Raw genomic sequence first — 144,179 nt, 5'->3', positions numbered from 1 at the left:
CTGTTATCTCGATGTAGCAGAGCTGAAGCTGTCGTGGGAACCATGGAAAGGTAAGGATGAGGTTGCTTTATTATTTTTCTTTTATTGCAGGAGATCGTTGGCTTCAGCTGGAATGGGCGTGACGGTAAGTATGGTTTAATTTAGAACAATAAAGGAATGTGTCTTTATTTCAATTAAAGGACTTTATTCTGGGTGTTTGTGTTTTCTTTTAACTTTGACTATGGGGTTAGTAATGGGGGTGTCTTATAGACGCCTCTCCATTACTAACCTGGGCTTGATGTCAGCTGGCATTATAAGCTGACATCAACCCCAACCCTATTACCCCCTGCCACCGCACCAGGGCAGCGTGGAAGAGCGAGGCTAAGTGCCAGAATTGGCGCATCCTATGGATGCGCCATTTCTGGGGCGGCTGACGGCTGGTGTTTCTAGCCTGGGAGGGGGCCAATATTCATGGCTCCCTTCCTGGGCTATTAATATCAGCCCCCAGCTGTCTGCCTAGCCTTTGCTAGCTATTAAATTAGGGGGGACCCCACGTCATTTTTTGGGGGGGGTCCTCCATTTTAATAGCTAGTAAAGGCTAGGTATTCAGCTGGGGGCTGATATTAGTAGCCTGGGAAGCTCCGTGGGTATTACCCCCTTCCCAGGCTTCAAACATCTGCCTCAGCTGTCTGCTTAACCTCCGCTAGAGACTAAAATTATGGGGAACCCCACGCCAATTTTTTTTAATAATAAATCCTTTATTTTAATACTAAATGACAAGTACAGTAACCAACACTGTCACTGTACTTATTATATATGTGACTGACATGTTTCTATCTATCTAATCTATGTGTGAAGCCCTATTCTGTCTGTTATAAATTGTCGGGCACAGATGCTGAATTGCCGGCCGGCTTTTTTAAAGAGACGGTGCATGAAAACACTATTATTTTTTTTAATAAATCCTTTGCAGTAAATGACAAGTACAGTAAGCAACACTGTCACAGTACTTCATATATATGTGACTGACATGTTTCTATCTATCTAATCTATGTGTGAAGCTCTATTCTGTCTGTTATAAATTGTCGGGTACAGATGCTGAATTGCCGGCCGGCTTTTTTAAAGAGACGGTGCATGAAAACACTATTATTTTTTTTAATAAATCCTTTACACTAAATGACAAGTACAGTAAGCAACACTGTCACAGTACTTCATATATATGTGACTGACATGTTTCTATCTACCTAATCTATGTGTGATTCTCTATTCTTTCTGTTATAAATTGTCGGGTACAGATGCTGAATTGCCGGCCAGCTTTTTTAAAGAGACGGTGCATGAAAACACTATTATTTTTTTTAATAAATCCTTTGCAGTAAATGACAAGTACAGTAAGCAACACTGTCACAGTACTTCATATATATGTGACTGACATGTTTCTATCTATCTAATCTATGTGTGAAGCTCTATTCTGTCTGTTATAAATTGTCGGGTACCGCTGCTGAATTGCCGGCCGGCTTTTTTAAAGAGACGGTGCACGAAAACACTATTATATTTTTTAATAAATCCTTTACACTAAATGACAAGTACAGTAAGCAACACTGTCACTCTACTTCGTATATATGTGGCTAACATGTTTCTATCTATCTAATCTATGTGTGATTCTCTATTCCTTCTATTCTAAATTGTCGGGTACAGATGCTGAATTGCCAGCCGGCTTTTTTAAAGAGACGGTGCATGAAAACACTATTATTTTTTTTGATAAATCCTTTACACTAAATGACAAGTACAGTAAGCAACACTGTCACTGTGCTTCTTATATGTGTGACTGACATGTTTCTATCTATCTAATCTATGTGTGAAGCTCTATTCTTTCCGTTCTAAATTGTCGGGTACCGGTGTATGCCGCTGCTGAATTGCCGGCTTTTCATGTTTCACTGTGAGCACTGTTCCCATCGATTTGGGCAATCACTGTAATGCCACAACCACCATGGCTGTGGCATTACAGTGAGTGGCAGACAATCCCTGCATGATTGGTGCTCTAAATAGCGCCAGACATGCAGGACACGCTTTTGGTGCACGAACCGTTATCGAACATAACCTCGAACAGCCGAATTTTTTGCAAATCGTTCGGGTTCGTCGAACAACTCGAACACCACCCAAAACAGCTCGAATTTGAGATTGGCGAACAGTTCTAGTCGAACACCGCTCATCTCTACTCAACAGTCCCACGGTTGGCAAGTTAGAACTGTGAGATTCACTACGTGTGCCACTGGTGTTTTGTGGAAAAGCACATGTAAGATTCTGCAACAGCGTCTGCAGATACTCCTGCATGCGTAAATCCCTTTCTATGGCAGGAATTATTTCGGCAAATTTACTATTGTACCGGGGATCTAAGAGTGTGGCAACCCAGTAGTTGGGATTACTTCGAATTCTGACAATCTGAGGGTCATGTTGCAGGTAGTGCAGCAAGAAGGCACTCATGTGTCTTGCGCATCCAGGAGGACCAAGTCCTTGTTGTGTTGGTAGCGAGGTAAGAATCATGCTTCCTTCCTCTGCCCTCTACCCCCAACCTCGCACAACAGAAATGTAATCAAGGTCTCCCTCATCTGATGAGTCTTCCATGCCCATCGCCAGTTCGTCCTCCACTTCTTCCTCGGCTCCTGCACCTTCCTCAACAGTTTGGCTGCTACCATGCGCCCTGGTTAATCCCTCTCCCCCACCCTCCCATGCCTGCCGCCTTGGTGCAGCCGACCGTCTGGACCTTGTAGATGTTATCCCTTCTGCATACGACTCCTCCTCTACTTCCTCCACCTCCTCTTGTCCCACCACCTGACTCTGAATTCTGTTTAATGTGTGCTCTAGCATGTAAATCACCGGAATAGTCATGCTGATAATGGCATCGTCGTCAGCACTAAACATCTTCATCGCCATTTCAAAACTGTGCAGAAGGGTGTGTGGTGCCCCTGAGGGTTCAGTCGCCACAGAGTTACTGTATCTCACCCAGAGGTGTGGTATCTCACCCTCAGGTAAGGAAGGCGTATGGCTCGGGACCCTAACACCTGCATCCAACACATACCCGCAGTGGGGGTAGGGCGAGATTACTCCTAAGGGAGAGCATAGTCCCAGGTCCCTAGCTGGCGGGAGGGTCCTATGTAGTGGGTGCTTAGGGGTGAAGCTTAGGGGAGCGCATGACAGGGAGAGTATAAATAGGAAGCCATCTTAGAAAGAGCAAGCCAGTCAGAGGAGGAAAAGTGACAGGAGCAGAGGCTCTGCATGAGCTCTGCTCCGGAGGCGGGCCTAGCCTGGGAGGCCCAGGACTGAAGGAGAGAAGAGAGGAGTGGGAGCAGGAAGGCTCCAGGAACCGAAGGGACCCTAGGGGTATGGGCCGTGCAGAAGGCCACCCGTACTCCCGCTGCTACCAGGAGGTAGAGGGGTCAGGCCAGATAAGGGGAACCGGTCCCTCAACTAGCGGAGAAACAGCAAGGCTCAACTAGAAACCGGAGGCTGCAGCATTTCATGTACTGCAGGCCAAAGTTCACACCAGTCTCACTAAGAAGGTAGCCACATAGGACCCAGGGGACGGAACACACGTCGCCCGTTAAGGCCCGAGGATACCGGATAGAAGTGTCACTGGGTGTGAGGTGCAGGGAGAAGGCCAGAGAAAGGACACACAGAAGGGGGTCCTGCTAAGTACTCCAGAGCTATCTGGGGGTGGACTGAGCCCCTCACAGAGTACGCACAGCACGACGGGGGAGATTGCTCTGGTACCTGTAATCTGGACTGCAACAACTGTGAGTAAAGATCTTGGGACTGCATCACATGGACTTTGTGTTCATTACTGACTCCCTGCACTACAACCACCATCATCCACCCACACTGCCCTGAAGCTACACTCTTCTTGTGGGGAGTAATAATACCATTGCTGCAAAACCACCAGCTTCAGAGGACTGTTCCGCAGCGGCGGCCCCTTTTGCCGCACTTCAGAGGTGGCGTAGTCGGACATTCTAAAACCCATATATACAAATTACTCTTGGATTGACCGCCCTGGGTCACGGACCGGGTCACCGCCACAGTGACTACAACCCCCAGCATCCACCGGCCCGGCTCCAGGTACCTCACGGCCCCGGGGGCGAGTCAACTTCATGGGTCCCTGATCTGAGACCACTCCTGCAGCGTGATTTGCCCCACCTCTGGATCTCGTTGGCCCAGGCTATACGTCAGAACGTATTGCACCAGGGCTTGTCGGTGCTGCCACAGTCGCTGCAACATGTGCAGAGTTGAATTCCACCGTGTCGGCACATCGCATTTCAGCAGGTGAACTGGCAGGCCCAATGACTTCTGTAGAGATGTAAGTCACTGAGCTGCGGGATGCGAACGGCGGAAGTGAGCACACAGCGACCATGCCGTCTGCAGAAGGCCATCTAGTCTGGGATAGTGGGCTAAAAATTGATGGACAACCAGGTTCAACACGTGAGCCATACAAGGCACGTGTGTGACATTGCCCTTGCGAAGGGCCGCACCCAGGTTTGCAGCATTGTCGCACACGGCCTTCCCTAGTTGCAGGTCCAGTGGAGACAACCACTCATGAAACTGGGTCTCCAGAGCTGACCACAACTCCTCAGCTGTGTGACTCACATTTCCCAGACATTTCAAAGTAAACACTGATGCCGTTGAGCCCTGCTGCCAGCATAGTAAGGAGGTGTGCAGGATTCTTTCTGCGCAGTTAGAAAGCAGGTAGCATTACCAGACAGGCTTTGGGTGCAGGTGGAGGACCGAGAGGAGGTTGAGGAGGCAGAAGCAGTGGAGGAACTTTGACATAAAGAGGATTGACGCACAACTCGTGGGGACGGTAAGACTTGGACAGCAGCCCCTTTTCCTGCTGTCACCATAGTTACCCAGTGCCCAGTCAGCGACATGTAACGCCCCTGTCCATGCCTACTCGTCCAAGTGTCTGTGGTGAAATGCACCCTGTCACACACAGAGTTTCTCAAAGAAGCGGTGATGTTGTGTGCGACATGCTGGTGGAGTGCAGGCACACCTTTCTTTGAGAAGTAGTGCCGACTGGGCATCTGGTACTGGGGCACTGCGACGGACATAAGGTCTCGAAAATCCTTTGTGTCCTCCAGGCGGAACGGCAGCATTTCTGTAGCCAAGAGCTTGCAGATGGTGAAATTCAACCTCTTAGCTTTGTCATGGCTAGGAGGAAATGGTCTTTTACTTTTCCACATCTGAGGGACCGAGGGCTGGCTGTTGTGCTTAGACGGGGTTGAGTAGGGTGTCCTCGGCAAACTGCCAGTCTGTGTGGAAGATGCAGGCGGACATGTTAGGTTGCCTTGATCCAAAGGTGGTGCTCTCGATGTCGGAGAGCGCTCAACACCAGCAGGTGTTTCCACTTCCCAATGAACTGACGACCTGCCAATCACACTGGCTGTTGCGGGTAAAGAGGTGGCAGGTCTGCGTCCAAAAACATGTGTGACTGCTGTCCCCCCAGTCACAGAGGATGAAGAGGCTGCGGATGCACAAGATGGGGCAGACGGTGGTTGGCCCAGCCGGCTAGGCCGCATTGTAGCACAGTGAGCTTCCCACTGCAACTTATGCTTCATATCCATGTGACGGTACATGCATGAAGTACTCAAACTATGGATTTTTTGGCCTCTACTTAGCTTTTGCTGACAAATATTACAGATAACACGAGTTGGGTCATCCTTATCGATCTGAATAAATGCCCAGGCTATGCAAGGCTTAGAGCCCATGTGACCTGAAGAGCCACTACGACTTGTGGTCAGAGGCAGAGTTGTGTTTGAGGATGCAGTTGTTGACGTGCTTCCAGTACTCCGTCTCTGTTCAGGAAGGCGCAACCTAACCTCGTCGTCAATAGCATCTCTGATGCCCCGCTGCGCTTGGTATCACAGATCCTAGAAGAGTGCATTGATGGAATCCTCCACAAGAGGCCCCCATAAACATTCACACATCTCCACCTTCCACCTCAGACCAGCAGAGGGAGCCCGTTAGGGATATAAATAGGGAAGGTGGAGCTAGGCAGTTCAGTTCCTCTGAAGAGTTCCTGCAGTAGAGAAGCCTAAGAGAGGTCAGTCTGCAGTGGAGCTCAGTCTAGTCTAGAGAACTCAGTTAATAGTAGAGATGAGCGTTGTTCGACTCGAACTGTTCGCCAATCTCAAATTCGCGCTGTTTTGGGCGGTGTTTGAGCCGTTCGGCGAACACGAACGATTTGAAAAAAATTTGGCCGTTCGAGGTTATGTTCGATAACTGTTCGTGCACCAAAATCATAACTAGATTTTTTCTCAGTAATGATGAAAATTAATGTTAATACGCAGTTTGAGTGTGCAGCGGGGCGGGGGGAGGGGCAGAGGATGGATCTCTGCAGGAATAATGAAGATCTCCATTTTTTTTTTCTCTTTCCCGCATTTACAGTGGGGAGGTGCAATCTGTCAGCCTATCAGCAGCGCACACACGGAGAGAAGTGCTTTTTTTCACACAAGCAAGGGCATGTGTCATTGGCAGTGTATGTCACATGTCCTTGCCCTATAAGACCCAACCATTTTCCCCGTCGCCACCATTTTCTCACTGCTGCAGCTGCGTGTTAGATGGCACCGCTGTTGCTGTGTGCGCTATACCTTGTTAATTTCAAGCCAATTTTCGCACAAATCTACAGATAGCTTGGGAGTAGGGAATAGTTGTGATGGCAGTCCTTTTAAGGACTAGGTTACAGCATTTCCTATGACTTTTATCAGGCAGGTCTGTGCTCTTAAATAGATAGGTTGTGGGAGTAAAGACTAATTGTAATTGCAGTCCTTTTCAGGACTAAGTTACATCAGTTCCTATCAGTTTTTGCCAGGCAGGTCTGTGCCAATGCTGTGCAAGTATTTTTCACAGCATTTGGCTAAATCTAGCAAAACTAATCCTTTTTGGCCTATTGCAGAGTGTGTTAGTCAGTGGAGTAGCCTATCTGTGTTGCAAGCTACACCATCTGTGTATAGAATACCAATTTTTTTACTGCACCTAGTGAAGTAAAACCTTTTGGGCATAGCATCATTCTATTAGTCCATCTATACTGACCTCCATCAGGTTGCAAATTGAATATAATTTTTTTCTGCATCTAGCTCTGAAAAAATATTTGGCCTTCTAGCTGTGTGTGGGACTTGTTCTATTAGTCAATCTATACTGACCTCCATCAGGATGCAAACTGAATATAATTTTTTTCTGCATCTACCTCTGAAAAAATATTTGGGCTTCTAGCTGTGTGTGGGACTTGATCTATTAGTCCATCTATACTGACCTCCATCACGTTGCAAATTGAATATAATTTTTTTCAGCATCTAACTCTGAAAAAATATTTGGCCTTTTAACAGTGTGTGGGACTTGTTCTATAAGACCATCTATACTGACCTCCATCAGGTTGCAAATTCAAAATAATTTTTATCTGCATCTAGCTCTGAAAAAATATTTGGCCTTCTAGCAGTGTGTGGGACTTGTTCTATTAGTCCATCTATACTGATCTCCATCAGGTTGCAAATTGAATATAATTTTTTTCTGCATCCAGCTCTGAAAAAATATTTGGCCTTCTAGCAGTGTGTGGGACTTTTTCTATTAGTCCATCTATACTGACCTCCATCACGTTGCAAATTGAATATAATTTTTTTCTGCATCTAGCTCTGAAAAAATATTTGGGCTTCTAGCAGTGTGTGGGACTTGTTCTATTAGTCCATCTATACTGACCTCCATCAGGTTGCAAATTGAATATAATTTTTTTCTGCATCTAGCTCTGAAAAAATATTTGGGCTTCTAGCAATGTGTGAGGCTTGTTCTATTAGACCATCTATACTGACCTCCATCAGGTTGCAAACTGAATATAATTTTTTCTGCATCTAGCTCTGAAAAAATATTTGGCCTTCTAGCAGTGTGTGGGACTTGTTCTATTAGTCCATCTATACTGACCTCCATCAGGTTGCAAATTGAATATAATTTTTTTCTGCATCTAGCTCTGAAAAAATATTTGGCCTTCTAGCAGTGTGTGGGACTTGTTCTATTAGTCCATCTATACTGACCTCCATCAGGTTACAAACTGAATATAATTTTTTTCTGCATCTACCTCTGAAAAAATATTTGGGCTTCTAGCTGTGTGTGGGACTTCTTCTATTAGTCCATCTATACTGACCTCCATCACGTTGCAAATTGAATATAATTTTTTTCTGCATCTAGCTCTGAAAAAATATTTGGCCTTCTAGCAGTGTGTGGGATTTGTTCTATTAGTCCATCTATACTGACCTCCATCAGGTTGCAAATTCAAAATAATTTTTATCTGCATCTAGCTCTGAAAAAATATTTGGCCTTCTAGCAGTGTGTGGGACTTGCTCTATTAGTCCATCTATACTGATCTCCATCAGGTTGCAAATTGAATATAATTTTTTTCTGCATCCAGCTCTGAAAAAATATTTGGCCTTCTAGCAGTGTGTGGGACTTTTTCTATTAGTCCATCTATACTGACCTCCATCACGTTGCAAATTGAATATAATTTTTTTCTGCATCTAGCTCTGAAAAAATATTTGGGCTTCTAGCAGTGTGTGGGACTTGTTCTATTAGTCCATCTATACTGACCTCCATCAGGTTGCAAATTGAATATAATTTTTTTCTGCATCTAGCTCTGAAAAAATATTTGGGCTTCTAGCAATGTGTGAGGCTTGTTCTATTAGACCATCTATACTGACCTCCATCAGGTTGCAAACTGAATATAATTTTTTCTGCATCTAGCTCTGAAAAAATATTTGGCCTTCTAGCAGTGTGTGGGACTTGTTCTATTAGTCCATCTATACTGACCTCCATCAGGTTGCAAATTGAATATAATTTTTTTCTGCATCTAGCTCTGAAAAAATATTTGGCCTTCTAGCAGTGTGTGGGACTTGTTCTATTAGTCCATCTATACTGACCTCCATCAGGTTACAAACTGAATATAATTTTTTTCTGCATCTACCTCTGAAAAAATATTTGGGCTTCTAGCTGTGTGTGGGACTTCTTCTATTAGTCCATCTATACTGACCTCCATCACGTTGCAAATTGAATATAATTTTTTTCTGCATCTAGCTCTGAAAAAATATTTGGCCTTCTAGCAGTGTGTGGGATTTGTTCTATTAGTCCATCTATACTGACCTCCATCAGGTTGCAAATTCAAAATAATTTTTATCTGCATCTAGCTCTGAAAAAATATTTGGCCTTCTAGCAGTGTGTGGGACTTGCTCTATTAGTCCATCTATACTGATCTCCGTCAGGTTGCAAATTGAATATAATTTTTTTCTGCATCCAGCTCTGAAAAAATATTTGGCCTTCTAGCAGTGTGTGGGACTTTTTCTATTAGTCCATCTATACTGACCTCCATCACGTTGCAAATTGAATATAATTTTTTTCTGCATCTAGCTCTGAAAAAATATTTGGGCTTCTAGCAGTGTGTGGGACTTGTTCTATTAGTGCATCTATACTGACCTCCATCAGGTTGCAAATTGAATATAATTTTTTTCTGCATCTAGCTCTGAAAAAATATTTGGGCTTCTAGCAATGTGTAAGGCTTGTTCTATTAGTCCATCTATACTGACCTCCATCAGGTTGCAAACTGAATATAATTTTTTTCTGCATCTAGCTCTGAAAAAATATTTGGCCTTCTAGCAGTGTGTGGGACTTGTTCTATTAGTCCATCTATACTGACCTCCATCAGGTTGCAAATTGAATATAATTTTTTTCTGCATCTAGCTCTGAAAAAATATTTGGCCTTCTAGCAGTGTGTGGGACTTGTTCTATTAGTCCATCTATACTGACCTCCATCAGGTTACAAACTGAATATAATTTTTTTCTGCATCTACCTCTGAAAAAATATTTGGGCTTCTAGCTGTGTGTGGGACTTGTTCTATTAGTCCATCTATACTGATCTCCATCAAGTTGCAAATTGAATATAATTTTTTTCTGCATCTAGCTCTGAAAAAACATTTGGCCTTCTAGCAGTGTGTGGGATTTGTTCTATTAGTCCATCTATACTGACCTCCATCAGGTTGCAAATTCAAAATAATTTTTATCTGCATCTAGCTCTGAAAAAATATTTGGCCTTCTAGCAGTGTGTGGGAATTGTTCTATTAGTCCATCTATACTGACCTCCATCAGGTTGCAAATTGAATATAATTTTTATCGGCATCTAGCTCTGAAAAAATATTTGGCCTTCTAGCAGTTTGTGGGACTTGTTCTATTAGTGCATCTATACTGACCTCCATCATGTTGCAAATTGAATATAATTTTTTCTGCATCTAGCTCTGAAAAGATATTATGCTTCTAGCAGTGTGTGTGACTTGTTCTGTTAGTCCATCTATACTGACCTCCATCAGGTTGCAAACTGAATATAATTTTTTTCTGCATCTACCTCTGAAAAAATATTTGGGCTTCTAGCAGTGTGTGGGACTTGTTCTATTAGTCCATCTATACTGACCTCCATCAGGTTGCAAATTGAATATAATTTTTTTCTGCATCTAGCTCTGAAAAAATATTTGGCCTTCTAGCAGTGTGTGGGACTTGTTCTATTAGTCCATCTATACTGACCTCCATCAGGTTGCAAACTCAATATAATTTTTTTCTGCATCTACCTCTGAAAAAATATTTGGCCTTCTAGCAGTGTGTGGGACTTGTTCTATTAGTCCATCTATACTGACCTCCATCAGGTTGCAAACTGAATATAATTTTTTTCTGCATCTACCTCTGAAATAATATTTGGGCTTCTAGCTGTGTGTGGGACTTGTTCTATTAGTCCATCTATACTGACCTTCATCAGGTTGCAAATTGAATATAATTTTTTTCTGCATCTAGCTCTGAAAAAATATTTGGCCTTCTAGCAGTGTGTGGGACTTGTTCTATTATTTCATCTATACTGACCTCCATCAGGTTGCAAACTGAATAGAATTTTTTTCTGCATCTACCTCTGAAAAAATATTTGGGCTTCTAGCAGTGTGTGGGACTTGTTCTATTAGTCCATCTATACTGACCTCCATCAGGTTGCAAATTGAATATAATTTTTTTCTGCATCTAGCTCTGAAAAAATATTTGGCCTTCTTGCTGTGTGTGGGACTTGTTCTATTAGTCCATCTATACTGACCTCCGTCAGGTTGCAAACTGAATATAATTTTTTTCTGCATCTAACCCAGACAATAGTTTTGGCCTAATACCACAGTTTGGCCACTCAGCTCTGCTCGGTTCCCATCCATTGTTTTTTTGTGCAAACAACTCCAGAGTTGTGAATTAGTTAACCACCAAAATGAGTGGAAAAAGGCCTGCTGCTGGTGGAAAGGGGAATGGGCGTGTTGGGAACAGGAAAAAAGGTTGTGTCCGTGGAGTAGGTGTTAAAGCAACAGTAACATCTGCAGAAGAAAGACCATCTTCCAGCAAAACTAAAATGTCTACTTCTTTTAGCGGACAATGTGATAAGATCCCTTTCTTACGGCCACGCCAATCGCTACAAATTCCAGATGAGGCACAAAAACAGCAGGTGCTTCAACGGATATCAAGTGCTCCTTTAAGTGGGCTCTCCTCCACATCAACTTCAACATCACAAATACTCCAGTCCTCAGAGGTGTCAACCCAATCGCACTTGCTTCCTCACAGCTCCCAAATCTCCAGCTGCCCGTCTGAGTATGAGGTAGAACAGATGGTTGAGTCTGCAGAGCTGTTTACTCATACTATAGCCTGGGAATCAGAGGTCGGCTCAAGCGCTTCTGTGAATCCAGACGAGGAAATGATCTGCACTGATGCCCAGAATCTTTATGAGTCGGATCCAGGACCAGACGCAGAAGGTTCTGACCATAATGTAGACCCTCATTCCCAAACTGTAACTCCTGTTGGTGGAGACAATGAGGAAGACGATGATGAGACTCAAATACCTGATTGGAGCGACAACTTTAGTTTTTTGTCAGGGCAGGAACAGGTTGGCTCTGAGGGCAACGGGTGTGATAACACACAGGGTGTTGATGATGAGGTTGAAGATCCCACTTCCTGTCAACCCACAGTCAGCCAAGAGATGAGGTCAGCAGAGGAGGTGGAGGAGGATGCTAGTGACGACGAGGTCAGGTTGCGCCTTCCTGGACAGAGACATAGTACTGGAAGCACGTCAACAACTGCATTCTCAACCACAACTCTGCCTCTGACCACAAGTCCTGGTGGCTCTTCAGGTCGCATGGGTGCTAAGCCTTGCATAGCCTGGGCATTTTTTCAGATCGATAAAGATGACCCAACTCGTGTTATGTGTAACATTTGTCATCAAAAGCTAAGTAGAGGCCAAAAAATACATAGTTTGAGTACTTCATGCATGAACCGGCACATGGACATGAAGCATAAGTTGCAGTGGGAAGCTCACTGTGCTACAATGCAGCCTAGCCGGCCGGGCCAACCACCGTCTGCCACATGTTGTGCATCCGCGGCCTCTTCATCCTCTGAGACTGGGGGGACAGCAGTCACACCTGTTTTAGGACGCAGACCTGCCACGTCTTTACCCGCAACAGCCAGCGTGATTGGCAGGTCATCATTTTCTTTGGAGGTGGTAACACCAGCTGGTGTTGAGCGCTGTCCGACATCGATAGCACCACCTTTGGATCAAGGCAACCTAACATGTCCGCCTGCATCTTCCTCACAAACGGGCAGTTTGCCGGGGACACCCTTATCAACCCCGTCTTAGCACAACAGCCAGCCCTCAGTCCCTCAGATGTGGACAAGTAAAAGACCATTTCCTCCTAGCCATGAGAAAGCTAAGAGGTTGAATTTCACCATCTGCAAGCTCTTGGCTACAGAAATGCTGCCTTTCCGCCTGGTGGACACAGAGGATTTTCGAGACCTTATGTCCATCGCAGTGCCCCAGTACCAGATGCCCAGTCGGCACTACTTCTCAAAGAAAGGTGTGCCTGCGCTCCACCAGCATGTCGCACACAACATCACCGCTTCTTTGAGAAACTCTGTTTGTGACAGGGTGCAGTTCACCACAGACACTTTGACGAGTAGGCATGGACAGGGGCGTTACATGTCGCTGACTGGGCACTGGGTAACTATGGTGACAGCAGGACAAGGGGCTGCTGTCCAAGTCTTGCCGTCCCCACGAGTTGTGCGTCAATCCTCTTTATCTCAAAGTTCCTCCACTGCTTCTGCCTCCTCAACCTCCTCTCGGTCCTCCACCTGCACCCAAAGCCTGTCTGGTCATGCCACAAGCTTTCTAACTGCGCAGAAGGGATCCTGCATACCTCCTTACTATGCTGGCAGTAGGGCTCAATGTCATCAGGCGGTTTTTACTTTGAAATGTCTGGGAAATGTGAGTCACACAGCTGAGGAGTTGTGGTCAGCTCTGGAGAACCAATTTCATGAATGGTTGTCTCCACTGGACCTGCAACCAGGGAAGGCCGTGTGCGACAATGCTGCAAACCTGGGTGCGGCCCCTTGCCGGGGCAATGTCACACACGTGCCTTGTATGGCTCACGTGTTGAACCTGGTTGTCCAGCAATTTTTAGCCCACTACTCCGGACTAGATGGCCTTCTGCAGAGGGCACTGTCGCTGTGTGCTCACTTCCGCCATTCACATCCCGCAGCTCAGCGACTTACATCTCTACAGAAGTCGTTGGGCCTGCCACTTCACCGGCTAAAATGCGATGTGCCTACCCGGTGGAATTCAACTCTGCACATGTTGCAGCGACTGTGGCAGCACCGACAAGCCCTGGTGCAATACGTTCTGACGTATAGCCTGGGCCAACGCATGGGGCAAATCACGCTGGAGGAGTGGTCTCAGATCAGGGACCTATGCACCCTTCTGCACAGTTTTGAAATGGCGACGAAGATGTTTAGTGCTGACGATGCCATTATCAGCATGACTATTCCGGTGATTTACATGCTGGAGCACATGTTAAACAGAATTCGGAGTCAGGTGGTGGCACAAGAGGAGGTGGAGGAAGTAGAGGAGGAGGAGTTGTATGCGGAAGGGCTAACATCTGCAAGGTCCAGACGGTCGGCAGCACCAAGGCGGCAGGCATGTGAGGGTGGGGGAGATGGTTTTACCAGGGCGCATGGTAGCAGCCAAACTAGTGAGGAAGGTGCAGGAGCCCAGGAAGAAGTGGAGGACAAACTGATGGAAGACTCATCAGATGAGGGAGACCTTGATCACATTTCTGTTGTGCGAGGTTGGGGGGAGAGGACAGAGGAAGAAAGCATGATTGTTACCTCGCCACCAACACAACAGGGACTTGGTGCTGCTGGATGCGCAAGACACATGAGTGCCTTCTTGCTGCACTACCTGCAACATGACCCTCGAATTGGGAGAATTAGTAATAATCCTGACTACTGGGTTGCCACACTGTTAGATCCCCGGTACAAAAGTAAATTTGCAGAAATAATTCCTGCCATAGAAAGGGATGCATGCATGCAGGAGTATCAGCAGAGTCTGTTGCAGAATCTTACATGTGCTTTTCCACAAAACACCAGTGGTGCACGTAGTGAATCTCACAGTTCCAACTTGCCAACCTTGGGACCGTCGAGTGTTCAGCACTCAAACCGTAACAGAAACACAGTATCTGCTGGTAACATCAATTTAGCGGAATCATTTCACCACTTTTTTAGCTCATCCTTTGCAAGGCCACAGGAGACAAGAAGTCTGACACATAGTCAACGCCTAGAGACGATGGTACAGGAGTATCTCCAAGTAAACATTGAAGCCATGACTGTGTCACTGGACCCTTGCTCTTTTTGGGCTTCCAATCTGGATAAATGGCCGGAGCTCGCCACTCGCGCCTTGGAGATCTTGTCATGCCCCTCAGCCAGCGTTCTGACTGAATGTGTGTTCAGCGCTGCTGGTGGTGTGCTGACAGATAAGCGCACGTGGCTCTCCACTGATAATGTAGACAGACTCACGTTCATAAAGATGAACAAATCATGGATCCGAAGCGACTTTTCTACCCCTGTGTCATCCTGGGGAGAGTAAAAGCTTGATGATTGGTTAAAATCACCTCACCAACCGTTTTAAGCTTTTAAATTTCTAATCATGTTTATCTGTATCTTGGCTGGAAAATTATTTGGGCTTTGTAGCAGAGTGCAGTAATGATTCTATTAGGCCATCTATACTAAGCTCCACCAGATTTAAAATTACTAATCATGTTTATCTGTATCTTGGCTGGAAAATTATTTGGGCTTTGTAGCAGTGTGCAGTAATGATTCTATTAGGCCATCTATACTAAGCTCCACCAGATTTAAAATTACTAATCATGTTTATCTGTATCTTGGCTGGAAAATAATTTGGGCTTTGTAGCAGTGTGCAGTACTGATTCTATTAGGCCATCTATACTAAGCTCCACCAGATTTAAAATTAATAATAATTTTTAGCTGCATCTAGCCCAGAAAATAATTTTGGGGCTCCAAGATGCGCAAGACACATAAGTGCCTTCTTGCTGCACTACCTGCAACATGACCCTCAGATTGTCAGAATTCGAAGTAATCCTGACTACTGGGTTGCCACACTCTTAGATCCCCCACACTCTTCGATCAACCTTTTCATTTTAATAAAGACCAAAAAAATGGTCATTTTTGAAATTATAAACATTAGCAGGTTATTAGAAACTGAAATCAAACAGTTTTCAACTCAAAACTTTATTCTAGGTGATGTTACATTTGCACATAGGACCCCTTGTTCGAAAGGAGCTTCTGAACTCTCTCGTCCATTGAATTTGTCAGGTTTTGGATGGTTTCTGCTTCAATTGTTTTGCATGAGGACAGAATACCCTCCCAGAGCTGTTGCTTAGATGTGAACTGCCTCCCGCCATCATAGACACTCCTTTTGATGATGCTCCAGAGGTTCTCAATGGGGTAGAGATCAGGGGAGCATGGGGGTCACACCATAAGTTTGTCCCCTTTTATGCCCATATCAGCCAGAGATGCAGATGTGTTATGTGCAGCATGAGACGGTGCATTATCATACATGAAAATGATCTTGCTGTGGAATACACGATTCTTCTTCTTGAACCATGGCAGGAAGTGCTGTTTGAGAAACTCCACATACATTATGGAGTTCATCTTTACCCCTTCAGGGATCCTAAAGGGGCCGACAATCTCTCTCCCCATGATTCCAGCCCAAAACATTACTCCACCTCCTCCTTGTTGGCGCTGTAGCCGTGTTTGCGTGGGGTGTCCATCAACCAGCCATCCTCCACTCCATCCATCTGGACCATCGAGCGTTGCATGGCACTCATCCGTGAACAAAACAGTTTTGAAATCAGTCTTCATGTAATGTTTGGCCCACTGGAGCCGTTTCTGCTTGTATGCAGTGGATAGAGGAGGTCGACAGGATGGCGTACGCACAGCTGCAAACCTCTGAAGGACCCTGCATCTTGTTGTTCGGGGGACGTTGGAGGCACCAGCAGCTTTAAAAACTTGTCTGCTGCTATGACAAGGCTTTTTTGCCGCTGCTCTTTTAACCTGACGTAATTGCCTGTAGGAAAGAGTCCTCAATTTACTCTTATCAGCATGCACATGTGTGTACTTTGAATCAGCTACATACTTCTTGATTGCCAAGACACTTCATCCTGATCATCGCACAATGTTGATTGTAGTCATGCCTTGACCTAAACACTACACAATTTGTTGCTTCTCAGCAGCCGACACATCCTTTTTCTTTCCCATTTTGGCAGAAAAGGTAGGCTGCTTAATAATGTGGGATAGCCTTCTTAAGTAGTCTTGCCGTTCATTGGACACACCTGCCAAACTAATTAGCACAGGTGTCTGCAATTGCTTACAGTGATATAAAGAGCCCTGACACACATCACCATCAATGAGTTTAACTGACAAACAAACAAATTCTTCCCTTATCACTCCTAAACACTTTTTGCATAATAATTTGCAACACAGTGTACATGTGCTTTTCCACAAAACACCAGTGGTTCATGTAGTGAATCTTACAGTTCTAACTTGCCAACCGTGGTCTGTATGGAGTTGTTCAATAAAGGGCCCAAAATTAAGATAACATAGACGGGAGAGGTCTCTATGAATAGGAATTCCTAAGAATTTGATACCCTGTGAGGGCCAGGCAAAGGGAAAGTTGGACTGGATGGAATCCTGTAGGTATTTGGGGAGGGAGACATCGAGGGCCTCAGACTTCGCTGTATTGATTTTAAAATTTGACCATGTAACAAAGTGATCTATTTCAGCCATAACAGCCTGCTGATGGATATATGTGATTGACATCATCAGCAAATGCAGAGCACTTGTACTTGGTGCCTCCCACCTCAATCCACCTAATATTGGGGTTATGGCGAATTGATGAGAGCAGGTGCTCCGTCACTAGGATATATAAGAGAGGGGACAGAGGACATCCCTGCCTTGTCCCATTGGTGATTATGAAAGGTGATGAAAATGTTCTGACGCGCCCCCTGGGCCTTGGGACATCCGGAGCCGGACCCTTTTTGGTGGATTCTGGTGGTTGTAGTCTCCGTGGCGGCGACCCAGTTCCGTGGCTCAGGGCGGTCAAACTAGTGCCGGAACTATTTATGTGGTTTTGATGTTTAAATGTCCGACTACGCCACCCGTGGATTGCGGTCAGAGTGAACAGCCGCTGCAGGGCAGATCGCTGAGGCTGGTGGTGTGGGTGCAGCAGAGAGTAGCATAACTCCCCACGAGAGGAGTATAGCCTCAGGGCAGTGTATGCGGAGGATGGGGGTGATGGTGCAGGGCAGCAGCAGTAACGACACGGAGTCAGTGATGCAGTCCAGGGCCTTTACTCACAGTTCTTATTATCCAGACCACTTCTGCAGGTAACGGCTGCCCACGTCGTACTGTGCTCACCAGGTGAGGGGCTCAGACAACTCCCAGATAACTTTGGAGCGCTTCACAGGACCCGCTTTGTGTGTCCTTTGTCTGGCCTTTCTTACCAACCCTTCTGTCCGGCTGCCTCGGGCCTCCTCTTGGTAAACTTGCCGCCAGTTTCCCTGACCCTATGTGCTGCCCTCCTAGCGGGTGTAGCGAGGAGCTGCACAACATAAAATGTCACAGCCTCCGGTTTCTAGCTGAGGGTCGTTTCCCACCTCCACTAGTTTCGGGGACCGGTCTACCCCTTTGGCCTGACCCCTCCACGCAGGTGGATTCGGGTGTGCGGTGGTGACTCACCCGTCCACACCCCTGGGATCCCTTCATTCCTCATTCCTGGAGCCTTCTCCGCTCCTCTTCCTTCCTTCTCCCTCTTCCAGGCCTGGGCCTCTGTTACTAGGCCCGCCTCTGGAGCAGAGCTCATGCAGAGCCCCTGCTCCCTGTCACTTCTGCTCAGACTTCTCTGCACTGAACTAAGATGGTGCCCACCTTTTATACTCCCTTCTCAATGCACCCAGGAACTGCTTCCTCCCTGCTCCTGTACTACAGGGTTCCCCTTCCTCAGTGTTCCCTCCCCCCACTCCTGCCAGGGACAGGGACTGTCGTGCCCATCTCAGGGGCATATTGGTCGCCCTGCCCCACGGCAATGTGGTGTAATGCATGCAGGTGTCGGGGTCCTGATCCACACTCCATCCTTACCTGAGAGTGAGATATCACACCTCTGGGTGAGATGCAATACCTCTGCAGCAACCGAGCCCTCGGGGTGCTACAGTTCCATTTAACTTCAGCCTAGGTGACGTATTGCGATACAGGGCCGTGATTTTGGCTATAAAAGGGTCCCCTAGACCCCTACCCCAAGCTTTTTAAGAGAATAATATATGGCGTGCCAGGAGACTCTATGGAATGCATTCTCAGCATCCAACGAGAGTATCTAATTACAAATTTTTAACTGCATCTAGCCCAGGAAATACTTTGTGCCTAGTAGCAGTGTCTGCTGGTCAGCGGATTATCCCGGCTGTTAAGCAAGCTACACCACCTGTAGTTTGGACACTTAATTTTTTCAAAGGAAATGCTTCGGGACCACGAGATACTTAGTGAAGAGCATCAGGAGGCACCCCAAGGCATAGGGGCTGGGACTGGCGGTAGGACGCCTTGCGGTGGACAGCTGAGCTCGATCCTTATAAAAGCTTTTCAACTGCAGCAGCTTTAGTGGACGCTACTGGAGCTGGTATTACGCGGCTGCTGGCATGAGACTTGCCCTTCAATAGATCCTTGTAAAAGGATTTAAAGTATATTCATTCAAATTAGAGAGACAATTTAAATTAAAAAGCTTAGAGCTGCCTCCAGCACAGGGGGGCTCGCTCGACCCACCAGCGGACAGGCACCAGTATTGGGAGAGGGGGGCTGGCTGTCAGGGTCCACCGCGGCTCTGGCACAAACGGAGGTGGCATGGGCAGGAACGGACTGGCCGTGTCGGCTTCTCACTTTTTGGATTTTAGAAGGGCATGACATGCCTATATCTGTGTCTCCCCCTCCTTTTACTCCTCCACCTCTTTTCTTTTCGCATGACTATATGTACTTGTCACTTTTCCATGTGTTAGTTATGTCTTCTGAGCAGTTTGTCAGCTTTTGGACACCTTTGAAGGTGTTTTCTATGTGTTTCTATGTGTTTTTGTTTGCCTGCCATTGGTTTTAACGGTGTTCGAAGGTGTTCGACGAACAGTTCGACGAACAGTTCGGCGAACACAAGGGTGTTCGACGAACCGAACCGAACTCGAACACTACGGGGGTGGCTCAACACTAGTTAATAGTTCAGCAGTGGAGCACGAGGCTCCTGCTAGCTAGATTCAGGGAGCCCAGTTAGAGCTTAAGGTGTGCCGGCGCCATAAGATCGGTGAAGCGCGGCAAGCTGCCGTTAGTGTGTATTATCCACTCTTTTAAAAAGTGACCCCAGGGTACGGGCCAGGGAGCCGACCACCGCGACATCCCCAAGGCCAGGCAAAGGCCCGGGTACCGAGTCATCCCCATCCCCTGGGCTAGTCACATCCTCCTCCACCTCCTCTGCTGACCTCATCGACTAGCTGACTGTGGGTTGACAGTAAGTGGGATCTCCAACCTCATCTTCATCACCCTGTGTGTTCTCATACCCGTCGTCCTCAGAGCCAACCTCTTCCTGCCCTGACCGAAAAGTCAAGTTGTCGCTCCAATCAGGTATTTGAGTCTCATCATCGTCTTCAACATTGTCTCCACCAACAGGAGTTACAGTTTGGGAACGAGGGTCTACATTATGCTCAGAACGTTCTTCATCTGGTCCTGGATCCGACTTATAAAGATTCAGGGCATCAGTGCAGATCATTTCCTCATCTGGATTAACAGAAGCTCTGGAGCAGAGCTCCATTTCCCAGGCTATAATATGAGTAAACAGCTGTGCAGACTCAACCATCTGTGTTACCCCATACTCAGATGGGCAGCTGGAGACTTGGGAGCTGTGAGGAAGCAAGTGCGATTGGGGTGACACCTCTGAGGACAGGAGTATTTGTGATGTTGAAGTTGAGGTGGAGGAGAGCCCACTTGAAGGAGCACTTGATATCCGTTGAAGCACCTGCTGTTTTTGTGCCTCATCTGGAATTTGTAGCGATGGGCGTGTCCGTAAGAAACGGATCATATCACATTGTCCACGAAAAGAAGTCGACATCTTAGTTTGGCTGAAAGATGGTCTTTCTTCTGCAGATGTTACTCCCCCCCACCACGGGGGGGGGCTCGACCCACCAGCGGACAGGCACCAGTATTGGGAGAGGGGGGCTGGCCGTCAGGGTCCACCGTGGCTCTGGCACAAACCCGGCGACACGGAGGTGGCACGGGCAGGAACGGACTGGCCGTGACAGCTTCGCACTTTTTTGGTTTTAGAAGGGCATGACATGCCTATATCTGTGTCTCCCCCTCCTTTTACTCCTCCACCTCTTTTCTTTTCGCATGACTATATGTACTTGTCACTTTTCCTTGTGTTAGTTATGTCTTCTGAGCAGTTTGTCAGCTTTTGGACACCTTTAAAGGTATTTTCTATGTGTTTCTATGTGTTTTTGTTTGCCTGACATTGGTTTTAACGGTGTTCGAAAGTGTTGAACGAACAGTTCGACGAACAGTTCGGCGAACATACGGGTGTTCGACGAACCGAACTCGAACACTACGGGGGTGGCTCAGCACTATCGCCTGTATGCCTTGGTTGGGCAACGAACTGTGACCTCTGCCACTAGCGTGTTCAGATGGGAATTTTTTTAACAGTTCTGCAGCAAGGGCATTTCTGGTACTTCCCCATTTTTGTAGACCTCTCCACCTCAGGAATAAGAGAGTGAAAGTTCTCCTTGTAGCAGGGGTCTAAAAGTGTCACCAACCAGTAATGACTGTCACCCAACATTTTGACAATGCGAGGGTCACGGTTAAGGCAGCGTAACATAAAGTCAGCCATGCGTGCCAGACTGGTAACGGGCAAGACTTCCGTCTCCTCACCAAGATGACGACTGACCATGCTCTCCTCCTCCTCCCCCCTGTCCTCAGGTCACCCACGTTGAACCGACTGTATAACAGTTGTACAGGTACTACCGTCTACAGTGCATTATACGAGCTCCTGTTCTTCCTCCTCCTCCTCCTCCTCTCCCTCTTTGTCCCCCAATGCACGTTGGGATGAGATGAGGCTGGGCTGTGTGTAATCGCCCGCTACAGCTTCTTGATTCATCTCATCATACTCTGGCTGCAATGCCTCCTCTTTAATTCTCTGCAGAGAGCGTTGCAAAAGACAGACAAGTGGGATGCTGACACTAATGATGGCGTCATCGCCACTCACCATCTTGGTGGACTCCTCAAAGTTTGTCAGGATGGTACAATTGTCAGACATCCAGGTCCACTCCTGAGGTCTTATGTGTGGAGTCTGACCTGAATATCGACGGCCTTGTTGCAGCTGGTACTCCACAACTGCTCTCTTCTGCTCACAAATCCTTTGCAACATGTGGAGGGTAGAGTTCCAACGTGTGGGGACATCACACACCAGTCGGTGTGCCGGAAGCTGCAAACGCTGCTGCAACACAGCAAGGACAGCGGAAGCTGTAGCCGACTTCTGAAAATGAGCTGACAGGTGGCGTACTTTGACGAGCAGATCTGGCAACTCGGGGTACAATTTAATAAACCGCTGAACCACGAGGTTAAGCACATGAGCCAGGCATGGTACGTGTGTGATCTCGCCTCGCCTCAGAGCCGCCACCAGGTTACGGCCATTGTCACACACGACCATGCCTGGATGTAGGTTCAGCCGTCTCAGCCAAAGATCTGCCTGCTCTTTCACAGCTGTCCACAACTCACAAGCAGTGTGAGGTTTATCACCTAAGCTTATGAGTTTCAGCACAGCCTGTTGCCGCTTGGCTGAGGCAGTAATGCAGTGCTTCCAGCTTGTAAGTGATGTGGTGATATCTGAGATGGGGGCTGAACATGAGGAGGAGGAGAAGGATGATGCGCAGGAGCTGTACACTGTGGGGGCAACTCTGACTGACATAGGGCCCGCAATCCTCGGTGTGGGGAGGATGTGTTCCCTCCCAAGGTCCGACTGGGTCCCGGCTTCAACTATGTTTACCCAGTGTGCCGTCATGGATATGTACCGTCCCTGGCCACAAGCACTTGTCCACATGTTCGTTGTCAGATGGACTCTCCCAGTTACTGCATTGTTGAGGGCACGGCAGATGCTTTGGGACACATGCTTATGTAGTGTGGGGATGGCACACCGGGCAAAATAGTGTCGCCTGGGGAACGAGTACCAAGGGACCGCCACCGCCATAAGGTTGCGGAAGGATTCCATCTCCACCAGCCTAAAAGGCAGCATTTCCAACGCAAGCAGTCGTGAAATGTGCGAATTTAGGACTGTGGCCTGTGGGGCGCTGGCTGCAAATTTGCGCTTTTGTTCAAAGGTCTGGGATATGGACAATTGAACGCTGCGGTGGGACATGGACGTGGACGTTGATGCTGTTTCTTGAGAAACTGCCATAACAAGTGAAGACTGAGAGGAGGGGCCATCTTTGCATGCAGTATGGACAGGGGATTGCCTTGCACGCACAACAGGGGGTTTTCTTACACACACAACAGCAGAAGAAGCAGTGGTGACACCCGCTGACACTGGTCGTGGACCCTGGGGTTCGCCCCTCATGCTTTGCTGACATGTGCCTGATCATGCTGGTGGTAGTCTTGCTGGTAGTTTTGTCACCCCTGCTGATGCTGGCCTGGCAGGTGGTACAAATGGCCTTTTTGGGGTTATCAGCACAGTCTTTAAAAAAATTCCAGACTCTGGAAGACCTACCGGTAGTACTGGCAATGTCCCTCGTGTTGGTGTTACGGGGAACGGTTGCCCGCCTTCTGTCTGCGGCCACCACACTGCTTCTTCCTGCCTGTTGGGGTACTCTTCCTCCCTCCCCCTGTGTGCGGCTGGCCTCGCTCTGCGTGTCCTCCTGCCACGATGGATCAGTTACTAGATCATCCACTGCCTCCTATTCTTCCACTTCCGCACCACGGTCCTCCTCCTCACTTCGTGGCAATTGTGTCTCGTCATCATCCACCTCTTGTGACAAATTGCCAGCGTCCCCTTCCTGTGGCCGTGGCTGTTCAAATATTTGGCCATCGCTACATGGGATCTCCTCTTCCACCACTTCAAGCGGAGCAGGCGAGGGGCCCAAATATGGAAATGGACCAGTGAACAGCTCTCCAGAGTGTCCAATTGTGGGATCAGTTGCTGTATGACGACACTCGGCATGGTGGGAGGAAGGAGCATCAGGGTGAGGAGGAGTATGCAGTCGAGACTCACGGCTACTAACACTTGACCATGTGGAAGACAGACTGGAGGTGGTTGTGCCCAAGTGGCTGGAAGTATTATCTGCTATCCAATTAATAACCTGTTCACACTGATCAGTTCTCAATAGTGGTGCTGTTGTGTGCTTCCCTAGTAATTCGGTCAAGAAGCGAGAAGCGAGAAGATGTGGCTGTTGGTTGTGGCACATTTTCAACTTGGCCACGGCCCCGTCCTCTGCACACACCATCACCAGAACGTCCAGTTCCAAGTCCCTTGCCACGCACCTTGCCCATTGTAAATGAAGTAAAATAGCTTACACTCGCACTATCAATGGCAAAAGGGTAATAAAAAGGAGATTTGAACCGTGGAAGAAGAAAACCACAGTTCTATTTCTCTTGCCTACACCAGAATCTTTTAAACAGATATATTTGTGTCTGAATAGTCAGTGAGACACTGAAACTTTTTTTTTTATGCAAAAAAGGTGGATTACACCCAGATTTGAACCGTGGAAGAGGAAAACAACAGTTCTAGTTTTCTGGCCTACACCAGAATCTTTTAAACAGATATATTTGTGTCTGAACAGTCAGCGAGACACTCAAAATGATTTTTTTAATGGAAAAAAGGCAAAAAAGTGGATAATACAGAGATTTGAACCGTGGAACTGCAAAACCACAGTTCTACTTATCTGGTCTACACCAGACTCCTTTAAACAGACATATTTGTGTCTGAACAGTTAGCGAGACACTGAAACTGTTTTTTTTTATGCGTAAAGGTGGATTACACCCAGATTTGAACCATGGAAGAGGAAAACCACAGTTCTAGTTATCTGGCCTACACCAGAATCTTTTAAACAGATATATTTGTGTCTGAACTGTCAGCGAGACACTGAAACTTTTTTTTTTTATGCAAAAAGGTGGATTACACCAAGATTTGAACCATGGAAGAGGAAAACCACAGTTCTAGTTCTCTGGCCTACACCAGAATCTTTTAAACAGATATATTTGTGTCTGAACAGTCAGCGAGACACTGAAACTGTTTTTTTTTTATGCAAAAAGGTGGATTACACCAAGATTTGAACCATGGAAGAGGAAAACTACAGTTCTAGTTATCTGGCCTACACCAGAATCATTTGAACAGATATATTTGTGTCTGAACAGTCAGCAAGACACTCAAACTGTTTTTTTTTAAGGAAAAAAGGCAAAAAATTGGATAATACAGAGATTTGAACCGTGGAACTGCAAAACCACAGTTCTAGTTATCTGGCCTACACCAGACTCTTTTAAACAGATATATTTGTGTCTGAACACTCACAGACACACTCAATTTTTTTTTTGGGGGGGGGGAATACCAAAAGCTTAATAAGACGGGTATTTGTACAGTCTGACTGAGGAAAAAAAAAAAAAAAGAGGATTTAGATAAAAAAAAAGGATTTTTCCTGGCCCCTGAGACCTGAGGCTATTTCTAGCAATTTGAAAAGCAGCACACAGGACTGTAATGCAGTGTTTGTTGGTATAACCACTGCGTCTCCTTTACAGCCTGCCTGCCTGATATCTGGGATGGATATTAGTCCTGAGAAGGACTGTTTGTTTGATTTTGCAGGCTTTAGAGACCCTATACTACCTATTTTACATTGTAAATCTCTCCCTAGCTCAGCAGCACTCTCCCTACACCATCTGATCTGGAGCGACTGTGTCCAAGATGGCGGCGCCCGGTTTTAAATACTCAAGGTGACGCTGTGCGGCCAGCCAATCACTGTAATGCCCACAACCAACATGCCTGCGGCATTACAGTGACTGGCAGGCAATCCTTGCATGTTCATTGGCTCTGTAAAGAGCGCCAAACATGCAGGGCAGAGACCCGAGCTCCCGCCCGAGTAACCCGGAAATGTTCGGTGCTCGCCGAACATCCCGAGTAGTGAGATGCTCGGGCGAGTACCGAGCAGTGTCGAGCATGCTCGCTCAACACTACTTATTATGTAAAGCGTAGTGCCTTAGTATATTGTGTACATTCTTGCTATACATTGCGCCATCCTTAATTACATAGTTTCCTCTTTTATTATATTTAGTGGTGTGAAAAAGTGTTTGCCCCCTTCCTGATTTCTTATTCTTTTGCATGTGTGTCATACTTAAATGTTTCACACCACAAAACAAATTTAAATATTAGACAAAGATAATACAAGTAAACACTAAATGCAGTTTTTAAATGAAGGCCTTTATTATTAAGGGAAAAAGAAATCCAAACCTACAGGACCCTCTGTGCAAAAGTGATTGCCCCCTAAACCTAATAACTGGTTGGGCCCCCCTTAGCAGCAACAACTGCAATCAAGAGTTTACAATAACTGGCAATGAGTCTTTTACAATGCTCAATTCTTGCCACTCATGTTTGCAAAATTGTTGTAATTCAGCCACATTGGAGGGTTTCTGAGCATGAGCCGCCTTTTTAAGGTCATGGCACACCATCTCAATCAGATTAAGGTCAGTACTTTGACTAGGCCTCTCCAAAGTCTTAACTGTGTTTTTCTTAAGCCACTTAAAGGTGGACTTGCTGGTGTGTTTCAGATCATTGTCCTGCTGCATAACCTAAGTGTGCTTCACTTTGAGGTCACGAACAGATGGCAAGACATTCTCCTTCAGGATTTCTTGGCAGACAGCAGAAGAAATTCCAGGTCCTGAAGAAGCAAAACAGACCTAGACCATCACACTATCACCACCATATTTTACTGTTGGTATGATGTTCCTTTTCTGAAATGCTATGTTATTTCTACGTCAGATGTAATGGGACATACACCTTCCAAAAAGTTCAACTTTTGTCTCGTCAGTCCACAGAGTATTCTCCCAAAAGTCTTGGCGATCATCAAGATGTTTTCAGGCAAAACTCAGATGAGCCTTTATGTTCTTTTTGCTCAGCAGTGATATTCGTCTTGGGACTCTGCCATGTATGCCATTTTTGGCCAGTCTGGGAAGGTTTACCACTGTTCCATGTTTATGCCATTTGTGGATAATGGCTCTCACTGTGGTTCACTGAAGTCCCAAAGTTTTAGAAATAGCTTTATAACCTTTTCCAGACTGATAGATCTAAATTACTTTATTTCCCATCTGTTCCTGAATTTATTTGGATCACAGCATGATGTCTAGCTTTGAGGATCTTTTGATCTACTTAACTTTGTCATTCAGGTCCTGTTTAAGTGATTTCTTGATTGAGAACAGGTTTGGCAGTAATCAGGCCTCTGTGTGGGTAGGTAAATTGAACTCAGCTTCCCAAAGATGTGATAAGCCATAGTTAATTTGTTTTAAGAGCGAAAGGCAATTGCTTTTTCACACAGGGCCCTATAGGTTTGGATTTCTTTTCCCTTAATAATAAAGACCTTAATTTAAAAACTGCATTTTATTTACTTGTGTTATCTTTGTCTATTATTTAAATTTGTTTTGTGATCCGAAACATTTAAGTGTGACAAAAATGCAAAAGAATATGAAATCAGGAAGGGGGCAAACACTTTTTCACACCACTGTATAACACCATCCCTTATAATAAAACCTAAGCTAAAAACATAACAAGCAAATATCCTGCAGTAAATGAATAAATAAAGAGCAATAGTGCGCTTAGTTAATATAATTTTGATAAAAAAAAAAAATATAAGCCATCCCACCACATTATGGTGACCCTATTCGGGACGTCCTAACCTTTAGTATTAAAACCTTACCATTTGTCAAAGTGACGTACATGTGAATAAAGGCTGGGAAGGACTGAGACCCAGATAATGGACATCAGGCATGGGGAACTATAACTATATGAATGTAATGTCCAGCTCGAGGAAAGGGAGGCCACACCTTTATTTGCACGAAGTACAAAAAAAATGTGAAACAAAAAACCTAAATATGAACTGGAAAATAAGTTGGTGTGCATGCAGCATGTAGGCGCATGTTCACACTGGCCACTAAACAGACATAACCCAAGATTAAAACATAATAAGCAAATACCCTGCAGTAAAAAAACAGCAAAAGTGCATGAAAATAATATAGGTTGCTTAGTTAATATAATTTTGATAAAAAAAATTATAAGTCATCCCACCACGTCATGGTGACCCTATTCAGGATGTCCTAACCTCTAGTATTAAAACCTTACCATTTACCATTTTTTTATCAAAATTATGTTATCTCAGCTGCATGAACACCAACTTATATTCCAGTTCATCTCTTTAGGTTTTTTGTTTTATCCCTTATTATGTAGCACCCTCTCTAGTTTTGTATGGCACTGTCCCTTATTTTATAGCATTCTCTGTTATGTACCTGCGCCGTCCAATAGTATATAATATCTCTTGTTATGAAGATCACCGTCTCTTACATAGCGTATTCTCATTATTTTTGTTATTCACAGTGCTCACACTTTCTTACATAGTCCTCTCTTGTTAGATATAAAATGACTGCTGATGAAGCAACATCTGACCAGAAGATTTTAAGGGCATTTCTTCTTCAGCATAAGGCAACATGATCTATTCCAGTATTTTAATATATTTAAACTGGTCCATGGTGCCTGATATCTGATAAATGGAACCAACTCCAGAGTATGAGAAACATCCCCAAATTATTATGCTTGCACCTCCATGTTCTACAGTCTTCACAGTCATCACAGTGTACTCAGGCTTGAACTAAGTGTTTAATAGTCATCCCAAAAACTGTCTGCGGCCTTTAGACCCAATAAGAACAAAGCTGATCATTGATGTGAATGGTAGTATTTATTTTGCTACCACATGTTTCTTGTGTTGTTTGCCATTTTAAAGTATTGGAAATCTTTTCAGCTGAACAGCCAATTATTTTCGGTACTTTATTTTTTAATTTTTTTGCTTATTTTACTTACTTATATAGCGCCATTAATTCCACAGCGCTTTACAGACATCATCTTTATATGTTTTCTTCTCTTCAATCAACTTCTTGATGAAAGTTCTTTCTCCTTCTGTACAATGTCTGGAACGACCCATTTTATAGCCTCTTTCCCCTGATGACTTCACTTGGTGAAACATGTTGGGGAGGCTAATGGTTGCCAATTTTAACTAGCATAGTCTGGAGGTTGAATACAGCGATGAAATAGAAAGATGTGCTTGAAGGTTTATACTGTATATGAATCTAAAAGCAGTCAGTTAGCCCTCATTAAACAACTGAGGTATAAGTTAGAAATGAGTATGAAAATTGAAAATCACTACAATGATGAATAAGTGCAACAGCTCATAAGTCTAATAGATGAGATATAAGGGTGGCAGTATATTATTATTATTTATATAGCGCCATTTATTCTATGGTGCTGTAAATAAGAAGGGGTTACATACAAAATACAGATATCACTTACAGTAAATGAACTAACAATGATAGACAGGTACAGAGGCAAGAGGACCCTGCCCTTGCGGGCTTACATTCTACTGGATAATGGGGAAAGAGATGGTAGGTGGGGGGTTGCAGCAGCTCTGTTGATGGTGATGCGACAGTGTGGTCATTGCAGGTTGTAAGCTTTCTTGAAGAGTTGGGTTTTCAGGTTCCGTCTGAAGGATTCAAATGTGGCGCATAATCGGACATGTTGAGGCACAGAATTCCAGAGGATGGGGGAAAATCAGGAGAAGTCTTGGAGGCGATTGGATGAGGAACGAATAAGTGTGGAGGAGAAGAGGTGGTCTTGGAAGGACCAGAGATTACATGAGGGAATATATCGGGAGATTAGTTCAGAGATGTATGGAGGGGAAAGGTTATAGATGGCTCTGTAGGTTAGTGTTAGTAGTTTGAACTGGATACCCTGGGCAATTGGGAGCCAGTGAAGAGATTTGCAAAGGGGAGTAGCAGAGGAGTAGCAAGGAGAGAGATGAATTAGTCGGGCAGCAGAGTTAAGGACAGACTGGAGAGGTGCGAGAGTGTTAGCAGGTAGGCCAGAGGAAGATGTTGTAGTAGTTGAGGCGGGAGATGATGAGAGCATGCACAAGCAGTTTAGTAGATTGAGGGTTGAGGAAAGGACGAATTCTGGAAATATTTTTGAGCTGGAGGTGACAGGAGGTGGCGAGGGCTTGGATGTGTGGTTTGAAGGACAGAGCAGAGGCCAGGGTTACACTGCGGCAGGGGAAAGAGTGATGTCATTTATTGTGATAGATAGATCAGATGGGGAAGATACGCGAGATGGAGGAAAGATGATGAGTTCAGATTTGTCCACATTGAGTTTAAGGAAACGAGAGGAGAAGAAGGAGGATATGGCTGGGATTCTGGACAGCAGAGAGGTGACGTCTGGGCCAGAGAGGTAGATCTCGGTGTCATCAGCGTACAGGTAGTACTGGAAACCGTGGGACTTTATGAGCTGTCCCAAGCCAAGTGTATAGATGGAGAAGAGCAGGGGTCCTAGGGCGGAGCCTTGAGGGACTCCAACAGAGAGCGGGTGGGATGAGGAGGTAATGTGGGAGTGTGAAACGCTAAAAGTGCGGTTGGAAAGATATGGGGAGATCCAGGATAGGGCAAGGTCTTTGACACCAAAGGAAGAAAGAATCTGTAGTAGAAGGCAGTGGTCAACTGTGTCGAAGGCAGAGGACAGGCCTAGAAGGAGGAGTATGGAGAATTGTCTACTAGCTTTGGCTGTAAGTAAATCATTAATAATTTTGGTAAGGGCAGTTTAAGTGGAATGGTAGGGACGGAAGCCCGATTGTTGATTGTCGAAGAGAGAGTTAGATGAGAAATGGGAGGAAAGTTCAGCGTAAACATGTTGCTCAAGGAGTTTGGAGGCGAATGGGAGCAGCGATATGGGGCGATAGCTGGACAAAGCGGCTGGGTCGAGGGATGGCTTTTTGAGGATGGGCGTGAGTGCAGCATGTTTGAAAGCAGAGGAGAAGGTACAAGAAGTTAGTGATAGGTTTAAGAGATGGGTTAGGGATGGGATGAGTGTAGGGGTAAGGTTGGAGAGGAGATGGGATGGGATGGGGTCAAAGTGCACAAGTGGTGAGGTGTGATTTGGAGAGGAGACGGGTAAGCTCTCCTTCAGTGATATTGGAGAGGAAGGTTATGGGGAAGGGCACTGGTCTGGAAAATAAAGAAGTTGTGGTGGTTGGACAATGAATGCTTGCCTTGTTTGGTCAATCTTGTTTTTGAAGTGCATGGCAAAATCCTCAGCAGCGATGAGGGAGGTCGGAGGAGGCAGTGGAGGGCGGAGGATGGAATTAAAAGTGTTGAATAGTTGTTTGGGGTTGTAGGATAAGGAAGATATGAGGGTTGTGAAGTAGGCCTGTTTAATGGAGGTGTGGGTTGATTTGAATGCGAGTGTTGCTTGTTTGAATGCAGTGTAGTCATCTTGCGAGTTTTCTTCCAACGCCGCTCTGCAACCCTGGATGCTTGTCGAAGCTTTTTGGTGAGGTTGTTGAGCCAGGGTTGTCTATTGATTCATCGCACTCTGCCACGCACAAGAGGGGCGACCGAGTCGATAGCTGACGTGAGAGTGGCATTGTAGAAAGCAGTGGCGCTGTCTGTGTTGTGGAGTGAAGATATGGATGTCAGTGGTAGAATAGAGTCAGAGAGTATGTTAGTGTCTAGATGTGCAAGGTTTCTGCGGTGGTGTGCTAGTTGCTGGACATGGGTGACAGGTGAGTGGGACAGGGATGAGAAAGTGAGTAGATGATGGTCAGATAGGGGGAGGGGGGAGATTGAGAGGTTAGATAGGGAGCAGCGTCGAGTAAAGATAAGGTCCAGTGTATGTCCGTCTGTGTGGGTGGCTGAGAAGGACCACTGAGAAAGTTCAAAAGATGAAGTGAGTGACAGAAGTTTGGAGGCTGCTCACTGGTGTGTTTCAGTGGGGATGTTGAAATCGCCCATGATGATGGTGGGAATGTCAGCAGACAGAAAGTGAAGAAGCCAGGTGGGGAACTGGTCAATAAAGGGAGTAACCGGGCCCGGAAGTCTGTATATGACAGCCACTTGGAGGTTGGAGGGAGAGTAGATGCGGACAGAGTGGACTTCAAAAGAAGGGAGGAAGAGGGAAGGTAGAGGTGGGATTGGGTTAAAGGTGCAGTTGGCAGAAAGGAGAAGACCCACGCCTCCACCATGTCTGTTACCAGGGTGAGAAGTGTGGGTGAAGTGCAAGCCACCGTAACAGCACAGCAGGGGAGGCAGTGTTGGAGGGTGTCAGCCATGTTTCTGTCATGCCCAGGAAGGAGAGATTACAAGAGGTAAAGAGGTCATGATTAACATGTAGCTTATTGCAGACAGAGCAGGCGGTCCAGAGTGCCCCAGAGAGAGGGCACAGGTTTAATATAGGAGAAATTTCGGTAGTTTGTATTTAGTTGGGAGCGATAGGAGGGGGGGCTAGTGGAGGGTGTGTAAGGTGCCCCAGCGAGGTAGTCGTGGGCGAGCTGTAGTCCCCACTCGCTATGGCACCCTGCAGACAATAAGTGTCCTCCCTCTGAAGTGTGGCTGTGTATGTGTTGCTCTTCACTTACTTCAAGCCATCCGATCGCGGCTGTCTCCAGGCATTTCTCTTCTGGGACCAGGGCAGCAAGAACTTCAGAGGACACGAGATTCTTAACCAGAACTTGAACTTTACTTGGGGAAGAGGGATATATACAGTATTTACAGGCAGATATAATGGATAAGGCCCGACAGGCTATCATCTCTCCCACAGGCACTGACAACATCTTCAGCCCTGGTTCCCTCTTTAAGTGAAGCATCTCTGTGACTCTATCTCTAGTCCACGAGACTCTTCTGTAACATTAACAGTGACCTGGATCAAATATCTCCCGCACGTCCTAGCCTGGAGTCCTATTTATCTTCTTCTGCTTCCGGCAGACTAGAAGTGCCTCGGGTCCTCACTACCTCTGATGAGTTTCTCCGACCAGCTAACAGGACTCTTGCTCTTGCGTGAGGAGACTTGCACAGTAGTGATCCCACTGTCTGAGGGTGTAGAGCTCCCGTCTACCCTAGCAGCCACTATAGTCAGGCTGCCCGCACGATTCCCCATACTGTCTCTTACTGAGTGACTCCTCCTGCTTTCTAGACACTTAAGCAGGAATCTTCCTAAAGTGCCCACCCTCGGTGAGCTGTCATCACACAGCATTAACTCATCACTGCCTGTAACCCTGCTAGCAGACTCAACCTGACATATGCACCCAGAACAGTGGCATCTTGTGGCTGTTTACAGGTACTGCAGCCCACAATGAATTATTCCAGGAACAAGCTCTATATCACTCAAGGCTTGATCCGGGCACTAAGTCCCCCCTTTACTCTACTGACTGGACCACTAAAGCTAACCCCTAGCTTGGTCTACCAACAGTTCAGAGAGGTCTGACTTTAGGAACACTTCCTTTAGCTATCTCAGTACCAAGGGAAGGCTACGCCCTTCCCCACTATTACAGGTGTAAGCTGTGTGGGTCCAGGATTGGGAGATATGTCGCCAGCAGTGAGAAGAAGCAGAGAGAGGGAGAGCAGGTGGGAGAAGGAGAGTGTCTGTCTTGTTTTATGTTTCAGTAGGATAGATCTGAAGTTGAGGGGCAAGTCGGCAGATGAGGTCAGGTGGGGAGGCAAGAGGGAAGGAGAGATTCTTATTTGGTTTGCAGGTGCTGGGGCTTGGGGATAGCGAAGAAGAGTGAGGATTAGTGGAGCAAAAACTGTAAGGGCATATGTAAGCATAATGAAAGTGTAAGGGAGAATAGAGGAGCTAAGTACATTTAAAAGGTAGTTACTCGTACCTTTTGGTCACTTCTGGCCCATTTTTGGCATATTTCTGCTGGTTACTCAAGAGACATACTCATGGAGAGAGACAATGGTCATTGACAGACCTGTATCTCTCAATTTATAAAGCTTTCAATGCGCATGGAATAGGCCAGGTGTAAGTAGGAGGGAGGAGCCGCAAGGAGACGATTCACAAACACAGGAGGGGATAATCAGGAGACAGAGGCGGCATAAACAGTTTTGAATGGAGATCAATGAATATGCAGAGTATTGCACATTGCATATTGGAACATACTGACAAACAGAGACACAGTTTTGAATGGAGATCAATGAATATGCAGAGTATTGCACATTGGAACATACCTGCAAATGAAACAGATGGTTGTCAGATCAGGGGTGATGGCAATATTGAAGAATTTAAATCGTGAGATTACATTTCTGGATTTCTGGCATATTTCTGCTGGTTACTCAAGAGATATTCTCATGTATAAGTATTTATCTCACTGCTTATTAATGAATGAAACTGAATATTGCTGAATAAGGCTAATTTGGATATAAACAGATATCTATTGTGATCCAAATAGTTTTCTACATATGGAAACTGAAGACTGCTGAACACCTGTGCGACCAGTTTAGTTGTACATATAAGCAGTTTTCTCTTGCTACGTATAGCATAATCCCTTATATCCAATTTCCTGATAAATAAGCCCGCATAATAAAGTGAATAGTGTGTGCCGAGTGTGATTATATTGAGGACTCACCATTGCTGGTGATTTATTCTGAAGAATAATATATTAGACAATACGTACTCGATATACAACTGCCATAATATAAGCACAAGCACTTTAATAGATATGGGTTATATAACCCATCGCTGAATTATTATAAACATCCAGTACTATGTGTTTTTAAAGCGTGTGTGTTATCTTTTATGAATATTTAAAAATCGAAATAAAGTTATGTTTAATATTTAGGTCTTTATTAAGAGATCTCTATTTGCCTTTGGCAATTTGTATGTACATTAAGTAAACCCTAAGCTGACCTTTGAACATAATTTCTGTGTGTCTGATATGTGATAAATGGGCCCATCTCCATAGTATGAGAAACATCCCAAATTATTATGCTTGCACCTTCATGTTCTACAGTCTTCATAGTGTACTGAGGCTTGAACTCAGTGTTTAAAGGGAATCTCTCACCCCCTGGGTGATATCAGCGCTTTGCTTCATCCCGGCCCCGTCTCTCTGTGCATTGCGCCGCAGGGTTCTATTGCGCAGGCGCCAAGGAGTCATTGTCACTTCCCGGCCCCTGCGCAATAGAAACCTGCAGCGCAGTACACAGGCAGATGGGCTGGGAGGAAGCAAAGCGCGCTATGTGAGCGGCGCTTTGCGCATGCCCGGGAAGTCAGGGAGCGCAGTGCATGTCACAGGGCCCTGTGACGTGCAGGGTAGGGGGGAGGGATATGGTAACTAAGCATATAGGCGGGGATTTAGGGGAATAATAAACAGATAGGAGGGCATTTCTTGGCGTCCACCGGACTCCAAGCCTGTGCAAAACAGAGTTTATAAAAACAGATTTCTCTGCAATCAAACCACTACTATTGGCCATACAGGTATGTATAGATTTACTTTCCTATAACCTGTACGGCCATAGTAGAGGTCTGATATCTCCCAGGGGGTGACAGGTTCCCTTTAACCCCTTTACGAATTAGTACGCATCAGATCGGTATCCCCGGTTCAGCGTGGGCTACGCCGCAGAGCCCGCACTGAACCGTGCACATGTCAGCTGATTTATACAGCAGACATGTGCCCGCAACAGCCGCGGGTGGAATCACGATCCACCCGTGGCTGTTAACCAGTTAAATGCAGCTGTCAATCTCTGACAGCGGCATTTAACTCGCGCTTCCGAGAAGCGTGTCACTGACTCCGCCCATTGGTGACCCCGCCACGTGATCGCGGGTCACCGAAGGGATGGCATGACAACCCGGGGTTTGAAGCAAACCCCTGTGGATGTCATGTCTAGATTTCTATGTCTAGATTGCTATGAGCGCCGCCCAGTGGTCGGCGCTCATAGCAAGTGAGCATTTCTGCTACATACAGGCGGATCTGCTCATCAGGGGATCAGATAACTGCTGCTTCTATTCTCCTATGGAGGCTATTGAAGCAAGCAGAAAGTGTAAAAAAATGATTTTAAAAATATTAATAAAATAAAAAAAATAAACAAGTTGAAATCACCCCCCTTTCGCCCCATTCAAAATATTTGGTATTACCGAGTTCAGAATCACCCGATCTATCAATATAAAAAATAATTAGTCCGATCGGTAATCGGCGTAAAGAGAAGAAAATTTTAAACACCAGAATTATGTTTTTTTGGTCACTGCAACATTGCAATAAAATGCAATAACGGGCGATAAAAGCATCGGATCTACCCCAATATGGTATCAATAAAAACATCAGCTCGGTGCGCAAAAAATAAGCCCTCACCCAGCCCCAGATCACGAAAAATGGAGACGCTGCAGGACTCGCAAAATGGCTACTTTTTTTTTTTTTGTTAGCAACTTTCATTTCTTAAATAAAAAATAAGCTATACATGTTTGGTGTCTACGAACTTATAATGAACAGGAGAATAATAATGGCAGGACAGTTTCAGAATTCAATAAACGTGGTAAAAAAAAAAAAAAAAGAGCAAAGCTGATCATTGGATGCTTCCTTGCCAATCTTGTTGTTCTATGATCTATGTGAATGGTAGTATTTATTTTGCTACCACATGCTTTTTGTGTTGTTTGCCATTTTAAAGTATTGGAAATCTTTTCAGCTGAACAGCCAATTATTTTTGGCACTTTATTTATTTTTTTTTTGCTTATTTTACTTACTTATATAGCGCTATTAATTCCACAGCGCTTTACAGACATCATCTTTATATGTTTTCTTCTCTTCAATCAACTTCTTGATCAAAGTTCTTTCTCCTTCTGTACAGTGTCTAGAAGGACCCATTTTATAGCCTCTTTCCCCTGATGACGCCACATGGTGAAACATGTTGGGGAGGCTAATGGTTGCCAATTTTAACTAGCATAGTCTGGAGATTGAATAAGGCGATGAAATAGAAAGTGTCTGGAATGACCCATTTTACTCACTAAGGATGGCTAAAATCAGCAGGTACAACATTTTCTGCCCTCCTTTAAATAAGGGCCATAATTTACACCTGTTTCTTCACAGAATGAATTACCTCAATCATCAATCAATTAGAACACCCCCTTTCATTAAATGAGTCAATAACACCTAATTAGCAGCATGCGTGTCATGACTTTTGATTCTGTCGGTTGTCCATTACTCGCCTACACCTAGCCATGAATTTTTTTCCCATGTTGTATGATCTATTATGCCAAAAACAGTAATGAAACACATTAGTGAAGTTAAACTGATATTATTTTGTACATAACTGTATATATACTGTATGTATATATACAGTACATACACACGTGGTCAAAATTGCTGGTACCCCTCGTTTAATGAAAGAAAAACCCACAATGATGACAGAAATAACTTGAATCTGACAAAAGTAATAATAAATTAAAAATCTATGAAAATGAACAAATGAAAGTCAGACATTGCTTTTCAACCCTGCTTCCACAGAATTTAAAAAAAAAATTAAACTCATGAAATAGGCCTGGACAGAAATGATGGTGCTCTTAACTTAATATTTTGATGAACAACCTTTTGAGGCAATCACTGAAATCAAACGATTCCTGTAACTGTCAATGAGACTTCTGCACCTCTCGACAGGTATTTTGGCCCACTCCTCATGAGCAAACTGATCCAGTTGTCTTGTGTTTGAAGGTTGCCTTTTCCAGACAGCATGTTTCAGCTCTTTCCAAAGATGCTCAATAGGATTTAGGTCAGGGCTCACAGAAGGCCACTTCAGAATAGTTCAATGTTTTCCTCTTAGTCATTCTTGGGTGTTTTAGCTGTGTGTTTTGGATCATTATCCTGTTGCAAGACCCACGACCTGCGACTGAGACCAAGCTTTCTGACACTGGGCAGCACATTTCTCTCTAGAGTCCCTTGATAGTCTTGAGATTTCATTGTACCCTGCACAGATTCAAGATACCTTGTGCCAGATGCAGTAAAGCAGCCCCAGTACATAACAGAGCCTCCTCCATGTTTCACAGAAGGGACAGTTTTCTTTTCTTAATATGCTTAATTTTTCCATCAGTGAACATAGAGCTGATGTGCCTTGCCAATAACTTCAAGGTCAGTAATAAAATCCATTGCCAGATGCGTCCAAGGCGCACTAGGGACCTCCAGAGGGCAAAGCAACCCCGCAGCAGGGGTATGCGAAGCCTTTGACCTAGCACACACCGTACATTGATGCACCCACTTGATGACTTCCTTCTGCCACCCAGGCCACCAAAAACTGCGACTTATAAGTCTCTTAGTCTCAGAAATTCCTGGATGACCTGCCAACCGAGACTCATGATATTCCGCAAACAAATCTTTCCTAAAGGTTCTAGGCACAAACAACCTCCCATGGGGAGTGTTAGATGGGGCATCCTCCTGGGCTTTCAGAATCCCATCTTCCAAAACGGAGTCCAATGCTGCTACCACAACTCCTTCCTGTAAAATGCTCTCCTCCTCCTCAGTACCAACCATGGGAGAAAAACTGCGAGATAAAGCATCGGCTTTAACATTCTTGGTACCAGGGATGTAAGTAACAGAAAAATTAAACCGAGAAAAAAAAAGTGTCCACCTAGCCTGACGGGCATTCAAGCGCTTGGCAGCATCCAGATAAATCAAATTTTTATGATCAGTGAAAACCTGAACCGGAAATTTAGCACCTTCCAAGAAATGCCGCCAATGTTCAAACGCGAGTTTAATAGCCAGCAATTCCCGATTACCAACATCGTAATTAAGTTCGGTTTCTGAAAATTTTTTCGAAAAAAAAGCACAGGGATGTACTCCATCCTTGTTCTCCTGAGACAAAACCGCACCGACCCCCACCGAAGAAGCATCAACCTCGACCAAAAAAGGCTTGGTCTCATCAGGCTGCATAAGGATAGAGGCAGAACTGAATCTCTCCTTGAGATACACAAAAGCTTTAATGGCCTCAGTAGTCCACTGGACAGTATTCGCACCATTCCTGGTGAGATCGGTCAGCGGCTTAACAATTATAGAAAAATTCTTAGTGAATTTTCTGCAATAATTGGTGAAACACCAAAATCTCTGTATCGATTTCAAACCAATAGGCCTAGGCCATTCCTGCACAGCCTGAACCTTCACCGGGTCCATCTCAAATCCCTCGCTGGAGATAATGTAGCCCAAAAAACTAGATCTCTGCACAGCAAACTCACATTTCTCCAGCTTAGCAAAAAGTGAATTGTCACTTAATAACTGCAATACCTCACGTACGCTCTGCCAATGAGACTCCAGATCTGGCGAATAAATCAAAATGTCATCCAAATACACAACCACATTCTTACCAATCAAAGGTCTCAGGATGTCATTAATAAGGTTCTGAAAAAACGCGGGTGCATTGGTAAGACCAAAAGGCATCACCAGATTCTCAAAATGACCTACCGGAGTGTTAAAAGCAGTTTTCCATTCATCACCCTCCTTTATTCGTAACAAATTATATGCCCCCCGGAGATCAATTTTAGAGAACCACTTGGTCCCCACTAACTGGTTAAACAAGTCAGGAACTAACGGCAATGGGTAGGAATTGCGTACGGTAATTTTATTAATTTCGCCACAGGTGACTTAGAAGGTCTAATGTGACCAGCAGCCAAGTTCGTCTGTATGTATTCCTCCAAGGCCTTTCTCTCAGGGATAGTCAGATTAAATAAGCGACTCTTGGGAAGAGTAGCTCCAGGAACAAACTCAATGGTGCAATCATAGTCCCTATGAGGAGGTAAAACTTGCGACTCCTCCTCTGAAAAAAACCTCCAAAAATCCTGAATAGGTACAGGTAATTCCCCTCTTTCCACAACACTTATCATAGCACTTAAGACTCCACGACTTAATCTCATTAGTAGACCAGTCCAGTAAAGGATTGTGCAGTTTTAACCAAGGCAAACCTAAAACTACTGGAGAAGGTAAATTATTTAATACCACCAAATCCAAATTTTCCTGGTGAATACCATTGATAGTGAGGGGAAATTCAGCAACCTTGTGAGTAATACATTTCAAAGGAGTGTTGTCAATAGCAATCACAGAAATAGGTGATGACAAAGGTTTGAATTCCAATTTAAGTTTTTCCAAAAAACCCTTATCAATCACATTAAGTGTTGAACCACAATCCACAAATACCTGAAATTCAATCAAATCTTCCTGCAATAAGGTACTCCCTGAAAGAAATACTCCCTTAGAATTCAAACAAGCAATACGGGCGTAACTGACCTTTTTTTTTTCTTTGCTTAAACGAAACTCACAGTTCTTAATTAAATGGTCAGATTTACCACAGTAAAAACACAATCCCATGGAAAACCTGCGGTCTCTTTCCTGAGAGCGGAGTGACATCACCCCAATCTCCATCAGTTCTCCGCCGTCCGAGCAGACCCTCTGAGAACTAGGAGCTGCCATTGCAGGAATTTTCTCGTCATTAGCCCTGGCACGCAGTCTCCTGTCCACACGTATAGCTAATTGCATGGCCTCTTGTAGGTGCAGGAAATGCAATTAGCAGATCTTTAACCCTTTCACTTAGACCGGCAGGAAACGAACATTTTAACGCCGAATCATTCCATTTCACTTCTGAAGACCACCTTCTGAAGTGTGTACAATAATTTTCAACATCACCTGACCCCTGCTTCAAATGTCTCAGTTCTGTCTCCGCAGATGAGACTCGATCAGGATCGTCATACAAATAACCCCATAGCAGAAAAAAAATCCTCCACTGATCTAAAACACGGATCATTAGGTTGGAGAGAAAAGGCCCACCCCTGTGGTTCCTTGTGCCAAAGTGACATGATAAACCCAATGCGCTGTGATTCATTCCCAGAGGACCTGGGTCTCAAACGAAAATATAATAAACAAGCATTCTTAAAGGAAAAAAAATCTTGTTGTTTACCATCAAAAATATCAGGCAGTCCTACCTTTGGTTCCACAAAATGCGCTCCAGGACAGCTACTCACGTGTTGCTGGAGATCGGCCACCTCTAGAGACAATCCCTGCAGGCGTTGAGCCAACTCTTGAACAGACACCATACTGATCCCAGGATTTCTTTCCAAGTTTAGTTTGGGCTGGACTTACTGTTATGATCTGCTACAAGAACTAAGGAAAGAAAGGGAATTTGTCCCTACAATAAGACTAAGCTGATTCCCTACATTGCAGCGGGTGACCTGTTCCTTGTGAACAGACCCGCCTTCATCCTCAGCTAGTCTGAACGCAGACCTATAGAATAAAGGGAGGGGTCCCTAAAAGAACTAAGGACTGGGACAAAATTGGACACCTCCTAGCAGATGTTGTAGCGGAGTAAAAAGACAAACAGACGAAAAGTACTTAGCGGTCCAAAGGACCAAACGAACTAGAGAGATAGGTACAAAAGCACCTGGCTAGATAGAGAGTCAAATAACACTGAAGGCCAGCAAAGCCAGAAGGGCGGAGCTGGAATAAATAGGCAGCAGGTCACGTGACCAAAATAGTAAAAAACTAACAGGAGAGTTCTAACAGTTCTCCTTGGTCATCTCCCATGAAGTCCACTTTGGATCAAACAATGACGGATGGTGCTATCTGACACTGATGTTCCTTGAGCTTGAAGTTCACCTTTAATCTCTTTAGAAGTTATCCTGGGCTCTTTTGTTACCATTTTTATTATCTGTCTCTTTGATTTGTCATCAATTTTCCTCCTGCGGCCACGTCCTGGGAGGTTGACTATAGTCCCATGGATCTTAAATTTCTGAATAATATGTGCAACTGTAGTCACAGGAATATCAAGCTGCTTGGAGATGGTCTTCTAACCTTTACCTTTAACATGCTTGTCTATAATTTTCTTTCTAATCTCCTGAGACAATTGTTTCCTTTGCTTCCCCTGGTCCATGTTGAGTGTGGTACACACCATGTCACCAAACAGCACAGTGAGAATCTGTAGCCCTATATACAGGCCCACTGACTGATTACAAGATTGTAGACACCTGTGATGCTAATTAGTGGGCACAACTTGATTTAAAATGGCCCTTTTGTCAAATTATTTTCAGGGGTACCATCATTTCTGTCCAGGCCTATTTCATGAGTTTAATTTTTTTTTCAAATTCTGTGGAAGCAGGGTTGAAAAGCAATGTCTGACTTTCATTTGTTCATTTTCATATATTTTTAATGTATTACTTTTGTCAGATTCAAGTTATTTCTGTGACCATTGTGGGTTTTTCTTTCATTAAACGAGGGGTACCAACAATTTTGACAACGTGTGTATATATAAGATCTGTAGATTGGTCGCCATAATTGAGGGGGCCAAAACAGATTTCTTGCACAGGGGACCCAAGATACCAGTGTCTGTGCTTGGTGCAGGATAGCAGCAAAATGGAGTCATGATTACATGATGAGAGCCCAGATGGGGGACATCATAACAGGTTGGGGGCTTGAATAGGGGACATTAATAATATTCCCCATTGTGGGCCATATATTATTCTTTATTAATTTACTGAGCTATAATATGGGATGATCCAACTGTATTGAAACAAAAAAATATGTAGGCTATTAAAATATGGGGGCAGAAAAAGTATTCATTATTATAGTATTGTTGCCACTGGTGAAGGGGAATTACTGCTGTATTTGAGCACAAAGGCAGATATTACTACTGTATGTAAACATAAAGAGGAATTTTACTACTACACAGGGGTCACAAAACAGGAAATATGCATTAATATTGTATGAGGGCCACGGAGAGGGACATTTCTACTGTCAGGGGTCACAAAGGGAGACATCACTACTGTAATATATATTATTTGTGCAGATACTGCTGCCATGGGAGGAACTAAAAGGAAGCACCATTACTGTGCGGGGCACAAGAGAGGTTTAATTGCAATTTTCTTCTTCATCTAGCGCAGTGCAAAGGTTGGAGAAAAAGTGTTGCATCTGCTTTAGAAATGATCAATGTTAAATGTAGATGTCACTTTTTTGCAGAGATGAGTCTTAGCTAGAAGAAGCCATAACGATCTTTGCCGGATGATGAAGAAAATCGAAGATTGATTATTTCAATTGGAGGTGCTGCTGGTAATTCATTAGATTTACCATATACATTATAGGATTTACAGAGCTTCTGTTTATAGCTGTTACTGGTAGCAGAGGAGCTAGCCTATCCTTGGATATATAGATTGGTACAGTAATTTGCCCGTAAATTAATCTTTTCTTTTGCATTTCATTTTTTTGCAAATATGTTGAGAAAGTTAAGTCCTAGGGAGTAGAAACCAACTGGAAAAACCTTCTGAAATGCCTAAGTTACCTCTTTGTCATATTATTTGCTTTTGTGTTAAATTTTTTTGGCCATTATATTGAGATTGATAGGTTCTGGAGAGCTGAAACCCGGACACAAACTTTCGGAAGCTCCTGATTTAGCCATATTTCAAATTTGGTGCAGATTGGTACAGTATTTTGGTGGTAAATTAATATTTGCTTTCATATTCCATTTTTTGGCTGAACAAAACATTTTTGCATTCTGTTTTTTTTTTTGTGAAAATGTCAGGAACAGTAGGTCCCAGAAAGGTGAAACCTGGTGTAAAACCTTTCAAAGTACATCATTTACCTATGCTGTGAATATGAAGATGATTGGTCCAGTTATTTGGTTGTAAATTAATATTTGTATTTGTGTTCCATTTTATCAAATATCTCAAGAACCTAGAGAGCTGAAACCCAAACTGTTTTACAGTTAAACTAAAATACCCTCTTACCTTTCTATAAAGATTCTATGATGCATAGATGCACCATACGTCAATAGCAACCTATGCACCTAAGGATTTTGTCAGAGGAAAGCATCTACCTTTTTTTGCCTGAATAGTCAGTATTTAGTCAACACAAAAATGATTGGTTAAAACTTTGAAAATAGTGAATTTTCTAAATAGATTTTCACCAATTTTCACGTAATATCCAGCTTTAATGGCCAGCCTTGGCGATAGTGTGGAGGTTCTGCAAGAAACGTAAGCATTGTTCGAGTGAAAAAGTAAAGTTCTCCAAAGGCTTGGAACCATAAAAAATAATAAACCAAATGATACTCCCTAACTGGCAGCCACCTTGATTCCGAGCAGGCCAAACCATGATCCACACAGACACAGAAAGAAAAGACTTCACCATTCTACCGGCACCAGAACCACTGCAGCCTGTGATTGGTTAGGTTACATGAGCAGCGCTTCTTTGGGTGTTTTTCTGATGATGTCTCCCCTTTCTGTGATTTGCACTGAAAGTGGATGCAAGTAGGTGAGCAACTATTTTTTATGGCTCCAACCCCTGGGGAACCTTTCTTTTTGCTGGTACAAACACTTTAAGGATTGGTTTTAAAAATGTCCTACTAAGTTTATTCATGGAAAATTATCATAGCTTGATATAGCATGCTGGAAATAAAGATGAAAAAGTCATAAATTTGTAAAATTCAAAAATGTAATACTACGGGTTAAATACTTGAATAGTTTGTGCCATGACATTCGGTCATGCTACACAGGCAGGTTGTTTGCTGAGTGACCATACTATACCTTATCAATTATTTAAGACAATAATAAAGTTATTCTGACACGTCACAAAGGCCAAAGCGACTGAACCTTGAGCTGTATTGACATAGGACAAAGTAAGCTTCCACGTTCTGCTGCTGGCAGTTTTGTGAAGAAAAGGTTAACACATGCTGAATTCACAGCTGAAAATTGCCATACACTTCAACATAAAAGTTTCATGATCCCACAGAGTTTTCTGAAATGCTAACACATTCTGACTGCGGTGATAGACTTATTTGTCTATTATAGAAATCTTGAACAGACTTCAGAGTTTTATGAAGATTGTAAGTATCAGATTTTTTCTTTTGATTGCATAGAACTGTATAAGCTATTCTCCAAAATTATGTGAATGGTACCAATGAGTGATGCTTCTACCAACGCGTCCCTCGAGTCTGTGTGCTGTGCTCAGTAAAGCCACTACAAACTGAACTGTAAGAAGCTGATTGTAAGCTACAATACATACAAGGGGACAAAATGTAGCAATCTAAAGAAGCATTTCCAATTTGTTTGTGCTCACAACAGAGATGAAAATTTTCTTGATTAAACATTTTTTGCCAACTTTTCTATAGGTAACATTTTCATACACAGTGGTTGTGGAGTTAGTTAGGGTGTTCCTGTACTATACAGGAAGACCATAATTTAAACACTTCATGACTATTTTCCAGTTTTTTTTTTCATTTTCATTTTTTCCTCCCCTTCCTCCAAGAGCCATAACTTTTTTTATTTTTCTGTCCACATAGCTGTATGACAGCTTGTTTTTTGCGGGACAAGTTGTACTTTTGAATGATGCTATTCATTTTATCATGTGATGTGCTGGAAAGCAGGAAATAAATTACAAGTGCGTTGAAATTGCAAAAAAAAGTGCAATTCCACAGTAGATTTTTTAAAAGATTTTTTTTTATTTATTTACCATGTTCACTATATTGTAAAACTGACCTGGCAATATGATTCTCCATGTGAGTACTAGTACACAGGTGGTAAAAAAAATTCATCAATTTGTAAAAAAAAATGTTTGCTTTTGTCGCCATTTTCCTAGACCCATTTTAAATTTTTGGTGTATGGGACTATGTGAGGGCTGTTTTTTTGTTTTTAGTGATACCATTTTGAGGTAGATATAATGTTTTGATTGCGTCATTGCAATTTATTGTAATGTTGCTGCGGCTAAAAAAAACTAATTTGGCGTTTCGATTTTTTACTCGTTTTTCCCATTTACCAATCAGATTAATTTATTTTATATTTTGATAGATAGGACTTTTCTGAACTCGACAATACGAAATATATGTATTTTTTTATTTTTTTTATTATTTTATTTTTAATGGGGCAAAAGGGGGATGATCTGAACTTTTGTATTTTTTTATATTTTCACATTTATAAAAATCATATTTTTCTCATTTTTACTGTACTTGTTAGTCCCCTAACAAATAAAAAACAGTATAGTGAATATTACTATCTCCTATGAATGCTAGCTAAACGCTGGCTTTCACAGGAGTATCGTAATGACAGTCTTCAGCAGACCTCCGGCTGTCATGGCCATTGGTGCCTCGCGATCAAATCACAGGTATGCCGATGGGCGCATGGAATGACACTCCCCCCACGTGTGTTAAATTCGGCTGTCAGAGATTGACAGCGGCATTTTAGCATGTTAACAGCCGTGGCTGTTAGAGGCAGATTATGGCTGAATAATTCAGCCATCATCTGCCGGGAAATAGGTGGGCTCGACCTGCGAGCCCATATCACAGGCACAGACACATCATGTGACATAACTGTATATCATATGTTGTGAAGTAGTGTACACAACCAGAAGAGGGACCCTATGCAAGAACAATAAATGGGCCCTTTGAAGTTCAATAACTCATAATAATGCATAATTCCACCTGATTTGGAGGTGGGAGTGGGCCCCTTTACTTCTTGGGCCTCTCTGCTGCTGCAAAAGTTGCACCAATACTATGTCCGCCCCTGGATCAAATACTTGTCTATTCTTTGGATAGGTGAGAAGTTCTCATGGTGGACCAATTCAATTAAGTTGACCACATAGTCTGCACTATAGGTAACCAATCCTGGATGGTTAACCATACTTGTTAGATCAGAAATAGATACAATTCTCATACGCCTCTGGAAAAAAAAGCTTAGAAATGAAGAACTTTGCTCCTGTAGACATAGTGACCTTATCTTCTTAGATAAATGAACTACTACAGCAGCACAATACAGCACAGGTGGAAATAGGATAAGACAAGCAATGTGAATGTAAGGGTGTGGTCTGTATTGTCGCGTTCCTACCTCTGAAGACCCCAATCGTGTAATGTGAAAAACGTTATGCATCTTTTATGGGTATTGTGTCATGTGAAGTGTAAACTATGTCTTGCGGCTTTTAGTGTGTATTGTGATATAGTAATATGCATAGTGTAGAGGTAGTGAATAGTGCTGGTAGTGTACAGCATACGACTGCAAAGGGTAAGATATAGATTTGGATTAAGGACATGAGATAGAGTGAGTGGCTATGTGCCCACGATGCTGAATTCATGCAGATTTTTCCTGAGCATTACTGCCTTTAATTGGCAGAAAAAATGTATGCGGATTTTACATGCGTTTTTTCTGCCAGGGAGAAGCGTTTTTTAAGTGTTTTTGCATGCATTTTCGCATGTGTTTTTTCAAGCGCTTTTCCAAGCGATTTTGAGCATTACTTGGAAAAGTGCTTGACTGCAACTGGCATGGATTTATATTGTGTGACCAACTTATGCTGCTTTAAATGCAGCATCAATAGTAAAAAAAAGAATTAAAACGTAAAAAATAAAAAAAAAACATTATACTTACCTCTCCGGCGGCCCCCATCATGCCTACGCTGACGTCAGTGGTTGTGTGATCATCACATGACTAAATGACGTCATCTCAGGTCCTTTCAGAACACAGCGGGACGCCTAGAACAGAGGACATCACCGAAGAGGAGACCGGGGGCCGCCGGAGAGGTAAGTATAATGTTTTTTTTTATTTTTTACATTTTAATTCTTTTTTTTACTAATGGTACCCGGGCCTGGAGGAGAGTCTTCTCTTCGCCAGACCCGGGTACCATCCGCACATTGAACCGCATAACATCCGCGTGTATACATGCAGATGTTATGTGGTTCAATTCAAGTTAATGGCGTTGATTTCGCCACGATTACGCACAAGAAATGGTTGTGCTGCAGATTTTTCCACAATGATAATTTGGACAGCACATGCGGATTATCATTGATAAACATGGCAGACAACTTAACAAGCGTTTTTAATGCGTTTTCACGGCGGAAATACCGCCATGGAAACACATTGAATGCGCATTGTGGGCACACAGCCTTATAGTCATTGTAAGTATACTGTGCTTAGAGCATACTGTTATAGGATGCATAATGTTTGTAAGGGAGATCTGCCCAGCAACAGATTGCAGGGTCAGATACAGTTAATGTTTGGGAGGGGAAGTTGCCAGGAAAAGCAGGCTGCTTCCTGTTTGAAGAGAGTTAGAGTTAGTTGAGTAGTGTGACAAGAACAAGTTCAAGGTACAGTGGGCTGATCGCAAAAGGAGTACATATTGTTCTGGGCGGTATGAGGCCTTCCAAAATTCTCTGCGGACATTCCTGCAACGTCCAGAGCTCAAGGCTCGATACAGGTCCTGTGGAGAGTACCTCAACCCCTTCCATACAGAGGAAGATGAATGTGGAACCGCATGTGGGAAAGGTAATCGATCTCGGTTGTACTGTGGATCTGGACTGGGAAACCCTGGGACTAACAGGAAAAGTGAATGCAGAGATAGTCCAGCTAGAAAGGAAAGAAAAGCTAGAAAAGTACTATATTACAGAAACAAGAAATGCAAAGTGTTTTGCCCAATACTACGTGTTGCAATATAATGCACACGGACTGTTGAATAAAGGTCTTTGTCATGAAACGAACTGGGTGTCCCCTGATTCATGTGCTGTGGCTCCAGAAACAAAAAATATGGAGACGGCTGAGGCCTGCGGCTTGCAAGTGAGTGTGACGCACCCCACACATGACAGCACACTGAGTCTGGGACACGATTTTCCTGTAAAGTGCCAGGGTAACATAGAGCAGCAGGTCAACCAAGGCTACTGCCCTCTGGCACCTTACATGAACACATCAAGTATTTGCAATAGATTTTCTGCAGCAAAAAACAGAGTGTTAGCAGGAAATACGCTGCATATAATACGTGCGGTTTTCACTTGAGGTTTTTTTTTCATTCATTTGAATGGGTGAAAATGAAAAATGCTGAATAAATTGACATGCTGTTGATTTGAAAAAAAAAGGTTTGATGGTTCAAAACTGAAGAAAAAAAAAAAAAGCAGCATGTGCATGAGGTTTTAGAAATCTCAATTACCATGCTAATACTGTAAAATGCTGCATTTTTTCAAAGCAAAAATGTGTGGAAAAACGAAACAAAGATGCAGGGTGTGAACAATGTAATGTATCCTGGGCATAATTCTGAACAAAGTATACAATAGTATAAAATAATATTAGTACTTTTCATTTTTTGGTATTTTTCTCCGAGATGTTTTACAGCAGTGAAATACTGATGAGCACACTCAAAAGTTTAATCCTCTGACTAAGTATATTCACATGCACATAATAGACATAGCTTTTACACCATAGTTTATGGGGCTGTTCATATGTGCAGGTTATTATGTGAACTGACTGTCCGCAAAAAAAAAACAAGACGTCCAATTTCCCGATCAAAATTGTACATTCAAGTCTTTAGGTGCCCAAAAAACTCAGACAGCACATGGATGACATTTATGTTGCATTCTAGTGCTGTCTGCTTTTCCACTGGATAATAGGTGAGTGAAGTCGGGAAAATGTTTTGTTTTTTGGGGGGGATTTTACATATGAGAAAATGAATGCCGCAAAAATGGTAAAAAAATAGACACGCAGACCAAAAAAAGGATGAAAATGAAATAAAGGGAAAAGAATATCGAAATTGATCTGTTTTTCTTGTAAATGACACCGTGAACACCCTTTACAGGCTATGAGTGGTTCTTTATAAGGTATGAAACCCCCAAATAAAACTTTTATATCTAGCTCCTGCCATCCAAATCCAGCCCCTACATTCCTCAATTCTTTGCTATGTAATATATATTTGTCTATATTTCTTCATAGCTACACTGATGCCTGGCATTTTCAGAAATATTGTTGACTGGTGATGAGCGAGCATGCTCAGGTGTTTTCCGAGTATCTTCAGTGTGCTCGGGTGTTATGTTTTCGTCACTCCGTGCTCATGATTTGCGACTGTTTGACAGCTTTAATACATATGAGGAATGCCTGTTTCTTAGGCATTCCTCACATGTATTAAAGCTGTCAAACAGTCGCAAATCATGAGCACTGAATGACGAAAACATAACACCGAGCACCACTGAAGATACTCGGCGAGCACCCAAGCATGCTCGCCGAAAGAGTTAACAGAACATACTCGCTCTTCACTATTGTTGACATCTTATTTTACTTAATGTTTATTTGTTTTTTTCTTCTTGACAAAGATTGTTTCTTTGGTTTATGATTTGTGCCTTTATTATTCTGGTCTATGCAATCTGTTCTTTGGCACTGTAAAATATATAACTGCGTAACATGACCTGTACAAAAAGGACGTTACTGAAAATGTAAAGAATAACATATTGTAAGATACATAGAATAATGCATATTTTTGTTCTAAGACTTATTCATCGTTTTTGACTTTTAGACAATGTGTGACAAAGCTGTAGACGATGTTACATCACTTTCTCCATCCATTGTTTTACTAACTTCTACATTGAAAATAATGGATGAAAAATGGCATTTCTTCGCCTTTGAAGCCAATAGCACAATTTCAGTTTTTACATCCTTTTTGTACATTAGAATAATTGGGAGACATAAAGAAGTGGACAATTAAATGTCATCAGTTGTTAATTTTCTTTGCATCCTTAGTTCCACTTAGTTCAACAAAAAAACGACACATATGGGAGGGAGAATGTAGTTTTCACATTACATTGCAAGTGTTGTTAACAGCTTGTCCTGTTTGTCTCCATAAACTGCCATTTTAACAAACTTCTGTGCAGAATGGTTAAAACTGGTCATTGGAATAAATGGGATCAATTTTGATGGATCTAAACATCTTTTGGTCAATGCTTAAAAAAACTGACTCCATTGTGTAAAGTCATTGTGACAATTTAAAACATGACCTGTACAACACCTGTCTTATGCTTACTTTTTATATATCCTGTTAGTACGGATCTGTACATCCTGGATCACTAGCCAGTCTATAGCAATACAATATTAATAAGATTTAGTACCGGTTTTTCAGCATTCCATTGATATGGGTGTTACCAGTAACTACAAACGCTGAGCACTTATATTACAAAGCTTGTCAGAATCCTGTTCTATCACATGGAGGACAGACAATGAGCCTGTACCCTGACACACTATATCTGGCCATCACTGACATGACTTGCAGTTTAGAGGTAGATGTTTACATCTTGTTGTTCTGTATATATACTATATATATATATATATATATATATATATATATATATATATACCATGAATGTAAAAGTTTCATGAAATGACAAGCAAGTTTACACAAAAAAAAGAATAAGAGTAATAACATTATAGCCCACTATAACAAGTAAAGAGTAAATATAGGATAGACTTTCTGTCAAGTATCATATAACGAATAGGGTACAAAGTCTTTTTAGTTCTGTAAGACAAATTACATTTTTCTTGTTTCAGATACAATACTGCAAGTAGTTCATGGAGCTGCCATTCACTAAACTAGAAGTAGCTTTCATATTATTGGCTTTCATCATTTTCTCTCTCTTCTCTTTGGCATCAATCTACAGTGAACCCGACCAAGGCAATGAAGGTGAGTGAAAAAACCAACGGGTTTACCTGTTGACAATATTCATTACAATGCTGTTACTAATATTTTACAAATAACCTGTTAATGATGATAGAATTGTGTACATGTTCTGGAGGGTGAGCCTACATTGGGACAACCCGGTGGCTCAGTGGTTAGCACTGTTCCTTTCCAACGCTGGGGTTTTGGGTTAAAATTCCACCAAGGACAACATCTGCAAGGAGTTTGTAGGGATTTCCTCCAGGTATTCCAGTTTCCTCCTACACTCCAAAGTCATACTAAAAGGGAATTTAGACTGGGAGACCCAATGAGGACAGCGATGATGATGTCCGTAAAGTGCTGTAGAATTATATTAATTAATTTACTCGCTATATAAGTGAGTAAACAGGGGCAGTAAACACTTGACATCGAGTCCCTCTGACCCCAGCTCATAAACAAGCAGATACCCAGGACCAGGTGTTGGCGATCTAGCCAAGTACAGTAAACTAGATTAAATGCTGCACTGCGCCGAGTGCGAGCATTGAAAAAGGGGGCATGACTAGTGTTGAGCCACCCCCGTAGTGTTCGGGTTCGGTTCGGTTCGTCGAACACCGGGATGTTCGAGGAACTGTTCGTCGAACTGTTCGTCGAACACCTTAGAACACCGTCGAACACCGTTAAAACCAATGGCAGGCAAACAAAAACACATAGGAACACATAGAAAACACCTTCAAAGGTGTCCAAAAGCTCACAAACTGCTCAGAAGACGCTTTCTTTAAAAAAGCCGGCCGGCAATTCAGCAGCGGCATACACCGGTACCCAACAATTTAGAATAGAAGGAATAGAGAATCACACATAGATTAGATAGATAGAAACATGTCAGTCACATATATATGAAGTACAGTGACAGTGTTGCTTACTGTACTTGTCATTTAGTGTAAAGGATTTATTAAAAAATATAATAGTGTTTTCGTGCACCGTCTCTTTAAAAAAGCCGGCCGGCAATTCAGCAGCGGTACCCGACAATTTATAACAGACAGAATAGAGCTTCACACATAGATTAGATAGATAGAAACATGTCAGTCACATATATATGAAGTACTGTGACAGTGTTGCTTACTGTACTTGTCATTTACTGCAAAGGATTTACTAAAAAAAATAATAATGTTTTCATGCACCGTCTCTTTAAAAAAGCCGGCCGGCAATTCAGCATCTGTACCCGACAATTTAGAATAGAAGGAATAGAGAATCACACATAGATTAGATAGATAGAAACATGTCAGCCACATATATACGAAGTACAGTGACAGTGTTGCTTACTGTAATTGTCATTTAGTGTAAAGGATTTATCAAAAAAAATAATAGTGTTTTCATGCACCGTCTCTTTAAAAAAGCCGGCCGGCAATTCAGCATCTGTACCCGACAATTTATAACAGACAGAATAGAGCATCACACATAGATTAGATAGATAGAAACATGTCAGTCACATATATAAGAAGTACAGTGATAGTGTTGCTTACTGTACTTGTCATTTAGTATTAAAATAAAGGATTTATTATTAAAAAAAATTGGCGTGGGGTTCCCCGTAATTTTAGTCTCTAGCGGAGGTTAAGCAGAAGCTGGGGCAGATGTTGGAAGCCTGGGAAGGGGGTAATACCCACGGAGCTTCCCAGGCTACTAATATCAGCCTCCAGCTGAATACCTAGCCTTTACTAGCTATTAAAATGGGGGACCCCCCCAAAAAAAATGACGTGGGGTCCCCCCTAATTTAATAGCTAGCAAAGGCTAGGCAGACAGCTGGGGGCTGATATTAATAGCCCAGGAAGGGAGCCATGAATATTGGCCCCCTCCCAGGCTAGAAACACCAGCCGTCAGCCGCCCCAGAAATGGCGCATCCATAGGATGAGCGGTGTTCGACTAGAACTGTTCGTCAATCTCAAATTCGAGCTGTTTTGGGCGGTGTTCGAGTTGTTCGACGAACCCGAACGATTTGCAAAAAATTCGGCTGTTCGAGGTTATGTTCGATAACTGTTCGTGCACCAAAAGCGTGTCCTGCATGTCTGGCGCTATTTAGAGCACCAATCATGCAGGGATTGTCTGCCACTCACTGTAATGCCACAGCCATGGTGGTTGTGGCATTACAATGATTGCCCAAATCGATGGGAACAGTGCCAACAGTGAAACATGAAAAGCCGGCAATTCATCAGCGTCATACACCGGTACCCGACAATTTAGAACCGAAAGAATAGAGCTTCACACATAGATTAGATAGATAGAAACATGTCAGTCACACATATATACGAAGTACAGTGACATTGTTGCTTACTGTACTTGTCAATTAGTGTAAAGGATTTATCAAAAAAAATAATAGTGTTTTCATGCACCGTCTCTTTAAAAAAGCCGGCCGGCAATTCAGCAGCGGTACCTGACAATTTATAACAGACAGAATAGAGCATCACACATAGATTAGATAGATAGAAACATGTCAGTCACATATATATGAAGTACAGTGACAGTGTTGATTACTGTACTTGTCATTTAGAGTAAAGGATTTATTAAAAAAAATAATAGTGTTTTCATGCACCGTCTCTTTAAAAAAGCCGGCCGGCAATTCAGCATCTGTACCCGACAATTTAGAATAGAAGGAATAGAGAATCACACATAGATTAGGTAGATAGAAACATGTCAGTCACATATATATGAAGTACAGTGACAGTGTTGCTTACTGTACTTGTCATTTAGTATAAAGGATTTATTAAAAAAAATATTAGTGTTTTCATGCACTGTCTCTTTAAAAAAGCCGGCCGGCAATTCAGCATCTGTACCCGACAATTTAGAATAGAAGGAATAGAGAATCACACATAGATTAGATAGATAGAAACATGTCAGTCACATATATATGAAGTACAGTGACAATGTTGCTTACTGTACTTGTCATTTAGTGTAAAGGATTTATTAAAAAAAAATATTAGTGTTTTCATGCACCGTCTCTTTAAAAAAGCCAGCCGGCAATTCAGCATCTGTACCCGACAATTTAGAATAGAAGGAATAGAGCATCACACATAGATTAGATAGATAGAAACATGTCAGTCACATATATATGAAGTACAGTGACAGTGTTGATTACTGTACTTGTCATTTAGTGTTAAAATAAACGATTTATTTAAAAAAAAATTGGCGTGGGGATCCCCATAATTTTAGGCTCTAGCGGAGGTTAACCAGACGGCTGGGGCAGATGTTTGAAGCCTGGGAAGGGGGTAATACCCACGGAGCTTCCCAGGCTACTAATATCAGCCCCCAGTGGAATACCTAGCCTTTACTAGCTATTAAAATGGAGGACCCCCCAAAAAAATGACGTGGGGTCCCCCCTATTTTAATAGCTAGCAAAGGCTAGGCAGACAGCTGGGGGCTGATATTAATAGCCCAGGAAGGGTTCCATGAATATTGGCCCCCTCCCAGGCTAGAAACACCAGCCGTCAGCCGCCCCAGAAATGGCGCATCCTTAGGATGCGCCAATTCTGGCACTTAGCCTCGCTCTTCCCACTGCCCTGTAGCGTTGGCAGTGGGGTAATAGGGTTGGGGTTGATGTCAGCTTATAATGCCAGCTGACATCAAGCCCAGGTTAGTAATGGAGAGGCGTCTATAAGACACCCCCATTACTAACCCCATAGTCAAAGTTAAAAGAAAACACAAACACCCAGAATAAAGTCCTTTAATTGAAATAAAGACACATTCCTTTATTGTTCTAAATTAAACCATACTTACCATCACGCCCATTCCAGCTGAAGCCAACGATCTCCTGCAATAAAAGAAAAATAATAAAGCAACCTCATCCTTACCTTTCCATGGTTCCCACGACAGCTTCAGCTCTGCTACATCGAGATAACAGGCTGGACCGCAGCAGAACGCTGCCATCCAGTCTGTCATCCCGCAGACACTGAGAAGCGCAGGCATGCTTGCGCTCTGCAGTGTCTGGCTGTGACGGCATAAAGATGAGACGAGTTCATGTCCAATGAACTCGGCGCACCTCATGCACGTCACTGACCGCGTGGGAGAATTCTCACGCTGTAGCGCTGAGTGCAGGAGAATTTTCCCACGCTGTCAGTGACGTGCATGAGGTGAGCTGAGATCATTGGACATGAATGAGCTCACCTCATGCACGTCACTGACAGCGTGGGAAAATTCTCCTGCACTCAGCGCTTCAGCGTGAGAATTTTCCCACGCTGTCAGTGACGTGCATGAGGTGAGCTCATTCATGTCCAATGAACTCAGCTGACCTCATGTACGTCACTGACAGCGTGGGAGAATTTTCACGCTGAAGTGCTGAGTGCAGGAGAATTCTCCCACGCTGTCAGTGACGTGCATAAGGTGCGCCGAGTTCATTGGACATGAACTTGTCTCATCTTTATGCCGTCACAGCGAGACACTGAGGAGCGCAAGCATGCCTGCGCTTCTCAGTGTCTGCGGGATGACAGGCTGGATGGCAGCGTTCTGCTGCGGTCCAGCCTGTCATCTCGATGTAGCAGAGCTGAAGCTGTCGTGGGAACCATGGAAAGGTAAGGATGAGGTTGTTTTATTATTTTTCTTTTATTGCAGAAGACATTGGCTTCAGCTGGAATGGGCGTGACGGTAAGTATGGTTTAATTTAGAACAATAAAGAATTGTGTGTTTATTTCAATTAAAGGACTTTATTCTGGGTGTTGTGTTTTTTTAAATACTTTACTAGAAATTCATGGTGGTCATGTCTAATATTGGCGTGACCCCATGAATTTCGGGCTTAGGGCCAGCTGATAATGCCAAGCTGGCCTTAACCCCTTTATTACCCAGTGAGCCACCGCACTAGGGCCCTGGATGAGTTGGGTACAGCGCCAGAAGATGGCGCTTCTATGAACGCGCCATTTTCTGGGGCGGCTGCGGACTGCAATTTGCAGCGGGTGGGGCCCAGAAAGCTTGGGCCTCCCTGCGCTGCGGATTCCAGCTCCCAGCTGCCTAGTTGTACCTGGCTGGGCACAAAAATAGGGCGAAGCCCCACGCATTTTTTTTTTAAATTATTTCATGAAATTCATGGAATAATTAAGAAAAAAAGGGCTTCCCTATATTGTTGTGTCCAACCAGGTACAAATAGGCAGCTGGTGGTTGGGGGCAGCCCGTCCCTGTCTGCTGTACCTGGCTGGACACAAATATAGTGCGAAGCCCCACGTCAATTTTTTTTTAATTATTTCATGAAATAATTTTTTTAAAAAAGGGCTTCCCTATATTGTTGTGTCTGGCCAGGTACAAATAGGCAGCTGGTGGTTGGGGGCAGCCCGTTCCTGCCTGCTGTACCTGACTGGACACAAATATAGGGCGAAGCCCCACGTCAATTTTTTTTTAATTATTTCAGGAAATTCATGAAATAATGAAAAAAAAATTGATGTGGGGCTTCGCCCTATATTTGTGTCCAGTCAGGTACAGCAGGCAGGAACGGGCTGCTCCCAACCACCAGCTGCCTATTTGTACCTAGCCGGACACAACAATATAGGGAAGCCCTTTTTTTCTTAATTATTCCATGAATTTCATGAATTTTAAAAAAAAATACGTGGAGCTTCGCCCTATTTTTGTGTCCAGCCAGGTACAACTAGGCAGCTGGGGGCTGGAATCTGCAGGGCAGGGAGGCCCCAGCTTTCTGGGCCCCACCCGCTGCAAATTGCAGTCCGCAGCCGCCCCGGAAAATGGCGCGTTCATAGAAGCGCCATCTTCTGGCGCTGTACCCAACTCATCCAGGGCCCTGGTGCGGTGGCTCACTGGGTAATAAAGGGGTTAAGGCCAGCTTGGCATTATCAGCTGGCCCTAAGCCCAAAATTCATGGGGTCACGCCAATATTAGACATGACCACCATGAATTTCTAGTAAAGTATTTAAAAAAAACACAAACACCCAGAAAAAAAGTCCTTTAATTGAAATAAACACACAATTCTTTATTGTTCTAAATTAAACCATACTTACAGTCACGCCCATTCCAGCTGAAGCCAACGATCTCCTGCAATAAAAGTAAAATAATAAAGCAACATCATCCTTACCTTTCCATGGCTCCCACGACAGCTTCAGCTCTGCTACATCGAGATGACAGGCTGGACCGCAGCAGAACGCTGCCATCCAGCCTGTCATCCCGCAGACACTGAGAAGCGCAGGCATGCTTGCGCTACTCAGTGTCTGGCTGTGACGGCATCCAGATGAGCCGAGGTCATGTCCAATGAACTCGGCTCACCTCATGCACGTCACTGACAGCGTGGGAAAATTCTCACGCTGAAGCACTGAGTGCAGGAGAATTTTCCCACGCTGTCAGTGACGTACATGAGGTGAGCCGAGTTCATTGTCGGCTCATCTGGATGCCGTCACAGTCAGACACTGAGGAGCGCAAGCAAGCCTGTGCTTCTCAGTGTCTGCGGGATGACAGGCTGGATGGCAGCGTTCTGCTGCGGTCCAGCCTGGCATCTCGATGTAGCAGAGCTGAAGCTGTCCTGGGAACCATGGAAAGGTAAGGATGAGGTTGTTTTATTATTTTTCTTTTATTGCAGGAGATCGTTGGCTTCAGCTGGAATGGGCGTGATGGTAAGTATAGTTTAATTTAGAACAATAAAGAATTGTGTCTTTATTTCAATTAAAGGACTTTATTCTGGGTGTTTGTGTTTTTTTTTTAACTTTGACTATGGGGTTAGTAACCTGGGCTTGATGTCAGCTGGCATTATAAGCTGACATCAACCCCAACCCTATTACCCCCTGCCACCGCACCAGGGCAGCGTGGAAGAGCGAGGCTAAGTGCCAGAATTGGCGCATCCTATGGATGGCCATTTCTGGGGCGGCTGACGGCTGGTGTTTCTAGCCTGGGAGGGGGCCAATATTCATGGCTCCCTTCCTGGGCTATTAATATCAGCCCCCAGCTGTCTGCCTAGCCTTTGCTAGCTATTAAATTAGGGGGGACCCCACGTCATTTTTTTGGGGGGGGGGTCCCCCATTTTAATAGCTAGTAAAGGCTAGGTATTCAGCTGGGGGCTGATATTAGTAGCCTGGGAAGCTCCGTGGGTATTACCCCCTTCCCAGGCTTCAAACATCTGCCCCAGCTGTCTGCTTAACCTCCGCTAGAGACTAAAATTACGGGGAACCCCACGCCAATTTTTTTTAATAATAAATCCTTTATTTTAATACTAAATGACAAGTACAGTAAGCAACACTATCACTGTACTTCTTATATATGTGACTGACATGTTTCTATCTATCTAATCTATGTGTGATGCTCTATTCTGTCTGTTATAAATTGTCGGGTACAGATGCTGAATTGCCGGCCGGCTTTTTTAAAGAGACGGTGCATGAAAACACTATTATTTTTTTTGATAAATCCTTTACACTAAATGACAATTACAGTAAGCAACACTGTCACTGTACTTCGTATATATGTGGCTGACATGTTTCTATCTATCTAATCTATGTGTGATTCTCTATTCCTTCTATTCTAAATTGTCGGGTACAGATGCTGAATTGCCGGCCGGCTTTTTTAAAGAGACGGTGCATGAAAACATTATTATTTTTTTTAATAAATCCTTTGCAGTAAATGACAAGTACAGTAAGCAACACTGTCACAGTACTTCATATATATGTGACTGACATGTTTCTATCTATCTAATCTATGTGTGATTCTCTATTCCTTCTATTCTAAATTGTCGGGTACAGATGCTGAATTGCCGGCCGGCTTTTTTAAAGAGACGGTGCATGAAAACATTATTATTTTTTTTAATAAATCCTTTGCAGTAAATGACAAGTACAGTAAGCAACACTGTCACAGTACTTCATATATATGTGACTGACATGTTTCTATCTATCTAATCTATGTGTGAAGCTCTATTCTGTCTGTTATAAATTGTCGGGTACCGCTGCTGAATTGCCGGCCGGCTTTTTTAAAGAGACGGTGCACGAAAACACTATTATATTTTTTAATAAATCCTTTACACTAAATGACAAGTACAGTAAGCAACACTGTCACTGTACTTCATATATATGTGACTGACATGTTTCTATCTATCTAATCCATGTGTGATTCTCTATTCCTTCTATTCTAAATTGTCGGGTACCGGTGTATGCCGCTGCTGAATTGCCGGCCGGCTTTTTTAAAGAAAGCGTCTTCTGAGCAGTTTGTGCGCTTTTGGACACCTTTGAAGTTGTTTTCTATGTGTTCCTATGTGTTTTTGTTTGCCTGCCATTGGTTTTAACGGTGTTCGACGGTGTTCTAAGGTGTTCGACGAACAGTTCGACGAACAGTTCCTCGAACATCCCGGTGTTCGACGAACCGAACCCGAACACTACGGGGGTGGCTCAACACTACTGATGAGAGCGTTCACTGACTGCTATATCTGTCCCCTGCATGCCGTGCCCTAATATTAAGTATTCATCTGTAAAGTTAGGGGGCCCAGCAGCACAGCATACAAGGGAAAATAGCGAAGAAAGCGCAGAAGAACTTACAATATGTCTTCTGCTCTCTGCACTGTTCCCTTCCCAGCAGCATCACGTCAAAGAGTAGAGGTCAGGGGAGGAGGTCTCATAGTATGGCAGGATCAGGAAGTAGTTATTAGTCCTGTCTGCTGTGTCCCCCTCCTCCACAGTGGTTTCTGCAGCCCCTTTTCATCGGCTCTCTTATCTCTGTGGCCGACTACCTCCACAGCTCCCCTGAGATAAGGGAGTGAGCTTCGTATAGATTCTGCAGAGTAAGGTGACTGACAGTCTAATATTTCCATCTTCCAACTTTGAGGTAGGCTTGGGATCATTATCTTGTTAAAGGTCCAATGACACCCAAACATCAGTTGCCTCACAGGAGGCAGGACGTTTTCTACTACGTTTTCCAAATACTTGATTGAATTCATATGACCCTCCATATGCTAGAGGTTTCCAGTGCTAGAGGAAGCAAAGCATACGCACAGCTTCACCAAGCTACCACCATACTTCACTGTAAGAATCACCCAACCACCAAGCCACCGCCATGCTTTACTGTAAGCTGGGTGTTCTTTTTAACGTATGTGTCACGATTCCACCTTTCTGTGTGTCTGGATGCAGTGAATTACTGTCTGCCATCCAATCTAGAGTGGAGGCATGCTGAGCTGTCAGTATTTGATGGACAGCTCAGCTGCCCAATCGGATGCTGGGACATGCTGAGCTGTCAGTGTCTTGAATGACTGTTTAGCCATCCAATTGGAGTTAGGGTGTTGCTTGAGCTTCATCTATGTGTCTTCTCTTCAGATAGTTACCTGGCTATGTAGCCAGCTCTCTGTCTCAAACAAGTGCCAATTGTAGCTTCTTGCTCACTGGTGTATGTTTTCCTTGTTGCTCTGTGCTCTGATCTACTGCCGCCTGATCTTGGGCCTCGTTCTGACCATCTGCTTTGACCCTTTGCTTAATCCGCTGTCTTCTTTGTATTTTGACCCCTGGACCATGACCTGACTATTCTTTTGTATCACCTCTCTGTCTTTGGCTTACCCTCTTGGCTTCGGACCTCGGACCTTTTGATTACCAAGCCTCTCGGCTTGTCCATGAGTAGTCACAGTATGCTTCATTTTTCCTCCTTCAGACATAGGCACAAAAATTTTGGTTTTGTTTAATTTCTCCCAAAACGTCTGTAGTTTATGGTTTTAAGAATATTGGAGCTCACCTTTATTGTGCTTTTGAGTCAGTAGAAGTTTACATCCTGGAGTTTGAACTTACAATTGAAACTGAAACCTCCTATACCTGCTGCCACCAAATCTTGCTGCAGAACCGTTGCAGTCAACGAGTGGGTTTTCATCACGTGTCCCCTCAGGAATCTAGTACCAGCTGGAGATAGCTTTCTTTCTGCCACATCAAGGTAGTGTAGCCAATGTTCATTTAACTTTGAACTTGCAAACTATATTTCCAATTCTATCTCTACTAACATTCAATGCCTTTGCTATCTTTTTATATTCTTTTCTGTGTTTGTGGAAGGCAACGATCTCATCTGTTAAATTTTGGCCCACTCTCCTGATAGCCCAAAAATATTTGTGAAATGGAGGCCATTGCCTATGAGGAATTAGGAATGATTCCTCAGGAACATGGCCATAAACTGTCTTACTATGTATACCATTTGCTGCAGGTCATAACAGCCAAAGGTACTAAGTGTTAAAGACAAATGTTATGAAAAGATTGAGTAGACTGGATATCAGCACAACAAATGGTACAAAGGGAACATCGAGAGGAGAGACCACAGTTGCAGTTTTTATTTCTCTTGCTATGCCAAAGGAAGAAAAATAAAAAAAACATTAAGGTTATACACAAAATTCAGTCTTGCATATATCTTAAATATTTATTAAATCTAATGGATACTTCTATTATTTCTGTATAACAATAGGTATAATGTTGTTGACTACAGTCAAAACTATAAATTTAGAGCTTATATAGTTTTCTTGAGTCTCTGAGACCTAAATCTATCGAAGAAGCCATGGTTAGCTATCAATTAATTTATGCTAATATTTATACCAATACTTGTTTGCAGATAATTTACTATTAGTGGTCCAGTAGATCTAGAGATCCAGAAGATCTAGGGAGCTAGGTACAATGCACTAATAAGTTTCTTCACCTTCAGCCATAGCATGGGAATAGATTGTACTGGGATAGAAATCATTTACAGATTGTAGATATCGCCTGTTTTGAAGGGTATGTGCAATAAATGAAATTATACCGTATAAAGCCTAATGAAAGGGAAATAAAAAATCAACCACTGTGGTAGTGTGTTTCTACTGGTTTCTTTAACCCCCTCCCACAAATAGAGGTAACTGATGTCCACATTATTGATGATTTCGCACAATCAGTCATACATTAATGTCTCAGGGATGGCATGGGTACATAAGTTGTGCCAGGAACATCCCCAGAGAGAGCTGGCTGTTTTTTGAGCAACCAAATGCATAACAATGATCTCTGTCTTCCCTATCCCCCAGTCTATCAGATTTAACCAGAGACAGAGCCTAATAGGCTGTCAGTCAAGCATTGCATTTTGGTTGTGCATGTGCCTTTTCCCTTTGTGTTTTCCTATCACTTGGTTAAACTAGATGGACATTTCCTCATAGGGTACAGTCTAATAGGGTCATACAGAGCAGCCTAAAAACATGCCCCCTTAGAGTCTTGTGAGCAACGCCCCCTTGGTAAAGACCAAGATAATTTGCATACTGGACATACTAACTATAAAAGCCCATAATTTTGAAACAGTATGGCAGAGTTAAGAAAAAGAAAAATACTCAATACTCAGTGGAGAAGCAGGAATAAAATAAGAACAAAAACTGATACTTCTGAGCATTTGGTAATTTGCTTTCCTTATTGCCAACAAAAAGTCTCCAATTTAGAAAAAAAATAATATTTGACCTGAAGATATTTTTTTACAAACATGAATAGCAGCCTGTGAACTAGTCAGTAATAATTCATAAAGTAATATTTTATAACAGTGTTTTTGTATGCTACATGTCTCACATGCCATTCTAGTGTGATTTTTCACATTTAAGCAACGTTAGCAGCCTTGTAGAAATAATAACATTCAACCCCTAATTAACCCCAGGAAGCTTTCCAACATTCCAATTTTATTTAGCTCTAATTTATTTTTCTGTTTTGGTTTCTCAAAATGTTTGTGTAACTGTAATTTTCCTGCTGTGTTAGGTATATATAAAATTATCATATCTCTAAATTTACCAAAATATTCTAATTACATCATATTCAAAGCTAAAACATACAAAAATATTTAGTACTTTTAGAATTAGTACAGAATTAGCACCAATGATTAATATTTTTAATTTTAAATTCCACTAGAAAGTGAATGATTTAATATTTATTTTGCAATGTACATGTTTTGTTCTATTTTGCACTATCTACTGTATCTTTATACATTAATTAAAAGAAGCAGTCCAAGCAAAATCTTTATCGTCTTAATATTTTGCAATCATCATATTATATAACATGTTCTTACAATTGCTCATTTTGCCTTTCTACCCAGATAATGCTTCTCTTTCTCTGCTCTATGTAGAAACAGAAAGTCTCTTGTCCCTGCAGAAATCATTCATCTCTTCAACTCCTGGATCCAGCTACTCCCTCCTCCATCTGCCATTGATTTTTCAGTGACCTATGAGTCATACAGGGAAAATTGACCTCCTGTTTCTACATGGAGCTTAGAAGGATTCAGCTAGTCAGTTTTAATCACATGATGTCATTGACCTAATGGAAAACAGAAGAATTAAGTTGGTAGAAAGGCAAAACAAGCAATTGTAAGTACACAGTGCTGTATAATATGATGATTGCAATATATTAAGATGATAAAAATTTTGATGGGACCAGATGTCAGTACAGCAAGATACACTTTAAGCTGTAAAATAAGATATTTTTTAAATTAAAAAACTGTGAATATGAGTACTGTCACCTTATCATCACCAATATGAGTAGGAATCATAGCTAAAGACCTATTTACATGTAGTAATAAGCAGTGGAGTACCACTAATAGTGGCAGACAACACGGCCACTATGAGGCCCATGAGTCAGGGGGCCCAGTGCCAGCATTAGCTCTGCTCCCCACCCGACATCACATTTTCAACTGTATCTGCATCCTGGATGTAGATACAGTTGAAAGCAGTGATGAAACAAGAGCCATCAGCTCCATCTTCCATCATTCCCCCGCGTGTCTGACATTTCAGTACAGCGGGCGCGATGAGAACTATATTGCACCTGCTCTTGCAATACTCATGGAGAGGGGAATATTTCATTTTTATTTATTTTAATCAATGAGTACATTTTGGGGGCCTTTATACTGTTTGCAAAGCTATGTTGGGGGCTATTATACTGTTTGGAGGGCTTTGTGGGTGGGCCATTTTACTGTTTGCAGTGCTTTGTAGGGGTCATTATACTGCTTGGAGGGCTTTGTGGGGGGGACCATTTTACTGTTTGCAGTGCTATGTGGGGGTCTTTATACTTTTTGGAGGGCTATATGGGGACTATTATTTTGTTTGCAGGGCTACATGGAGCCCATTATACTGTTTTCAGTGCTATTTGGAGGCCATTATACTGTTTGCAGGGCTATGTTTAGGGCCATTATGCTGTTTGTAGGGCTATATTTAGGGCCATTATACTGTGTGCAGGGTTGTATCGGGGTCATTATACTGTTTGCAGGGCTATGTAGGGGCCATTGTACTGTTTGGAGGGCTAAGTGGGGGCCATTAGACTGTTTGGAGGGCTAAGTAAGGGCCATTGTACTGTGTGGAGGGCTAAGTGGGGGCCATTAGATTGTTTGGAGGGCTATTTGGGGGCCATTATACTGTTTGGAGGGCTATGTGGGGGCCATTATACTGCTTGCAGGGCTATGGGGGAACAGTATACTGTATGCGGGCAATTATACAGTGTCAAGGGTTCATAATACTGTTTGGAGAGCTGTGTTGGGGCCATCATACTGTGTGGTGGGTTGTGTTGAGATCATTATACTGTGTGGAGGGCCATTACACTGTATGGAGGGCTGCCATACTGTATGGAGGGCTGTGTGGTGACCATCATATTGGGTGGAGGGATATGTTGGGGTCACTGTGGAGGTATCATATTGTGTTGAGTCACTGTGGGGTATCATACTTTCAGGGGGGCACTGTAGGGTCATCATACTGCACATGTGAAGGGTACTGTGGAGCAATTCACTGTGTGGGTACCCTTTTGTTGGCATCACACTTTATGGAGGCCATGAAAGGGATATCTTGATGTGTTGGAGCACAAAGGGGCTTCAATAGGGGAGAAAATTACTTTGTAAGGACTGCAAAGTTGTGAGATGTACTCTTCTGTGACTTCTTCGAATATTTTTTTTTCGCATGGGTGTGTGGGGTGGGGGCCTAATTGGGACTTCTGCTTTGGGGCCCCATGATTTGTTTGTATGCCATGTGATGCCCAGCTGCACTTGGTATCACAGATCCTAGAAGGGTGTATTGATGGATTCCTCCACAAGAGGCCCCCATAAACATCCACACATCTCCACCTTCCACCTCAGACCAACAGAGGGAGCCCATTTGGGATATAAATAGGGAAGGTGGAGCTAGGTAGTTCAGTCTGTTGAGAGAGTTCCTGCAGTAGAGAAGCCGGAGAGAGGTCAGTCTGCAGTGGAGCACAGTCCAGACTCAGTTGTAGCTCAGAATAGTGAGCTTTAGATGTGCCGTCGCCATAAGATCGGTGAAGCGCGGCAAGCTGCCGTTAGTGTGAGTAGCCTAGTGAGGGCTCGAATAGGCCGAGGGCGAGTGGAGAGTTAGTACGTAGGGGGCAGAGGAGCTCACCTCGAAGTATTTACCGGACACCGGGTCCGAGTTTACCGGGATCTCTACGACCCAGTAAGGCATAACCGGAATCCCTGGAGAACTACAGGTCCCAGGATCGCTAAAGTGCTGATACGTAACAGAGCCAGGAGACACATAGGCCCCGTAAGCTGGGAGCGTGCACTCCAAGAGAAGGCCCTACCACAAGGTCAGCCAGTGCAGGACAGAGACAAAGTTAGGCCTAGCTCCAGGCAGGTCAGAAACTTACTACGCAGAGGCAAGAAACAGGAGGCCCTACACCCACTCATTGGGGAGGATCCTGATATGCACCCTTCACCCTACAGTGCTCCGGGATGTGCCTGAATTTCCATCAGTAAAAGGTACTGAAGTGACTACTGTGTCCGTCCCTGTTCTTGCTCTGACCCGGCTGGGTCTCGCCTGTCAAGCATTCTCCTTTCCGTACGCTGCCCTGAGGCCTAGCTTCACCTGTGGGGAGCTATACCATCGAGCTGCCTTATCACCTGCCTCAGTGGACTGCACATCGCTGTCAGTGGACATGAACTCGGCTCATCTGGATGCCGTCACAGCCAGACACTGAGGAGCACAAGCATGCCTGCGCTTCTCAGTCTCTGCTGCATGGCAAGCTGGATGGCAGCGTTCTGCTGCGATCCAGCCTGTCATGTGAATGTAGCAGAGCTGAAGCTGTCGTGGGAACCATGGAAAGGTAAGGATGATGTTGCTTTATTATTTTACTTTTACTGCAGGAGATCATTGGCTTCATCTGGAATGGGCGTGATGGTAAGTATGGTTTAATTTAGAACAATAAAGAATTGTGTCTTTATTTCAATTAAAGGACTTTATTCTGGGTGTTTGTGTTTTTTTGTAACTTTGACTATGGGGTTAGTAATGGGGGTGTCTTATAGACGCCTCTCCATTACTAACCTGGGCTTGATGTCAGCAGGCATTATAAGCTGACATCAACCCCAACCCTATTACCCCACTGCCACCACTACAGGGCTGTGGGAAGAGCGAGGCTAAGTGCCAGAATTGGCGCATCCTATGGATGCGCCATTTCTGGGGTGGCTGACGGCTGGTGTTTCTAGCCTGGGAGGGGGCCAATATTCATGGCACCCTTCCTGGGCTATTAATATCAGCCCCCAGCTGTCTGCCTAGCCTTTGCTAGCTATTAAAATAGGGGGGACCCCACGTCATTTTTTTGGGGGTCCCCCATTTTAATAGCTAGTAAAGGCTAGGTATTCAGCTGGGGGCTGATATTAGTAGCCTGGGAAGCTCCGTGGGTATTACCCCCTTCCCAGGCTTCAAACATCTGCCCCAGCCGTCTGCTTAAAGTCCGCTAGAGACTAAAATTACGGGGAACCCCACGCCAAATTTTTTTTAAATAAATCCTTTATTTTAACACTAAATGACAAGTACAGTAATCAACACTATCACTGTACTTCTTATATATGTGACTGACATGTTTCTATCTATCTAATCTATGTGTGATGCTCTATTCTTTCTGTAATAAATTGTCGGGTACCGATGCTGAATTGCCGGCCGGCTTTTTTAAAGAGACGGTGCATGAAAACACTAATATTTTTTTTAATAAATCGTTTACACTAAATGACAAGTACAATAAGCAACACTGTCACTGTACTTCTTATATATGTGACTGACATGTTTCTATCTATCTAATCTATGTGTGATACTCTATTCTTTCGGTTCTAAATTGTCGGGTACAGGTGTATGCCGCTGCTGAATTGCCGGCTTTTCATGTTTCACTGTGAGCACTGTTCCCATCAATTTGGGCAACCACTGTAATGCCACAACCACCATGGCTGTGACATTACAGTGAGTGGCAGACAATCCCTGCATGATTGGTGCTCTAAATAGCGCCAGACATGCAGGACACGCTTTTGGTGCACGAACAGTTATCGAACATAACCTCGAACAGCCGAATTTTTTGCAAATCGTTTCCGTTCGTCGAACGACTCGAACACCGCCCAAAACAGCTCGAATTTAAGATTGGCGAACAGTTCTAGTCGAACACCGCTCATCTCTACTGTAGAGTCCAACATATAATAAATAATTTTTATTGTGATAAATAATTTAAATACATAAGTGTATACAAATAACTACTAGAGAGAATCTAATAAAAGTGCTTCTCACTAAATTAGAATATCATCAAAAAGTAAATTTATATCTGTTCTTCAATACAAAAAGTGAAACTCATATATTATATAGAGTCATTACAGAGTGATCTATTTCAAGTGTTTATTTCTGTTAATATTGATGATTATGGCTTACAGCCAATGAAAACACAAAAGTCATTATCTCAGTAAATTAGAATAATTAGCAAAAAACACCTGCAAAGGCTTCTGATGCATTTGAAAAAAAGGTCCCTTAGTCTGTTTCAGTAGACTCCACAATCATGGGGAAGACTGCTGACTTGACAGATGTCCAGAAGGCACTCATTGACACACTCCACAAGGAGAGTAAGCCACAAAAGGTCATTGCTAAAGAAGCTAGCTGTTCACAGAGTGCTGTATCCAAGCATATTAATGGAAAGTTGAGTGGAAGGAAAAAGTGTGGTAGGAAAGGGTGCACAAGCAACCGGGATAACTGCAGCCTTGAAAGGATTGTTAAGAAAAGGCCATTCAAAAATTTGGGGGAGACTCACAAGGAGTGGACTGCTGCTGGAGTCATTGCTTCATGAGTCACCACACACAGACAAATCCAGGACATGGGCTACAAGTATTGCATTCCTTGTGTCAAGCCACTCATGACCAATAGACAATGCCTGAAGCATCTTACCTGGGTCAAGGAGAAAAAGACCTGGACTGTTGCTCAGTGGTCCAAGGTGTTGTTTTCAGATGAATGTAAATTTTGTATTTAATTTGGAAATCAAGGTCCCAGAGTCTGGAGGAAGAGTAGAGAGGCACACAATCCAAGCTGCTTGAGGTCTAGTGTGAAGTTTCCACAATCAGTGATGGTTTGGTGAGCCATGTCATCTGCTGGTGTAGGTTCACTGTGTTTTATCAAGACCAAATTCAGAGCAGCTGTCTACCTGGAAATTTTAGAGCACTTCATGGGCCGTGGGGTGCTCGGTAGCCGGGCCGGTCGATGCTGGGGGATGTCACGGTGGCAGTGACCCGGTCCGTGACCCAGGGCGGTCAATTAAAGGGAAAGTAAAGGGGAATAAAGTTTTTAGGATAATAATGTTCGTGACGCCACCTGTGGTATGCGGCTATATGGGGCTGCAGCTGCGGTGCAGATCCACTGGAGCTGATGATGACGCAGCAGAGTTGGTTCAGCTCTCCACAGGTAGAGCTAAGCTCCAGGGCAGGAAATAGTGATGTTATGAGGTAGATGTTGCTGGTGCTGTGTAGTGCACGGCTGGTGATGGCGCAATAATTATTCAAGGACACAGTGGGGTGCAGCCTTCAGGTTTTATTCACAGTTGTTAAGTTCCTCAGGTTACACTTTCTGGACTATAACCACCCACGTCATCCTGTGTCCTCCGGGGTAGTGATCCAGCAAACTCTCAGATATCTCAGGAGCACTTAAAAGGGACCCTGTTCTATGTACCTTTCTCGGTCGTCTTCCCTGCGCTGGCTCTCGCCCTCCTGCCCTGTGCCTCACAATCAGTGTCCCAAGCCAGTAGCCTCGGGTCTTGTCGGGCGACTTGCAATCCCCTGGACCCTATGCGGCCACCTTTTTGGTGATGTAATTGTGGTGGTTGGCAGCTGCACCTTGCAAGTACAGCAGCCTCCAGTTAGCTAGCTGAGCCTGATTATTCTCCACTAGTTTAGGGCCGGTCCCCTCTGCGGCCTGATCCCTCCATGTCCGTGTAGATTCAGGTGCACGGGTGGCTTCCCGCACTTCTCGTGCCCCTGGGATCCCCTCTGTCTCTGGAGCCTTCCCTCTGCTCCCGTCCTCTTTCTCTCTTTCCTGGGCCTCTGAGACTAGGCCCACTCTCCTCTTTGCTGAGAGGAGCTCCTTCTGAGCTCCCACTACCCACTGTTTCTCCTCTGTACTGACCTCACTGAACTCCTTCTAGATGGTTCCCCTTCTTCTTATACTCTCCCTGATGGTGCTCCCCTCAGCTACTTCCTCCACCCACACCCACTACATGGTTCCCCCTCTCTTGGTTCCCTCCCTTCCAAGCAGGGACAGGGCTCAGCATTTTACACGTGCATCTTGCCCCGCCTGCTGGTCTGGAAAGGTGTAGTGTTGGATGCAGGTGGGTGGGTCCCGGGCAGTACTCCATCCTTACCTGAGAGTGGGGTACCACACCTCTGGGTGAGATGCAGTACCTCTGTGACGACTGAACCTGTAGTTTAGTTTATAAGGCCGAAAAAAGACAAGCGTCCATCCAGTTCAGCCTATTTCTTGTGCACTGCAGCTATTCCGCAGCGTTGATCCAGTGGAAGGCAAAAAAAAAACATGCAGTATAGGCCAATTTACATCATTGAGGAAAAATTCACTTCCCGACTCCAATCTGGATTAATTAACTATCACTAAGCATAAGATGTAATTTTATTGTTCTCAAGAAAGGCGTCCAGGCCTCTCTTGAACTCATTAAGTGAGTTCGACATCACCACTTCCTCTCCCAGAGAGTTCCAGAGTCTCACGGCTCTGACCGTAAAGAATCCCCTTCTATGCTGGTGCAGGAACCTCCTTTCCTCCAGACGCATAGTGTGCCCCCTCGTCTTTGTCACCATCCTTGGTATAAACAGGTCATGGGAGAGATCTCTGTACTGCCCCCTGATGTATTTATACATGTTTATGAGGTCTCCCCTAAGCCTTCTCTATTCCAACGTAAATAGGCCTAATTTTGACAACCTCTCTGGGTATTCTACTCCCTCCATTCCCTTTATTACCTTAGTCGCCCTCCTTTGTACCCTCTCTAGCTCCAATATGTCTTTCCTGAGCACTTTAGCCCAGAACTGTGCACAATATTCTAAGTGCGGCCTTACCAGCGCTTTATACAGAGGAAGAACAATGTTCTCATCAAATGCCCCTATTCCTCTTCTGATGCATGCCATGACTCTATTTGCCTTCGCAGCTGCTGCCTGACACTGGGCACTCCAATTTAATTTGCTGTTAACCAAGACGCCCAGGTCCTTCTCCATGTCAGATTTCCCCAACGGTTTCCCATTTAATATGTATGGGTGACTGCTGTTTTTCTTTCCCATGTGCATGACCTTACATGTATCGTCATTGAACCCCATTTGCCATTTTTTGGCCCAACTCCCCAATTTATCTAAATCCTCCTGCAGCTGTGCCCTATCCTCATCTGTATTAACTACTTTACAAAGTTTAGTATCATCTGCAAAAATTGCTATTTTACTATGCAACCCTTCCACTAGATCATTAATAAATATATTAAATAATATAGGGCCCAAGACAGACCCTTGAGGCACCCCGCTAGTAACCCTGACACCCCCTGAGCTTACTCCATTGATAACCACCCTCTGCTTTCTATCACTCAGCCAGCTATTTACCCACTTGCACACATTATCCCCCAGACCAAGCATTCTCATTTTATATACCAACCTTTTGTGTGGCACAGTATCAAACGCTTTGGAGAAGTCCAGGTATACAACATCCACTGACTCTCCCCGGTCCAGCTGTGAGCTCACCTCCTCGTAGAAGGCGATCAGGTTTGTTTGGCAGGAGCGATCCCTCATAGGGATCCGTAGGGGCGCCACACTTCCCTCTGCGACAAGCTTTTTGGAGATGTTAATTTCATTCTCCAGCAGGACTTGGCACCTGTCAACACTGCCAAAAGTACCAATACCTGGCTTAAAAACAACAGTATCACTGACCTTAACCCAATAGATAATCTATGAGGTATTGTCAAGAGGAAGATGAGAGACACTAGACCCAACAATGCAGAGGAGTTGAAGGCTGCTATCAAAGCACCCTGTGCTTCCATAACACCTCAGCAGTGCCACAGGCTGATCGCCTCCATGCCACACCGCATTGATGCAGTAATTGATGCAAAAGGAGACCCAACCAAGTATTGAGTGCATTTACTGAACATACATTTCAGTAGGCCAACATTTCGGATTTTAAAAACATTTTTTAAGCTGTTGTTATAAAGTATTCTAATTTACTGAGACAATGACTTTTGTGTTTTCATTGACTGTAAGCCCTAATCATCAACATTAACAGAAATAAACACTTGAAATAGATCACTGTGTTTGTAATGACTCTATATAATATGAGTTTCACTTTTGGTATTGAAAAACTGAAATAAATTAACTTTTTAATGATATTCTAATTTAGTGAGAAGCACTTGTATGTAGCACTCAAACCTTGAACCACATTATTTGTGTATGTTTTTTTAAATAAAAATTGTATTTTTAAAGCTTTGACTCCTATTTCTCTTGTTTTGTATATGAACAATGGTGTGACTAAGTGAATATATGCTTTTCAAACATACTAATCTGGTAGAATTTAGGGAGTATTTTCTATACAGTGTTTTATTTTTTTTTCAATTTATAGATCTTAAACTTTGTAATCGGGATTGGGGATCCTTTGTGACAATATAGTTATATGACAGCTGTCATAAGTGGAGTAAAGTCACATTGCTCCTCTATGTATACATATATACAGTTAGGGAAATTGATTAATACAATACATCAGGGTTCCCCAACTCCAGTCCTCAAGGCCCACCAACAGGTCATGTTTTCAGGATTTCCTTAGTATTACACAGGTGATAATTCAATCACCTGCACAGGCAATAATTCCATCACCTGTGCAATACTAAGGAAATCCTGAAAACATGACCTGTTGGTGGGCCTTGAGGACTGAAGTTGGGGAACCCTGCAATACATAACTGGTTAAAAAACAATATATAATTGTATTTTGTCAGTGTAGAAATACCAGGAGAGGAAACACATTGCTGAAAAAAAAAACATGCAGAGAATTAACTTATTAACTGGATGATAAACAGGGCTGGGTAAATTCACCCAGTAAAGGGGCAAAAGTCATGGGAAGATTGAAGTAGAGCAAAAGCAACCTAATTTATTGGATTTCTGTCACCATCTGCTAAGAAACAAAACCTCCAAAAACAATAATTGTATAGAAAGTAATTTCAAAAGCGCTATTTATACAGCAAGGTATCCCTATTGCCAGCGGCTGCGGAGCATGAATGGTTATCCATCTGATTGAATTCAACTCTTAATGGATTCACTTTACCATTGTTTTAAAGATTTTTTTTATTCAACTTTAGTGGATTACTTTCTCAACCCAAAATATACAAACACACCAGGGAATAGAATGGACATTGTATTTTTATACTTTATGAGGAATATAAGGCAGTCATATGAGTCAAGACCATATTCCTGAGCTTATCTCTTTTATTCTTCAGGATAAAAGAAAATATCTATTAATTTATTAGCTATATTAGTTTTTGGAAAAGCGGGATAAGAAACAGTTTGGACACAAGGAACTGTGCAATGCTTCATTTCTTCCATGGTTAAGCTGTGGAGAAATTAAACATTTCAATTCTGGTAACAGACTACAGCGGAGACCACGATGAGGTTTTGGTGACTTTTTGATGCTGCAGAATTTTTGCACCTAAAATTTAAATTAGGTTATTTATGGTTTTCTATGCATTTTTTAAGATGCGTTACTATCGCATTTTGTTGTCTCTTGCTGGTGTGTCATGCTTTAAATAAAGCTGCTTTGTTTTTGATACATTCTGGTATTTGGCTTTGACAAAACTTTATTGATATACTTAGGATAATATGCGTTTTTAATGCGTTTCTGCAGCGGAAACACATTAAACACACACGTACATTTTTTTACCTGCGGATTTTCCACATATAATGCAAGTCTATGGGGAAAATTCAAGAGAAATTCATATCTTGTGGATTTGAAACACGCACTGCAGGTCAGTGTACACCAGGGATGTCAAGCTCAAATACACAGAGGGACAAAATTAAAAGCTCAGATAGTCATGGGCCAAGTTTTGATATTTATTAAGAAAAGTCTACAATTGAAGAAGTTTTTCCTTATCATCAAATATAACAATAATTCTTTTCATATGGAAATAAACTTAAAAGGGTTGTCCCACAAACAAAGTACATTTTTATTAATAGATCTTATAATAAAATATTTGAATAATATAATATTTTATGAAAGGGTAGTAAAAAGCATATGGCCCAATGGCCTAATTTAAATATGTAATAACAAAGGATAAAAAACCTTGAATACTACAGATAAAGTATGATGCCAACAAAAATACCCCCAAACACAGTATGATACTCCCACAGTGAATTCCACCACAGTACCCTCCACATGCACTGTATGATGACCCTACCTTACCCACCCCTCAATTCCCCCGACAAAGAATGATGATCCCATCACAGTATGATTCCCCAACTGTAATCCCTACATAGTCGTCCCTACAGTATAATGGCCCCACATAGTCCTCCATACAGTATAATGGCCCCACATAGTCCTCCATAAAGTATAACGGCCCCACATAGTCCTCCATAAAGTATAATGAGCCCCACATAGTGCTCCATACAGTATAATGGGCTTCACATAGTGCTCCATCTAATATATATAATTGTCTTATCCTGTCTGTCTGTCTGTCCTTCTGTCCTTCTGTCCAGGAAATCCCGCGTCGCTGATTGGCCCGGCCGCGACCAATCAGCGACGCGGGATTTCAGAAAAAAGATGGCGGCCGTTAGCGGCTCATCTGCCGCACGGAGGTCAGCGGCGATGCAGCTGGGAGATGACAGGCGCCAGCCGGTCATCTCCCAGCTGATCGCAGCAGAACTACCCCGACCGGCGGCACCGCTGACCTCCATGCGGCTACCGTCGGGAGATCAGCGGCTAGGACCGCTGATCTCCCGACAGTAAGTGTGAAGGGAGGACCGGAGAGCGACACCGCCGCCGGTCGGGATGCTTCTGCTGCGAGCAGCCGGTCATCTCCCAGCTACTCGCAGCGGAAGTACCCGCACAAGCAGCACCGCTCCCGGGCCCACACTAACACGACGCTGATTGGTCGCTGCCGACGGCCGCGACCAATCAGCGATATTGGCGCCAACTTTAAACACCGCTCTGCATAGAGGTCAGCGGCGATGCAGCCGAAGTACCCCGACCGGCGGCGCCGCTGGCCTCCATGCAGCTACCGTTGAGACATCAGCGGCAAGTGTGAAGGGAGGACCGGGGAGGGGCGCCGCCAGTCGGAATACTTCTACTGCGAGCAGCCGGTCATCTCCCGCAGCGCCGCTCCCCAGTCCTCACTAATACAATTCGCTGATTGGTCGGGGCTGCCGGCCGCGACCAATCAGCGATATTGGCGCCAAATTTAAACACCGCTGTGCTGATTGGTCACGTCCACCGGCCGCGACCAATCAGCGATATTGGCACCAAATTTAAAAACCACTGCGCTGATTGGTCGCGGACGCCGGGTAAAAATAAAGCACACTGGGCAGGAGATTTCTATAAATCCCATCCACCTTGCTGGAACTGTAAGATGCTGCATTTTTGATGCAGCAAAAATATGCAGCGGCAAAAACTCATCTTAGGAACGTAGCTTAAAACGACTTATTTACTGGAGATATTTTCTCTTTCTTTAGACAAAATATTTCTTAATAACAAATTTACTCCAAAAGACAATTTAAATTGATTTAGTTTACTATATGTGTACATACACATGCAGGTTTTATTTAAGCCTTTGTCACATTGTATGTTTAAGTCAGAAGTAGATTTAAGCAAAAAGATTTAGCATTTGTTCTTTATTCTCTCTCTATTTTTATGGTTTGGGAAAAGTCCTGCTGAAAATGTCCATAGCCACCCTTGAGACCTGTAGAACACAGCAATCTCCGGTCTTTTATTACTATGTTTCATGAGTAAGAACTCTTTAATATTTTTGATTGCTATACAAGGGCTTGATTTTTACAGGACGTGTTGTATTTTTAATGGTACCATAACATATGATGTACTGAAAAACTTCTATTATTTTTAGCTGGATGTAAAAAAAACCAGCTATTCTGCATTTTAATTTTGTTATTTATTTCTTACACCATTCACTGTGCAGTATAAGTAACATGCTAAGTTTATTGAACAGGTGGGTATAAGTGTTAACATGGCCATGAAGTACATTTTGGATTGCTACATGTGTACAAAATCAGAGCCACCATCAGCACATGAATGCAGCACCAGACCCACAGCCATTACATGAATGCAGCGCCAGAACAACGGTCAGTACGAGTGCAGCACCAGAACCACCGTCAGCACATGAATGCAGCACCAAAATCACCACCATTACATGAATGCAGCACAAAAACCACCACCATTGCATGAATGCAGCACCATAACCACCATTAGTACATGAATTCAGCGCCAGACCCACCGTTATACATGAATGCAGTGACAGACCAACCTTCAGCACATGAATGCTGTGTCAGAACCACCGTCAGTACATGAATGCAGCGCCAGACACATCATCAGTATATGAATGCAGCGACAGAACCACTGTTAGCACATAAATGCAGTGCCAGAACCCCCATCAATACATGAATGCAGCACCAGAACCACCGTCAGTACATGAATGCAGCACCATCAGTACATGAATAAATCACCAAGCTTAGTACAGAAATCAATTGCAATGTCAGGTCAAGCCCATATACAATTGTACTGCATGATCCTACAACACACAGTATGTCTTTATCAATGGTAAGGCGATGATGGGAATTGCTGTTACCAGTCATAATCAGACGGCGGACCATACTGGACCACAGTAGCGATGAGATGATGGCAGGATCACATGTAAACATTTATATCCAGGTACCTTATAGGTGACATCTTCTCTGATTGAAGTCATTCCCATCACTTTTGTCTCCATGTAGCACAGACACCATGATGAGATTTTACACCCAGAGCTCGACTTTCCAGACTTCACTCTTCTCCGTCTTCAGCATCATTTCTCGACACGGTGCACTTAAAAATAAAAGTATCATTATACTGCCCCATAAATCTAAAAATCTCCCATGCTGCTCCCCTAAATAAATAATTGCTGTGCTACCTGCACTCCCCCCACACACACACACTTCCCCGCTGCGAAAGATCCTTCCCACACACTGCCCTTCTGCTAAATATCCCCATACACACTGCTCATCTGAAAAATATCCCCCACAAACACTGCCCCTCTGTAAAATATCCCATCCACATTGGCCATCTGCAAAATATCCCCCCACACACTGTCCTTCTGCAAAATATCCCCACACACACACAGCCCATCTGCAAAATATCTCCCACACACTGCCCCTCTGCAAAATATTCACACACACACAATGCCCCTCTGCATAATTTCCACCCCCCCCCACACACACACACACAGTCCCTGTGCAAAATATCCAAGACACACACACTGCCCCTCTGCAACATACCCCCACACACATACACACTGCTGCTCTGCAAAACACCTACCCCACACAAACTGCCCCTCTGCAAAATATCCCCCCACACACGCTGCGCATCGGAAAAATATCCCCCACAAACTGCCCCTCTGAATAAAGTAGCCCGCTTCACCCCACACTGCCTCTAGCAAAACTGTGCCCCTTTTCTCAATTCTTACAATTATAAAGTATTTCAAATCTTTGGCTCCTCCTGAAGCATTTACCACTGACCACGCTGTCTCTGCTCCTCTGAGGCGGCAGCAGTGTGATGAAGTCAGCAACGTGTTGACCTCATCACATTGCGGCACGTTGGGGTGGGGGCTGACGACCGTTACTCTGCTCTGCCTCTGTCCTGATGGCCGGTGCATCTGAAAGATGCAAATACATTTGAATGTAAGAAAAAGTAAGCCAGCATATCCTGGACAGCTCCACGGGCCAAAGCAAACCCCTTGGCGGGTCTCCTGTGGCCCACGGGACTGTTTCTGGTCTATATATGAGCGACCCAGAGTACCTGCAGCCCAGCGGGCATCTGACAGGTAGGGCAGATTGCCAGGCCAGGCCTGCAGGTTCACAGCAGTATGAGCAACATGTAGCCTTGAGTTATAATGTTGAAAAATGGTTCCAGGGGCACATTTATGTTCCCTCTTGAAAGACATCAAATCTCACTTTCAGTATAGAGTGGGTCACTACTTGCCTTTCTTTCAATGTGATAACATCACATGTTCAACGCGATGAAGATGCCTTCAAGATAGAATGGCAAACCGGTCAAACTCCTGGGATTATGGTGTGTGTTGACATAATGTATGGTCAGTCCAGGTACACTAACAGCTCAGCGTTTCATTGATTTGGTCATGGAACCTGGGGTCCTGCAATTTCTCCAAAGTGTTCCAGGAGCTGTTCTACAGCATGACAGCACCAGGCCACATGTTGCTACTGTGAGCAGCCTGCCTATTCTAAACATGCTACCATGGGCTGCAGTTTCTCCAGACTTGTCTCCCATCAAGCACAGCTGGGATGTCATTGGGTGACAATTGTAAATGGAGATGGCAGCAGCAGATTTTGATAACTAGTTGCCCAAGTGCATTCAGCATGGCAGAACATTCCTCAGACAACCATGAATAACCTCATATACAGCATGCGAAGGCATTTAAGTGCATGTGGCACTTATATCTAACACTGAATTATTTTAAAAATTTTGTTTCCATTTTTTCATAATCTGCATATCATTAACATGTCTATGAATCCTGTGATTTTTCATAATTCCATGACTTTTCCTTTTTGCATTTTCAGCGTTGAGGAGTGCATATAATTTTTTTATGTTTTGCTACTTTTTTTAGTGAAAAATCCCTTTTTTGCCATATTCTTAGAGTTTTATAACTTTTCTATTTTTACAACAACCGAAATGTACCTGGGCTTATTTTTTTGATGATTAGTTGATATTTTCACTGTTACCAATTTGGAATCTGTGGTCCTAATTCATCAAAGACTTAAACGGGGGTGTGATGCCACATCTCATCTAATTCATGACAAGCTGTGGTATTTCTTACTCCAGAAATCTTACTCCAGTCCCTGACTGGAGTATGATTTGTGGTGAGGCACACGGAGGTGCACGTCACTGGTCAGACACTCATGATTCATTAACAGGTATGCACTTCTTAATGAATCAGGAGTGTCTGACTCGAACATGTTCCCTCATCAAAACTGTCATGAAACTCACGAGTCTTGATAAATCGGAGCCTTTGTAGTTTTATTTTATTGCTTTCTATCCCATGTTTTGGAAGGCATGTGAACAAAAAAAAACAACAATTTTGGCTTTTTTTTAACGTTTCACCTTCTGTGTCTTGTTCAGTGGTGGTCGGGGTTCCAACCTTCCTTACCTCGGCCATGTTTCTGAGCACTGAACAGCTTGTACTTCTGGGCACTGCAGGTTGGTTGCAGTTCTGGAATATGACAGCATTGGAGGATAATGGCTTCCTGGTCTCTTTATGTTTGATTCTTCTCATATCTTTGGCAGTTAATGTGTCTTTTTTTCTCAACACATTTTTTATGACCCTGTTGACTATATGCAACAAAACTTGATGATTCTGTTATCACGCCCCAATATCTTATCAATTTCAAGAGTGCAGCATTGCTCTGAAAGACTTTTAACAATTTTCAATCTTTCAGAGTCAAGTAAATCTCTTTTTTGGGACATTTTGATTGAGGAAAACAAGCTGCCTAATAATTCTGTGCACCTTGATGAAGGATGCTGATATCCTTATGCCATCCTCCCCTCATTACACAAATACACATCACCTGATCTGCTTCAACGTAATATAATTTTGGAGTTGGAAAATCTGCATAAAAATGATGGCCTAATAATTGTGCACACATTGTGAGACAATTTTTTAACATCTTTTCAAACTTTTCAATATTAGTCCCATTGGAGGACTTGAACTTTAGTGAGCTTGATAAATGTTTATTCAATACCTTGGGGAAGTATTAGGAAGACAAATGGTGGCCCCTTCCTCAGTCTCAGGCTACGTTCCCACTATCAGCATTTGGTGAGTTTTTCCCCTCAGTATTTGTAAGCCAAAACCATGAGTGGGTCAAAAATGCAGAAGTGGTGAAGTGTTTCTATTAGGCTGTGTGCCTACTATGCATTTTTTAAGCGCTTCCGCAGCAGCAATTCCGCTGCAGAAATGCTTAAAAAACACTTAGTATAAGGCCTCCCATGTTCCCCAATGATAATCCACATGTGCTGTGCACATGCTGCGGAAATTTCCGCTGCGGATTATCATTGCGGAAAAAAACGCAGCACTACCAATTATTTTGCAAAAGCATGGCGTTTCCGCCGCCATTGACTTGCATTGGAGCCTATGGAATCTGCATCACTGCATCTGTACATGTGGATTACATGGGTTTCAATGTGCGGATGGTACCCAGGTTTGGAGAAGAGGAGACTCTCCTCCGGACCCAGGTACCATAGAACCTGTAAAAAAAAAGAATAACAAAAAAATAAACATTATACTTACCTCTGATGGCCCCCGGTGTCCTTGTCTCGGCTTGCCGGTAGCTCGCCGTGGATTCAAGGACCTGCGGTGACATCAATTAGTCATGTGACGGGTCACGCGACCCCTGACGTCGGCAGGTCCTTTAGTCTACCGCAAGCTGGCGGCAAGCCAAGACAAGGACACCGGGGGCCATCAGAAGGTAAGTATAATATTCTTTCGGTCACACTATATAAATCCATGCCGTTTGCATAGATTTATATAGTGTGACCAAGTTGTCAAGCACTTTCCAAGCGATGCTAAAATCCAGGGTCGGTCTGGGCTGGCGGGATACCGGGAATTTTCCCGATGGGCCCCGCCCCCTGCTGCAGAGGAGAGGGGGGAGAAGAGAGCAAAAAAAAAAAATCCTGTGGTTTTAAGGGGCACGGGCCCTTTAAAAGCGCAGGCACAATGCATGCAGGGACGTGCGCATGCGGCGTTCATTACCTGAACCACCGCGGCGCACGTCCCAGTGAAGCAGCTGAAGCTGCGCGTCTCCTTTCGCCGGCCGGCGTATGACGTCATCGTCATGCGCCTGCTGTGAAGGAGGCGCGCAACTCAGGAGAAGGAGGACACTGCACGAGAGCGCAGGAAGGTAAGAGGTGTGTGTGTGTGTGTAATGGTCTTGGCCCCTGGCTGGACACGCAAGGGGGGCCCAGCTGGACACACAAGGGGAAGCCCAGCTGTACACACAAGGGGGGGCCCAGCTGGACAGACACACAAGGGGTAGCCTGGCTGGACACACAAGGGGTTAGCCGACTGGACACAAAAGGGGGGGTCCTGGCTGGACACACAGGGGGGGAACCCTGGTTGGACACACAAGGGGGGCCCAGCTGGACACACAAGGGGGTAGCCTGGCTGGACACACAAGGGGGAGCCAACTGGACACAAAAGGGGGGTCCTGTCTGGACACACAAGGGGGGAACCCTGGCTGGACACATGAGGGGGGGCCCAGCTGGACGCACAAGGGGGAACCCCGGCTGGACCCATAAGGGGGAACACTGGCTGGACACATGAGGGGGGGCCAAGCTGGAGGCCAGGATGGATATATGGGGGGGAAGGCTGGACACATGGAGGTCAGGATGGATATATGGGGGGCATGCTGGACACATGGAGGCCAGGATGGATATATGGGGGGGCAGGCTGGACTCATGGAGGCCAGGATGGATTTGTGGGGGGCAGACTGGACATATGGAGGACATGATGGATATATGGGGGGGAAAGATGGACACATGGAGGCCAGGATGGATATGTAAGGGGAGCAGGCTGGACACATGGAGGCCAGGATGGATATATGGGTGGGGCAGGCTGGACACATGGAGTCCAGGATGGATATATGGGGGGGCAGGATGGATATATGGGGGGGTGTCAGGATGGATATATGCAGGGGGGAAGGGCAGGATGGATATATGGGGGGAAGCTGGACACATGGAGTCCAGGATGGATATATGGGGGGCAGGCTGGAAACATGGAGGCAAGGATGGATATGTGGGGGGGGCAGGCTGGCCACATGGGGGGCTAGGATGGGTATATGGGAGGGGGCAGGCTCGATACACGTGTGCTAGGATAAATATATGGAGGGGTCACACTGGACAAATGGGGGCCAGAAGGAATATATGCAGGGGGGTGTCAGGATGGATACATGGAGTCCAGGATGGGTATATAGGGGGGCAGGCTGGAAACATGGAGGCAAGGATGGATATGTGGGGGGGGCAGGCTGGCGACATGGGGGGCTAGGATGGATATATGGGGGGGGTTGGTAGGCTCGATACATGTGGGCTAGGATAAATATATGGAGAGGCCACCCTGGACATATGGGGGGCAGAAGGGACATATGGGGATGCCTGGCTGGACAAGGGACTTAATTACTGTTTGGGGGCCAGATTGAGGAACATACTTTATTAGTTTATGGTGGCCAGTGGGGAACATTATTACTTTAGATTCCAATTATTATTACATTATTACTTCTGTAATATAATTTACTTTTTAGGAAACTGTTTTCCATGGGATGGGACAAAAGAGGAGTCCTGTTACTGTGCAGGACGGCACTATGTTGCTTTTTTTCTTCAACTGGTATAGTGTAGAAGTCGGGGGGGGGGAGTGGGAATATTCTCTAGAAGAGATCAGTTATTGGTAACTGTGTGTTATTTTCTGCAGAGACGATTCCTGGCTGGAAGAAGTGATGGCCGTCTGTACCTGATGGAGAAGAAAAGCGAAGATGAAGAACTTCACCTAGAGACGTCACTGGTGAGACAGTGTATTACATGTACACTTACACTACACACGTGGTCAAAATTGTTGGTACCCCTTGTTTCATGAAAGAAAAACCCACAATGGTCACACAAATAACTTGAATCTGATAAATTATAAATTTTTAAAAATGAACAAATGAAAGTCAGACATTGCTTTTCTGCTTCCAGAGAATTAAAAAAAAAAATTAACCTCATGAAATCAGCCTGGACAGAAATGATGGTTCTTCTTAACTTAATATTTTGTTTAACAACCTTTTGAGGCGATCACTGCAATCAAACGATTCCTGTAACTGTCAATGAGACTTCTGCTCCTCTCCACAGGTATTTTGGCCCACTCCTCATGAGCATACTGCTCCAGTTGTCTCGTGTTTGAAGGTTGCCTTTTCCAGACGGCATGTTTCAGCTCTTTCCAAAGATGCTCAATAGGATTTAGGTCAGGGCTCATAGAAGGCCCCTTCAGAATAGTCCAATGTTTTCCTCTGAGCCATTCTTGGGTCATTATCCTGTTGCAAGACCCATGACCTGCAACTGAGACCAAGCTTTCTGACACTGGGCAGCACATTTCTCACTAGAATCCCTTGATAGTCTTGAGATTTCATTGTACCCTGCACAGATTCAAGACACCTTGTGCCAGATGCAGCAGAGCAGCCCCAGAACATAACAGAGCCTCCTCCATGTTACACAGTAGGGACAGTGTTCTTTTCTTGATATGCTTAATTTTTCCATCTGTGAACATAGAGCTGATGTGCCTTGCCAAAAACTTCCATTTTTGTCTCATCTGTCCATAGTACATTCTCCCAGAAGCTTTGTGGCTTGTCAACATGTAGCTTGGCAAATTCCAGTCTGGCTTTTTTATGATTTTTTTTCAACAATGGTGTTCTCCTTGGTCATCTCCCATGAAGTCCACTTTGGATCAAACAACGATGGATAGTACGATCTGACACTGATGTTCCTTGAGCTTGAAGTTCACCTTTAATCTCTTTAGAAGTTTTCCTGGACTCTTCTGTTACCATTCATATTATCCGTCTCTTTGATTTGTCATCAATTTTCTTCCTGCGGCCACGTCCAGGGAGGTTGGCTACAGTCCCATGGATCTTAAGTTTCTGAATAATATGTGACACTGTAGTCAAAGGAACATAAAGCTGCTTGGAGATGGTCTTATAACCTTTACTTTTAACATGCTTTTCTATAATTTTCTTTCTAATCTCCTGAGACAACTCTTTCCTTTGCTTCCTCTGGTCCATGTTAAGTGTGGTACACACCATGTCACCAAACCTCACAGTGAGTATCTGTAGCCCTATATACAGGCCCACTGACTGATTACAAGATTGTAGACACCTGTGATGCTAATTAGTGGACACAACTTGTTTTAACATGTCCCTTTTGTCACATTATTTTCAGGGGTACCATAATTTCTTTCCAGGCCTATTTCATGAGTTTAATTTTTTTTTAAATTCTGTGGAAGCAGAAAAGGAATGTCTGACTTTCATTTCTTCATTTTCATAGATTTTTAACTTATTATTACTTTTGTCAGATTCAAGTTATTTCTGTGACCATTGTGGGTTTTTCTTTCATTAAACGAGGGGTACCAACAATTCTGACCACGTGTGTATATAGTATATACAGAGCTCCTGTGTATGTCACAGTGATCACTGTATTACGTATACACTATATACAGAGCTTCTGTGTATAATGTCACTGGTGACCACTGTATTACCTGTACACTATATACAGAGCTGCTGTTTATAATGTCACTGGTGATCACTGTGTTACCTGTACACTGACACTATATACAGAGCTCCTGTGTATAATATCACTGGTGATCACTGTATTACCTGTACAATGACACTATATACAGAGATCCTGTGTATGATGTCACTGGTGATCACTGTGTTACCTGTACACTGACACTATATACGGAGCTCCTGTGTATAATGTCGCTGGTGGTAATAACAGTGTTGTTAGTATTGTGGCTTGAATTCATGATCAGTATTGTAGTATTTGGTCACTTTGGGGTGGTAATATGTAGTCTGGTCATGGTGTGGCCGTATTTGTTCCTTGTATGTGGTATTATTCGGTCACTATGTGGTGGTAATATGTGATCTAGTCATGGTGTGGCAATATTTGTCCCTTTTGTATGTGGTATTATTGGTGTTGATATAGTGAACTGTGTTGTGTATGGCGGTCATTTTGCTCTTGCTGATATTAACTAGGAAAAGATTTTTTTCCATTAGGCCACAGCCCCACCATTAGTATTTGGTTAGTATTTTTTCTCAGGAGTCGCTGCCAAAACAAGTAGTGGGTGATAAATGCAGAATTGGTGACTTGTTTCTATTCTACCTTTTCTCTGATTGTTCTTCACCTGGTTTTGGCTCCCACTCCTGAAAAAAAATACTGACCGGATACTGACCAAATACTGATAGTGGGGCCGTGGCTTTAGAGATTAAATACTTGGACCAGAGCGGCAGAGATGCACTTACAGGGGTTCTCCGGTGAAAACAAGTAATCACCTCTCCACAGGATCAGTGATAATATTGATTGGTGGGGGTCTGACTGCTGAGACACAATCGGCAGAATGTGGAGCTTTTCTCCCCATTAAACTGGAGCGGCATGTGAGATGCGACCACTGATCCATTCATTCCTTCAGTGGCTGTGAGTGCTGCTCTTTTTTGGAAGCCCCCAAGAGAATGAATGGAGCTGCGGTCAGACGTCCCAGCTGTCGCTGCATTTTAAAATGGGGATAAGTGTCCTGTCAGGGATAAAACTTCCCCATTCTTCCGATAGGTGCGTTTTCCAATGTTCGAACCCAAACGATCAATAAGTTATCACCTATCCTGTAGAGCCCATGGATCGGTGATAACTTGTTTTAACCAAAGAAGTCCTTTAATGCAAACTACCGTAATTGTACATCCCAGTTAGTGTCGCACAGTAGATGTGCAGGAGCCGCCAGTCAATGCTCCACTATAACAGGGATAGCGGATAACAGATATTTGCATATGGCTGTAGGTGGGCCCCTAGAGTCAGTTCTCCCTGTGGGCCCCAGACACCCCAGTCCGACCCTGCTAAAGTCGCTTGGAAAGCGCTTGACAACCCGCATGCAGAAATGCATGTGAAGAAAGCTTCACTTCCGCTTGTCCCTGGCAGGAAAAACGCATGTACAATCCGCATGCTTTTTTTCTGCCAGGGAGATGCAGAAATGCTCAGGAAAAATCCGGAGCATTTCTGCATCGTGGGCACATAGCCTTATACCTTTTCTCTGATTGTTCCTCACTCGGTTTTGGCTTACAAATACTGAGGAAAAATACTGAGTAAATACTGATATTGGGGCCATAGCCTAAGGCCACGGCCCCACTATCAGTATTTGGTCAGTATTCATCGCATCACCGGAGCCCGCACCAAAGGGAGAGGCACTACATGTGCCATACACGTACGGCACATGTCGGTAAGGGGTTAAAACCATACCATGGCTAAGCTATGTTCACACATCATGGTTTTTACAGCATTTTTTGATGCGTTTTTTTATGCAAATTTTCAGCTGCGTTTTACAGTACCAGCAAAGTCTATGAGATTCCAGAAATCTCATGCACACATCATGGTTGTTTCAGAATGTTGTGCTTTGCATGGATTTTTTTGCAAAATAGAGAATGTCACTATTCATTTGGAAGCAATGGGTGGTGAAAAAAATGCTGAAAAAATGCAGGTGTCAGGTTTTTCAGCGTTTTTTGTGCCAAAACCAGAATGAGAATTTTTTTTTCACTGAACTTTATGTACATGCATGAAAGAGACAAAAAGACAGTGGAAAAAACCGCACTAAAAAACAAGCAAAAAAACAAGAAAAATCCTGAACAACCTCCTGGCAAGAGATGAGGTTTTGCTGCAGAAAAAAAAACGCTGAAAAAACCACGATGTGTCAACATAGCCTTAATCTGCTATGTTACGTGCACACTGTTAGGTTCAGATAGGGGCGAGACAAATTACATGAATTGTTTGAAATCCTTGGGGGAACCGTTACTCAGGGCGACCATAGATCATGTGCTGCAGCTTCTCTCAGGCACACAGGGGTATTGACCCTCAGGGACAGACACGTAGGTTGTTTCACTTGCTGACCAGACACTCTTGACAAGAGTCCTCATAAACAGTAAAACAGTAGCATTTAATAAGAAGCCGCACAGCCAGTGCAAGTTAAGTCTTATGAGCAACAGGCTCCAGTGACAAACAGTACAGTTTCCTTAGCAGCACAGGAGTTCACAGTCTTCCCAGTAGTACAGAACAGCAATGTTCTAATGCAAAGGCACATTAATGAACACAGCATTCTTTACAGCACAGTGAGATAGAGGAGGTGAGAGGATTGGCTGAGGGAGATGATCCCTGTGACACCATTTCTTCCAGTACTTATATTTATGCCTGACAATACTCTGCACTGCTAGTTCAAGAACTCTACCTGACCTGAGCTTAGCTTGACTCCTGACTTTAATCCTTTTCACTTGCAGGGGCGCTTCTGTGAAATACAGATCACACACACCACCTTTCTCTTCAGCTCTAGCCAGACAGTAAACAACTTCCCCACAATCCCCCTGGGACTCTGCTAAAACACTCCCCTTCTCCTGTGACTGTGTTAACTCCTCTAATTGCTGGATGCTTTTAAAGCACCAGCACTACTTCTGCATGTCACACTCTGCAAAAGCACTACTTCTACGTCACACTCTTCCCTCCTTTTTGAATGTTGTCCTCGACATTCATCTTAATTGGTCAATCTGACCAATTCTGAGACAGAGATGAAAGATGGATAACTTTATATACAAATTAGCATTGTGAAATTGGTATAACGTTCATAAACATTGATAACAACCTAATCTTACGACCTGTTTCTTGTAGGATGCCTGTAAGAAATAAAAAATTAACACAATTAAAACAATTAGCATCTCTTCAGCTAGAGCTTTTCGTACGTCTTCAACCAGCTCTCTCTCTCTATGCTTTAACAGTTCTTTGTTTCTACAAAGTCTTTAAGGAAAATCAAAGCATGAAAACAAGTCTTTCCAGTAGGCAGCATCTTCCACACTGCCTCTCAGTGGTGAATACCACTCATGTGGGCTTACCTGGTCCGCAGGCAGAGATACCTGTTTCCAGTCGACAGTCCTTGGCACTTGACTCGGTTCACCAAGTGTCTCATATGTCAGCATCACAGGCCTCCTCAATTCTCGAGTCGACATCCTCCTGATGGGTTGTTCCTCAGAGACCACGGGTTCTTTGGTCACAGAAGTTTCTTCCACCGCACTAATTTCCCATGCTTCCTCAGATGCTCTTGGAGCAGCCTCTGTAAGTTCCTGTACTTCTCCTGAGTCGCTTGTTTCCGCATGGTCTGGTAATTCCACTCCTCCTGAGTGTCGATCGGGCTCTTCAGGGGCCGGTGTTCGATCATCAGATCTGAATTGGACTTCATCTGTACTCCCTGGTGCAAACTCTGGAGCTTCAGGACTTAGTTCACTCTTCTGAGGATAGTACATCCCTCTCCTTGGGTCCATGAAATATGATGGTGTGCTCTACTTTATCGGAACTTTCAAGGTCACTATCCACCTGCGGAGCTTCAGTCTGTGGTGGTCCCTTAGTCGGTTTTGAACGATGTCGGTCTACTTCTGGGAAGTCTTGTTGTGGTGGGAGATAATCACAGGGTAGTAGTAAATTCCGATGAACTATTCTGGTTTTCTTGTCTCCCGTTTCCAATCAGATTTCATACACTGGGCTGTCATCAGCTCTCCTCCTTACGGCCACATACACCTTGTCTTCCCAGTATGAACGAAATTTTCCTGGACCACCTTTCTCATGTACGCTCTTGACTAGCACACGGCTTCCCAGTGTCAATTCTGCTCCATAACATTTTCGATCATAGTGCTCCTTACTAGAGATGAGCGGTGTTCGACTAGAACTGTTCGCCAATCTCAAATTCGAGCTGTTTTGGGCGGTGTTCGAGTTGTTCGACGAACCCGAACGATTTGCAAAAAATTCGGCTGTTCGAGGTTATGTTCGATAACTGTTCGTGCACCAAAAGCGTGTCCTGCAGGTCTGGCGCTATTTAGAGCACCAATCATGCAGGGATTGTCTGCCACTCACTGTAATGCCACAGCCATGGTGGTTGTGGCATTACAGTGATTGCCCAAATCGATGGGAACAGTGCTCACAGTGAAACATGAAAAGCCGGCAATTCAGCAGCGGCATACACCGGTACCCGACAAATTAGAACCGAAAGAATAGAGCTTCACACATAGATTAGATAGATATAAACATGTCAGCCACATATATAAGAAGCACAGTGAAAGTGCTGCTTACTGTACTTGTCATTTAGTGTAAAGGATTTATTAAAAAAAATAATAGTGTTTTCATGCACCGTCTCTTTAAGAAAGCCGGCCGGCATTTCAGCATCTGTACCCGACAATTTATAACAGACAGAATAGAGCTTCACACATAAATTAGATAGATAGAAACATGTCAGTCACATATATATGAAGTACAGTGATAGTGTTGGTTACTGTACTTGTCATTTAGTATTAAAATAAAGGATTTATTATTAAAAAAATTGGCGTGGGGTTCCCCTTAATTTTAGGCTCTAGCGGAGGTTAAGCAGACAGCTTCCCAGGCTACTAATATCAGCCCCCAGCTGAATACATAGCCTTTACTAGCTATTAAAATGGGGGACCCCCCCAAAAAAATGACGTGGGGTCCCCCCTAATTTAATAGCTAGCAAAGGCTAGGCAGACAGCTGGGGGCTGATATTAATAGCCCAGGAAGGGAGCCATGAATATTGGCCCCCTCCCAGGCTAGAAACACCAGCCGTCAGCCGCCCCAGAAATGGCGCATTCATAGGATGCGCCAATTCTGGCACTTAGCCTCGCTCTTCCACGCTGCCCTGGTGCGGTGGCAGGGGGTAATAGGGTTGGGGTTGATGTCAGCTTATAATGCCAGCTGACATCAAGCCCAGGTTAGTAATGGAGAGGCGTCTATAAGACACCCCCATTACTAACCCCATAGTCAAAGTTAAAAAAAACACAAACACCCAGAATAAAGTCCTTTAATTGAAATAAGCACACAATTCTTTATTGTTCTAAATTAAACCATACTTACCGTCACGCCTATTCCAGCTGAAGCCAACGATCTCCTGTAATAAAAATAAAATAATAAAGCAACCTCATCCTTACCTTTCCATGGTTCCCAGGACAGCTTCAGCTCTGCTACATCGAGATGACAGGCTGGACCGCAGCAGAACGCCGCCATCCAGCCTGTCATCCCGCGGACACTGAGAAGCGCAGGCTTGCTTGCGCTCCACATTGTCTCTCTGTGACGACATAAAGATGAGCCGAGGTCATGTCCAATGAACTCGGCTCACCTCATGCACGTCACTTACAGCGTGGGAGAATTCTCACGCTGAAGCGCTGAGTGCAGGAGAATTTTCCCACGCTGTCAGTGACGTGCATGAGGTGAGCCGAGTTCATTGGACATGAGCTCACCTCATGCACGTCACTGACAGCGTGGGAGAATTCTCCTGCACTCAGCACTTCAGCGTGAGAATTTTCCCACGCTGTCAGTGACGTGCATGAGGTGAGCTGAGATCATTGGACATGACCTCGGCTCATCTGGATGCCGTCACAGCGAGACACTGAGGAGCGCAAGCATGCCTGCTCTTCTCAGTGTCTGCAGCATGACAGGCTGGATGGCAGCGTTCTGCTGCGGTCCAGCCTGTCATCTCGATGTAGCAGAGCTGAAGCTGTCGTGGGAACCATGGAAAGGTAAGGATGAGGTTGGTTTATTATTTTTCTTTTATTGCAGGAGATCGTTGGCTTCAGCTGGAATGGGCGTGATGGTAAGTATAGTTTAATTTAGAACAATAAAGAATTGTGTGTTTATTTCAATTAAAGGACTTTATTCTGGGTGTTGTGTTTTTTTTAAATACTTTACTAGAAATTCATGGCGGTCATGTCTAATACTGGCGTGACCCCATGAATTTTGGGCTTGGGGCCAGCTGATAATACCAAGCTGGCCCTAACCCCTTTATTACCCAGTGAGCCACCGCACCAGGGCCCTGGATGAGTTGGGTACAGCGCCAGAAGATGGCGCTTCTATGAACGCGCCATTTTCCAGGGTGGCTGCGGACTGCAATTTGCAGCGGGGGGGGGCCAGAAAGCTTGGGCCTCCCTGCGCTGCAGATTCCAGCCCCCAGCTGCCTAGTTGTACCTGGCTGGACACAAATATAGTGCAAAGCCCCACGTATTTTTTTTTTTATTATTTCATGAAATTCATGAAATAATTAAGAAAAAAAGGCCTTCCCTATATTGTTGTGTCCGGCCAGGTACAAATAGGCAGCTGGTGGTTGGGGGCAGCCCATTCCTGCCTGCTGTACCTGGCTGGACACAAATATAGTGCGAAGCCCCACTTCAATTTTTTAAAATTATTTCAGGAAATTCATGAAATAATTTAAAGAAAATTGACGTGGGGCTTCGCCCTGTTTTTTTGTCCAGCCAGGTACAACTAGGCAGCTGGGGGCTAGAATCCGCAGCGCAGGGAGGCCCAAGCTTTCTGGGCCACCCCCGCTGCAAATTGCAGTCCGCAGCCACCCCGGAAAATGGCGCGTTCATAGAAGCGCCATCTTCTGGCGCTGTACCCAACTCATCCAGGGCCCTGGTGCGGTGGCTCACTGGGTAATAAAGGGGTTAGGGCCAGCTTGGCATTATCAGCTGGCCCTAAGCCCAAAATTCATGGGGTCACGCCAATATTAGACATGACCACCATGAATTTCTAGTAAAGTATTTAAAAAAAACACAACACCCAGAAAAAAGTCCTTTAATTGAAATAAACACACAATTCTTTATTGTTCTAAATTAAACCATACTTACCGTCACGCCCATTCCAGCTGAAGCCAACGATCTCCTGCAATAAAAGAAAAATAATAAAGCAACATCATCCTTACCTTTCCATGGTTCCCATGACAGCTTCAGCTCTGCTACATCGAGATGACAGGCTGGACCGCAGCAGAACGCTGCCATCCAGCCTGTCATCCCGCAGACACTGAGAAGCGCAGGCTTGCTTGCGCTCCACAGTGTCTCTCTGTGAGGGCATCCAGATGAGCCGAGTTAATGTCCAATGAACTCGGCTCACCTCATGCACATCACTGACTGCGTGGGAGAATTCTCCTGCACTCAGCGCTTCAGCGTGAGAATTTTCCCACGCTGTCAGTGACGTGCATGAGGTGCGCCGAGTTCATTGGACATGAACTCGTCTCATCTTTATGCCGTCACAGCCAGACACTGCAGAGCGCAAGCATGCCTGCGCTTCTCAGTGTCCGCGGGATGACAGGCTGGATGGCAGCTATCTCCTGCGGTCCAGCCTGTCATCTCGATGTAGCAGAGCTGAAGCTGTCGTGGGAACCATGGAAAGGTAAGGATGATGTTGCTTTATTATTTTTCTTTTATTGCAGGAGATCGTTGGCTTCAGCTGGAATGGGCGTGACGGTAAGTATGGTTTAATTTAGAACAATAAAGGATTGTGTCTTTATTTCAATTAAAGGACTTTATTCTGGGTGTTTGTGTTTTTTTTTAGCTTTCACTATGGGGTTAGTAATAGGGGTGTCTTATAGACGCCTCTCCATTACTAACCTGGGCTTGATGTCAGCTGGCATTATAAGCTGACATCAACCATAGCCATATTACCCCCTGCCACCGCTACAGGGCAGCGTGGAAGAGCGAGGCTAAGTGCCAGAATTGGCGCATCCTATGAATGCGCCATTTCTGGGGCGGCTGACGGCTGGTGTTTCTAGCCTGGGAGGGGGCCAATATTCATGGCTCCCTTCCTGGGCTATTAATATCAGCCCCCAGCTGTCTGCCTAGCCTTTGCTAGCTATTAAATTAGGGGGGACCCTACGTCATTTTTTTGGGGGGTCCCCCATTTTAATAGCTAGTAAAGGCTATGTATTCAGCTGGGGGCTCATATTAGTAGCCTGGGAAGCTCCGTAGGTATTACCCCCTTCCCAGGCTTCAAACATCTGCCCCAGCTGTCTGCTTAACCTCCGCTAGAGACTAAAATTAAGGGGAACCCCACGACAATTTTTTTTAATAATAAATCCTTTATTTTAATACTAAATGACAAGTACAGTAACCAACACTATCACTGTACTTCATATATATGTGACTGACATGTTTCTATCTATCTAATCTATGTGTGAAGCTCTATTCTGTCTGTTATAAATTGTCGGGTACAGATGCTGAATTGCCGGCCGGCTTTTTTAAAGAGACGGTGCATGAAAACACTAATATTTTTTTTAATAAATCCTTTACACTAAATGACAAGTACAGTAAGCAACATTGTCACTGTACTTCATATATATGTGACTGACATGTTTCTATCTATCTAATCTATGTGTGAAGCTCTATTCTGTCTGTTATAAATTGTCGGGTACCGCTGCTGAATTGCCGGCCGGCTTTTTTAAAGAGACGGTGCATGAAAACACTATTATATTTTTTAATAAATCCTTTACACTAAATGACAAGTACAGTAAGCAACACTGTCACTGTACTTCATATATATGTGACTGACATGTTTCTATCTATCTAATCTATGTGTGAAGCTCTATTCCTTCTTGTCTAAATTGTCGGGTACCGGTGTATGCCGCTGCTGAATTGCCGGCCGGCTTTTTTAAAGAAAGCGTCTTCTGAGCAGTTTGTCAGCTTTTGGACACCTTTGAAGGTGTTTTCTATGTGTTTCTATGTGTTTTTGTTTGCCTGCCATTGGTTTTAACGGTGTTCGACGGTGTTCTAAGGTGTTCGACGAACAGTTCGACGAACAGTTCCTCGAACATCCCGGTGTTCGACGAACCGAACCGAACCCGAACACTACGGGGGTGGCTCAACACTACTCCTTACTCTTGCTATGTCCTTGCGTAACCACTTTGGACGCTATGTTGTATGCCTCTGCCATCTGTTCCTTCTATTTCCGAGCTGGTTCTCAAATTCTCTTCCTTGGTCATGGTGTAACCTCATAGGGAACCCAAACCTCAAAGCAAAATCATTGAAGATCTTCTCTGCTGCTGTTCGTCCTGATTTATTGGTGGTGGCATATGCTTGAGCAAATCGAGTAAAATGGTCCATCACCACCAAGATGTATTCGTAACCACCCTAGCATGTCTCAAGATGTAGGAAGTCTATTGAGACCATCTCAAATGGATACGTAGTTTGGATGTTGCCCATAGGTGCCCGGGTTGATGTGTTGGGACGTTTATCTTTCAGACACCCACACTCCCTGGTCACATATCTCTCAATATCTCTCTGCATGTACGGCCAGAAGAAACGTTCACGGATCAAATTTGTTGTCCTTTCCTCTCCCAGGTGTCCCAAGTTTTCATGGAGTTCTTTGAAGACCAACCTACGGAATACTCTGGGTAGTACCAACTACCGGTTTTGTCCTCCTTTACAATACAGGATACCGTCTTCACTGAGGTAGAGCTTCGTCCATTCTTTAATTAAAACAGATACTGCTGGTGACTCATTGTCTCTCTCCCGTTTACTTGGAAACTGATTTTGGTCCACATAAAGTAGTATTCTACCAATTATCTGATCTTCCCGTTGTGTTCTACGGATTTTCCATTTTGGTAGCTGTTGAATAGCCTGGGGGTGATCTTGTTCCTTTGCTTTTTTGGTGGTTTCCACCGTCAATGGACACCACAATGGTGTGTCTTCCTCCTAATAAGCTTGTACTGCTTGGGTAGTGCTCTCAATTGCTTCCAAACTGACTTCCTCCAAGCATTCTTGCATGAACTCCTCAGGCTCTAGTGGCATTCTTGACAATCCATTAGCATCCGTATTGCATTTTTTTGGCCTGTACTTGATGCTGAAATTGAAGTCAGCTAGTTCAGTGACCCATCTCTGAACCGTTGCATTCAGTTTGGCTGTAGTAAGGACATAGGTCAAAGGGTTGTTGTCAGTGCACTCCTCAAACTCTTTGCTGTAGTAATGATAATCTCTAAATCATTCACCGATAGCCCATTTTAATGCCAGGAACTCCAATTTTCCAGAATGTACATGGTAATTCTTCTCGGCGTCTGTCAGCGTTCTAGAACGGTAACCGATGACTATCATTTTTCCATCTTGATGCTGATACAGGTCAGCTCCCAGTCCAACTTGAGAAGCTTCACAATGAATAACAAATGGTAAATTGAAATCAGGATATCCCAAGATGGGTGGTTTTACCAGGTAGTCTACTAGCCCTTCCAATACCTCCTGGTGGTCTGCTGTCCAGAGAATGGGCTGTTGGAATGAAACGGCGTTGTTTCATTTAAGCCCGGTCCTACCCGCATTCTTCTTTTTCTCCATGGGTGTTGTTGTCTCTGTCATCCCCCCTAAGAGGAGGTATAGTGGGGCGGCAATCCTGGAGAAGTTCCGAACGTAAGTACAATAATTGGAGAGGAATTTTAATATCTGCCTCAACTCCCAGACGGTAGAGGGCCCCTTGTCTTTTAAGGCCAGTACCGGAGCCATTTTTGCTGGGTCCATGGTATATACTTCTCCAGACACAATTTTCCCTAGAAATCGGACTTGTCTTTTGAACAGTTCACACTTCTTTGGGGTCAACTTAACTCCGTGTTGTTGATACCATTGTAATATGGTCCTCACGTGTTCAACATGCTCCCAGAAGGTTTTGCTGTGTACCACATTGTCATCCAAGTATGGCTGGCAGATATGGTCCCACAATCCTTCTAAACATGTCTCCATGCTCCTCTGGAATTCTGCTGGAGCTGAACTGAGCCCAAACGGTAGTCGGATCCTCTCATATAATCCCCACGGTGTGATGAATACTGTCAATGGTCTACTGGATTCTTCGACAAACCCTTGGTCGTATTCCTTACCCTGATCGAGGACAGAGAACCAGGTGCTTCCTGATAGGCTATCCAGCATATCTTGGATCTTTGGTATCAGGTGTCGATCAGGTACTGACTTTCGGTTTAGTTCCCGGTAATCACAACAGAGTCTCAGTGTACCGTCCTTCTTCCTAACACTAACACACCTGGCAATAGGAGAGGAATATGACGACTTTGACTTTTGGACCCAACCTCTGTTGATGAGATCTTGTAAATATTCTTTCACTTCACGGTGTAATGGTTTTGGCATTCTGGTTACTGGGGTTGTGTCTTTCAAATTGATTTTCAACTGCAACGATGGGATACAGCCTATATCAGAGTCATCTTTAGAGAACGCATGACACTCTTCTCTCAGCATCTGTTTTGCAGCCGCTAGACCTTCAGCACACAAGTGTTCCAGGGGTATTGGGGGACCCAGGACTCCGAGGTGGGTCGTACAATTTCTTCCCCAGGGCAATTCCTGTTCCTTGGTGGGGAGACTGAATTCACTGTAGACCCCTGGGTGGGTCTCACACTGGCTGGATATATATTTTTAATGGTTTCGATGTGACCAAACACAGTCTTTGGATCCAGTCTAATTTTGTGACTCGTAGTATTCATCACCGGTATTGTCACTTTAACAAACCCACCAGTAGGAATCGTAAGCACAGTGTCACCTTGAACTAGGCCTTCCGGAAGTTCTGAGGAGTCTTTTGGCACGAACAGTCTTTTCTTGACTTTTCTCCACCTCACCCCCACCATTTGGTTTGCAGGGATGATGGTTGGGCGCCAGCCTAGCTTGACTTCTTTTAGGTCCATTGTATTCTGTGCTTTCTTTACTCTATGGATCACGTTTTCCACCACGGTGATGGGTATGGCAAGCAATGTGGCAATTGCATCCACCACCAGTATCCCTGACTTGTGTTTCGTGATGACTTCACTGATTACATTATAACCCAAGATAGGATCCTCTGCCACGTTCTGATCACTGGACACGAGAAAAGGTACCAAGAGGTCAATGGTGTTGCTGTTCTTTGTGGCCCTGAGTTGGAAAGTCACTTCCACCCAGCCTATGAAAGGGATTGTGGTCTGGTTGACGGCTTTGCCGTGGAGTTCCTCTGGTCCCAATAGTTCTTTTAGTGACCGAAGGCTAGTGTGTGTCAGGTAGCACCTTCTCCATTTTTCATTTAAAAGGCTCGCTTGGGCTCCTGTGTGCTTTTACTAGGAGTCCATCTAGCTGGCAGTGTATAAAGCACCTTTCACCAATTAGGTTGATGAGGCTATCTTTACTGACTGAGGAATCCTCCTCCCAGGAGTATATCATTTGACTTCTGCACTGGGCATTAAGTAACTGATGCCCCGTCTCCCTTGCAGCTGTTGTAGACGGGAACACACTTGGGGATAGTACTGATGCAGCCGTTTTACCTCATGCACTGTTCTGGGGTTTGGTGAGATTTGGATTTGCTTCTGGGGCCTCCTCCGTGTCGCGGTTATCAGTCGCCCCGCACTGGCAACCTCCTGTCTTTTAACCCAAACGACCGCAGCCATTGGCACTCCTTGGCATAATGTCCTTCCTCACCACATCTTAGCCAGTGGACACATACCGTACACTGATATAATAAACAGCACGCTTCACAAGCCGGGTATCTTCTGTTTTGAAACCCACTCCTGGGTCTGAGGAATACAGGTTCTGGCCTGAAATGAATCAACTTTTTCACCTCAATCAACTCGGCTCGCAGTTCTCCTATTAGTTCCTCCCAGTCAGCGCTGGCAGGCCTCTCTTTTGTCGGTAATTTAAGGTTCCTTCTCGGAGGTGGCACTGGAGAGTCTCTATGATGATCTTCGGACTGGCCACTGGGAGTCTCCAACTTCAGCTGACTCATTTTGGTGATTTTAGGAGCAGAGTCTTTCTTTAATTTCTGTTTGCTCTCTGTATCCAAACAAGTGGCCTCACTCATTTTTTCAATTAGGACTTCATTCAAAATGCCAGGATCTTCGAGGTACTGTTTCAGCTGCAACTTAATATCTTTGCTGATTAATCCCATTCCCAATGATCTGAAGAACTTCTTATGGACTAGTCCAGCATCAAACTTCTCTTCCACTTCTACATCTCTGCATGCAAATGACAGTCTATCCTTCAGTTCAATTGATCTGAACAAGAAACTTTGGGGTGATTCATTATTTTTCTGTGAGAGGTTAATGAGTCGGTGGAACAATTCTGAAGTACTCTCTTTTTTATAGTGTCCTTTTAAAATCATCTTCAGCTGTGGCAAGGTCAATTGACTCTTCATTTCTAGCACACTACGGAGGTTCAGTCCTGGGCTGATCGCTTTCACCACCCCCTCAACGATCTCATCTGGCTGGCAACCTTCCTGTACTCTTGTATCGATCTGGTGCAACAAGTTCATATAAGACAGTTTCTCTGTCTATTCACACTCTCCAATCTGTCCCAGGATCTTGAATTCTTTCCTTATGGTGATTTGTGGTGTTAGAGAGGACTGTCTCCCTGATATATCTAACCCGAGCAGGTTAAAGGTCCTGTCTGAGTCTCTCACCTGTTCAGAGGTTTTGGTCGATTCCTGCAAGGCTGTTGATAGGGCTTTGAATTGTTTTTTCAATTCCTGTAGTTCAGTATGTGGACTGAGATTCCCGCTTTTGGTAATTGGTGCCGGCCCTCCATCCTCCAACTTCAACCACTTTTCCTCTTCTCCCTGTACATGCTAATTCCCGCTCAGGATTCGCCGTACGGGCCACCAATGTTACGCGCATGCCACTAGGTTCAGATAGGGGCGAGACAGGTTACATGAATTCTTTGGAATCCTGGGGGAACCGTTACTCAGGGCGACCATAGATCATGTGCTGCAGCTTCTCTCAGGCACACAGGGGTATTGACCCTCAGGCACAGACACGTAGGTTGTTTCACTTGCTGACCAGACACTCTTGACAAGAGTCCTCATAAACGGTAGAACAGTAGCATTTAATAAGAAGCCGCACAGCCAGTGCAAGTTAAGTCTTATGAGCAACAGGCTCCAGTAACAAACAGTACATTTTCCTTAGCAGCACAGCAGTTCAAAGCCTTCCCAGTAGTACAGGACAGCACAGTTCTAATGCAAAGGCAGATTAATGAACACGGCATTCTTTACAGCACAGTGAGATGGAGGAGGGGGGAGGGTTGGCTGAGGGAGATGATCCCTGTGACACCATTTCTTCCAGACCTTATCTTTATGCCTGACAATACTCTGCACTGCTAGTTCAAGAACTCTACCTGACCTGTACTTAGCTTCACTCCTGACTGTAATCCTTTTCACTTGCAGGGGCACTTCTGTGAGATACAGATCACACACACCACCTTTCTCTTCCTCTTCAGCTCTAGCCAAACAGTAAACAACTTCCCAACAATCCCCCTGGGGCTCTGCTAAAACACTCCCCTTCTCCTGTGACTGTGTTAACCCCTCTAATTGCTGGATGCTTTTAAAGCACCAGCACTACTTCTGCATGTCACACTCTGCAAAAGCACTACTTCTGCATGTCACAGCTGCTTATCACTTCCATCAATGGCTGCAAAAGTCCTATCCCCTCAGTGAAAGGTGAGGAGCTTATAAATCTTATATCCTATTGTATAAAAGGCAGAAGAAGTTTTATGCTGCAGCCAATTGTCTTACAGACACACACAAAGGATAATAGGAAGAAGAATTGGAACATGGCTAAAATCCTGAAATGCACACAGATTTCTGTTAGACTCACCTTTGTGACATGGACTCACCAAGCTGAAGATCAGAGTGGTAACACAGACCCAGGGAATTTGTGCAGATGGCCAGAGATAACGTGGAGGAACCAGGACTCTGATACTCTGGATTCACAGGACCAGGAAGCCAGAAGAATAGTGAAATCTTGGTCCGTGGCAGTACACAGAGGAAGCCAGAGGAACCACAGCTGTATTTGCAAGGATGAATGTGACGCGCCCCTGGGCCTGCTGTGTCGCGCCGCGTCTTGCGCACGGGGGCTTACCCGGAACCGGATCAGATGAGGGTTGTAGTCTCCGAGTGGCGGGGACCCGGTCCGTGCCCAGGGGGTCAGACTCAGTGTGTGGCAGTCTTGATAGATGTTATTTGAGTGTCGACTACGCCACCCGTTGATTTGCAGCTATGGAGCTGCCGCTGCAGGGCAGACCGCTGAGGCCGGTGTAGAATTGTGCAGCGTGATAGTATAACCCCCAACGGGAGGGGTATGGCCTCAGGGCAGCCGACGTGGAAGATGGGGGTAGCAGGAACCACTCAGAGACGGTGCGGTGTAATTCAGGGTCTTTACTGGTAACAACGATAGACCCTCCCGGAGTACTTGCTAGCGAACGGGGCCTGGTCAGTCCTTGAGCAGATGGGATCTCCCCTGGCCAGGCGGAGTTGTAGGCCTCCCAAACTGACTGTACTCTTCTGGCTACCTTGCTAGAAGCGGATATAAGTAGCCCACGTCCCTGAGTGTACCGTGTGGTGCTCACCCGTATGGCCGGTGACTCGGGGCCTTCTATTGGCTTCCGCTCCACGATGGCGGTGCTGGTCCCACACGTGTGACCGTGCCTTCGGGTTTCTGGGCCTGAGGACCTGAAATCCCCTGCCGGTCGGCTTCTGCTGCTGGGTAAGAGTTAGTCCCCACAGCCTCGGACGCCGGGTCCGGTAAGAAAGCTTCTCAGTCAGGGCGAGCTCTGCAGCTGCCAGCCCCTGACTCGTAGTAGTATTGCTCCCACTGAGCTCCAGCTGTTTCTTCCTATGACTCTCTCTTGTCTCTACTCTCCTGGACTCCTAACCCTGCTTCAGCCCCGGGTTTATATAGGGGAAGTTCTTCCCCTCCCAAGACTGGGCAGGAGGTGTGGCATGCACAGGATCCCTGACCAAAGGACCTCCCACCTGCTCTCAGACATAACATCTCTATCACTGTGGCAACCAGACCCCTGGGGTGTCACATTCCCCCCTAGTGAAATTTAGTACTCCGGGACTAAACATATTTTAGAAAAACATAACAAGATAAAAACAATAATAATACAATAAGAAAAACATATAAAGATGGTTACGGCATGTCCGTAACCGGGTGCAGTCTTTGAAGAAAAGCAAGGTGTCCATTTCACCAAAACAGGGAGACGTAACCAGGTAGGGGTTTGTCCTACCCCGAGTCCTTAACAGTCTTTAGTCCGTCCTGGGTTACGCTCCAACTATGTACAAGGATTCCCGGTAAATCCACCAAGGACTCCTACAAATAACTAGAAACACAAAATTATACACAAGCAACAATACACAGGTAAACATAAATAAAACAATTTATACACTTCAAATCCTCCACCGTGCGGGTAACTGGCCTCTAGTGGCCCTAGTGGACCTACGGAGCTGACTGTCTAGCCCTGAACTACAGGGTGTAGGAGCTGTCAAGGGTAAACTGGGCAGCTGTCTACCGGCTCTTTGGCTCACTAGGGGTACGGCAGGCTCACTATAAGCAGAGGGTTGATCCTCCTGTTCTGCTTGTGTGGAGTCTTCTGCCTCCTGGACCGGCTGCTCTTCCAGCTCTACCTGTTGCTCCGTAGGCACTTGGGATGCTGGTTGAAGGAACGTGAGGACGGGTACCACAACTGCACCATTGACTTGAGTCCAGGACCGAGGGAAGTCTCCGAGCACAGTACTAACCATATCTTCCCTTTCCTCTACGGGTCGATGGTCTTCTTGTTCCTCTTCAGGGTTCCGTAGCTGTTCAGGACACTTCTTCAGGTGATCCCGGGATACAATGGCTATGGTCTCCCCTCCGTCTTTACTGATGGTACAGACTTTTGGGTTCTCGTGGCTTGAGGGCAGTACGGTGTACGGGTCCTTCTCCCACTGGTCGTCCAACTTGTGGAGCCGTCTTTTCCTCTTCAAGACCTGCTCTCCGGGTACCAGGGGAACAGCGGGAGCATACTGGTTGTAAGTTTTCTCTTGTCTTTCCCTAGCCTGACAGAGACTTCGCTCCACGCTCTCCTGTACTTTCCGGTACTGCTGCTGCCTCTCTGTGTCCCAGTCTGCTTCTGGTGAAGTGTCCTCGGGTGTCAGGACTCCCATTTCCAGGTCAACAGGTAACTTACCAGGTCTCGCCCTCATTAGGTAAGCCGGGGTACAGTTGGTGGAACCTACCGGGATGTGGTTGTATAGGTCCACCAGATCGGGCAGCTTCTCAGGCCACAGACTGCGTTCTTCCAGGGGCAACATTTTCAGGAGATCCATTACCACCTGGTTCATTTTCTCACAAAGTCCATTAGTTTGCGGATGATAGGGTGTCGTCCTTATCTTCCGGCAGCCATACAGATTGCAGAATTCCTGGAAGACCTCCGCTTCAAAGGCAGGTCCCTGGTCCGTCAGCACTTGGTCCGGGTACCCGTGTGGACGGCAGAAGTGCTGCTGGAAGGCTCTAGCTGCTGTTTGAGCCGTTAAGTCCTTAACGGGGACGACAACCAAGAACCGGGAGTAATGATCCACAATGGTTAACGCGTAGACGTAGCCACTTCTGCTTGGGGTCAGTTTTACATGATCCAAGGCTACCAGTTCCAACGGCTGCCGGGTGACGATGGACTGCAGGGGAGTCTTCTGGCTGGCACGGTCCTTCCTTCTTAGGTTGCATGGGCCACAGTCTCTGCACCACCTCTCGATGGTTCCCCTCATGCCTACCCAGTGGAACCGCCCACGCAGCAGGAACTCCAGCTTCTTCCATCCGAAGTGTCCAGCCCCGTCGTGGTATGCCTCCATCACCATGGCTGCGTCTCTCCGTGGCACCACTACTTGCCAGATTAGTTCATGCGTCCGGGAGTTAACCATTCTGCGGCACAACTTCCCCTTGTAAAGGAACAGTCGACTCTTCTCAGCCCACAGTTGCTTGGCTTCCTCCGGAGCGTCTGGGTCAAGGCGAGCCTCTGGCCGAGTCAGCATCTCCTTTACCAGCCGGACGGCAGGGTCACTGTCTTGCGTTTCCTCCCAGTTGTAGTGAGGCAAGGGGTTAAACGTAGCGGCTTGCTTACTCCTTACCCGATGGGAATACTGGATAGTCCCATGACGGTGGAACGCGGGGAGTTCGACTTCTTCCAGTCCCTCTGGATCTTCTCCTACGTCCGGTAGGTTTGGCATCCTGGACAGGGCGTCCGCGTTGGTATTGGAGCGTCCTGCCCGGTATTTGATTGTGAACTCGTAGTTGGACAGACGGGCCATCCATCTCTGCTCTAGGGCACCGAGTCTTGCCGTGTCCAGGTGTGTCAACGGGTTGTTATCTGTGTACACGGTGAACCGGGAAGAAGCGAGGTAGTGCTTAAAGCGTTCGGTGACTGCCCACACCACTGCCAGGAACTCTAGCTTAAATGAGCTGTAATTCTCAGGGTTTCTTTCGGTGGGTCGCAGTTTTCGGCTAGCGTAAGCGATTACTCGTTCTTTCCCCTGCTGAATCTGGGACAGTACGGCTCCTAGCCCGATGTTACTGGCGTCGGTGTAGAGGATAAAGGGCTGGCTATAATCAGGGTATGCCAGGATTTCATCCCCCGTGAGGGCCATCTTCAGCTGGCGGAAGGACTCTTCTTCCAGCTTCTCCCATCTGAAGGGTGGCTTCTGGTTCTTGGCCTTCCTGGACTGGCCTATCAGGAAGTCCTGCATAGGAGCTGCCTTTCTGGTGAAACCGGGAATAAACCTTCGGTAGTAGCCTACCAACCCGAGGAACTGCCTCACTTCCTTTACGCTGGAGGGGCTTGGCCATTCCTTAATTGCGGTGATCTTATCAGGGTCGGGAGCCACTCCGTCAGCACTCACCACGTGTCCCAGGTACTGCACCTTTGGCTTCAGGAGGTGACAATTAGAGGGTTTCACCTTCAGGCCATAACTTGCCAGGGCTTCGAACACTTCCGCCAGGTGTTTCAGGTGGTCCTCATAAGTCTTGGAATATACGATGACATCGTCCAGGTATAGCAGGACCGTCTCGAAGTTTCTGTGTCCCAGACAGCACTCCATTAATCGTTGGAAGGTTCCTGGTGCATTGCAGAGTCCGAACGGCATACAAGTAAACTCGCTAAGTCCCATCGGGGTGGTGAATGCGGTCTTCTCCCGGTCCGCCTCTGCTACAGGAACCTGCCAGTACCCGCTAGTGAGATCCAAGGTAGAGAAGAAGTTAGCAGATTTTAAAGCAGCCAAAGACTCCTCTATCCTTGGTAAGGGGTACGCATCCTTGTGTGTGATTCGGTTGATTTTCCGGTAATCTACACACATTCTCATGGTGTTGTCTTTCTTTTTGACTAAGACTAGTGGGGCTGCCCAGGGGCTACAGCTATCCTTGATTACCCCAGCCTCCTTCATGTCTCTAAGCATCCCCTTGGCGTGTTGGTAGAGCGCAGGGGGTACGGGTCGATACCTCTCTTTTATGGGAGGATGGTCTACCGTGGGGATGTGGTGTTCCACCCCCTTGACTCGCCCGAAGTCTAACGGGTGTTTACTAAACACTCTCTCGTACTCTTGAACCACCCGATAGACTCCCTGTTTCTGATGGGAGGGAGTGGAGTCAGTACCCAAATGTAGTTGCTGACACCAATCCTCCATTATTTTCTTAGAGCCGTTACCTTCCTCCGGGTGAGATGGAGGCAAGGGTTCCACAGACTGTATAGAATTTTGGTTGATGGTGTATAATTTGGCTAGCGTGGCATACCGGGGTAGGTACACTTCCCTCTTCCCGATATTTATTATGCGAACGGGCACCCTCCCATGGCGTACATCAACTACCCCCCGGGCTGTCAAAATGGTGGGCCTACTGTCTGAGTAGACTGGCTCTACCATGGCCTGGTAATCTCTACCTCTCAGACCAATAGCTGCCCGGCACCAAATCATCATTTCACTTTTCGGGGGTATGGCAATAGGGAAAGGGTCACACATTCTTACACTACCAATCTCACCGCCGGAGAGTTCCACCTGTTGCCGTCGCATCAGTGCCCGGATCTCTTTCTGGAGCACTCGCTGCTGGCCGGAGCTGGCGTTCTTGGCAACCTGCTGTAAAATGAAAATCACCTCTGCAAGACAATTTTCAATCACATTAGTTCCTAGAGTTATCTTTGGGTGACTCTCACGCTTGTCAATGTCTACAATGATCAGTCCCTGTGCTGCCAGTTCGACTCTACCGATTTTAATGGTCATCTCTTTAAATCCGATCTGCGGCACGGGTTGACCATTGCTGGCAATAATACTCAAGTCGTCGTCAGGGTAGCGGGTTATATCCGAGTCATTCCAGTACTGCTTGAAGAGCACGTACGGGATGGTGGTGACCTGTGACCCGGTGTCCAGTAGGGCACTCATAGGAATGCCATCCAGTACCACAGGCAAGACTGGACGTCCTCCCACATATTTGTCGCGCCAGCTCGATGGGCCTGGTGATCTTTTTCCTGGGGGTTGGCCCTCTACCCCAGGTTGTGCCAGTTTAAAGGACAGTACCTTGCCATATGTCCGGGTTGATTGCAGCGGCGGCAGATGGGTTGTCCGTCCTCGTTGTATCGGTCGCTGGGTCTTCCTCTGGCCGGTGGGGTCCTCCTTGGTCGACGCCACGGGATGTCCTCTGGTCCGGATGCCAGCTGGATCTTCCCTGGAGCGGAAACCTGTAACGACTGCACAGTTCGGGTTAGCGCAGCAACGCTTTTAGCTAGCTCTTGGACCTGATGGTGCAGGTCTGGAGCCGGGTCATTGTTCAAAGCCTGCGCATCAGCCCCCACAGGCCCTGCCGACAAGGGCGCCGCCTCCTGGTGGTAAGTGATAGCTGGGCGCCTGTGGGTCACAACACCACCCGGTGCCGGTTCTCGGAGCACCCGGATGGCTCTGTCCTTGAACTGTGCAAAGTCCAGATGAGGATCCTGTAAGGCTATGGCCCGCAACTGGGTTCGGTGGACATTGCAATATAGTCCCTCTATAAATTGTTCGGTCAACAGCCTGTCCTCGTTTCCCACGCTGTCGGGGTCGGTCTGCTTAATGGCTCTCAGGGCCTCTTGTAGGTTTAGTGCATAGTCCCTTATACTCTCATGTGCTCGCTGCTTGCACCCATAGAATTTAAGCTTAATCTCGGCTGAGGTGCGGGTATCAAAGGTGTCCCTCAGCCGGGTTAGTATCCCTGCGACAGTCCTCCTCCCAGGTGGCCAGGACTTTACCTCCCTTTGGGCTGCCCCGGTTAGTTGGGCCACCAGGATGCTTACTTTTTGCTCTTCTGTGAGGGGGTACACCTGGAAGAGGCTATCCAGCTTTTCTCTAAAGTCATTCAGGGTATGTGACTCCCCTGAGTATTGGGGTAGCCAGGCTGCTCCCGGAATATAGGGCATGGTAAAAGGCATGACTGCAGCAGCGCTGGCGCTGGCGGGGGTTGAGGCAGTGAAGCTCTCCTCCGTATCCGACATCTTCCTCCCCCCTAGTGGACCGTGGCCTACCTTGCGATGATCCTCTTCCGTAGGCCGCGGCTCCGCAGTGGATCGTCAGGGTTGAGGACCTTCCGTCGCGCTCCTGTGACGTCGGCGTCTGCTGGGCTCCTTCCAGGACCTTACGCAACGTCCGGACGTGAGGCGGGGCTTCAGTTCTCGCGCGCTTTCGGAGTCCACGCCCCTCTTCTTCCCGCGCGGCGTCTTCAAGATGGCGTCCAACGGCGGGAAAACTCCACGGAAGGCGGGAAGAAGGCTGAAAATGGCGCCGGATGGTGGGAATCTTCACCGATGGCGGGAAGAAGGCTGAAGATGGCGCCGGATGGCGGGAATCTTCACCACTGGTAAGTTTGAACAGTCTTTTTCAGGCACGCAGTACCCGGTGGTTGCGGGCACGAAATCCTGCCGACTACGCCAAAAGTTGACGCGCCCCTGGGCCTGCTGTGTCGCGCCGCGTCTCGCGCACGGGGGCTTACCCGGAACCGGATCAGATGAGGGTTGTAGTCTCCGAGTGGCGGGGACCCGGTCCGTGCCCAGGGGGTCAGACTCAGTGTGTGGCAGTCTTGATAGATGTTATTTGAGTGTCGACTACGCCACCCGTTGATTTGCAGCTATGGAGCTGCCGCTGCAGGGCAGACCGCTGAGGCCGGTGTAGAATTGTGCAGCGTGATAGTATAACCCCCAACGGGAGGGGTATGGCCTCAGGGCAGCCGACGTGGAAGATGGGGGTAGCAGGAACCACTCAGAGACGGTGCGGTGTAATTCAGGGTCTTTACTGGTAACAACGATAGACCCTCCCGGAGTACTTGCTAGCGAACGGGGCCTGGTCAGTCCTTGAGCAGATGGGATCTCCCCTGGCCAGGCGGAGTTGTAGGCCTCCCAAACTGACTGTACTCTTCTGGCTACCTTGCTAAAAGCGGATATAAGTAGCCCACGTCCCTGAGTGTACCGTGTGGTGCTCACCCGTATGGCCGGTGACTCGGGGCCTTCTATTGGCTTCCGCTCCACGATGGCGGTGCTGGTCCCACACGTGTGACCGTGCCTTCGGGTTTCTGGGCCTGAGGACCTGAAATCCCCTGCCGGTCGGCTTCTGCTGCTGGGTAAGAGTTAGTCCCCACAGCCTCGGACGCCGGGTCCGGTAAGAAAGCTTCTCAGTCAGGGCGAGCTCTGCAGCTGCCAGCCCCTGACTCGTAGTAGTATTGCTCCCACTGAGCTCCAGCTGTTTCTTCCTATGACTCTCTCTTGTCTCTACTCTCCTGGACTCCTAACCCTGCTTCAGCCCCGGGTTTATATAGGGGAAGTTCTTCCCCTCCCAAGACTGGGCAGGAGGTGTGGCATGCACAGGATCCCTGACCAAAGGACCTCCCACCTGCTCTCAGACATAACATCTCTATCACTGTGGCAACCAGACCCCTGGGGTGTCACAAATGCACAGTATGAACAGAGTTCTATAACAGTTCGATAGCTTACTGCAACTGATGGGTCAATTCAGGAGATGGAAAGCAGAGGTTTGGCGGGCATGACTGAGGGCGTACAAGATCACAGAAATTTTGCAAGATAAATGAAAAATATGAACAGATTCATATAACATTTCCTTAGTTTATTACAACTGATGTCTTAATCCATGAGATGGCTAGCAGTGGGTTAACCGGCACTAGATGGGTTATTCCAAGGGATGGTTAGCAGAGGGTTAGGACTAAAGATATGTAGGGTCACTGAGGTTTTGCAAGATGAGGAGATCGTGGCATAAACCAAACAGTAACTGAACTAGAGTCTCAGTACTAAGACACCGGTGTGTCTCTAACTGGGCCTTTTGAGGCCAAGGGATATGATATCACAGGTACACGCCCGGCAACCTACAGAACCTGGTGTTGAGCACAGTAAAGGTTGGTGGTCAACAGGGATCGGAGCAAAACCCAGATCAGCTGGGACAGGCACATGACAATTTCTTCATAGATTTCTCTGTTTTATATGTAGTACTAGTTCGAATAAAATAAAATATAAAGAGTAGGTTAAGGGAGCAAGTGCCGAGATATTTTTTTCTTTACATTTTCTTTGTTTAGTGTTTCTTTGAGAATATACTCTTTCCATAGTATAAAATACATGTGCCTCCTGATCAAATATTTATGTCTGTTATTCAGAAATTTCTTCAACAAACATGAAGATTGGTCAAATTGATATACAGAAAATATTTCATGGCATATCCTTACAGAAGTTTAACAGAGCAACTTTTCGTTTTGCGTTAGATATTGCAAAGCATGACATCATTTTACTGCATACAGTCTGTCATGTTGTAATTTTATCCTGTGAAATGATGGTACATGCAGCCTGTAAAGGCCTATTTCTATAAGGCTATGTGCCCACGATGCAGAAATGAAGCAGAAAATTTCTGCAGCATTTCTGCATCTCCCTGGCAGAAAAAACGCATGCAGATTGTGCATGCGTTTTTCCTGCAGAATACATGCAGATTCACATGCGTATCCACATGCGTTAACGCATGTGTTTCCGCATGCGGACTGACAAGCACTTTCCAGGCGATAGCATCACTTGGAAAATGCTTGACAACTAGGTCACACTGTATAAATCCATGCTAACGGTATGGATTTATACAGTGTGACCGTAAAAATAAAAAAAATAAAGCTATACTCACCCCCGATGCCCCGGCGTGTGCTGTCGCGCTCGTCCTAGCTTCTTCCGGGTTGCCGGGCTATCGCGAGACACCCTGCGGTCACATGACCGCGACGTCATCTCAGGTCCTAGAAGGAGAAGCGCTGCAGGGGCCGCCGGACAGGTGAATATAAACTTTATTTATTATTTTATTCTTTTTTTTACAGGTACAATGGTACCCAGGTCTGGGTGAGAGTCTTGTCAAATGTACAGACGCGGATATTATGCGTCTCAATGCAAGTCAATGGCGGCGTTTCCGCTGCACTTCCGAAAAATTAATGAACATGCTACGGATTTATGAGCGTTGCAGAAACACTGCGGAAAAATCCACAGCATGTGCATTGACATTGCGGAATGCCTTTGGGGACCATGGGGTGCGGATTACCATGCGTTTTTGATGCGATTCCGCAGCGTAAACGCATGAAAAACGCATCGTGTGCACGCAGCCTAACAATTACGTTAACATTCCTTGTACTTCTTATCTTTTATATATTTTTCCATTATACTCTTTGCAATTTTTCACTTTTTTAGATACTTGCTATAATTGTTATACTAGAATTTTGAGATATTGTACAGCATTGACGACTGTCCATTGTTCATAAAACAATCAAAGAAAAGAAGTATCTTTTTTGAAAATTATTTATTTATTATGCTTACTTATATAACACCATCATATTCCGCAGCCCTTTACATACATTATCATCACTGTTCCCAATTTTCTATCAGTATGTCTTTGGAGTTTGGGAGGAAACCCACGCAAACATGGGGAGAATGCCTTACAGATGTTTTCCTTGGTGGGATTTGAACCCAGAACCTGAGCACTACCAAGCCACAGTGGTGCCCATAATATTGTTTATTGAATTGGTGAAAGACCCTTTCACATGAGCTGATAATCAGTGGTGCAAGAAACATTAATATTCAGTAGCTATAGCATATGGTTTTTGCGGATTGGAAATTTACTATGTACTTTTGTAATGTTTTCAATAACCAGTAGAGGGCAAAATAACCACTTATCCCAGTGACAGACCGCAGATGTCTTCTGACCTTTTTACTTTTATGGTTCTAATAATCCCTAATATAAGGGGAAAAAACTAGTAAAACCCCAAGAAGTATTTTATTTTTCTCAAATAGATAATAAAATTTATGGATGATAACTACAATACTATACAACATGAATAGTCAACACATGCTTTCATCTACAAACCAGAAAGTCTGGTACATTACAAATAAATCCTGAAATAATCCTGCACATAAATACATACATATATATATATATATATATATATATATATATATATATATATATATATATATTAAGGCCAAATCATGCAACGATAAACTATAGAATTTATAAGAAAAATGTATGTAGAGTTAGATTTTACAAAGACCCTTTATTATGCCTTCTGTAAAAAATGTAGGACAAGATTCAGATAAAATATATAATAGTTAAAGGTGAATGGCTAACAAAGATGGAACGGTTGGTTCATATTTACTATGGACCTTCAATATTAAATGTATGCAGGCAGATAAATGTAACATGTGTAACGACGCCAGGGAGTGGAATCCACCAAGCTCCATTCTAGGTGGGGTCAGAATATAAAAAGAGGCAGCAACCACACTTCATGATTAGTAGGAAGCAGAGTTACCAACTGTCCAGAACTTCTTGGACAGCCCGTAAAAATTCGGCACTTTTTTCCCTGTCTGTAAAACAATTTGATGACTTGAGAATCTTGTACAGATTGTGATGACTATTTTTATAATCATTTTACAGTATTGTTCACACAGAACGCAGCTAAGGTCTTCATAGCAGTATTATGGGCTGTGAATATTAATAATTTAGCATGGTTTTACAGTGTGTCTGTAAAAATTGTTTGCTGTCTATGATTTATTTTTTTTATAAGATGTCCAGAAAGAAATAAAAAAATCAAGCTAGCAATCCTGGTAGGAAGCATTTACAGTAGTTGGAGTGTGTGTGATAGAGTGCAAATAAGCCATATTGTGTGATTGTCTGAGTAAGAGCAGTGAAACGTTCTGAGACTAAGAGTGGACCTGATGTGGACCTGATGCCGACCGAAAAAAAAAAAAAAAGCTATGGCTCTTAGAAGAGGAGGTAAAAACTGGCTCTGGAGGGAAGGGATTAAAGAGGACCTATAAACAGGATAAAAGTTGCAAATTTTGGCCTTTACTAATTGGGGCGTTGTTCACAGAGTAATAAAGCAGAGCAGCCTAAAGACATCCAAAGAATCCTGTGAGCTGTAACCCCTTGGCAAAAAAAAAAAAAAATATAGCACTAAATAAAAAGGCCTTTATCTCTGGCATCAGCACAGTAGCTCAGTGGTTAGCACTGCAGCCTTGCAACATTGGGGCCCTGGGTACAAATCCCACCAAGGATAACATCTGCAAGGAGTTGTATGTTCTCCCCGTATTTGCGTGAGTTTCTTCCAGCACTCTGTAGACATACTCAGAGGGACCTTAAATTGTGAGCCCCAATGGGGACAGTGATGATGTCTGTAAGCGCTATGTAATATGATGGTGCTATATAATTAATTGGTTAAAAAAAAAATGTTAGCGTGCAAAGCTAGGTTTTATTGACTCCAATTTGGGGTACATAAGACTTTTTGATAGTTTTTAGGCTTTTTTTTAGGGAGATGTGGTGCTTTTCTTTTTCTCTTTATAACATTTACTGTATAGGTTAATTCATTTTAGATAAACAGGATTTTTACATTTATTTTACAACAGGGCAGTTTACAGCAGAATAAAGAGACTCAGTGAGTGGAACAAAGTAACTTTTTTCCTCCTGCTATGAGACCTGTGAGCAAATATGTCATGCTAGCATGCTAGTTCACAATGCTGCTCCTCATCCTGACAAGAACTTGTTCTACTATATAGTAATTCAGAGGCATCTGTCTCCAGCAACCCAACAGCTTGTAGCCTGAAATAGATGACGGTGGCCATCTTGGTTTACTATGTTGGAGAACCCCTTTAAATTAAATTAGTAAAGGTTATAATTTAGGTGAGTCTATTACTGCAGTGATATATTATTGATTACTTGGACTAAATGAAAACAGCAATGTGTCAATGCTTATAGATTGAAATCTCTTCCAAGCAGGGTCCTCAATCCTCTTGTTTGAAATGGTGAATTATGTGTTAGGTCTCATTTAGATGTCAGTCTTTCTCGTATGATTGCCATCTGTGGTTTTCACAGATAGCACTCGTAACAATGATAGTCTATGGTCGATTTTTTTTCCTGGACTGAGTGTTCCATCCAAAAGCATGGAGACTTCTCCAATATTAATCTGAGTTGAATCAAAATCGCCATTGCAAGTCTATGGGTTAGGGTCCAGTCAAACAGCAATATTACTCACGCGAGAATCGCATTGCAATCTTCGGGCTGGCTGTCAGCTCTCCTGACCTGAGTGTGATAGCACGTATTTCTTTGTAGTTGTCACGCTCAGGTCTGGAGAGCTGTCGGGCCGTCCGAGGATTGTATTGTGATCCTCGCACGAGTAATATGGTGTCTGACTGCGCCCTTAGTGAAAAAATCGGACAGCACATAGATGACATCCTTGTGCTATCCGTTTTTCGTGGACTAATAGGAGAAGCTGGAGAAACTTTTCTTTCCATGCGAGAAAAACTGATGAAAATTGGACCAGACTCTGATGACACTCTGATGAAAATCTGAAACTGATCAAAAACATTGATGAAACTTGGACCGTTTATCTTGTAAGAGAAAATTGACATATGAATAAGCACTTACTTTGTAATATTTGATATTATTGCACATGTTCCCTCTGAATTGTACAGTGGTGTGGATTATGTTGTTCTATATAAATAGAATAATTATTGTTAGTGACATGCACCTAAAATAGATTAGAAAGGGGGGTGTTATCATCAGAATTTGTGCTGCATTTTCAGAGTTCCAATCTGTAACTTAAAGTGATCATATCTTAACGAAGAAATAAGATGTTAAAAAATATGACTGAGGAATGACTGACCTTTGCCCCCTTCTTAACCACCCAAATAACCCCTTAATCTTTTATCTTATTTTTGCCCCTGCCCTCCCCCTATCAATAATGACAGACATCAGTAGATTTGGAAGAAATGGCCTCAACAGCCTTTATTTAATATTAACATTAACCATATTTATATTCATTATCATATTATTATGAAACTTGACCTGAATATCAGGAAAGGGTCTTTGGAAGACAACAATTAAAACCCTGGCACCATCAGCGGCTCCTCTTTGCCCCCAACCGCAACATGCCAATTCTGGGGCCTTCCTAGTGAATCATGCTCCTTACAATTTTCCCTCTAAGACCTTAGCCCAGTAGGAACCACCACAAGTATTCCTTACCATTTACAAAAGGGGGAAGGTGAGCCTCCCAAAACAGGTCCCCTTCCCCCTTCACAATACCACCACACTGTCTTGCCAGCTGCCATGACATAATGCCAGACACCAAGTAGCCACACCATACCCAAATCAGGGCCTTAACCTACATCACAATACTATAAAATCACATTAAGGGAGGGTAGGCGAGACACTCATCCACCAACGGACTGCCTCTGCACTGTCCAGGGGGCCCTAGGTGCCCCAGTTCCAGCAACCAATCAGGTATAGCCTTTAGTAACACCACTTCCTTGGTACATGCCACCCCTCTACCAATAACCCTGCCTTATGAAAAATGCCGTCTTAGGATCCATAATAGCTTATGCCACAAAATGGTATTTTTTACAAAACTCTGCCTAGTCAAGCCTCCTAATCACAGAGTCCTACCTTTTAGCCCCTTTGAGTCATAGCCCTGTTTTCTTATTTATAAAGTTCACTAAGTAGTAAGAGCTTTTTTAATTCTGTATGGTCAATAATATGGATTTTTTTTACTTACAGAAAAAAATTTGCACTTGCAGACAAATCATTTTAAGGTGAAGAAATTGAATAAGAAAAAGAAGAAAAGGAAAAGCTCCAACAGTGTTGGGGTAGTAGAAGTAGTATAGAGTGATGGAGCACACTGGAGATGGGACCAGTCTGGTAATTGCAAGGGATATGGGAAATGGCTGCCTGGAGTCATATAGATGAAGGATGAGTTGGACTAAAAACTGACCACTGATGGGTCAAGACATCAACCAGACATAACTATAATAAGAGATGACAGACTGCATCCCAGACAAGTGGCTCTGGCACCTTTGATTCCTTCTCTTCATGACCTTCAAACAAAGTCTTGCCTCATCTCAATCACGCAAACAGCAGAATCCTCAGATAAAAGAAATGTTATTCAGTCACTCTTATAGAGAATATTTAGTAATTTAATTCCTTTCAAATATTTATTATGCTGAACAAACTTACAAACAATGTAGGAATACTTTAATTTTCTATTGCAGTCAAATTACTTTTAACTTATCAAATTCTGTAGATTAATAAATGTTTAATTATGATGCTACGCATCCATTTTTCACTATGTAGAAGAATGGATTTAATTATTTTGCAATTTATTCTATAAATGTCTGGCAATGAAAGCAAGTTACACAAATAATGAATAAAATGCAAGGTCATTAATATTATTTGATCTTTATTACATTTTTATTGTTTTGATCTTAGTGTATTAGCCATTCCTCATCTAATAGTATGATATTTCACAGCACTTTCCAAACACAATTTTTATTCAGATGAACCCTTTCCCACATCAGTGATTACAATCATCATGCATATTTACACTTGGACCAGATAACTTACTCTCGTGATTTTTGAGTATGAGAAGAAAAGCCAAACTGAAAACTGGTACTATATATAACAAGCAAAAATAACCTTTAGGCTGTGTGCCCACGATGCGTTTTTTAAGCGTTTCCGCAGCGGCAATTCCGCTGCAGAAACGCTTAAAAAACGTTTGGTAGAAGGCCTGCCATGTTCCCCAATGATAATCCGCATGTGCTGTGCACATGCTGCGGAAATTTCCGCTGCGGATTATCATTGCGGAAAAAAATGCAGCACAACCAATTATTTTGTGGAAGCGCTGCATTGACTTGCATTGGAACGCATGGAATCCGCATCACTGGATCTGTACATGTGCATTCCATGTGTTTCAATGTGCGGATGGTACCCGGGTTTGGAGGAGAGGAGACTCTCCTCCGGATCCGAGTACCATAGAACCTGTAAAAAAAAGAATAAAATAAAAAATAAATATTATACTTACCTTCTGATGGCCCCCGGTGTCCTTGTCTTCGCTTGCCGGCAGATCGCGGTGGACTAAAGGACCTGCGCTGACGTCATTTAGTCATGTGACGGCAGGTCCTTCAGTGTACCGCGTGCTGCCGGCAAGCCAGTACAGATAGAATCAAGACTGCGGGGGCCATCAGAAGGTAAGTATATATTCATTTTTTTATTTTTTACCATTCTTTACGGTTACACTATATAAACCCATGCCGTTTGCATGGATTTATATAGTGTGACCAAGTTGTCAAGCACTTTCCAAGTGATGCTAGCATCGCTTGGAAAGCGCTTGACAACCCGCATGCGGAAATGCATGTGAAGAACGCTTCACTTCCGCTTGTCCCTGGCAGGAAAAACGCATGTATAATACGCATGCATTTTTTCTGCCAGGGAGATGCATTTCTGCATCGTGGGCACATAGCCTAAAACACGTGTTTCATACCTAAATACTTTTCATTGTCAAGTCATATTCTCCAGTGGGTACGGAAAGTATTCAGACCCCTTTACATTTTTCACTCCTTGCTTCATTGCAGCCATTTGGTAAATTCTAAAAAGTTATTTTTTTTTCTCATTAAAGTATACTCCGCACCCCATCTTGACTGAAAAAAAAACAGAAATGTAGAAATTTTTGCAAATTTATTAAGAAAGAGAAACTGAAATATCACATGATCATAAGTATTCAGACCCTTTGCTCAGTATTGAGTTGAAGCACCCTTTTGAGCTAGTACAGCCATGAGTCTTCTTGGGAATGATGCAACAAGTTTTTCACACCTGGATTTGGGGATCCTCTGCCATTCTTCCTTGCAGATCCTCTCCAGGTCCGTCAGGTTGGAGGGTGAACGTTGATGGACAGCCATTTTCAGGTCTCTCCAGAGATGCTCAATTGGGTTTAGGTCAGGGCTCTGGCTGGGTCAGTCAAGAATGGTCACAGAGTTGTTCTGAAGCCACTCCTTTGTTATTTTAGCTGTGTGCTTAGGGTCATTGTCTTGTTGGAAGGTGAATCTTTGGCCAAATCTGAGGTCCAGAGCACTCTGGAAGAGGTTTTCATCCAGGATATCTCTGTACTTGGCCGCATTCATGTTTCCTTCAATTGCAACCAGTCGTCTTGTCCCTGCAGCTGAAAAACACCCCCATAGCATGATGCCACCACCACCATGTTTTACTGTTGGAATTGTATAGGGCAGGTGATGAGCAGTGCCTGGTTTTCTCCACACATACCGCTTAGAATTATCACCAAAAAGTTTTATCTTTGTCTCATCAGATCAGAGAATCTTATTTCTTATAGTCTGGGAGTCCTTCGTGTGTTTTTGACCAAACTCTATGCGCGCTTTCATATGTCTTGCACTGAGGAGAGGCTTCCGTCGGGCCACTCTATCATAAAGGACTGACTGGTGGAGGGCAGCAGTGATAGTTGACTTCGTGGAACTTTCTCCCATCTCACTACTGCATCTCTGCCATCTATTCTGTATAGTGTATGGGGGGAATATAAACAAGAAAGGCAGGATAAAATGGAAGCACAATCACTCAGCACTCTCTCATGGAAATACACAAAGGATTATAAAGAGTAAAGCCCGAGGAGCAACAAAGTAATATAAAGACACCTAAGGAAAAAGGAAAGGGTAAACAAACACCGCTCACAACAACTTTTGAAATAACCGCTAAACCAGGACACGTCCACCTCTCCAGACCAGGATAGAGAAACTATTGCTGGCATCACCTGCAAAGCAGAGCCAGCTTAAATAGGGAAAGACAAGACATGACTGGTTCTCCTGCAGGATGTGACAAAAGGCAATTAACCCCTTTAAAGCCCATGACATACTAATACACGTCTGTGCCCTGGGACTTAAGAGCCTGACCCTTATTAGTACGTCATGGAGATCGCGCGCGCACACAGGCTGTGAGGGCGCGATCGCCGCTGGGTGTCAGCTGACATTAACCCCGCAATGCTGCGATCAAAGTCGATTGCAGCATTGCAGTGACTAAGGGGAGGTGATCGGTATACTCACCTCCTCTTCCGGCCTCCAGCGCTGTCTGCCGCGGCTTCCCGGGTGGTACCATGACGACCCGATGTCGTCATGACAACATCTGGGTCACCAGACAGCAGGAAGATTTTTTGGTCATGCGCAGTACATGACCAAACTATCTTCTCACTGTGCAGCGCTGACAGCCTGCATAGCACAGGGATGGTGCTCCATCCCTATGCTATGCAGGCGATCAGAATGAAAAAAGTGAAAGTCCCATAGTGGGACAAAATAAACAAATAAAAAAACTGTCAGAAAGTGTAAAAAAAATGAAAAAAATGTAAAAATATAAAAAAAAAAATAAAAAAAATAATCCACCAAAAATAAAAATATAATGTACCCATCAAGAAATATTATTATGAAAAAAAAAAAAAAAAAAGGAATAAAAGTACACATATTTGGTATCGCCGCATCCGGAACGACCTGACCTATAAAACTGTCCCACTAGTTAACCCCTTCAGTGAACACGGTAAAAAAGAAAATAAACGAAGCAAAAAACAATGCTTTATCGTCACATGCTTTATCATCAAACCACCAAACAAAAAATGGAATAACACGCGATCAAAAAGACGAATATAAATAAAAATGGTACCGCTGAAAACGTCATCTTGTCCCGCAAAAAACAAGCCACCATACAGCTCCATCATCCGAAAAATCAAAACGTTATAGCTCTCAGAATCAAGCGATGCAAAAAAAAAATGTTTTTCTATAAAATAGCTTTTATTGTGTAAAAGCGCCAAAACATAGAAAAACTATATAAATGTGGTACCGCTGTAAACGTACTGACCCGAAGAATAAAGCTACCTTATCAATTTTACCACACGCGGAGTAGAATAAAAAAGTAAAAAAAAAAACAATTCCTGAATTGTTGGTTTTTGTTTATTTTGCCTCCCAAAAGCTGGAATAGAAAGCGATCAAAAAATGTCATGTGCCTGAAAATGGCACCAATAAAAACGTCAACTCATCCCCCAAAAAACAAGCCGTCACATGACTCTGTCAGCCAAAATATGGAAAAATTATAGCTCTCAAAATATGGCGATGTAAAAACTAGATTTTACAAAATAAGTGTCTTTTAGTGTGTGACAGCTGTCAATCATACAAACCCGATATGATTCTGGTATCTCTGTATTCGCACCGACCCGAAGAATAAGGTCGTCTAATCACTTATACCGCACTAGGAACGGCGTAAAAAATAAACGCTAGGGCTGGGGTTGGGGTTAGGGTTGCGCTAATGTTAGGGTTGGGGTTAGGGTTGGGCTAGGGTAGGGTTAGGGTTGGGGTTAGGGTTGTTTTTTTTTTTAAAAGTAAAAAAAAAAAAAAAAAAAAAAAAAGATGACGATATGGCAACTAGTGTTGAGTGCAAGTGCTCGCTACTTGAGTTTGCATCGGGTGTTCGGGTATGCATTGAGTATCGCGGGTGCTCGAGTCTCTGCCTCATATGCTTCGCGACCAAAAAAACCTCGCGGGGATTGCCAGCCATGCATGAGCGATCCCCGCATGTTTTTTTTGGGGTGTCTAATAACCATGAAACCTGCGGGCGGGGACTCGAGCATTTCACTTGAGCACCCATGATACATGGTGCATACCTGAGTACCCGATGCAAACTCAAGTAGTAAGCACTTGCGCTCAAGACTAATGACAACTTATTCAATATGATGACCTAATGTTATCAAATTCTGTGTCGTACCTCTGGGTTCAAAATGTTAGCTATACGCCTTGATAAAATCCTTGAGGGGTGTAGTTTCCAAAATGGGGTCACTTATGGGGGGCTTCCACTATTTAGGCATATCAGGGGCTCTCCAAACGCGACATGGCGTCCGCTCTCGATTCCAGACAATTTTGCGTTCAAAGAGTCACACAGTGCTCCTTCCCTTCTGAACTCTGCCGTGCGCCCAAACACTGTATTTTCCCCACATATGGGGTATTGGCGTACTCAGGAGAAATTGCACAAAAGTTTTTGGGGTCCATTTTCTCCTCTTACCCTTGTGAAAATAAAAAAATTGGGGCTAAAACATCTTTTTTGTGGAAAAAGTTTGATTTTTTTATTTTCACGGCTCCATGTTATAAACTTCTGTAAAGGACTGGGGGTTCAAGGTGCTCACCACACATCTAGATAAGTTCCCTGAGGGGTCTAGTTTCCAAAATGGTGTCACTTGTGGGGGGTTTCCTCTGTTTAGGCACATCAGGGGCACATCCGCTAATTATTCAAGCAAATTTTACATTCAAAAAGTCAAATGGCGCTCCTTCCCTTCCGAACCCTGTCGCGCGCCTAAACAGTGGTTTTCCCCCACATATGGGGTATCTGCTAACTCAGGAGAAATTGCACAACAAACTGCATAGTGCAATTTCTTCTGTTATCCTTATAAAAATTCACAAGTGGGGGCTGAAAAACATTTTTGTGGGAAAAATGTGAAAATTTTATTTTTACGGCTCAATGTTATAAACTTCTGTGAAGCACCTGGGGGTTCAAAGTGCTCACCACACATCTAGATAAGTTCCCTGAGGTGTCTAGTTTCCAAAATGGTGTCACTTGTGGGGGGTTTCCACTGTTTAGGCACATCAGGGGCTCCACAAATGCAACATGGCGTCCACTAATTATTCAAGCAAATTTTACATTCAAAAAGTCAAATGGCGCTCATTCCCTTCCAAACCCTGCCGTGCGCCCAACCAGTGTTTTTTCCCAACATATGGGGTATCTGCGTGCCCAGGGGAAATTGCACAACAAATTTTGGGGTCCATTTTTTCCTGTTACCCCTGTGAAAATAAAAAAAATTGGGTCTAAAGTAACATTTTTGTGAAAAAAAGTTAAATGTTAATTTTTTTCTTTCACATTCCAAAAATTCCTGTGTAGCACCTGAAAGGTTAATAAAGTTCTTGAATGTGGTTTTGAGCACCTTGAGGGGTGCAGTTTTTTGAATGGTGTCACTTTTGGGTATTTTCTGTCATAAAGACCCCTCAAAGTGACTTCAAATATGATGTGGTCCTTAAAAAAATGGTTTTGTAAATTTTGTTGGAAAAATGAGAAATCGCTGGTCAACTTTTAACCCTTATAGCTCCCCAATAAAAAAAAATTTTGGTTCCAAAATTGTTCTGATGTAATGTAGACATGTGGGAAATGTTATTTATTAACTATTTTGTGTGATATATCTCTTTGATTTAAGGGCATAAAAATTCAAATTTTGAAAATTGCTAAATTTTCTAAAATTTTCACCAAATTTCCATTTTTTTCACAAATAAACACAAGTGATATCGAAGAAATTTTACCAAAATCATGAAGTACAATATGTCACGAAAAAACAGTCTCAGAATCAGGGGGATCCATTGAAGCATTCCAGAGTAATTACCTCATAAAGTGACAGTGGTCAGAATTGTAAAAATTGGCCTGGTCATTAACGTGCAAACCACCTTGGGTTGTAAAGGGGTTAACAACCTCAGCTCAGCAAAGATTAACTCTTGCTACCCTGCCTATGAGCTGCAGCTTTAAAAGTCGACGCCTGAGTCATCCTGCACAGACCATAGCTATTAATGGAGTCACAAGGAGGAGTGTATGAATCTGTGGAATCCACAGATCCTGACACCGCCATCACAGTTGGTGATTATTGAGAAAATCTCTTTGTGACACCCAAGGGCAGCAAAAAATGATAAAGAGGTACTTGCTAGAATACATCACTAAAACTACCATCAGTACATTAATACATTACCAAAACCAAGTTTAAAGTATTTGAGTAGGATTTGGAGAGTTTCTGCTCACCCCTAAAAAAAATCAATATGAAATCACGTTCACTTAGACTGGAGCAGAAACAGGTCAAATCCTCCTCATAATCTCAAATATCTAAGTTTTGAGGATTTTTAACAACAAAAACCATGGTCAGTACATCAATGGAGTGCCAGAGCCACCATCTTTACATTAATGCAGGGTCAGAACCACCATCAGTACATGAATGCAGTGTAAAAACCACGTCAGTATATAAATTCAGTGCCAGAACCACCCTCAATACATGTATACAGCACCAAGCTTAGTACAGCGATCAATTGTAATGTTAGGTCAGCCCCATATATACAGTGGTGTAAAAAAGTGTTTGCCCCCTTCCTGATTTCTCATTATTTTGCATGTTTTTCACACTTAAATGTTTCAGATCACAAAACAAATGTAAGTATTAGACAAAGATAACACTAGTAAACACAAAGTGAGGTTTTTAAATGAAGGTCTTTTTTATTAGGGAAAAATAAATCCAAACCTACAGGGCCCTGTGTGAACACACTGCCCCTCTCCATAATGTCCACCCAAACTTCCCCTTTGCACAATATCTCCTCCACACTGCCTTTCTGCATAAAGTCCACCCATTCCACGTTATACTATGACCCTTTTCACAATTCCCCCCAATTGCCCCATAATGTCTGCCATTGCCCCATAATGTCCCAAATTGCCCCATAATGTCTCCCATTGCCCCATAATGCCATTGATTTCTCTATAATGTCCACCATTGTTCCTTAATGTTCTCCATAATGACCCCCATTTCTCCATAATGTCCCACAATGCTCCATAATGTTCCCCAAAATGTCCCCCATTGCTCCATAATGTTTCTCATAATGTTTCCCAATACCCCATAATGTCCCTCAATGCTCCATAATTTCGCCCATTTCTCCTTAATGTCCCCTGGACATTAGTCTCTTGTGAGTGTGTATGGAGCATGAACAGGGGTTTCCCGAGTTGACTCCTGGCAGGAGAGGAAGACCCTCCTGCATCCCACTACTGCTCCCAGATTTCGGGTGGAGGCACTGCACCGTATTGAAGTGAGAACTACCGGACACCCTGCCAACGGAGGCAGTTTAAAGGGGTGTTACATTTGCACCAGAAATTTTTAGGGACTTCATCGCAAAATGGGGTGAATACATATGCACATGCCAATTTTTCATAAATTTAATTTATGCTTATTTTTTTCTCACTTAACTTCACCAACTTAGACTATTTAGTGCTGATGCATCACACACAAATTGGATCACAAAAATATTTAAAACACAGGTTGTAATGTAACAAAATAGGTAAAAAACCAAGGGGAGTGAATACTTTCACAAGCACTGTATGCAGACCAAAAGAGCATGCCACAGAACCCTCACATTACTCCAACACGTGTTTCACTTCCGCTTCGTCAGAGAGTGTGGTGGAGGGGTATAGAGCAGTTAATATAGTGTGGATACAGGTGCCGCAAATTACTAATCAGGAGAAACGTCACCTTATCGGGCGCAGCTGTGCATGCATGCACTTGGTATCCGCTCCATGCTGGCGGCAAGGTGAGCACCATTGAAGTGCGACAAGGTCGCCGTTCATGATGCTGGACCAGCTGGCCAGGCAGAAGCCGAGGCACTACATGTGTGACAATGCATTAGAATTTAGAATATAATATAAGGTTATGATTCATTATCACCACATTCTATATAGACACTTATCTAGCTAATAACACAATAAAGAATAAAAGGACATGGTACCATTGAATGCTTTTTAATTTAGATAAATGTATTTTTGGTTAACAAATACATATTATGTAATAGGGTTTTAATAAAAATTGCAGCTCGTTTTGCTCTTGCGGTCTCAATTTATTACTGTAGGAGAGATAATGTCTCCAGCCATTTTAAAAGCTCACTGACAGATTTCCCTTTAAATGTAGTTGTTGACCCCCTCAAATAATTTTAAAACACATCTGAAATGCTGTAAAAAAATTGAGTAAAATGAATAGTATTCACCTAACTGCATAAAACCTAGATGAGCTAATCCAGGACATCAGGAGCCTCCTGAGATTAACATACCATGCTGTGAATGTTCTTATATCTATCATTGAAAAGGGATATGTTCAGCCATGACTGAAGTAGATAAAACTCCTGGGGAAACAATTGATAAGATATATATTCTCTACTCTAGTCCAGTCCAAAGCAATCAGTATGAATGAGCAGGCAGGTAATATATGTACCTGCATTTGCTGCTAAGATGCATTAGGCACATATTCCCTCAGGAGCTAACCTGCCAATATCACACAACTCCTTTGGAGAAGTAGAGAATGGATGAGTGGGATATAAACTCATCCGATCTTATTCTTTTTCCCTGAAATTAAGCAGCACCAAATGAGTTTTGCAGTTGTTTATCTTTCTTCATCCTTAGAAATAGCGTGTTCATTCAGTGAAGATGTCGATATGGCAGCCATTATTGACTTTTAATAGATTGCCTGCTGCATATATTGACTTTTGACAGCACAACATGCGGTGCAATATTTTCCTGTAAAATTACAGACACCATGCCTAAAACCCAACAGGCTTATTATAATCCATTTAGTCTGTCAAGTGAGAGATCTGTCTCCTGCATAAATTTCATTTTTCTGTGCCTATAACGGAACAATTAGACTTTGCAGATGTGAACACAGCCTTATGATTATATATCCGTGTAGATAATTCTACATTAGATAATCACAAACCTCTCTCCTTCCTTGAGCTCCATGTTTACAGCTCTAAAAACAATGTAACTAAACCATCAGTTGTGGGAAGAGTCCAGTTTCACAGGTCCAACATTCACAGTCCCATTAGGCCACATGCACAAGTTGAGTTTTTGATGAGTTTTTTACATCAGTATTTGTAAGCCAAAACCAGGAGTGGAACAGAGGAAAAGTATAATGGAAACACGTCACCACTTCTGTATTTATCACCCACTCCTGGTTTTGGTGGTAAAAACCTCACCGAATACTAAAAATGTGAATGTGGCCTTATGGACCATGATGTCTCGTGACTGTGAATGATGGATGTGTGAAACTGAAATCTGTATTCACATAGAAATTTTGTTACAGATTTGTCATGAATTTGTAGCAGAACTGTCAAATCCACAACATTAATTTGCAAAATAATAGGGCAGCACATGACACAGAAATCCAATCACATTTTAACTCTAAAGCCCCCTCCCCCACCCTACACATTAGATTAAGGGGGTTGTCCACTACTATTAATAATTGGCCATTCTATTTTTATGTTGAAAATAAGTATCTTTGTAAATACTTTGCTTTGCAGTTACTGCCTGTGAGCGGCGCTATCACTGGCCGCTCATAGGCATCACGTGACCCCCGGCTGCAGCCGGCTCTGACATCCGCTGATGTCACGTCAAGTTCCAGCTGCAGCCGGGGATTTCTCTCTTCTGAGTTCCATGGTGGATGCTGGGTTGTGGGTGGGGTTACCCCGGACATCACACCCAGCATCCACTGCGCGATATCCCTCTCCTCATTCACTGGGAAAGCGCGCCGTGGATGCTGGGTGTGACACGTGGGGTAACCCCACTCACAACCCAGCAGCCACTGCGGGGAGCGCGTCACTGATGTCATGCCTCACTTGACGTGACATCAGCGGCGGGTCACATGATGCCTGTGAGCGGCCAAGGATAGCGCCGCTCACAGGCAGTAACTGCAACACAAGGTATTTAGAAAAGATACTTATTTTTAACATAAAAATAGAATGGCCAATTATTAAAAGTAGTGGACAACCCATTTAATGTCGGCAGCATTCGCTGATATTAACAAGTTTGGCCGACACTCTACTGTGTATAGGGGCACTGGTCGACTGATGGTCGGGGGCAGGCATCAGGCAGGCATGCCAATTGCTTTGTTCTCCTGGAGAAAAGCTGCATGGAGAGATGTCTGTTGACAGCTTTCTCATAGAGAACACAGGAGCGCTCGGCCGAGTGACCACTCCTGTGTATGGGAGAGCAACCCGAGATGAGCGTCGGCCAAACGATCAGGCGATGCAATGTTTAATTCAAAGACATCTAATGTGTATGGCTGGTTAACTGGTAAGCTTTGAAAATATTCGCTAAATATATCTAAGTGTAATAATTGAACGACTTGTAAAAGAAAATATGTTTATATTGTTTAATTATTTTTCTGTATATAAAAATTGTTATTAGACATTCTGACTTTGTGATGCGCTAAAATAAATTACTTAATTGATAACCAACTTGTGACATTGTTAAATAACGATCAAACAAAACTCATTTTTAAAGACAAATGAAACTATGAGGAATTTACAATGGTAATTTACATATTAATGTACCCCGATTATTTCTGCAGTTTATGCATTTCCAGTTGAAACCAGAAGTTTACATACAATATATAAAAAAACACATATGTATGTTTTTCTCAATATCTGACATGAAATCAGAATAAACCTTTCCCTTTTTAGGTCAATTAGGATTATCATAATGCTTAATATTTGCCAAATGCCAGAATAATGAGAGATAGAGAATATTTTAAGGAATTTTTATTACTTACTGCAAAGTCAAAAGTTTACATACATTTCATTAGTATTTGGTACCATTGCCCTTAAACTGAATGACTTGGGTCAAATGTTTGGGATATCCTTCCACAAGCTTCTCACAATAGTTGGTCGTATTTGGGCCCATTCCTCCTGACAAAACTGGTGTAACTGATCCAGGTTTGTAGGTCGCCTTGCTCGCACCTGCCTTTTCAGCTTTGCCCATAAATTTTCAATAGGATTGAGATCAGGGCTTTGCGATGGCCAATCCAAAACATTTACTTTGTTATCCTTAAGCCGCTTTGATACTATTTTGGCAGTATGCTTCGGGTCATTGTCCATTTGGAAGAACCATTTATTCCCAAGCTTTAACTTCCTGGCTGATGTCTTGAGATGTTGCTTCAGTATTGCCACATAATCTTCTTTTCTCATGATGCCATCTATTTTGTGAAGTGAAACAGTCCCTCCTGCAGCAAAACAACCCCATAACATGATGCTGCCACCCTTGTGTTTCACAGTTGGGATGGTGTTCTTAGGCTTCAAAGCTTCTCCCTTTTTCCTCCAAACGTTAACATGGTCACTATGCCCAAAAAGACATGTCTCCAAAAATTAAGGTCTTTGTTCCTGTGTGCATTTGCAAACATTAATCTGGCTTTTTTATGTTTCTTTTGGAGTAGTGGCTTCTTCCTGGCAGAGTGGCCTTTCAGTCCATGTTGATACAGTACTCGTTTTGCTGTGGATATTGACACAATCTTACCAGCTTCCGCCATCATCTCCACAAGGTCTTTTGCTTTTGTCGTTGGGTTGATATGCACATGTCGGACCAAAGCATGCTCATCTCTGGGACACAGAACCTTCTCCTTCCTGATCGGTGTGATGGCTGGGCATTCCCATCTTGTTTGTACTTGCAAATAATTTTTTGTACAGCTGAACGAGGCACCTTCAGGTATCTTGAAATTGTACCCAAGGATGAGATAGACTTGTGCAAGTCCACAATTCTCTTCCTGATATCTTGGCTGATTTCTTTAGACTTTCTCATGATGCTACATAAAGAAGCAGTGTGTTTCAGGTGTCCATTAAAATACATCCACAGGTGTGTCTTTAATTAACTCAAATGTTGCCAAAAAATTATCAGAAGCTTCCAAACACATGACATCATCACATGGGCAGTCCAGAATTGTTTAAAGGCATAGTAATCTTACTGTATGTAAACTTTTGACTTTGCAGTAAGTAATAAAAATGCCTTAAACATTCTCTCTCTCTCTCATTATTCTGGCATTTGGCAAATAATAAAAATTATGGTAATCCTAATTGACCTAAAACGGGAAAGGTTTATTCTGATTTCATGTCAGAAATTAAGAAAAACATGCATATGTGTCTTTTTATATAGTGTATGTAAACTTTTGGTTTCAACTGTACCCACATAAAACATTGCACTGTCCAGGATCCTGAGATTTAGGAGTATTCTTCTTCCATTTTGTGTGAAGCTTCTTCCCCGTCAGCTAGAAGAAATATGAACGTCTGTTTCCTAAACTGTCTCTTTCATGCAGAACCCTCATATGGAGTACAATACAAATCTATCATCAGCCTGTCCATGTGACATTATTACAAATTAGCTTATAATTACATTCCTGAGTAAAATGTAAAAAATGCAACAGATGAAGCTACTTGATTTCGGGAATATATTACTGTGAACCCAGGATTCGATTCATCTTGTACACAGTCATCCTTCATCATGAGTGTGAGATTGCATTTGTCAGCTAGGTTTTCTTGCTGGGATAATGACACTTTTCACAGCAACCTACAAATCCATTGTTCCAAATATGACAGTCATGAGAGCAGATAGAAGAAAGACATCTGCCTAAGAACCTATGTTTGTTTAAAAGTTCAAGACAAAGTATCTATTGATCAGATGACGTTCTCAAAAGTGGGTAATATGTCATTTAGTAATTAATCATCAATGTGGTGTGAACTGGCGACTTACACAATGTGACAGATCATTCAGGGCTATTCATGAAGCAACATACTAATTTATACATCCAGCTCATTCATTCATTGATATTAGAGATGAGCGGATCAATTTGCAGAGAATCTAGTTCAAGTCAAATTTCCTGAATTTTGCGGTTTTATGCAAATTCAAACATTTTAAGATTCTATTCTAGTTTCGTAAAAAAAAAATCCTTTCATGGTACCATTTCTCACATTACTGAAGCGTCCGAAAGGAGGCAAAAGAAATTTTGCATAGCCGTGCGGGCTTCCCCATAATGCCCTGCAGCTTTAACATCTTACAGATTATAATAACTTGTACAGTGGTAGTAAGCAGGGCCACCATCAGGACGTTACTGCCCTTACTGGCGTATGGGGCCCAGTGAGCAGAGGGGCCCAAACCGGGGCCCCCTTCTTCTGCTCACTGGGCCCCATTGGCAGCATTTTGCCAGTTCAGTTGAAACCTATTGCAGTGTGGGAAGCTACCCATGCGGCAACAGTTAACAGCTGCCAGCCAATCACAGGCCGTCAGCTGATGTGAGCACGTATGTCACCAGCGTATGATGTCACTGTCATGCGTCATTGACCGTGCCTCAAATGATGGGACAGCCAGGGGCCTCTGGACAGCAGCAAGGTAAGGAGAATTTTTTTTTTTACTCTTTTTGTAAAGCCGCACTATGGGGGCAGAATGGAGAGATGTGAGGGCAGAATGGAGAGACATGGAGGCAGGATGGAGACATGGGGTCAGGATGGAGAGACATGGGGGCAGAATGGAGACATGGGGCAGGATGGAGACATTGGGGGAAGAATGTAGAGACATGGGGCAGAATGGAGACATTTGACGCAGTATGGAGACAAGGGGCAGGATGGACACATGGCGCAGGATGGGGACATGGGGCAGAATTGAGACAAATAGAGGCAGGATGGAGACATGAGGGCAGAATGGAGACAAATGGGGGCAGGATGATATCATGGGGGCATGATGGAGTCATGGGGCAGGATGGAGTCATGGGGCAGGATGTGGGACATTATTCTGTAGGGGCTAATTATATATATTATTACTGCTGTGATGTATTTTATTTTTGAGGATACTGTTTTCATTGGCAGGGTCGTGTTACAGTGCAGGACGCCACTATGTCACTTTTCTTTCTTCATCTGGTGTAGTGTAGAAGATGGGGAAAAATTGGGGAATGTGCTCTGGAAGCGGTGCTCTAGATAACTGTGTTATTTTATGCAGAGACGAGTCCTGGCTGGAAGAAGTGATGGCGGTCTGTGCTAGATGAAGAGAAAAGTGAAGATGAAGGACTTCAACTAGAGACGTCACTGGTGATCCCTGTATTACCTGTACACTGACACTACACACAGTATACTATGTACAGAGCTCCTGTGTATAATGTCACCTTTTTAAAATATTAGTATTGTGTTTTTTTATTAGTAATTATCATTGTAGCATTCGGTCACTATGTGGTGGTAATATGTGGTCTTGTCATGGTGTGGCGGTATTTATCTCTTGTATCTGGTATTATTCAGTCACTATGTGGTGGTAATATGTGGTCTGGTCATGGTGTGATGGTATTTGTTCCTTGTATGTGGTATTATTCAATCACTATGTGGTGGTAATATGTGGTCTGGTCATGGTGTGGTGGTATTTGTTCCTTGTATATGTATGGAAACAGGGAGGGAAAGAAAGGGAGAGTCGGCTCACCGGAATGCAGTCTGCAAATCGTCTGTCCAGAGATCCTTGCAGGAAGTCGCCCTGGCTCGGGTCGGTGCAATGAAGAGAAAAGAGGAAAATCTCCAGCGTAGGATAAAGTTAAAACATAGTAATTTATTGAGTCCAAGATAAAAAAATCTTTGAGTTCATCTGAGAAATACAAGCATCACATCAATCTGCTCAAGTGAGGCATTAAATCAGTCAAATCGATGCGTTTCAACTCAGAAGAGTCTTATTCATGATCTATAGTCAAAAAGAGGCAACTCACATATATAGGGTTAGTAAGCCACCATCCAGAAACAGGTGCACTCATTAGTGAATGAAATAACAAGCTGTCTAAATGGGAGGAAAGGGGTTAAAATCAGCAACACAGCTAACAGGTAATGTGAGGAATGTGAGCTCCATAAGAAACGAGAACTGATAAAAACAATACCCAGAATTAACTAACATCAATTGTACTGTAGAATTAAATCCTGGTGAGTGTTTAAACCATAAGGGATACGGGTTTGTAATTTAAAAATCCAAAAACTCTCTCTATTCAGAATTTTTCTCCTGAGGTCACCACCTATGACGGGTTTAAAAACTTTTTCTATACCCATGTATTTTAAATATCGAGTATCTCCCCCGTGTTTAGCGGCAAAATGCTTTGAAACTACAGAGATATTAGTCGCAGAGATGCTAGTAGTGTCAGAAATTTTCTTTTTTTTAGAGGACCTGTAGTACATCTGACGCGTCCAGGGAATGGGGACTCAGCGCCCAGGCCTTGTTGTTGGTTTTGGGGGATGCCGCGGTGGCCGGCTCCTGGGGCCGTACCCTGGGCCTCTCTTTAAAAGGGTGGATAATTATATAAAAGTTTGTGACTCCACCTGTGGTGTCTGGTGAGGATCACCAGCGCTGCGGCAGCCCACTGAGGCCAGTGTTAGGGCAGCTTGCGTGGTATAGCTCCCCACAGGTGGAGCTAGGCATCAGGGCAGCGGGGAAGTAAGGATGCAGGACAGATGGGACCCAGCCAGGTCAGAGTAAGAACAGGGACAGACACGATAGTCACTTCAGTACCTTTTACTGATGGATGTTCAGGCACATTCCGGAGCACTGTAGGGTGAAGGGTGCATATCAGAATCCTCCCCAGTGAGCGGGTATAGGGACTCCTGTTTCTTGCCTTTGTGTAGTAAGTTTCTGACCTGCCTGGAGCTAGGCCTAACAAGAGATAGCCGGCAGCAGCAGGAGCCGCAGCGTGGCTACACTGTGTGCCGGCTATGAAGGAGAGGGAAGTCACTGCTCCCCGCGCACACAGTCCTGGCGTGGGAAGGAGTGACTTTCGGCAGCTGATCTCTCCATGTGAGCTGCGCATGGCAGTGACGCCATGCGCGGCTCACATGGAGAGATCAGTGCAGGCAGACAGGACGCAGCGCTGGAGGAGAGAAGAAAGGTGAGTAGGAGTGTTTATTTTTTTTTAATGTGCAGCATGATGGGGATTAGGGGGACCATGCATACCAGGACAGGGATTAGGGGTGCCATACATACCAGGATAGGGATTAGGGGTGCCATGCATATCAGGATAGGGATGAGGGGTACCGCTATTAAGGAGCATGAATATTCACTGCTCCCCACGCCCCATGGGCGTGGGGAGAAGTGAATATTCATTTTCTTTAGCAGTGGGGACAGTGTAGGCTGCAGCGGGCGGCTGCTGCCTCCTGTGCCCCGCTCCTCCACCGATACCGCTCCCCCAACACCACACATAAATATACACCCCCCCAACATTCGCACTGTAAGACGCACCCCCCATTTTCCTCCAAAATTTTGGAGAAAAAAAGTATGTCTTATAGTCCAAAAAATATGGTACATTCCCCACACAATATAGCACTGAATTCCATAAAATAATTTTGATTATTAAAAGATTCCTTCCTATGCTGAATCGTGATATTAAACTGGCACAAATTTTGCAGAACACGGATATAAGATTTGTAGCTAGAAAAGCCTATACTTTGGGTAATATTCTTTCACCCAGCTATTATATGGATAAATCATTACCTGCCAACAATACAAGCACATGGCTATCTACAAAAGGCTTTTTCAGATGTGGTCATAATATTTGTAAGTCCTGCAATTATGCAAATGTTTCCCTAACCTTTGTATCTTCAACTAATGGATGTGAATATTCTATTAAGAGTTACATAAACTGCAATACGACTTCTGTGGTTTATTTAATAGAATGTGTGATATGTAAAATCCAATATGTAGAATGTACCACAGGTCCTCTTAAAAAATGCATTCGTAGACATATTTCTGACACTACTAGCATCTCTGCGACTAATATCTCTGTGGTTTCGAAGCATTTTGCCGCTAAACACGGGGGAGATACTCGATATTTAAAATACATGGGTATAGAAAAAGTTTTTAAACCCGTCATAGGTGGTGACCTCGGGAGAAAAATTCTGAATAGAGAGAGTTTTTGGATTTTTAAATTACAAACCCGTATCCTCTATGGTTTAAACACTCGCCAGGATTTAATTCTACAGTACAATTGATGTTAGTTAATTCTGGGTATTGTTTTTATCAGTTCTCTTTTCTTATAGAGCTCACATTCCTCACATTGCCTGCTAGCTGTGTTGCTGATTTTAACCCTTTTCCTCCCATTTAGACAGCTTGTTATTTCATTCACTAATGAGTGCACCTGTTTCTGGATGGTGGCTTACTAACTCTTTATATGTGAGTTGCCTCTTTTTGACTATAGATCATGAATAAGACTCGTCTGAGTTGAAACGCGTCGATTTGAATGATGTAATTCCTCACTGGAGCAGATGGATGTGATGCTTGTATTTCTCGGATGAACTAAAAGATTTTTTTATCTTGGACTCAATGAATTACTATGTTTTAACTTTATCCTACGCTGGAGATTTTCCTCTTTTCTCTTTGTTCCTTGTATGTGGTATTATTTGGTCAATATGTGGTGGTAATATGTGGTCTGGCCATGGTGTGATAGTATTTGTCCCTTGTGTGTTTTATTATTGGTCATTTTAAAAAATGTATGTGACACATTTCCATAAAGAAAGATTTATTAAAAATATACCTAAATAGTAAATTAGGTATTGTAAGAAATATTTAATAGGTTAGAGTAGAGTAGGGCCCTGCCAAAAGAGTCTCCTTCTAGTGATGGCGGCTTAAAAAAATCTTTTGGCCACAACAAATACTGCTGGCTATGTATGTGATCTGGTATTCAATGGAAATTTTTCATGTGTGATTGGTGAGGACGTGGTGCAGAAGTGGAGTTTTTCCAAGAGTGGGCAGTGGGACTGTGGAAGGTTTGAGGGTGGAGGCGGAGCTGGGATGGAGGAGGAGCTGGGGTAGAGCCTGGGCAGAGTCTCAAGGGGGCCCGAAAATTTTGCCAGTATGGGGCCCTGAAATTCCCGGTGGCAGTCCTGGTGACAGTACCAATATAGAAGGCATAGTACCTACAGTATATAATAGATGACAGTGCCAGTATAGAGGGCACAGTACCTATATAATATATGGCAGTACCAGAATAGAAGGCACAGTACCTATATAATAGATGACAGTGCCAGTATAGAAGGCACAGTACCTATATAATATATGTCAGTACCAGAATAGAAGGCACAGTACCTATATAATAGATGACCGTGCCAGTATAGAAGGCACAGTACCTATATAATAGATGGAGTACCAGTATAAAAGGCACAATTCCTATATAATAAATGTCAGTACCAGAAAAGCCTGCAAATTACCTATATATTAGTTAGCAGTAAGAGTGTAAAGGACATGGTACCCAGATAGTAGATGACAGTACTAGTATAGAAGGCACAGTACCTGTAGAATAGATGACAGTGCCAGTATAGAAGGCACCGTACCTATAAAATAGATGGCAGTACCAGAATAGAAGGCACAATATCTATATAATAGGTAGCAGTACCAGTATAGTGGGCTAAGCACCTATATAATAGATGGCAGTACCAGTATAAAAGGCACAGTACCTATATAATAGATGACAGTACCAGTATAGAATGCAGAGCACCTATATAATAGATGACAGTCCCAGTATAGAAGGCACAGTACCTATATAATAAATGTCAGTACCAGTATAAAAGGCACAGTACATATATACTAGATGTCAGTACCAGAATAGACAGCAAATTACCTATATATTATTTGGCTGTAAGAGTATAGAAGACACGGTGATGTGAAACCTGGAAGTCTAATCCTGCATGGTATGTGCTGAGAGGGTTAATCAGTAGTGTTGAGCGATACCTTCCGATATCAGGAAATATCGTATCGGATTGGATCGGACCGATACTCAAAAAGTATCGGATATCGCCGATTCCGATACCGGAAACCAATGCAAGTCAATGGGACACTAATATCGGAATGAAAATAAACCCTTTCTTTCCTTGTAGGTTAATTCTACATGAAGTAAAACAATTAAGAATAATGTAGAATGTATGCGAAAAGCCGGCAATTCATCAGCGCATACACCGGTACCCGACAATTTACAACAGAAAGAATAGAGCTTCACACATAGATTAGATAGATAGAAACATGTCAGTCACATATATATGAAGAACAGGGACAGTGTTGGTTACTGTACTTGTCATTTAGTGTAAAGGATTTATATAAAAAAATAATAGTGTTTTCATGCACCGTCTCTTTAAGAAAGCCGGCCGGCAATTCAGCAGCGGTACCCGACAATTTATAACAGACAGAATAGAGCTTCACACATAGATTAGATAGATAGAAACATGTCAGTCACAAATATATGAAGTACAGTGACAGTGTTGGTTACTGTACTTGTCATTTAGTGTAAAGGATTTATATAAAAAAATAATAGTGTTTTCATGCACCGTCTCTTTAAGAAAGCCGGCCGGCAATTCAGCATCTGTACCCGACAATTTAGAATAGAAGGAATAGAGAATCATACATAGATTAGATAGATAGAAACATGTCAGTCACATATATATGAAGTACAGTGATAGTGTTGATTACTGTACTTGTCATTTAGTGTAAAGGATTTATTTAAAAAAAAATTGGCGTGGGGTTCCCCTTAATTTTAGTCTCTAGCGGAGGTTAAGCAGACAGCTGGGGCAGATGTTTGAAGCCTGGGAAGGGGGTAATACCCACGGAGCTTCCCAGGCTATTAATATCAGCCCCAGCTGAATACCTAGCCTTTACTAGCTATTAAAATGGGGGACCCCAAAAAAAATGACGTGGGGTCCCCCCTATTTTAATAGCTAGCAAAGGCTAGGCAGACAGCTGGGGGCTGATATTAATAGCCCAGGAAGGGTGCCATGAATATTGGCCCCCTCCCAGGCTAGAAACACCAGCCGTCAGCCGCCCCAGAAATGGCTCATCCATAGGATGCGCCAATTCTGGCACTTAGCCTCGCTCTTCCCACTGCCCTGTAGCGGTGGCAGTGGGGTAATAGGGCTGGGGTTGATGTCAGCTTATAATGCCAGCTGACATCAAGCCCAGGTTAGTAATGGAGAGGCGTCTATAAGACACCCCCATTACTAACCCCATAGTGAAAGTTAAAAAAAAAACACAAACACCCAGAATAAAGTCCTTTAATTGAAATAAACACACAATTCTTTATTGTTCTAAATTAAACCATACTTACCGTCACGCCCATTCCAGCTGAAGCCAACGATCTCCTGCAATAAAAGAAAAATAATAAAGCAACCTCATCCTTACCTTTCCATGGTTCCCACGACGGCTCCAGCTCTGCTACATCGAGATGACAGGCTGGACCGCAGCAGAACGCTGTCATCCAGCCTGTCATCCCGCAGACACTGAGAAGCGCAGGCTTGCTTGCGCTCCTCAGTGTCTCTCTGTGACGGCATCCAGATGAGCTGACAATGAACTCGGCTCACCTCATGCACGTCACTGACAGCGTGGGAGAATTCTCACGCTGAAGCGCTGAGTGCAGGAGAATTTTCCCACGCTGTCAGTGACGTGCATGAGGTGAGCCGAGTTCATTGGACATGACCTCACCTCATGCACGTCACTGACAGCGTGGGAAAATTCTCCTGCACTCAGCGCTTCAGCGTGAGAATTTCCCCACGCTGTCAGTGACGTGCATGAGGTGAGCTCATGTCCAATGAACTCAGCTCACTTCATGTACGTCACTGACAGCGTGGGAGAATTCTCACGCTGAAGCGCTGAGTGCAGGAGAATTTTCCCACGCTGTCAGTGACGTGCATGAGGTGAGCTGAGTTCATTGGACATGAACTCGGCTCATCTTTATGCCGTCACAGAGAGACACTGAGGAGCGCAAGCATGCCTGCGCTTCTCAGTGTCTGCGGGATGACAGGCTGGATGGCAGCGTTCTGCTGCGGTCCAGCCTGTCATCTCGATGTAGCAGAGCTGAAGCTGTCGTGGGATCCATGGGAAGGTAAGGATGAGGTTGGTTTATTATTTTTCTTTTATTGCAGGAGATCGTTGGCTTCAGCTGGAATGGGCGTGATGGTAAGTATAGTTTAATTTAGAACAATAAAGAATTGTGTCTTTATGTCAATTAAAGGACTTTATTCTGGGTGTTGTGTTTTTTTTAAATACTTTACTAGAAATTCATGGTGGTCATGTCTAATATTGGCGTGACCCCATGAATTTCGGGCTTAGGGCCAGCTGATAATGCCAAGCTGGCCTTAACCCCTTTATTACCCAGTGAGCCACCGCACCAGGGCCCTGGATGAGTTGGGTACAGCGCCAGAAGATGGCGCTTCTATGAACGCGCCATTTTCCGGGGCGGCTGCGGACTGCAATTTGCAGCGGGTGGGGCCCAGAAAGCTTGGGCCTCCCTGCGCTGCAGATTCCAGCCCCCAGCTGCCTAGTTATACCTGGCTGGACACAAAAATAGGGCGAAGCCCCACGTATTTTTTTTTTTAATTATTTCATGAAATTCATGAAATAATTAAGAAAAAAAGGGCTACCCTATATTGTTGTGTCCGGCCAGGTACAAATAGGCAGCTGGTGGTTGGGGGCAGCCCGTTCCTGCCTGCTGTACCTGGCTGGACACAAAAATAGGGCGAAGCCCCACGTATTTTTTTTTTTAATTATTTCATGAATTTTTTATTAATTAAAAAATAAATAATAATTTAGGGACTGCATCTTTATTAACTCCTCAAATGTCATTTAGTGTTAAAATAAAGGATTTATTTAAAAAAAAAATTGGCGTGGGATCCCCCATAATTTTAGTCTCTAGCGGAGGTTAAGCAGACGGCTGGGGAAGATGTTTGAAGCCTGGGAAGGGGGTAATACCCACGGAGCTTCCCAGACTACTAATATCAGCCCCAGCTGAATACCTAGCCTTTACTAGCTATTAAAATGGGGAACCCCCCCAAAAAAATGACGTGGGGTCCCCCCTATTTTAATAGCTAGCAAAGGCTAGGCAGACAGCTGGGGGCTGATATTAATAGCCCAGGAAGGGTGCCATGAATATTGGCCCCCTCCCAGGCTAGAAACACCAGCCGTCAGCCGCCCCAGAAATGGCGCATCCATAGGATGCGCCAATTCTGGCACTTAGCCTCGCTCTTCCACGCTGCCCTGGTGCGGTGGCAGGGGGTAATAGGGCTGGGGTTCATGTCAGCGCCAGCTGCCATGAAGCCCAGGTTAGTAATGATGGGCGTCTATAAGACACCCCCATTACTAACCTACAAAGTGTTAAAAAGAAAAAACACACTACACCCAGAAAAAAATAATTTATTTGAAATAAAACACACCATTTTATTTAATTCTTAGTTTACTAAAAAAAAATAGTTACCTGTCCACGTTCCTGCGCTGATCTCCCATGCACAGCTGTCACATCTGGAGATGGTGACAGCTGTGCATGGCTGCTGTAAGCTCACGCTGCCGGGAACACGTCCGCTCCCGGCAGCGGGAGCCACTAACTGAGGTCACCGGAGTGCATTCAGGCAGCGCAGCTCCGGAGACCTCCTTTACGGCACTGCTGTACCGTGGGAATTTCTCACGATACAGCAGGGCCGTAAAGGAGCTGACCGGAGCAGCGCTGCCTGAACTCCGGCGAACCCGCTTATGCAATGACGGGGCTGCTTTACGGCCCCGTCATTCTAGCGGTGGCAGCGGTTCAGAGCGGTCACATTCTATGTGGCTGCTCTGAACTGGAGATCTTCGTGGGACACTCGTGGACTACTAGGGAGGGGTAAGGATAAGGTTGTGGCTTATTATTTTATTACAGGAGATCGATGGCTTCGGGAATTAGGTGTCTAGGTGAGTATAGGTGTAGTTTTTATTTTTTATTTTAGGTGGCGATCGGCAGGGACAGGTAATGTATAAACTAATTTATTGTAGGCAACCACTGGCCACCAATGACATGTATTTAACATTTATTGGGGACACAGTAGGGCAATTTAAATAGCAGGATCAGGCTGATGGGAACTACTGCTCCCATCAAGCTGATCCTGCTGGCACGAGTGGACGGGGGACAGACATAGGCCGATGGGAGTAGTAGTGTCACATCGGCCTATGTTTGCCTGCACGCACACACCCGCACACATCACACAGACACCGCACACACTCGCAGACATCGCACAGACACCGCGCACACCCGCAGACATCGCACAGACACCGCGCACACCCGCACACATCGCACAGACACCCACACACACCAATCATGACGGGTCTGGGAGGTGAGGCTGACCTGTGCGACCGTGGGAAAGTTCATGTGAGTTCATGCAATGCAGTCAAGCATGAACTCACATGAACCCTCTGAGGGCACCGCGGCGACTTCAAATGAACAGCTGATCGGCATCACCTGATACCGCAGCTGTTCATTTGAAATAACCGGCGGGAAAGTGCAGCACAGAACGGGAAAGCCGGCGGTGAAGTCTTTTCACTGCCGGCTTCCCCGCCCGGGTTCTTCGCTCCCCGCTCCTTGGTGCTGCGCTCCCCGCCCGGTCCTAACTTACGATCGGGATGGGAGGTGGCGAGGGGAGCAGAGGATCGGGGTGGGAGGCTGCGGGGAAGCAGTATGGGGTTGTGTGATTGTTTAAAAGCCGGCGGCTTTTTACCGCGCGCCGGCTTTTAAACAATCAGGAGAATTCTCCCACGCTGGGATGGCATTCTGATGACAGGCTGGATCTCAGCTGAGCGCTGCCATCCAGCTTGTCATCCTTCAGAGAAACGGCAGAGCGCAGGCATTATGGGAACTTCCGATTCCGGTATTCGATATTGTAAAAGTATCGGAATTAAGTATCGGAATTCCGATACCGCGAATATCGGCCGATACCCGATATTTCAGTATCGGAATGCTCAACACTATTAATCAGTCATATTTAAATGGAACAGTTTTTTGTGACCTACTATAAAGCGGGTGGGAGGTTGTTCACCATATCTCCACCCCAGGGTATGGTCTGGGGTTTAAATACTCGGCCAGTTGAGGCATTCAGGGCTGGAAAGAGGAACTCCAGTGTTTTTTTGTCCTGATAAGGAAAATGATGAACCAGTTGTTGGTTGTTCTCCTGAGTGGGTAGATCCCTGCAACACACATGGACTGTACTGTATGTTATCTTTTGTTTTTCCTTAGGCCTGAAAGGCCATGTTTGTTTTTGCCAACTCTGAAATGGTTTATGCTACTGACCAGTAAACCAAGCAAAGACTTAAAGAGACCGCATACCTGTGTCTACTTCCGTGTGCAGCTGAGAGAGCAATCTACCACACAGAATACAGGGCACAATATCTTTATAAGAGATAGCAGTACCAGTATACATACTCACTCAGCTGCTTTTGAGTTAGGCACAGGATTCATTTTGTTTAAAAATGTTCAAGGCAGGTTTATTCAGACCTCATAAACCGCACTTGCAAAGCAAACAAATGCCTTGTCCGTCGCAAAGTAACAAAGCAGAAAAATAAATAGTCCATACGATACTGCTCAGTCAGTGTCCTTTAGCACAGACATGCTGAAGGTCTCCACACCTCCAGCCACAGACACTGAATGAGACACCTGGTCTCTATTTTATTTGCAAAAGAGGCACACCCTGGGGTGGCTATATGTGAGCAGTCAATCCCTCCCATCTCTTATGACTGCTAGTAAAAACTGGCCCTGATATGCCCTATTAACCCTTTCAGCACTACGTGTGCTGGAGCATGGTTTTCCCGGGTTTACATCCCCGAAGCTACCAACCTTGGTGATACATATCTCCCCTCAAAGACCTGTCCGGCAGCCATCTTACAGTACCTATATAATAGATGACAGTGCCAGTATAGAGGGCAAAGTATCTATATAGTAAATGGGAGTGCCAGTATAAAAGGCTATAAACGGCACAGTACATATATAATTGATATCAGTAGCAGAATAGACAGCAAATTACCTATATATTAGTTAGCAGTAAGAGTATAGAGGACACGGTACCCTGATATTAGATGACAGTACCAGTATAGAAGGCACAATACCTATATAATAGATGACAGTGCCAGTATAGAAGGCACAACACCTGTATGATAGATGACAGAACCATACCACATGTGACAAAGTCACTGGCAAAGTGCTGGAGGGGAGATATGTTTCACTGAGGTTCTTAGCTTCAGTGATGTGAAACCTGGAAGTCTTCTCCTGCATGGTATGTGCTGTGAGGGTTAATCAGCCATATTTAAATGGGCCAGTTTTTTTGTGAAAGCTAATAGAGCAGGTAGGAGGTCGTTCACCATATCCCCACCCCAGGGTGTGGTCTGGGGTTTAAATACTCGGCCAGTTGAGGCATTCAGAGTTCAGTAAGGCTGGAAAGAGGAACTCCAGTGTTTTTTGTGTCCTGATAAGGAAAACGCTGAGCCAGTGTATGGTCGTTCTCCTGAGTGGGCAGATCCCCGCAACATACAAGGACTGTGCTGTATGTTATGTTTTGTTTTTCCTTAAGCCTGAAAGGCCATGTTTATTTTTGCCAACTCTGAACTGGTTTATGCTGCATACCAATAAACCAAGCAGAGACTTAAAGAGACAGCATACCTGTGTCTACTTCCATGTGCAGCTGAGTGAGAGATCTATCACACAGAATAGAAGGCACAATATCTTTATAAGCGATAGCAGTACCAGTAAAGTACCTATATAATAGATGACAGTGGCAGTATAGAGGGCAAAGTACCTATATAATATATGACAGTGCCAGTATAGAGGGCAAAATATCTATAAAATAGATGACAGTACCAGTATAAAAGGCACAGTAATAATTTTGACAGTATGGGGCCTTGAAATTCCTAGTGCCAGCCATGGTGGTAAGTACCTGGGACATCACAGATTAGGGGTTCCCAGTTGAGAACAGTTTGTATGGCAGCGTTGTTTTCCATCTCCAGGGTCACTGGGTACGTTTCTCTTTCTTGTAGTGTGTAAACTCTTAGGTTTAGCAGAGTCCTCAGTCTCCTGTAGAGTGTAAGCTCTTATGGTCAGAAGGGTCCTCTCTCTCTCCTGTAGAGTGTAAGCTTTTATGGTCAACGATGTTCTCTCTCTGCGCTCCCCTACATGTATTTTAGAAACAATTACAAGCTTTCCAGTATTGAAATCTGTGCAAATGTATTTATTTATTTATTTTACTCATTTATATAGCGCCATTAATTCCACAGCGCTTTACAGACATTATGGGCACTGTCCCCACTGCGGCTCACAATCTACATTCCCTATCAGTATGTCTTTGGAATGTGGGAGGAAACCGGAGAACCCGGAGGAAACCCACGCAAACACGGGGAGAACATATAAACTCCTTGCAGATGTTTTCCTTGGTGGGATGTGAACCCAGGACCCCAGCACTGCAAGGCTGCAGTGCTAACCACTGAGCCACCATGCTGGTATTTGCCGCAAATCAAATTATTGGGAAAAATTCAAAAATTTAAAAAAAATCCACTCATCTCTAATTGAAATGTTTCATTTCTGTAAGGCCTCATACAGACTTCAATTTATCACATATGCCATATCCTAGTTTTTCAAGATAAAACACGTAACTCATTATAGTCTAGGTGGCTGTTCACATGTCTGTGTTTTTTACAGACTGGGGCTTCTTATTAATCATCCAGTTTATGCCAGATTTCTGGTGTAGAACTGCTTGAAACATCACTAGATTTTTGCACAACTCAGAGATGTGATAGAAGGAGGCATGGACAACCCACCCAACAAATTCATAAATTACATCAGAAATGTACAGTAGTCTCAGGCTGGAGTGTCATTTTTGGTGGAGGCATGTGGCAATTATAAGATGCTCCAAATGCATTAAGTATTTAATTAATTTGGCACATCATACTGAATTGGGGAAATACAGTCCAAACCAAAAAGTAAATCAAGGTATGTCCATTTTTGATCCAAGTCATGGATCAAACTCAATTCATATCAGTCTGTGATAAAAACAGACAGCTCTTCTTTTATCCAGCACACTGATAAAAAAAACAGCCCATTTTTTCTTGTATGCAAAAAATATTACAAAACAGATATCTGAATGAGAACTTTCAATGTAATTCTAACAGAAGCTCTGCATAATGTAGAAGTAGTTCCATTAACATGTAAGCTTACTTGTGAGGTGAGGGAGTAATTGCGCTCTGCAGGAAGTTTTAGTTAGAAAGAGAACACAGAAACGGTCTGCAATGGAAGATTTCTTTACTCTTTAAACTTGATGGTTCCACAAACGGACACAACACTTTTCAATCTAACTTCCCTACAAAATTTGCTTGCTACAAAATACAATATACAATATTCTATGCGTGTCTAAAGCAATCTTATGTCAAATGCAAATTCTAGTAGTATGTAGTAATAAACATATAGTACTTTACTGCCTTTCTGACCCAAAGGAACGAGCAGCAATAGCAAAAAAATTTAAACAAACATGTTTACTAGTGTTGAGCGAACATCACGCTACTTGGGATGTTCGGCGAGCACCGAGCATTTCCAGGTTACTCGGGCAGGAGCTCGGGTCTCCACCCTGCATGTTTGGCGCTCTTTACAGAGCCAATGAACATGCAGGGATTGCCAGCCAGTCAATGTAATGCCGCAGCCATGTTGGTTGTGGGCATTACATTGATTGGCTGGCCGCACAGCGTCACCTCGAGTATTTAAAACCAGGCGCCGCCATCTGGGACACAGACGGCTGGGATCAGACAGTGTAGGGACAGCGCTGCTGATTTAGGGAGAGATATATACTGCAAAATAGTTAGTGTAGGGTCTGTAAAGGCTGCCAGATCAAACAAACAGTCCTTCTCAGGACTAATATCCATCCCAGATATCAGGCAGGCAGGCAGGCAGGCAGGCTGTATAGGAAACACAGTGGTTATACCAGCAAAAGCTGCATTACAGTCCTGTGTGCTCCTGTTGTTGAAATTGATGGACTTAACTCCAGGTCTCGGGGACCAGGAAAAATCCTTTTTTTTTTCATCTACATCCTCTTTTTTTTCTCCTCCTTCACACTGTACAAATACTCATCTTATAAACCTTTTGGTGTCCCACCCCCCCCCAGAAAAAAAAAGTGACAGTTCAGACTCAAATATATTTTTTTAAAAGAGTCTGGAGTAGGTGTAGAACGAGCAAAAAAGCTTGTAAAAGAACTTCAACATGACGTTTCAAGGATGGAGCGAGACTGCCATCTACTGGCCAGAGACAGTAAAGCGGAACCAAAATATACAAAGGAAGTTGCAGGGAGGGCAGATTCAGAGGCTGGACCTGATCAGGTGACTTCCAGGAAGGAGTTCAGAGAGATAAGAGGCCAGCGCGCCAAACCTGAGGGGTCTTTGGCGCCAAGCAGCAGAGAGACTAGCAGACGTACTCCCTGCGTCCTGAGAAACCCCGCGTGACAGGCCAAATCCAGAGGCCTGAGAGGTGCTCCAGCCGGGCACCGGTAAAAGAGCTCCGGATCCCTCACAGTTGTGACTCGAGTGCTGTGCCTGCTGAGGATACTAGGAACCTGATCGCGGTGCTGAGTGAGTTCGCGGAACCCCACGTCGGCCGCCGACAGACGAGGCCTGGACCCCCCTATCCAAGGCTCGAGAGACTGCCCCCAACAGCCAAGCAGAGAGGAGCTGCATACGTGAGCAGGGCTGTCACTTCCACTGCTCACCCACGGTACAGGGGACAATTGGGTTTAAGTACTCAGGTTGGGAGGGGGACGGTTGGGGCTAAAGTAGCACAACGTGATTTAATTGAATTCATCCGGAAAGAGACTCACGGCCTAGCGGGAATAACCGGTGACCCCCGCTAGGGCCAAATTCACGCTTAAAGAACTTGTGTGGTGCTTCTCATGCTTGAGGGCATCACCTTACTTTAAGAGACTGCGCCTTATTTTAAGAGACTGCGCCTTACTTTGAGAAATTTCGTATTTTTCTGATATTTCAAACCACTGTTCATTATCCTTGTTGCTAATCCCTTGTTTCAGTATACCTGTTGTATAAAACTGTTTACAAACATCTCTGACTGTTCTCGCCTTGTGTCTCTGTGCGTTGCACTCCGGTACCTGCATTACATTTGGCGTAGTCGGCAGGATGCAACATTCAGACGCAGAGATGGCGGATCAGTCTGTGGCTGGGTCCGGCCGGAGCCATATACCCCTGGGGGCTATGCTCAGCCATCTTCCCAAGTTTACAGGGGATGGCATGTCACTTTGGGACTGGGCAGAAAGACTGAGAAGTATGCTATGTATGTATCCCCTTGACCCTCTAGCCCAGGCGGAGCTGGCCCTCCTAACCCTTGATGGAGAGGCCCGACAGACTGTGATGTACCGCCCACCTGGGGACCGTGACACCGTGGATAAAGTGATAAAAATTCTAGAGGACATGCACGGTGACACTACAGATTTGGGACACTTGCGCTTACGGTTGTTTCAGCGGGTCCAAGGGGAAAATGAGACAGTAAATCAGTATGTTAATGCATTACAGGAAGTGACGGCCCATATCACTAAGAAAACTCGAGATGGGAACCGAGGACTGGGACCATTGGATGAGGTGTTGCGTGACCAACTGATTGCTGGCTTGAAAGACCCTTCCCTGAGGCAAATCCTGAAGGAGAGGCTGCGATTGAGCCCTGATATGGGCTTCCTGGAGGTAGGGGCTGAAGCTAGAGTCCTGGAGAGAGAAGTTCCTGTTCTCAAAGCCACAGTTAGAAGTCATGAGGCAATTGCTCCTGGATTCACCAACCAAGAGCCTGATTGGGTACGGGAAATACGTCAAGAAATTCGAGACATTCGGGGTGAGCTGAATTCTATTAGGAAGACTCCTACTGCCCCCTTGCCGACGGACCATACTGCTCAACGCGGACGGAGACCAGAACGAGAAAGACGTTCCTATCCGGCCCCAGCACGACATGTACCCGACCTATCGGCAGAACGAGGACCGGAGTGCTGGACCTGCGGAGGTAGGGGGCATATCTCCAAAGACTGTCCCAACCGAGAAAGGAGGAGGAGGGGACAGCCGTTAAACTAAAATGCCCCACGGTTGTGGAGCATACCGTGGGGTCTCGAGCTTCAGAGAGTAGAAGAGGGAGCTCTGAAGACATTGTCTCCGAGAGGCCCATTATCTGGGCTGAATTCAATGGGCAGCGGATCCGCTGTTTGATGGACACCGGGTCTCAAGTGACCACTATGCCTGAGACGTACTTCCAAAGTCACTTTCCTGAAGTCGCTCGTTCCTGCCGGGAACCCACTGTCAAACTGGTGGCGGCTAATCAACTACCTATCCCAGTAGCGGGAGTAGCATGGATGTCCGTGCGGGCATGTGGAAAGGACCTCGGTTGAAAAGGGATTGTACTGACCACCGGGCCCGGAGGCGATGGGCCCATTGTAACCCTGGGCATGAATGTGCTGAAAGAAGTCGGACAGTTCCTGGCTGAGGGCTGTAGCAAAAACAACAGGACCCGCGCCACTCGAGACCCAGCTAACAAGAGAGTGTTCCAGCACCTCGTGCGGGTCAGTCAGATTCAAAAGTTGCCCACTACCTCCCAGTACCTTGGTAATGTATCGATACCGCCCGAAGCCACAATGACACTGCCGGTGGGACAGACTCTACTCACTTTGCCGGTGCTGGCACATGTGTCCTTAGAGGGCGTGGACATTCAAGTTGAACCAATGGAGGGAGAAGAAGCACCCTCTGGACTCCTGATTGCTCGAACTCTGGCCACCGTGCGGCACGGTCGAGTACCCGTGCGCTGCATCAATTTAAGT

General features: G+C 44.3%; 1 long non-coding RNA gene across 1 annotated transcript; it reads left to right on the top strand.

Moving 5' to 3' along the window:
- Positions 1–50,761: 50,761 nt before the first annotated feature.
- On the top strand, positions 50,762–113,401 carry LOC141157323 (uncharacterized). Its single transcript, XR_012247783.1, has 2 exons — positions 50,762–50,894; positions 112,720–113,401. It is a non-coding gene; the product is annotated as an uncharacterized lncRNA (long non-coding RNA).
- Positions 113,402–144,179: the final 30,778 nt, after the last annotated feature.

The sequence above is a fragment of the Phyllobates terribilis genome, unplaced genomic scaffold, assembly GCF_046119375.1.
Source record: "Phyllobates terribilis strain yellow unplaced genomic scaffold, ASM4611937v1 Scaffold_1__5_contigs__length_1240528914, whole genome shotgun sequence".
In the NCBI taxonomy this organism is placed as follows: domain Eukaryota; kingdom Metazoa; phylum Chordata; class Amphibia; order Anura; family Dendrobatidae; genus Phyllobates; species Phyllobates terribilis.
The sequence above is the reverse complement of the archived record's forward strand: the minus strand, read 5'-3'. Positions and strand labels throughout refer to the sequence as shown.